At 44.9% G+C, this 144179-nt stretch overlaps 1 protein-coding gene across 1 annotated transcript; it reads right to left on the bottom strand.

Moving 5' to 3' along the window:
* Positions 1-94788: 94788 nt before the first annotated feature.
* Positions 94789-98785, bottom strand: FZD7 (frizzled class receptor 7). The gene has a single exon (XM_078680226.1). The coding sequence runs from the start codon at positions 98026-98028 to the stop codon at positions 96391-96393; it is 1638 nt and encodes a 545-aa protein (XP_078536352.1). The 5' UTR covers positions 98029-98785; the 3' UTR covers positions 94789-96390.
* Positions 98786-144179: the final 45394 nt, after the last annotated feature.

Below are 144179 nucleotides of genomic sequence, written 5' to 3'. Positions count from 1 at the left end.
AGAAATTTACCTAACCTCAATTTACAAGATGTGGAAATTAAGTGGTTTGGCCACAGAGGATTAAAATGTCACCAATTGATACCATTGGTGAAAACCTTTATGCATTTGCCTAAACCTGACCTGTTAATTGTGCACTGTGGAGGAAATGACTTGGGCACTTTGACTGGGGTAGGTCTGGAAATGCTTTTAAAGGACACCTTTGAGCAATTGATGGCACTTTTTCCTCAAACTGCCTTGGTATATTCAAATGTATGCCAAAGACAGAAATGGAGGTGGTCGAACCAATTTTGTCCACAAATTGAGAAATCGAGGAAGCATGTAAACAAATCTGTTTCAGCTTACATGAGAGACCATGGAATGGGCTCCATCTACAACAATAACTTACGTTACTACATGCAAGATATCTACAGAGGAGATGGAGTTCACTTCTCAGATGAAGGGAACAGAGTTTTCATTCTGAATTTAAAAATGTGCATTGGTACCTACTTATAAGTACCTAAATGTACCATAAACCCAAAAGCTCTTCTCAGAGCTACCCTACATCTGATCACTCACAATTATTATTTTACTCTAACTTTTTTCACTAATTTTCAACAAAGTACGCTCCCCGGAGCGCTACCCGGTACGCGAACCGGAAGCTAACCGCGCGAATTTTTTTTAAAAAATGATTTTTTTTCACACATATGGGCCTCCTCAGTCACCCTCAGAAAACCTAGGGGGTCAAAATACGTCTACCGTGCCCCCTTCTACCCATTCTGAACATTATTTGCCCTCCATCTTGTATCTTTATTCGACCGAAACACAAAATGGTGGACTCCCGTAACGCTGCCGGTTCGCGTACCGGGGCGCTCACCGGGAAGCGCTCCATTAAAAAAGGTGGGAAAGTAATTTACAGAAGAAACCCTGGAGACACTTTCACCAAATATAGATTAGCTCATACTACATATCAATCCCTACCATTTTCACACATTTGGTTGGAATTCCATTTAGCCATTTAGCCTGTAGACCTCTCTAAATACCCTGAGGTAAATTACTTCACAAAACACATCTGAAGTGTTGGAATCGACAACCAATTAAAATGTTACTTTCATTTTCTACTTTTTTTACCTGACATTTGATTGGTTATGTACCTGAATATATATAAAAAAAGAGAGAGAAACACAGCCATTTTGACTACTACTTCCTGAACTACATTGCCAGATCATTTTCACTCACAACTTAAACTTGTTTTTAAAAGGTAAGATATTATTTTATAAATTTGAAAACATTTTCAGATAGTTATATACTATCCCTCTGTAAGAGTTAGACATTGAGAAAGGCTTGTTTATTATAATTATGGATTGATTTAGGTTTCTGTGGTATTATTATGAATTTACATAGGCTTTCTCACAGGCACTTTTTAATAGTACTACTTCATGCCTCAAAACTACCTGTCTGAACTTAAACCCAACAGTGCCCTATCTCTACTGATATATTTATTTTTTATTCAAATTTCAGCACAAAAATGCAAGGAGAACAGAACGTTTCCTTTGAAATTGTCCTAGACATGAATAATGAGGAAATAATTGAACCCATTGACTTGGAATTCATGGATGAATCACGAGACCATGAACTTCTACAATGTGTAGAATCTGTGGATCATTTACTTCATTATGATGACGGTCAAATGTGGGAAGTTATGTTCACTCAACAAGAGGACATATCGGACAGTCAAATGTTAGACGTTCTATTAAATTTTGAAAAAGAATCAGAAAAATAAAATTATATTTAATATTTAAAAATAGTTTGAGTCTTTAATCATTTTTATATGTAATTCATAAACTAGTACCAAATTGATTATAAAGTAAAGTCAGACTTATAGTATACTGTGCACAATTTCAAAAATACATTTATATTTAATAATCATTAATACTGCTACTTAAATAAAAAAATAAAAAAACAACAAAAAGAACAATCAATAAACATACAATATTTCAAAATATCATAGTCTATCATTCTTTTTTCCTTATAGTACGCTCCCCGGACCGCTTCCCGGTGCGCGTACCGGGCGCTACCCACGCAAAAAAAACAAAAAAATAATTATTATTTTTTTGCCCCGCGGGGCCCTTTTAAAGCCTCCACATCAAACCTAGGGGGTCAGGAAGGATCTACTATGCCCCCTTATGGTCATTTCCCCCTTTGTTTTGGCCTCCTCTTGTCTCTCGATCCTACCGAGAGCCAAGATGGCGGCCGCTCCGGACTGTTTAGAATGTTGACAGACACCGGAGAGCCAATCAGCTTCGCTTCGCGAAGTTCCGTTACGCGTCAAGTACACGAACCGGGGCGCTGCCCGGAGCGCGCTTACAGATATATATATTTTTTTGAACGTTAATTTCTCAAAATCCACTGGAGCACATATCTTGAGACCTAGCAAAGGCACATCGGGCTAACAGTCCCTACAATTTTGCCAAGTTTCGTGCAAATCCATTCAGCCATTCGGGCTAAAAGTGAGGCCAACCGCCCTATGGAAATTAACATGGGAAAAACGCGTTTTGGGACCCCCCTTTTTTCTCGGCCCCCCCTTGACGAACCCCCCCCCCCCAATTTTCAGTGGCTGCTCAGAAACACAATGTTCCATTTTCCTGAAAATTTCAGCCAATTCCGTCCACAAACGCCAAAGTTATTAGACATAGAATTTTCAAAAATCCCATAGAGAAAAAATCCTAACTATATATACCTACTGGCGACCGCCAGTAGGTAATACATACATATATATATATATGTGTATATATATCCAGCTTCACTGTCACTAAATGACCGAACCAGCACTCACGTTGGGTTAAATCTGTTAAAGATTTGGGGCCAGATGTAGGTAATTCCTATTTACCGACTCCTAAATACCGACTCATACCGAATCGGTATTTAAGAGTCGGTAAATAGGAAGGAGGCAGATGTAGGAAAAAAATTACTGAATCTGTAAGAGTCGGTATTTACCGAATCTGTAAATACCGAATCGGTATTTCACATTGATTCCTATGGGCCTTGAAGCCCATAGGAATCAATGTGAAATACCGAATCGGTATTTACAGATTCGGTAAATACCGAATCCTGCAAGGGTGCAGGGGGTGTCACTTTGACACCCTCTAGCACCCCAAGTACAGGTATGTGTGCCATGTGGCACACATACATGCCCTAAGGGCATGTCTGTGTGTCACATGGCACAGGTGTGCATGCACAGATGTGCATGCACACCTGAATTCGGTATTTTACCACCCAATAGGATTGGGTGGTAAAATACCGAATTCTGAAGGCCTGTAGCACTGTGAACAGTGCTACCTACATCTGGGATTTACTGAATCGGTAAAATTACCGATTCGGTATTTTACAGAATCGGTAATTTTACCGATTCTGTAAATTTACCGATTCTGTGTAATTATGGCCCCTACATCTCAATCACCAAATACCGGTCGGTAACGGCCGAATTCGGCCGTTACCGACCGGTATTTGGCGACCTACATCTGGCCCTTATTGCACAAAAATTAATAGCAACAGACGCGTTTCAGCTTTCGCTTTCGTCAGTGTCAGCTTCGCGTCTCCGTGGCGGAAGTTGATATTGGCAAACTTTTCACTAAAATAAACATGGGACTTGTAATTCAGTTTTGGTCGCCATCTTAAAGTGGTTAAATCATAAAGTTAAAGTGCAATCGGCTTATTTTTACGTGCAATCCACATGGTTCAATATATACATGGTTTCTTCAGATAGTGAAATGACAGGCAGCATTTAACAATTCATTCATTTGATGTTTTGTATTGAAACCCTGAATGGGTCGAGTCAAAATTATATTGTTTTCACTTTTGGAATCATATGTATTTCATTATATATATACAATGCAAGCCGCCATATCAATTTATGAAAACTTGAATGGATAACCAATTGTCACACTGATTTTATCACAAATCTGACCTTGATTCAATATACATATATTTACATAGGTTAATTCATCATGCCCTGAATGGGCTGGCATTGGATTCCACAATGAGAAACCTTCTCATAGTAAATACTTCCTATGTCCAGTTAAGGCCTTCCTATCTGCCTATTTTTCTTCATGTGTTAATGAATCAATGGTCTCATGCTATGTTTTACAATTAAGATAGGTTATAATTGTTGATAATCATCATTTCCCCCCTGACATGTGTACTGTCCCTAATGGTTCAGGTTTGGACTATAGGTGGGTTATGAGCTCTTCCCCTGCATTAAGACCCTTAGGTGACTTTGTCTGTAGTTCGATAATATATCTGGACTCCAGACATCGTAATATTTTCTCCTTGTCACCTCCGCTGATGTCAAATGGGATACAGTCTAGACAGAAGAAGGTTAAAAGATTTCTGTCACTATTGTGATGAATAGCAAAGTGTCGGCCCACCGGATAGTTATCATCTTTGTTCACAATGGCCCTTTGGTGTTCCAGTATGCGTTTCTTAACTGCATTCACTGTGCTCCCTATATAACGGTAGCCACAGGGCCACTCCAAACAGTATACTACATGAGTAGTGGAACAAATCATAAATTTCGAGATCTTAGTGCGAGACTTTTTATCAGGGACCTGAAATGTTAGAACCCTCCTGCTGGTACTGCAGCCCTTGCATTTCCCGCATGGGTACGAGCCATGCATGGTCTGCAGTCCCGCAGTGGGCATCTCTTTTGAAGGATGACTCTGTACAAGTTTATCTTTTAATGATCTTGATTTCCTGAATGTTATTAAAGGGTAGTCCGGGAGATCTTTCCCTACGATATGATCTGATTTTAAGATTCTCCAATTTCTACACATTATTGCTCTCACTTTGAGAGCGAAACACATGTCAGGGGTTGCTTTTATTCATTTCAGGTTGGCTTGGATGGTATTTACCAACCCAAGGCTGTAATACTGTGCCTGGAGTGGTAAAAGGCTTTGGCCATTTTACAGCTCGGCAAGGATTGCACTGTGCTAATCCTATCCTTAAAAACTTTGCTGTAGAAATTGTAAAAATACTTTGTTCCTTTCTATCTTGGGGTGGATGGCACTGTGCTAATCCTACGACATTTGAGGTGAGCAAATTTAGAGTGTCGCTGCTGTTGAGAGTGCTCTATACTGGATTGCTTTCCATCTACCCTTGAGAGCTACCCAGAGGTCACTGCTTCTTTTTTTGCATAATTTATGCATCACTCTATGCCTGAAAGGGAATTGTTTTGACTTATATTGGTGCTCCCTTGTGTCTGGACAGAGCTATACCTCTGAAGAGCTCAAATGAGAGTGAAACATGTGTCAGGGGTTGCTTTTATTCATTTCAGGTTGGCTTGGATGGTATTTACCAATCCAAAGCTGTAATACTGTGCCTAGAGTGGTAAAAGGCTATGGCCATTTTACAGCTCGGCAAGGATAGCACTGTGCTAATCCTATCCTTAAAAAATGCTGTAGAAATGGTAAAAGACTTTGTACCTTTCTATCTCAGCAGGGATGGCACTGTGCTAATCCTACGACATTTGAGGTGAGCAAATTTAGAGTGTCGCTGGTGTTGAGAGTGCTCTATACTGGAGTGCTTTCCATCTAACTTTGAGAGCTACCTAGAGTTCGCTGCTTCTTTTTTTGCATAATTTATGCATCTCTCTATGCCTGAAAGGGAATTGTTTTCATATATATATATATATATATATATATATATATAGGGGACCCTGTTATTGGTAAATACATCAAAGTAAACCCAATATAACATTTAGAAAATCCACATCTATGGCAGACAAATTAGTAAGCAATTTACTTGAGAAACCGGTTTCCGCTACATGGGGGGCCCTTAGTGGGGGATTCAAGAAGTGCTCCACCTGCAAGGCATGTAGACATGGATGTAACAAAACCCAATACACAGTGCCTTTTAAACACAAGCCTGTACAAATCAAAAAGCGCATGACATGTAGGACTGAATTTGTAGTCTACGTGCTGCAGTGTCCCTGTGAACTTCGGTATGTGGGCAGTACCCACCTGCCTGTCCACAAGCGTATACTGCAGCACATAAGGGCCATCGTAGGGAAGGATCAGGCATACCCGGTGGCCCGTCATTTTGAAAGCCTACACAACAGTGACCCATCAGTTCTACAATACTATGCTATAGACTGTGTCATGAACCTCAAGATAGGGGGTGATAGAGATGCAAAGCTTCGATTATTGGAGACCCGGTATATAATAGAGCTGGACAGCAAGAGCCCACGGGGTCTGAACGCAAGTGAAGATTTATACATGTGTCTTTAAGTATGTAGGCGTAACATACCGAAGTTTCTCCATTGCTACTGTGTTTTAATTATCTTTGCACTTTATACCCATTATCTCCCTGGAATTGGAAATCAAATACAAACAACAGTGTACTGAACAATATTATAGATAAGGGATATAGCAATTGTTAGAATCAATGTGGTGTAATAATCATCAAAAATGATCAACTACCTCCCTCCACACCCTTCCATGATTTTATAATTCAATTTATGATTTACTATACACAGATTTGCACTATTTAGCACTTTATGGGTGGGATTTGTGATGAGAACTTTTAACATACAATTTTGAGCCTATATGAATTGTTTTGGTTAACAACCATATACCCTATTATTAAATTGTTGTTTTCTAACTGGACATTGATATGTATCAAGATAATTGTTTTAATTGATATTTATTGAAGTTTTTATAGAACTTTATTTATATTGTAGAAATGTGCACATAATAACTGCGGCTGATTTGCACAAAAAGAAAAGTTTCCTTTTTTTTAAATAGGAGGTGTTTTTTAACAATTACAGACACTTTGTCTTTTATTGTAAATAATGAATATATAATAACGTTTTATACTGTTTTATATATTTCCCTCCTATTTGTCTAAACAATGTAATAGTGTATGTAATATGCGAAATTATTTCTTGCATATTTTGCACTGTACAATGTTGCACATTCGATTGTCTAAGTTAGGTAAACATGGCACTGTGCCATTGATTCAACAGAAAGAAAGACCAGTAATAACACTGATCATTATAGGGTTAATGTGGGTAGGCTGTGAAACATCTAGCGCCACCCACCATTGATGAGCTCAATAAGTACCCTCATCACTTTCAAGCAATGTATCATGTGATCAAGCCTCTGGCTAGAGGCGAAACGCGTCATGCGGGCTTGCTGGGTGTTATTCTACCTTACGGAATAAAACATCAATTACGCACCAGAAATTGGGTCTGACTTATTCGTTCTTTACATCAGTCCAAGCAGAGTGACTAGGATGCAGAAGCGTCGGACGTAGTGAAAGGAATATATATATATATATATATATATATATATATATATATATATATATATATATATACACAAACCTCCTTTGCAGGAAAATGAACACGCACTCGTAGGATCTGGCTTTCAATTCTTTATTTCTCCATAATTCTCCATGTAAATTACAAAGGAGGTTTGGATATTTGAATTCGGCGGGGCTCTGCCGCAGAACACGCACCGATTAGAGAAGCGCCAGGGGTCAACCATTTCGAGCCAAGTTGTCGTGATATATATATATATATATATGTATATATATATATATATATATATATATATACATATATATATACATATATGTATATATATATATATATATATATACATATATATATATATATATATATATACATATATATATATATATATATATATATATATATATATATATATATATATATATATATATATATATATATATATATATATATATATATATATATATATTTAGTTATTTAACATCCATCATGGGCAATTTAAAAGGTAAACAGAAAAAAATAAATGCAAGTTTGCAAATGTATCACCATACACTAAATATCACGGAAGTGAGACTCATGTTTCGTAAACCTGCTAAACACAAGTCTAGTCCTACCAAAAGTCAGAAGAACATCCCGTAAATTGGAAGGAAAGGCAGACAAGAAGCTAGAGAACCGGACTAAAGAGTCGTGCTCCGAAATTCACAATCACACGAATCAGTCAAAAGATTTCACCGGGAGTCAATTAGGCAAACTCTAATTAGCAATTATTTTGCCCCATAAAGAAACTTGCCATGATGAATTATAACTGCGCCGTAATTAGTCAGCAGGACACTGCACACCATCTCTTGAAACTTTTCATCTAACTTAATTACAGCTCACAACCAATTATAATTACCATTAGGAGAGATTCATTTATCCGTTAACATTTCTAATATATATTAGATTATCTAGAATCTATGGGTCTCTGAGAGGGAAATAAGTGAATGTTTAGAGTAATAAATGATGAAACGGGAGGATGGCACCGCAGCCGGCTCCTGTCAAGGTTTTAAAACTCTTTCAAGGTCAGAACGCGGTGAACAAACGATGTCTAATTAGAAAGGTTTCGGAGTAGTAAGAAAAGGCAGAGGTTGCATATTCAGTGGCCTTTGTACTTTAGTTGCTTCAGACAATTGTATATATTGGAAGTAATCAGAGGCAGTCAGAATCTTCGCCGCAGAAAGTCCCATGGAGTATGAACATCTCACTCAAATTCAAATTCACTTTATTCGATCTGTATTCATGCCAATCATAAAAGCTCAATATACAGCATTAAATGTACATTGTAAAAACATTCGATTAAAAAGAAGATAAAAGCAGCATAAAAAGACACAATAAATAATTTTAGACAATTATACAATTTTCTGGTTTTTAGTCAAAGACGTAAAATAGACACAACACAGTAACAGACCAGATGGCCAGACAACATTCTTAGAAATAACAAACCCGAGCTACATTGTTTGAATTTAAGCTTGCACATTATTTGAAGTAAAAATCTTTAATAATGATCAATGTAAAATTTACAAAAGAAAAAAATGTGCCAGTCAGATTGGGGTGACACGCCATCACAAGGACAGCATGATGGAGCTTGAGAGAAAAAGTATCGATGGAAAATCCAGCATACCTGGGATAAGAGGTAATCAAAACCTTGTTAAAAAAAATCTGTTGCGGGGATTTTTTACGATCAACAGGTAAGTCAGCTGTCCATCAAGATAAACCTGGACCGTATATTTAGCCTTATTTCATCCATTGGGATAGAAAGCAAGTTTTTGTTATATTCAAACATTTACTTTGTGTTTCAAATAAAATTCCCAACCACAGGGCAATTAAAATCTTGTTTATATACATAATCCAAGGAATCTTCTGTACATGTTCTAATGTGAGGCAATCCGTGATAAACTGTTTTGACAAATTAACAAATTCCCTTCACCAAAAAGAGTGCCACAAAAGATTTGGGCATTAGTTATAATGGGGTAACTCAGTGACCCTCAGAACCTGGGTCTTGAAGCTTAACAAAAACAGTGGTACTGTTGGGAATAGAACTATTTCTTTGCTTCACTGTACTTAATACATATTATGTAGCAACATTGGATGTATGGTACACAAAGACACACAACACTGAATTTAGTACCAAAGGTAATTCTTTAGTATATACCTTGCCTGTATTAATCAATGGATAACTGGCTGTTCAAAACAAAATAACATAAAGAACACATAAACCGTTAAATGCTTAGTGACTGGTAGTGAGTGGTGATGACCGTGCTGTACAAGGATAATAAAGGTTACATATATTCATACATGTAAACAAAACATAAGTTCTTGTGTGTCCACTTTTGAAACCAATAGTTACAACAGAATGAAGTTTTTCCTTATTTGCGTTGCGACTTTGCATGGACGGATTGACATAAACAACGTCGACGTTTCGACCCTATGTAGTAGTGCAGACTTAAATTGCATCTGTGTGGGGTCTTCATCAGGACAGGGGATGTGTTGGACAGCCCGCAAACGTAACAAGCATTTGCAATGCAATAGGCCTGCATTAGGAAAGTTTGAGCTATTGGTATTGTACATGACAAATATTATATTTATGAGTTGGTTTGGAAAATAGCTAAATTAATAGCTTTGTCATTTATAATGCCAACAGTTTTAACTTTCGCAAATGTGACACCTATAGCATTTGTAATGCAATATGTGTTGTATTTCCTTGACTTAGATGTATTGATATTACAAATAACAATGTTTTTTAATTTTTTTAAATAATTAATACTTTAAATAAAAGTTATTGTAGTTTATAATGGCAATAGCTTTAACTTTTGTAAATAACTTTTGTGAAGATTATGTTCAGTGTATTTTATTGTGACGAAAATCCAAGAACAGAAGTGAAATATTAACATCTTTTTGTGACATTTGTAATAAAGCTTGAAACATTGAGAGAACATGTTTGAACCAGTTATTGTTGAATGGTTGCACAGATTGATGTTGTGGTGGCGCTGAGGGATGTTGTGGTTGCGACGAGTGATGCTGTGGCGTTTAGTAATGCTGTGGTAGCGCATAGTGATGTTGTGGTGCCCCTGAGTGATGTTGTGGTGCCCCTGAGTGATTCTGTGGTGATGCTGAGTGATGCTGGGGTGATGCGATAGATAGAGTGCAATAGATAGATAGAGTGAGGGCGATAGATAGATAGAGGGAGGGCGATAGATATATAGAGGGAGGGCGATAGATAGAGTGAGGGCGATAGATAGAGTGAGGGCGATAGATAGAGTGAGGGCGATAGAGTGAGGGCGAGAGATAGATAGATAGAGTGAGGGCGATAGATAGATAGAGTGAGGGTGATAGATAGATAGACAGATAGATAGAGTGAGGGCAATCAATAGATAGGTAGATAGATAGATAGATAGATAGATAGATAGATAGATAGATAGATAGATAGATAGATAGATAGATAGATAGATAGATAGATAGATAGATAGATAGATAGATAGATAGATAGATAGATAGATAGATAGATAGATAGATAGAGTGATGGCAATAGATAGAGTGAGTGCGATAGATAGACAGATCGAGTGAGGGCGATAGATAGATCGACAGATCGAGTGAGGGCGATAGATAGATCGACAGATAGAATGATGGCGATAGATAGAGTGAAGGCGATAGATAGATAGATAGATAGATAGATAGATAGATAGATAGATAGATAGATAGATAGATAGATAGATAGATTGTATTGTATTGTATTGTAATTGCATTTATATAGCGCTTACTACCCCTGACGAGGCGTCAAAGCACTTTTTCGGCAAGTAGCACGCTACTCCGGGACCCATAGAGGATTAGTGTTGAATTAGTATAGTGAAACATGCAAGTACATTTTAAGTGGTGGATAGGTTAGTCAGTTATTTGGATTTGGAATTATAGCAGAAGGATAGAGGAGGACAAAGGTTTGTATTTATTTATCGCTCGCTTGTTGACGCATGCTATTCAGGAAGCCTATAAAGGATTAGTGGTGAATTAATACTGTGAAATATGAGGTAATTTCAGTGGTGGATATTAGTCTGTTACTTGGAGTGAGAAGGATAGCGGATGGATAAAAGGGGAAGAAAGATCTGCATTCATATAGCACCTGTTACCCCTGATGGGTGTTGAAGCGCTTTTCTGGCGAATAGCACGCCACTCCGGAACCCATAAAGGATTAGTGTTGAAAATTAGTATAGTATAAATATGAAGTAATTTGAGTAGTAGATATGTTATTCAGGTATTTGGCAGTATAGATAGAGTGAGGGCGATAGATAGATAGATTGATAGAGTGAGGGCGATAGAGTGAGGGGCGATAGATAGAGTGAGGGCGATAGATAGATAGATAGATAGATAGATAGATAGATAGATAGATAGATAGATAGATAGATAGATAGATAGATAGATAGATAGATAGATAGATAGATATAGTGAGGGTGATAAATAGATAGAGTGAGGGCGATAGATAGATAGAGTGAGGGTGATAGATAGATAGATAGAGTGAGGGTGATAGATAGAGTGAGGGTGACAGAGAGATAGATAGATAGATAGATAGATAGATAGATAGATAGGTAGATAGATAGATAGATAGATAGATAGATAGATAGATAGATAGATAGATAGATAGATAGATAGATAGATAGATAGATAGATAGATAGATAGATAGATAGATAGATAGATAGATAGATGGAGTGAGGGCGATAGATCGATAGAGTGATGGCGATAGATAGAGTGAGGGCGATAGATAGAGTGAGGGCTATAGATAGAGTGAGGGCGACAGATAGATAGAGTGAGGGCAATAGATAGAGTGAGGGCGATAGATAGAGTTAGGGCTATAGATAGAGTGAGGGCGATAAATAGATAGAGTGAGGGCAATAGATAGATAGAGTGAGGGCAATAGATAGAGAGAGTGAGGGCGATAAATAGATAGAGTGAGGGCAATAGATAGATAGAGTGAGGGCAATAGATAGAGAGAGTGAGGGCGATAGATAGATAGAGGGAGGGCGATAGATAGATAGAGTGAGGGCACTAGATAGAGAGAGTGAGGGCGATAGATAGATAGAGGGAGGGCGATAGATAGATAGACTGAGGGCGATAGATAGATAGAGTGAGGACGATAGATGGATAGAGTGAGGGCGATAGATAGAGTGAGGGCTATAGATAGAGTGAGGGCGATAAATAGATAGAGTGAGGGCAATATATAGATAGAGTGAGGGCAATAGATAGAGAGAGTGAGGGCGATAGATAGATAGAGGGAGGGCGATAGATAGATAGACTGAGGGCGATAGATAGATGAGTGAGGACGATAGATGGATAGAGTGAGGGCGATAGATAGATAGAGTGAGGGCCATAGATAGAGTGAGGGCCATAGATAGAGTGAGGGCCATTGATAGATAGACAGAGTGAGGGCGATAGATAGATAGAGTGAGGGCCATAGATAGATAGATAGAGTGAGGGCCATAGATAGATAGATAGAGTGAGGGCCATAGATAGCTAGATAGATAGATAGATGGTTGTGTGTGGGGGGTTGTGTGTGTGGGGGGTTGTGTGTGTGTGGGGTTGTGTGTGGGGGGGTTGTTTGTGTGTGGGGTTTGTGTGAGGGGGTGGGGTGTGTGTGGGGGGGTTGTATGTGTGGGGGGTTTGTGTGAGGGGGTGTGGGGTGTGTGGGGGAGTGTGGGGTGATGTGTGTGGAGGGGTTGTGTGTTTGTGTGGGGGGTTGTGTGTGTGGGGTGTGTGTGGGGTGTGTGTGTGTGGGGTGTGTGTGTGTGGGGGGTTGTGGGTGGGAGGTTGTGTGTGGGGGGTTGTGTGGGGGGTTGTATGTGGGGGGTTGTGTGTGTGGTTGTGTGTGTGTGGAGTTGTGTGTGTGGGGTTGTATGTGGGATTGTGTGTGTGGGGTTGTGTGTGTGTGTGGGAGTGTGTGTGGGATTGTGTGTGGGGTTGTGTGTGTGGTGGGTTGTGTGTGTGTGGTGGGTTGTGTGGGGGGGGGGGTTGGGTGTGTGTGTGGGGTTTGTGTGTGGTTGTGTGGGTGAGTGTTGTGTGTGGTTGTGTGTGTGCTTGTGGTTGTGTGTGTATGGTTGTGTGTGGTTGTGTGTGTGGTTGTGTGTGGATGTGTTTGTGTGTGTGCGATTATGTGTGTGTGGTTGTGTGTGTGGTTGTGTGTACTTGTGTGTGTGGTTGTGTGTGTGGTTGCATCTGTGTGGGTGCATGTGTGTGGTTGTGTGTGTGGTTGTGTGTGTGTGTGGTTGTGTGTAGTTGTGTGTCTGGTGTTGTTATAAAGCTTGTAATGCTTATGATGCTGATTTTTCCAATCAGTTATCCAGTTTCATCCGCTCAAACATTAAAGAATGGAGAGTGTATGGCTTGAGAAATAAATCCCTTTCATGCAAGCGGCTTTCTAGTGTTCTCTTTTGCTTGTCAACAGTATTGAGCTCAGACTTTATTTTTTGCACTTTTTGTTAAATAACTGGCAGAGTGACAAGTTTCTGAATGTCTCCTTCGAAAATACAAAGCATTTTTACCTGTAGTAGGTTGTTCCCCTTACAAACATTCCCAAGGTCAATGATCGTCATAATAGAAGCAAGGTGAAATTCCAAAACCTAGCCACTAGTAGTAGTAAGCACTTTATTCGGTTTAGAATTTTCAGCAAACCATAAAAGTACATAGTAAATCATACATTCAAAAACAACATATGAATATATATTCAAACATCGCATGTCAATCGTTTAAAAAAATAAAAATATATATATATATATTGCACCAATAAAAATTAAAATGTGCCAGAAATACACTTAAAGATTCTTTCTGTGTCTGATGCAGAATTTAAAATACCTTGCGATGGGGAGAGCGAAAGATTCAAGGTCTAAATATTGAAGGGACAATAGGGCCGGGCAACAGAGGCGCATACCAATAGAAATACAAATTTACAAAAGAGAGTCATATGTAGTGTGGATTGAGGGGAAATACCTTCGCATGGGCACGGAGTGAGGGGCTGCGACCAGTCATTTGTGTGGGGGAAAGTAGTTAGCCTGAAAATTATATCTAGCCGGAATCTGGTCAGCAAGAATCTATCATAGTTTGTTAAAGACCAGATTAAATATGGTTGAATCTGCAGTGTAGTTTGGATCAGTACAGAGTGCTGAGTTGAAGGTTTACAAGCTATGTCGGACAAACGGAGCTTTGCTAGGTGGGATAAGCATTTTGTTTTCAGCTCCTTTCTGCTGATGGTGACCATTTCTTGGGGGTTTAAGTAGAGTTGTTCCAGGCCCATGTCAATCAAGAGGTTTTTAACGTACTGGAGCCATCCAATCTTAGAGACATTTTCTAACTCCAGACAGTCCCTTGCTATGCTTTGAGAAAAATGCAGCTTTTCCGAGGTCCAGATGCGGTGCCACAGAAGAATGGGCTCTGCCTTAATAAGGTCGGTAATGTAGGGAAGGCCCAGTTCAAGATGGAAACTAAACGTAGATGTTCCTGGCGGGACCGCAAGAAGGAACCTCAGAAAGCTGTTTTCCACTGTTTGGAGGGAATCCGCCCTGATGTGTCCCCACACTCCTGCCCCGTAAGTAGCCGTGCTAATACATTTGGCCTGGTATACTCTTATCAGTTCCTCAGGGGCTCTTTTTCCCCAGTCTCTGGGTGAACTTTACCAGAGCCATGGTAGATTTTTGGAACTGAAGTTTTCTTGCCTCAATGGCTTGCTTCCAAGTACCCTTTTCGTCAATCAGAATTCCCAGGTATGGATAGGTGGGGGTATTCTCAACTCTAGAGTTATTAATATAGATCTTCATCCCTTTGCCTCCTTTTTTTCCACAGTTCATGATAAAAGTTTTTGTGACATTGATTTTTAAATCAAGATTTGCCATAAACTGGTGGTAGCGGGACAAAGAGCGCTGGAGTTCAATGGAAGTGCGGGCTATTATCACAGCGTCATCCGCATTACTAGATGGCATGATATGACTGCACGTGAATCCACAACGAGTTTATGCTCCAAAAGAACCCTCCTCCGACAATATTGTTTTCCCTTTCTTGGCCTCGATATAAGTGAGAAGGAGTGTTGAAGAGTGGGGGAGGGAGAGGAGAAGGAGTTGGGTGGGAAAGCAAAACGATTACAGGAGAGCGGCTGCGATAGGAAGGGACTCACTTAATGATCCATGACGGCTTGAAGGCTAATGAGATTAGAAAGGCAGATGGAAACACAAAGGAAGGAGGCTTAATTACAAGAGCAAGGGGAAGAAACAGCAGACATGAACACAAAAGGAAGACCCTGAACATCATTGTGGAACACTGGGGAAAACCGAGCCTCCTAGTGAAGGGGAAGAAGTGAAGAAAAAGGGGAATGTAACAAATTAAAGAAGGAAAGTATAATGGAAATATAGAAGGAGAGAGGGAGAAAAGATAGGAAGGAGCGTGAGAGAAGAAGGAAAGGAGAATGTGAGGCTAAAGGACGAAGGGAAGGCAGGAGGGGAGACGAGAAAAAAGAACTGTAGCTGAATGGAATGGAAAATACAAGAAGGGAAGGGAGGAAAAGAAACAAGCTCTCAGCATTGCGTGGTGGAGCGGAGGGGCGGGGGAGCGGATTCCTTTGAAGTCTGATGCCGAGGCTCAGACAAATGATGTGCAATGTGGCTTGCGATGTGCACGCACCTGGCTCACATGAACTGTACCTAATCCGCAGTTTGGGTACCCTTTTGAAAGCCTTACTTTAATCTCGCCAAAAAAGCATTGCTAAAGCAATGCCTGAGGCTCGACCTAAAAACGGGGGGTCAGAACTGTGTGTGTGTCAGGGAGGAACTCTCTGTTGTGACCATTGGTTTCAAAAGTGGACTCCCTGTGTGTCCTGAGGTCAACACGGCTAGTTCAAGTTGGCAGCAGCTGCTGAAGCCCTGGTTCTTGGCTCCAGTTATTCCTCCTTCCTTTCTGATGCGTCTGCACACTTCCTGTCTGGAAATGCATGCAGGGATAGAACATCTGCAGAAAATTTCCAAAAAGGGACAAAATCTCTTGGAAACTAAGAGGTACATTTAGAGCTTGATGAGATGGGAGGACCAGTGTAATTCAGCAGTTCTCCTACACACCAAGTTCACTATTCCCCAACTCAGTTAGAAGTGGGGAGCAGATGACTGTCTGCTGGAGTAGCCTCCACGTACCCCGTGATAGTCAAAGGCAATATCTAACCCGGGGCAAAGCACTACGCTATGCTCGCATCGTTTGCGAAGTTTGCGCTACTTCGCACTACGCGAATTGCACGTAGCACAGTGCAAACACACGTAGCGTAGTGCAGCGGTCAATTTTTGCTTACTCATGGTCTTCAACGTCAAGTTGGTGACAGCGAGCAAGCAAAATGACATCCCGGCGAGACTTTTTCCTCGTTCGCAATCAGCAACATCAAGATGCCGATCACGAGCGTGGAAAATAAACCTCCTGGCGAGATTCTCAACCGGGGGAGGTCAGGTTTCTCTTTGCGAGTGGTCGCATATGCTCGCAACCGCTTGCGATGACAAACTACCAGTCCGCGTTGAGAAAGCTGCCACTCGAGTAGAAATCTACTCGAGCGGCAGAAAACGACCGCTTGCACTGTGCGAGATGCAAGCAAGCATCCAGCACTGTGCAATCAGTGCGAACAGCATTTTGCACAGTGCACTACGCAGTTCGCGTAGCTACACGTAGCTTGCGTAGTGCAAAGTGCACTTCGCGTAGCTACGTGTAGCACTACTTCGCAAACTACGCCCAGGGTTAGCAACAACCCATCTGCCCCAGGGTCACTTACTTTCATATGTCAGAAGGTCTGCCCTGCTTATGATGGGAGGTCTCTGCGATGTGTTGGGATTGTTAATCACCAATTTGTCATTGTCATCTATATGTCTCCCTGATGTAGTAATAGCATGGTCCCAGATAGTCCCAAGGCAGGTGTGGTGGTCTCAGTGGAGTAACATTAGCCCCTGCCCCCTCTAGCTGGTGGGGGCCCAGAGCTCCAGGACCACCCCAGTACTGTGCACAGGCAGCGTGCCCCTCACTAGAGAGCTCCTGATTGGGTCCGGAGAAGGGGGGACCCCCTCCATGTACTTTGATGGGGCGATCCCTCAAGTTTCGATATTGCATAGAGTGGTCACTGTTCAGGTACTTAGCAGATCCACGAAGCACCTGAACAGAAAAATGCTGAGGCGTCTGAAGGCACCTACAAATAGGTGCAACCACAGTGATTATGAAAGGCATGTTTTTTTCTTACTGATGGGTGCATTTTTCCCTGCAGGCGATGACACGTTTGTAAATGTACTGTTTTCATCTTCATGTCAATTCATATTTCAGCTTGGGTGCAGGCCAGATGGTAGGTGAACGATGGTGACCTGTGGTGCGGTAATTTCATGATTGGCAGGGTCACTTCTGGTCACCTTGGCATCTGACAAGGAATAAGGCACATAGATTACAGGTTTCACCTGGGCCTCAAAAGGTGCATTTGCAGCATTCAAAGCCCTTTACTAGTATTGGACATTGGGTCAGTCACTTACGTGGCCCTTACCAGCCTTCAATTCCCGATGTTTGCTCTAAAGGTGGGTGGCCCTTTGGGTTGGAAGAGAATGAGGTCTGCATCAGGAGACCAAGTTATGGCTCCGTTGCTCATCTCATCTCTCTGGTGGGTGCTGGGGGTAACCCAGGTGGTAGCTCCAGGGGGAAGGGCTTCTAGCATAAGTGGGTATTGCCTCAGTTTGCATAAGACTGGACTTATTTTGCTCAAAAGTGGGGCCCACAGCAGGTCCGGAAGGGTTAGGGGTACCGAGGGACCAGGTGGAAAGGTAAACCATGAGAATTATACAAATCTTTTAAAGCACAGAGAGGGACTGGGTTATAGATAACTTGACGTCTAGCTGACTATGTATTTGGGAACAGAACATTCTACTAATTCTCTAAATATATGTTCTTACGTGATTTTTGTGAATTTAATGACATATTTTTGTTAATAAGTAAGCCTGAAATGGTATTGTATAACCAAATGCAAGAAATTGGGCCTCGGAATATTTTTTTAATGATGGTGGGGTCATGAAGTGAAGGGGAGTGTCCCATTCCAGAGGCAATTGACGTGTCCCCTCTATTTGGTGGCATGTTCCAGTGAGTTGAGGCACAAGACACATTGCTTCAAATTGTAAATTCATCATGTCTACCTTCTTGGAGAGTTTATCTTTGCAATTAATGAATACAAACGTCTAGATTGTTTATCTGCAGAAAAGTGAATCAAATTCCGACATACTCAACACCACAAACTACATTGTTGGACACGACATAAACACAACATTGACAACAAATTCAACATTACAAGAAACAGATGAAATGAGCTCGAGTTCTGTGTTTCGTAAACAAGTTACTCATTTTTGGAAACAAGAGAAAAATAAACAAAGCCATGTAGGTTAAAGTTTCGTTTTAAAAAAATGTTTTAAATTTTTTATTTTTTTTTTAAAACACACACAAGAGCAACCTTTGCCAAAACCAGACAGTGAACTATTCTGGCTCACAACAGTATTTCATTTAGAATGGATAATTTATTTTGGGCCAAGTTGTACAAAAATGAGCCAACATAGTATATTTTTTTAAAGCACACTTGTGTGGTTAAATAATAGTTGACGCGTTTCGAACCCAATGATGTGAGTTAACAGGGTTCTCGCCAGGACTCAGAACTCCTTGTGAGCTCTTTTTGAGATCCACAAATCCCTTCTGTAAAATTAATCCTTGATCTGGTGCATCCATAATAGTACTGGTGGTGTTCCAACATTTGTTTTGAGAACTCTTATGCGTCCCTATGCAATCCGTTATAACTGGACGCGTATGTGAGACACTGTGTTCTTGTTATCTGGATTCCGAACGCCTGTCCATGGGCGCTGGCATTGATTTAGTAAACAGTCTTTTGTCTTATGCATCAAGCGCGGAGCCCGGGACGATAGCTCCTTATCTTTGTGAAAAGCCGGAACCCGCCGGTGACTTTTAATTGCTCAAGGGTAGACATTCAGGGGCGGCCTTAGGCATGTGCCAGCTGTGCACCTGCACAGGGCCACCAAACCCCAGGGGCCACCATGCCAATATCTATCCTTAATATAATAATCCTCTGAGGATGGATACATATTTGCGTGGCGGCCCATGGCAGGGATTTGGCGGCCTCCGGCTCTGTTCCCCTTCCAAACACCCTGACGCCCCCTCTTCGCTGGCCTCCGCGCTCCGCCCCACCCGGACCCCCTCTTCCGGGGCCCCCTAACTACGCTCCCTGCCCAGGGCCGCCATGAGCCTAGAGCCGCCCCTGAGACATTTCTAATAGCTGTTGTTGAGAAAGTCGTTGTGCTGTTTCAATTGTTTTCTCTTTGGATGGAATATTTCATTTCTTATGTCACCGAGTTCTATTTAATGTTTTAAAGATGATAAAGACAACAAAATATTTAATTAAATGAATGCCTTTTCCAAATATTAGGCTGGGTTGGAATATGTGTCTTTCCTTTTCTGCCACAGTACAAATCTTTTAATTATGTTAAGTGTTATATGATTCAATGCTAAGTAACTGCATTTCACTGAAGGCCAGAAAATATTCATAGTACATATATTGTCATTCTGCGAATCTCTAAATGATCTGCAATTAGAAAAAAAAGACCTGCAGTGACAGCAGCCTTATTTTAGGGATTACATAGATCATCTCTAAAATATATTTCACTCTAGTTTCTTGTTTTGACAAACAATTTTATTGATTTTGAAAACAAAAAAAAGCAGCTGAACACATTTGACCAGAGTATTTACGGCAGCACAGGCCACTTTTGCAGTACTTAGAAACAGATACGCACTCCATTTCACAACCCCGACATACAAGGTATACATTCATGTACATAAACAGGATCAATTGTGATCAGTCTAGTTGGTCGTCCATTTACCCCATACTCTCCAGTATTTAGCGGGACATCCCTGGGCTTCAAATAGTCCAGTTTGGCGCCACCTGGCCACAATTGGGGGTTTGGGGTTTGGGTTGTACCCATGTGGCGGCAATATCGCGTTTGGCAACTGCTATGGCTGTCCCCAGGAACACCATATCCGATCGGGACCATATAGGCCATTCATGACCCCCCAGAAGAAGTCGTATGGGATCATGGGGGACTTGCCGGCCCAGGATGTGTGTGAGTTCGGACTCTATCGCAGCCCAATATGAGGCCAGGCTGGACGGCCCGGAGAGAGGCAAAAGCCATTCACTCTAGTTTCTGTGATGTTGACCCACAATATCGAAGTTGAATTTCAGCGTTCACATATATCAAGACTATAATATGGACTTCTGTTTATATCTTTTGCTAGGAAAGGTAGAGGATTCCACCTTTACTGGGTGTGTGCACAATTATACTTCGACCATGCGGTCTTCCACAAATTACTCAACATCTAATGAATTCACAAGTTTTTCTTATTCTTTATAGATGTCCTTTATTTTCATATTTGATCATATTCGATTTTTCAATTGTTTTATAAGGGTACTGCGATTTACTTCATCACTCCACATATACCCAATGCATTTCGGGTCATATGGGACCCTACATCAGGGGTCTGTATGCAGAAAAAACAAGGAAATATTGAGCCAGCCTTATACATAAATCATGAATCAATAAATAGGCTCACTTTTAACTGGTCTGTTGATTGGACCAGGTTATGTCACGTGATCGCGACTAGACACTTCCGTAAGTTTTAACGAAGCGATGCTTGTTTTTGTTAAATTACATGTTATATTGCTTACGGTTTTTTAAGGTGGATATATTGTTTCCTCACGCTACAGTCCTCCCTGATTTTGGCTAGGGATTATTACAGATTTGAGGTTCATTTTTGATAATAATGTTGTGAGTTAATATCGCCAGTACCTTTGATTCTGATTTATGACTTTGACATGTTGTTTGACTTACCCAGATTTACTCAGTGTTATTTTGGCTCTGATAGCCTATTTATTGATTCATGATTTATGTATAAGGCTGGCTCAATATTTCCTTGTTTTTTCTGCATACAGACCCCTGATGAAGGGTCCCATATGACCCGAAATGCATTGGGTATATATGGAGTGATGAAGTAAATCGCAATACCCTTATGAAACAATTGAAAAATCGAATATGATCAAATATGAAAATAAAGGACATCTATAAAGAATAAGAAAATCTTGTGAATTCATTAGATGTTGAGTAATTCGTGGAAGACCGCATGGTCGAAGTATAATTGTGCACACACCCAGTAAAGGTGGAATCCTCTACCTTTCCTAGCAAAACGTTTCAATACAGTGTTCTTAGACAAAACACTTTGGGAGGAGTTGCACAGAAATTAAACGGATGAAGTAAAGACACTAAAGAAAGTGAACTCAAGAGTGCACCAACGGACCTAGTAATATTGTATATAGAACTATCTTCTGTTTATATCTGTCATAACAGAGGGACTATCTGTAAATCTACACCCTGAGGATAGTTCGGGAGTCGATTTCATGGTCAAGATATATCTGCATTTCGCTATATCGGGTTTGGATACTGTGACATGCACCCGTCGATTTGTACACGTTTTCATCAGATTGAGACTTATTTCCCGCATATTTCCTTATATTTTGCTATCGATTTTAACTGTTAATTATTGCACAAAAAGCTTCATGTGACCCTAAATCATAGGGTAGGCGCCTCCTACATCTGTGCAAAAATGCTCTTTTGTGGTGCTCATTTGTCTTCCATTACTATTAGTATAAATTCAGTTGCTGCAGCGCCATTTTCTTACTACCAAGCAGTAATCCCTTGATGGCAATCCTATTTGTCAGACTTTACAGCCCTTAGCAGGCACAGAAACTGTAACCTTGCCACACTGCCTGGAGAAGGACAGTACAACCTAAAAACAGGTCTCTATTAACAGGGCCAATGACACACCTACTGCACACTGTCACTTGAGGAATCCCAGCAGGGTGTATGTCTACTTTGGTGGGTAGGGAAAGGGAAAGGCCATTCAAACATGTTACTCCATTGTCACAAGAAGTTGTTAGACATTTAAAAAAGGTTTTAGAGTGCAAGAAATGCAAAATAGGGTAGATAGAGGCAACAATAGCATTCGACAACACATATTAGCCTATTACAATGAAGTGATTTAAGTAGTCTGAAAAAAATGGGGGGTCCTAAAGAGGGTGTGGCCTAAGAAGCATAACAAAACACCATTTGCAAGGGTTGTGACCTCTGTAACTAAGGACAGACCCTAATGCATGTGAGCTAGAATTACTTCTGTTCCTTGTAGTTCTGATTCGCCCAACCTCCTGGATGTCCTGGTCATCCTTCCCCTTTGGTCCTCCTCTTCCTCTGGGTCCTCCTTGTGCTGGTTCTGGTCTTCCTAGTGGCCCTGGTACTCTGGACCTCGTGGTTCCCCTCTCTCCGTCCCCTCCTCTGCCTGTTCCTCCTATGCCCAGTTCACCTCCTACAGTTCATGCTCCTGAGTCTTTATCTCCTCTCTCTGGTCTTACACTCCATCCTCCTTGTTCTCCTCTACTGTCCGGCAGCGACTCCCTAACCAGCTCTGAAGTCAGCCACATACGCTTTCCAAGCGCAGCCTGACTGGGTCACCTCAAGCACAGTCCTTTAAATCATGGTGACAGAAAGAATTTTTTTTCACTTTTTTGGTTATCGAAGTGTGATCAAAATGCCTTTATGTACTGTATAATCTGTGCTCAAGCACTTTACATACAACCACAGTATACAGTGAAATATGTAGATATGTGTTCCTTTTCTATGCTCTAATCGTTATTATTAGCCAACCCAACAATACTCATTGAAACCACTCTGGCAGGTGAAATATTTATTTCTCTGCAGCTCTGTTTGGGGCCTCCTGACCTGTAGGTTAACATACAGACCCCTTTGTGAGTTGCAGTGTGTGGTGTTTATGTGTACATGGACAAGTAGAGGTCTGCATTCAGGCGCATTGTGACTAATACAAAGTGACCCTCCACCCTCGTCAGGCTTTCCACTGTGGAACAATGAATTCACCTCTTCACAAAGGCGCTGGTACAACGGTCTGTGTGTGCAATAAAAACAGGCATTGGCAAAGACAATAGGTATTGCTTTTTAATGTTTGGATTTGTCAGAAACTTACTACTGATGCTGTGGAGCATGGGACAAACAAAATGCTTTTTAACCATGCTGTGCCACACTGGAAACAAAAGAGAAAAGGTGTGAAAAAATGAACCCATCATTTTGCTAGGGCACGTGCGTGATGACGCAATGGAGTAACAAAGGCCCCGCTGCCCCTGCAGTGGGGGGCAAGCTCCAGGTGGCCCATCAGCACATTACCCTGGCCAGAGAGAACCTGAGTGAGTCGGGAGGGTGGGCCCTCAATATACTTTGCAGGCGGGGGGGCTTTACTTTTGCTATGCCACTGTGATGACGCGCGTGCGGCATGTGTAATCACATGTGTGCATACACATAGGGTGAATCAGCAATGTCTTTTTTTTTGTTTTTGTTTATTAACAGTTAGAAGAGGGCATGCACCACTTTTTATGGTCTGACTTGACAGCGCAGCCGTTGCCAGACAGTGATGTGAGCATCACTACAGGGAGTCTTTGGTTCCATCCACATGTTAGGAGCTAAGAGTCCATATTTTGATTGGGCAAAGGTTATGTGCGTTCTCAAAAAAGTGCTTGCCCTCCAGACAGCTGTGATCATTTTGTTTATTTATCCAGCTGCCTGAGCTTGAACTTTCAGTGGCACACATATGACAGTGTAATGCTATTAAAGTGTCTTAGATAACTAGATCATTTGTGGAGTTTTTCTCTGTCAACAGCATAGATGGGAGGAGGGCAGTCATCAACCTACATGGCTGTTTAGGTCTGACGACTTGACTGTGCTACAGTCACCTGATCTTTTAAACCTCCATTAACATTATTTTAGAGTTCTTTGCTTCACATAAATATATATCCATTCCCAGGCTAGTTACTTGTAAGGCTTCACATGACCATACAATTTTCCTTTAAAGCCAGAACTATTGGCAATGCTTGTTTGAAAACGTAGTGGCCTCATAGCAAATGACAACTGCCTAAGGGAAGATATTCGATGGGGTGAAGCAGCACTTGAAAAAGAGAGCACGACAAAACATGCATTCTCATGCAGTGCTTAAAGGAAAGAAAACAGCAATTCCCTGAATGTGGCTGTGCAAGGATGCAAGTCATTCAATCAAAAAAGCCTAGGAGACAGAGGTTATACACCAGGGGAGATTCAAACGCAATAAAAGGAAGGAAATCCATTGAATAGGAAACAAGCACTTGAGAGTGACAAGAAAGTTAAGCAATGTGCTGGTTTTAAACCCACTGTAGGCCTTTGGTGTGGTCCAGAAGGGGTCTTTCGACAACAGCTAACCGTCTGTAGCTGAGACCTAAATAAATATGTATGAAAAAGTTGCTGGAAGAGATGAAAAACAATCTCTAAACCATGTGCTGCTCATCCTAGTGCCTGCGAGTGGCCAATGTGTGTTGGCATGGTGATTCAGAGACCAGAGCGACAGCACGCAACGCGGGGTACTACACACAGCGTTGGAGACTTCAGAGATGTGAGCTGGGAGGAATGTGAACACCTGCAGTGAAGCGACCATGACCCGGCAGAGGAGCAGCCGCCAAGGACACTTGTTCAATTATGTTAATGGGTTGTCTGTCCCTACTTCTAAGCCTGTCACTCAGCTTTGCCATTTTGCTTTTCGATGGCGGCTTTGAAATATGATGGTACGGGCATGGCATGGCAGAACCAGTATTGGCAAATCCAATACGCCTGGCTTTGGCAAGCATGCAGTGTTTTTCATTCATTTTATGATTTTTCAAACGTCCACAAAATGCAAAAAAAATGGCAAACATAAAAAATATATCATTTAAAAGGAGTGACCCAGAGGGTCATGCACACGAGAACTTGTAATCAAGTGCTCTCATTTTCAGGTGGCTGTGCACATATTCGCGGACAAAATGCTGTCGCTCACACTGCAAGGCAGTCAACAGATGAATTGGGCGACCCATTGCCCTTTGCTGTATGCTATGATGGTCAGAATCAAAATGTGAACAGACCAATGGAGGCAGAGAGATGAATTAACGCCTGTGTGTTTTTTTCTGTGACATTACTGGAAAAGATTACGCTGGCAAGACAGCTGAAGTTGTGTCTTGACCAGACCTTAGAAGAAGACCCAAAAAGTCCACAATTTGTATTGCCACAAAGTGAACAAAAATACAATTCAGAGGACCAGAGATATAAACGTGTGCTATAAGGTATATTTTACATAAAGTTTAGGTAAGTGCGCGCTCTCAAGATTAGGTTCTGTTCACATCAGTGGAGAGGGCGCACAAAGATGAAGGCCATTGGCTCGTTTATCACTTTACTGAAGCTTGGTGCAGGCTGTTATTTTATACTTGTACACATGTTCTTTTGTGGGCATAAATTCCCAACCAAGGACAGATGAAAGCATGTTATGTGCTTACAGTACACTTTAATTCTAATTGGCGTCCCCTTGCTTACAAATAAAGGAAGGTGCTAATTGTCATTACATTATAATGAGTCTTAATTGGTTTTTCATCATGGGCTTCATCTGATCCCTGCTTCCTTAGACTGCATTGAAATTATACAAATATTTTATTATATAAATATTAATTTACGGGCTGAATTCCACCCGTTTGCCTGCACCAGTTAGGAGCACGCTTTAAGCTATATATATATATATATATATATATATATATATATATATATATATATATATATATATATATATATATATATATTCCCTGCCGCTTCCCAGGATCAAATTTAAAACGCTAAATTGAATCCAATTAAAACAGCCAATGTGACACGTTTTGGCAGAGAGACCAGCCTTTCTCACACGTCGACGCCATATTGATTGCCTTATTTAAACTCAACAAAAGGGGGTGGTGATGGACGGAGCATCCGAACCAATCAAACACTCACACCCAGTGAAAAGATCTGGGTTTGATCCATCACCGTTCTTTAGCCCACTCTGCCACCCCAGTTCAGACATGGCTATATGCAAATCAGTCTGACCCTGTGCCTCATGGGAACCTGCCAGCCCGAACTGCCAAGCCATGCCTTCCCTGGACCGGAAACAAGCTTCCGAGGACCGGTTTCTGGCATTACAGCCGTCTTCAGTCCGGCTTGCTTGAATCCAGTGGCAAAGTGAGCAAGGAACTCACGTCTGAGCATACCCTACCACACTTATGGCGGCCAGAGCGGTACAAAAGGGGGTGGTGATGGACGGGGGATCCGAACCAATCAAACACTCACACCCAGTCAAAAGATCTGGGTTTGATCCATCACCGTTCTTTAGCCCACTCTGCTACCCCAGTTCAGACATGGCTATATGCAAATCAGTCTGACCCTGTGCCTCATGGGAACCGGCCAGCCCGAACTGCCAAGCCATGCCTTCCCTGGACCGGAAACAAGCTTCCGAGGACCAGTTTCTGGCATTACAGCCGTCTTCAGCCCGGCTTGCTTGAATCCAGTGGCAAAGTGAGCAAGGGACTCACGTCTGAGCATACCCTGCCACACTTATGGCGGCCAGAGCGGTACAAAAGGGGGTGGTGATGGACGGAGCATCCGAACCAATCAAACACTCACACCCAGTCAAAAGATCTGGGTTTGATCCATCACCGTTCTTTAGCCCACTCTGCTACCCCAGTTCAGACATGAGGATTATGAATCCGGAACCGGTCCCAGGATGCTTGTTTCCGGTCCAGGGAAGACATGGCTTGGCAGTTCGGGCTGGACTGTTCCCATGAGGCACAGGGTCAGACTGATTTGCATATAGCCATGTCAGAACTGGGGTGGCCGAGTGAGCTAAAGAATGGTGATGGATTAAACCCAGATCAGTTGACTGGGGGTGAGTGTTTGATTTGCTCAAACGCTCCGTCCATCATCCACTTTTGTATCGCTTTGTTCGCCCTAAGTGTGGCAGGGTATGCTCAGACATGAGTCCCTTGCTCACTTGGCCACTGGATTCAAGATAGCCTGGCTGATGAGGATTATGAATCCGGAACCGGTCCCAGGATGCTTGTTTCCGGTCCAGGGAAGACATGGCTTGGCAGTTCGGGCTGGACTGTTCCCATGAGGCACAGGGTCAGACTGATTTGCATATAGCCATGTCAGAACTGGGGTGGCCGAGTGAGCTAAAGAATGGTGATGGATTAAACCCAGATCAGTTGACTGGGGGTGAGTGTTTGATTTGCTCAAATGCTCCGTCCATCATCCCCTTTTGTATCGCTTTGTTCGCCCTAAGTGTGGCAGGGTATGCTCAGACGTGAGTCCCTTGCTCACTTGGCCACTGGATTCAAGATAGCCTGGCTGATGAGGATTATGAATCCGAAACCGGTCCCAGGAAGCTTGTTTCCGGTCCAGGGAAGACATGGCTTGGCAGTTCGGGCAGGACTGTTCCCATGAGGCACAGGGTCAGACTGTTTTGCATATAGCCATGTCAGAACTGGGGTGGCCGAGTGAGCTAAAGAATGGTGATGGATTAAACCCAGATCAGTTGACTGGGGGTGAGTGTTTGATTTGCTCAAACGCTCCGCCCATCATCCCCTTTTGTATCGCTTTGTTCGCCCTAAGTGTGGCAGGGTATGCTCAGACGTGAGTCCCTTGCTCACTTTGCCACTGGATTCAAGATAGCCTGGCTGATGAGGATTATGAATCCGAAACCGGTCCCAGGATGCTTGTTTCCGGTCCAGGGAAGACATGGCTTGGCAGTTCGGGCTGGACTGTTCCCATGAGGCACAGGGTCAGACTGATTTGCATATAGCCATGTCAGAACTGGGGTGGCCGAGTGAGCTAAAGAATGGTGATGGATTAAACCCAGATCAGTTGACTGGGGGTGAGTGTTTGATTTGCTCAAACGCTCCGTCCATCATCCCCTTTTGTATCGCTTTGTTCGCCCTAAGTGTGGCAGGGTATGCTCAGACGTGAGTCCCTTGCTCACTTGGCCACTGGATTCAAGATAGCCTGGCTGATGAGGATTATGAATCCGAAACCGGTCCCAGGATGCTTGTTTCCGGTCCAGGGAAGACATGGCTTGGCAGTTCGGGCAGGACTGTTCCCATGAGGCACAGGGTCAGACTGATTTGCATATAGCCATGTCAGAACTGGGGTGGCCGAGTGAGCTAAAGAATGGTGATGGATTAAACCCAGATCAGTTGACTGGGGGTGAGTGTTTGATTTGCTCAAACGCTCCGTCCATCATCCCCTTTTGTATCGCTTTGTTCGCCCTAAGTGTGGCAGGGTATGCTCAGACATGAGTCCCTTGCTCACTTGGCCACTGGATTCAAGATAGCCTGGCTGATGAGGATTATGAATCCGGAACCGGTCCCAGGATGCTTGTTTCCGGTCCAGGGAAGACATGGCTTGGCAGTTCGGGCTGGACTGTTCCCATGAGGCACAGGGTCAGACTGATTTGCATATAGCCATGTCAGAACTGGGGTGGCCGAGTGAGCTAAAGAATGGTGATGGATTAAACCCAGATCAGTTGACTGGGGGTGAGTGTTTGATTTGCTCAAACGCTCCGTCCATCATCCCCTTTTGTATCGCTTTGTTCGCCCTAAGTGTGGCAGGGTATGCTCAGACGTGAGTCCCTTGCTCACTTGGCCACTGGATTCAAGATAGCCTGGCTGATGAGGATTATGAATCCGAAACCGGTCCCAGGAAGCTTGTTTCCGGTCCAGGGAAGACATGGCTTGGCAGTTCGGGCTGGACTGTTCCCATGAGGCACAGGGTCAGACTGTTTTGCATATAGCCATGTCAGAACTGGGGTGGCCGAGTGAGCTAAAGAATGGTGATGGATTAAACCCAGATCAGTTGACTGGGGGTGAGTGTTTGATTTGCTCAAACGCTCCGTCCATCATCCCCTTTTGTATCGCTTTGTTCGCCCCTTTTGTATCGCTTTGTTCGCCCTAAGTGTGGCAGGGTATGCTCAGACGTGAGTCCCTTGCTCACTTTGCCACTGGATTCAAGATAGCCTGGCTGATGAGGATTATGAATCCGAAACCGGTCCCAGGATGCTTGTTTCCGGTCCAGGGAAGACATGGCTTGGCAGTTCGGGCTGGACTGTTCCCATGAAGCACAGGGTCAGACTGATTTGCATATAGCCATGTCAGAACTGGGGTGGCCGAGTGAGCTAAAGAATGGTGATGGATTAAACCCAGATCAGTTGACTGGGGGTGAGTGTTTGATTTGCTCAAACGCTCCGTCCATCATCCCCTTTTGTATCGCTTTGTTCGCCCTAAGTGTGGCAGGGTATGCTCAGACGTGAGTCCCTTGCTCACTTGGCCACTGGATTCAAGATAGCCTGGCTGATGAGGATTATGAATCCGAAACCGGTCCCAGGAGGCTTGTTTCCGGTCCAGGGAAGACATGGCTTGGCAGTTCGGGCTGGACTGTTCCCATGAGGCACAGGGTCAGACTGTTTTGCATATAGCCATGTCAGAACTGGGGTGGCCGAGTGAGCTAAAGAATGGTGATGGATTAAACCCAGATCAGTTGACTGGGGGTGAGTGTTTGATTTGCTCAAACGCTCCGTCCATCATCCCCTTTTGTATCGCTTTGTTCGCCCCTTTTGTATCGCTTTGTTCGCCCTAAGTGTGGCAGGGTATGCTCAGACGTGAGTCCCTTGCTCACTTTGCCACTGGATTCAAGATAGCCTGGCTGATGAGGATTATGAATCCGAAACCGGTCCCAGGATGCTTGTTTCCGGTCCAGGGAAGACATGGCTTGGCAGTTCGGGCTGGACTGTTCCCATGAGGCACAGGGTCAGACTGATTTGCATATAGCCATGTCAGAACTGGGGTGGCCGAGTGAGCTAAAGAATGGTGATGGATTAAACCCAGATCAGTTGACTGGGGGTGAGTGTTTGATTTGCTCAAACGCTCCGTCCATCATCCCCTTTTGTATCGCTTTGTTCGCCCTAAGTGTGGCAGGGTATGCTCAGACGTGAGTCCCTTGCTCACTTGGCCACTGGATTCAAGATAGCCTGGCTGATGAGGATTATGAATCCGAAACCGGTCCCAGGATGCTTGTTTCCGGTCCAGGGAAGACATGGCTTGGCAGTTCGGGCTGGACTGTTCCCATGAGGCACAGGGTCAGATGGTTTGCATATAGCCATGTCAGAACTGGGGTGGCCGAGTGAGCTAAAGAATGGTGATGGATTAAACCCAGATCAGTTGACTGGGGGTGAGTGTTTGATTTGCTCAAACGCTCCGTCCATCATCCCCTTTTGTATCGCTTTGTTCGCCCTAAGTGTGGCAGGGTATGCTCAGACATGAGTCCCTTGCTCACTTGGCCACTGGATTCAAGATAGCCTGGCTGATGAGGATTATGAATCCGGAACCGGTCCCAGGATGCTTGTTTCCGGTCCAGGGAAGACATGGCTTGGCAGTTCGGGCTGGACTGTACCCATGAGGCACAGGGTCAGACTGATTTGCATATAGCCATGTCAGAACTGGGGTGGCCGAGTGAGCTAAAGAATGGTGATGGATTAAACCCAGATCAGTTGACTGGGGGTGAGTGTTTGATTTGCTCAAACGCTCCGTCCATCATCCCCTTTTGTATCGCTTTGTTCGCCCTAAGTGTGGCAGGGTATGCTCAGACGTGAGTCCCTTGCTCACTTGGCCACTGGATTCAAGATAGCCTGGCTGATGAGGATTATGAATCCGAAACCGGTCCCAGGAAGCTTGTTTCCGGTCCAGGGAAGACATGGCTTGGCAGTTCGGGCTGGACTGTTCCCATGAGGCACAGGGTCAGACTGTTTTGCATATAGCCATGTCAGAACTGGGGTGGCCGAGTGAGCTAAAGAATGGTGATGGATTAAACCCAGATCAGTTGACTGGGGGTGAGTGTTTGATTTGCTCAAACGCTCCGTCCATCATCCCCTTTTGTATCGCTTTGTTCGCCCCTTTTGTATCGCTTTGTTCGCCCTAAGTGTGGCAGGGTATGCTCAGACGTGAGTCCCTTGCTCACTTTGCCACTGGATTCAAGATAGCCTGGCTGATGAGGATTATGAATCCGAAACCGGTCCCAGGATGCTTGTTTCCGGTCCAGGGAAGACATGGCTTGGCAGTTCGGGCTGGACTGTTCCCATGAGGCACAGGGTCAGACTGATTTGCATATAGCCATGTCAGAACTGGGGTGGCCGAGTGAGCTAAAGAATGGTGATGGATTAAACCCAGATCAGTTGACTGGGGGTGAGTGTTTGATTTGCTCAAACGCTCCGTCCATCATCCCCTTTTGTATCGCTTTGTTCGCCCTAAGTGTGGCAGGGTATGCTCAGACGTGAGTCCCTTGCTCACTTGGCCACTGGATTCAAGATAGCCTGGCTGATGAGGATTATGAATCCGAAACCGGTCCCAGGATGCTTGTTTCCGGTCCAGGGAAGACATGGCTTGGCAGTTCGGGCTGGACTGTTCCCATGAGGCACAGGGTCAGATGGTTTGCATATAGCCATGTCAGAACTGGGGTGGCCGAGTGAGCTAAAGAATGGTGATGGATTAAACCCAGATCAGTTGACTGGGGGTGAGTGTTTGATTTGCTCAAACGCTCCGTCCATCATCCCCTTTTGTATCGCTTTGTTCGCCCTAAGTGTGGCAGGGTATGCTCAGACATGAGTCCCTTGCTCACTTGGCCACTGGATTCAAGATAGCCTGGCTGATGAGGATTATGAATCCGGAACCGGTCCCAGGATGCTTGTTTCCGGTCCAGGGAAGACATGGCTTGGCAGTTCGGGCTGGACTGTTCCCATGAGGCACAGGGTCAGACTGATTTGCATATAGCCATGTCAGAACTGGGGTGGCCGAGTGAGCTAAAGAATGGTGATGGATTAAACCCAGATCAGTTGACTGGGGGTGAGTGTTTGATTTGCTCAAACGCTCCGTCCATCATCCCCTTTTGTATCGCTTTGTTCGCCCCTTTTGTATCGCTTTGTTCGCCCTAAGTGTGGCAGGGTATGCTCAGACGTGAGTCCCTTGCTCACTTTGCCACTGGATTCAAGATAGCCTGGCTGATGAGGATTATGAATCCGAAACCGGTCCCAGGATGCTTGTTTCCGGTCCAGGGAAGACATGGCTTGGCAGTTCGGGCTGGACTGTTCCCATGAGGCACAGGGTCAGACTGATTTGCATATAGCCATGTCAGAACTGGGGTGGCCGAGTGAGCTAAAGAATGGTGATGGATTAAACCCAGATCAGTTGACTGGGGGTGAGTGTTTGATTTGCTCAAACGCTCCGTCCATCATCCCCTTTTGTATCGCTTTGTTCGCCCTAAGTGTGGCAGGGTATGCTCAGACGTGAGTCCCTTGCTCACTTGGCCACTGGATTCAAGATAGCCTGGCTGATGAGGATTATGAATCCGAAACCGGTCCCAGGATGCTTGTTTCCGGTCCAGGGAAGACATGGCTTGGCAGTTCGGGCTGGACTGTTCCCATGAGGCACAGGGTCAGATGGTTTGCATATAGCCATGTCAGAACTGGGGTGGCCAAGTGAGCTAAAGAATGGTGATGGATTAAACCCAGATCAGTTGACTGGGGGTGAGTGTTTGATTTGCTCAAACGCTCCGTCCATCATCCCCCCCCCTTTTGTATCGCCTTATTTAAACTCTACACAAACCACGTGATGCATGGATATAGAAAACATATACAACTGCTTTCATTTTTTGTAACTACAATATTTGAACACTTTTTTATATGACATTGTTCTGCATTCTGTCACTCAACTGTTGTTTTTGCACTTGTCACCCCGAGTGGGACGGGTATGCTCAGACGTGAGTCCTGTGTTCTCCATGCCACTGGAATCAAGCTATCCTGGCTGATGAGTGCTGAAAGCCTGAAACCGGTCCTAGGATGCTTGTTTCCAGTCCAGGGAAGACCTGGCTTGGCAGTTCGAGCTGGACTGTTCCCATGGGGCACAGGGTCAAGACTGATTTGCATATGGCTTGGTTCAAACTGGAATGGCATGGTGAGCAAAAAAACGATGGATTTAGGCCCAGCTCTCTGTACTGGGGTGAATGTATGACATTGTTCTGCATTCTGTCCATCAACTGTTGTTTTTGCATTTGTCACCCCGAGTGGGACGGGTATGCTCAGACGTGAGTCCCGTGCTCTCCACACCACTGGAGTCAAGCTATCCTGGCTGATGACGGCTGATAGCCAGAAACCGGTCCTAGGATGCTTGATTCCGGTCCAGGGAAGACATGGCTTGGCAGTTCGGGCTGGACTGTTCCCATGAGGCACAGGGTCAAGGCTGATTTGCATATGGCCATGTCTGAACTGGGGTGGTGTGGAGTGCAAAAAAACGATGGATTTAGGCCCAGCTCTCTGTACTTGGGTGAATGTGTGACATTGTTCTGCATTCTGCCCATCAACTGTTGTTTTTGCACTTTTTTAATATATGCATCCTGATTTGAATATTGGATGCAATACCATCACGCAAGTGGTTTCATCCTGTGACTCCACGTTTTGATGCTAATTTCCAATGAGGACCTCTGGTATAATGCCTAAGATAAGTGTCGGGTCCTGCAATACAACTTTAACCGTGCATATACATAAGTGAAATTGCAAGCCACATATAAATTGACATCGTGTTTGTTGAGTTGTTTGTGTTTTCATAATATTATGCGCCCACATACACTACTCGCAATGAACAGACACGTACAATTTGCTGTGCTAAAATGACTGTAGTCCGTGTGCAGAAACACTGTCATTTAGAAATGCTTCTAAATTACTCCCCAAGAGAAAAGGAAAACATCAGACGCCCATCTAAAAACTGCCCATCTTGCTTGAGGAAAGGGAGGGAGTTTTAGAGTCCTGTGCTGCTGATCACTACTGATCATTATGTCTCAGATCTCGTAAAGCACTCCTAACTGGGGCAGCAGCCTTGTCAATCACTGTTATAGCTGCTCACCATTTACCACAGCTCCTCTGATACAAAACAAAGATGTTACTTGCACACTTCGGAGTTCAGATTAATGATACCTCTTCTCACATGAAAACGGCAAACTCATTTTTCTCCATCCTTGGCAGTGTTCTTCATTTTAGCAGTGCGTAGAGATTATATCCCATGGCAGTTATAGTTGGGATCGTGCTCCTATAGGAAATGCATTTTTGTGTTGGCACGCTTGATGGATCTCCACAAAACTTTCCCTAAAAGTGCCACTTTTTGATTAGTTTGCAGATGGAAAGTTTCGGGGGCATCCGGCAAGCAGGGGTCAAGAAAAATGACGGTCCACGGGTCTCAAAATGGTAAAAAAAAAAAAGACATAAAGGGGCAGGTCAGCAATATCGTGACAACCTAGCTCTAGTGGTGATGTCCTGAGGGACCCCGCCAGGGGCCAAAACATTTTGGAGCAAATTCACGGAGGATCTGCATATCCGTGGCAAAATGGGAAAAAAATGGAAGCTTGGGCATCCCCCGTGGGCCCGAAGTAGTTTTAAGATGAAGGGGTGTGCAGCCCCCCTCCCCTAGCTGCTATTAGCCCAAGGGACCCCATCCCCAGGGCCCGATCTAACAAATATATGGGTGCTGGCCCCTCTCCCTGAGCCACATTCAGCCACAGGGACAGGTCCCCGTGGCCTGATTTATTAAATATGGGGAGCCATTATAGGCCCAGGGGCCTAAACTTCAACAAAAGTGGAGGTATCTGCAAGTCTCCTATTGCCTTTAAAGTGTCACTAAAAGGCAGTAAGGACCCCATCCCCCAGGGCTGCTATTTACATTTATAGGGAGGCCCCCTTCCCAGAGCTATTAATTCCACTGGTGACCCCATCTCCTGGGGCTGGCTCACATGCTGTGTCCTGAGGAGCCCACCCCAGTACACATCAGTTTCCCTGCCAGCACCGGCACCAAACAAGTTCTCACCCTGCCCAAACATGATCACTCTAGCCTTAACAGCCCTGCACTAACTACAAGTTGCAAGAAGAATTTCCTTCAAAGCTCTCTGCATCACCCACAGAGTAAACCACAGCATCTAATGAACTCCTCATGAATATTAGAAAAACCAAAAATCACATAGAATTCAAACATTAAATAAAAATGTGACGTGGGTTCCATTCTCACTGTGCCATAGGACTCAAGCTATACCTCACTGAAGAAACCTATGAACGGTCGAAACTGGACTGGGGTTGCTTTTGGTAGCTTTGGGAGGTGGCCTCATCTATGTGTTCGGGATGGACTGTTCTCATAAGGAGCAGGGTAGTTACTAATTTGCCTATGGAGGGCCTTTTTTCTAGAGTGGCGCTGTGAGGGGAAAACAATGGACTGAAATGCATTCCAAGCTATTGCAAGTGGCTGAGATTACTTCAAGCATTCTATTCATCACCTTGTGATGCCATTAGAGCCCAACCCTGGGGCTGCACATATTATGTATGGGAGAGGGAAAGCACAACCCACCTCCCTAAGCCAGTAGAGGCGCCGGGGAGCCCACCCCAAGGGCCAAAAGAACTTTGTATGGGTAAGGGAGCTGCGTGGCCACCCCTTTCAGGGCCAATACAGGCCCTGAGGAGCCCATCCATCAGGGCTGTAATTTTGTAAAATGTGGTCGGGCCGTGTGGCCCTCCCCTCTCTGAACCTCGAAAAACCCTGGGGACTCCATCCCCGCGAACTGGCTCAGATGCTATGTCCCAGCAAGCACACTGCCGGGACATAGAGGTTTCTCTGCCTGCAGCGGCGGGGGCAAGGAAACCTCCATTTGCCGCACTTGGCGGGAGCATCTTTAAAACTCCAGCCAAGTGGGAGCAAACACTAATTCCACTCCTAGCAGGGGAGAGCTTAAAAAATCATCTTGCCTGCCAGGAGCGGACAGATCAAAAGATAGCTCCAGCCCAGAGGGAACAGCATTTGGAGCTGTATGTGGGGAGCCGGCTGGGGTTGCGGGGTCTTAGGGGCCATATAAGATGTCATCAGTGATGTCATAAATTATGTCAGAGAACATGGCATGAGTGATGTCATATGTGAGGTCATAAGCAGTGCATGGCAGGAGTGCAAGTAATAGTTAGTGCTGCTAACTATAACTGGTGAATTTCTGTGTTTTTTTAGTTTAAAACATTAATGTAGAAACAGAAGTGGAGGACGCTCCTTCTCCCACATCACAGCAAAGTCCTGGAACAGCCTCCCCACACACCTCCAGACCGTCACCTCACTTCCGGAATCCCGAATGGCCCTCAAGGCATGGCTGTTCGAATAGGCCTACTGCCAGAACCATCCGCAAGACACTTAGAAATAGACAAGGCAGTCAATGCAACCTATGGAGAGTTAAATGAAATCGGAAGAATTCCAAGATGGCTGCCGAAATGTATTCAGTACCAAACCACTCTAGTGTTGTCAGGGTTTTCCACTGAAGCCTAGAACAGAAAGTTCAGCGCATTAAGAGTCTATGCTGTGCACTTCACTAAGTTTCTTCCCCTGTGTGGAAGGTATTTTTGTTTTGTCAAATTATTTAGATATGGTAGAGGCGTCGTTTTTTGCTGCATCATTTAGTTCCTTTGCAAAATTCTGGTCTGGCAATTACCTGTTTAAGTGGGTGGCGTCTCAGAAGCGATTTTGTTTTCAGACGGGTAAGGCGGAGTCTCGCTTATTCTCTGTTAGCGTAGTGCAAGTGTATCCTTCCTAAGCTCCGGTTAGTAGAGTCAAAGTCTGGAGACTAGCATCTCTTTTATTCAGCTGCCGCAAGACAAGATCAGTGCCCCTTTTCATTCCCCTGGCTCTGAAGACAGAAAAAGAACAGGAACAGCCAGGGCCTTCAGGAAACGCTAGCGGCTGAAAACCTCAGGACATTCCATACAGAAAGCTAAGAAAACTAACTGTTTCTTATTATTGAAACTACTGTCTGATAAAGATTGGTTTGTGTCTATGCTTGAGTTGCTCAAAGAACACAAGAAAGGATCTGTAACTAAGAATTGTAAAGAGAAGACTATATTAGGAAACGAGTTTGATGAGCCACTCAGGAACCAATATCTTCTCTTTCATGAAACTAAAAGGAATGGAGAGTAGTTATTCCATTTGTACATAATATTAAATGCAACACAGAGGGGCTCAATCCTGATTTAGTCTGGGTATGTAGTAATGGCACTAAGAATAATATTTAGTTAATAAATACAGATATATAGATGTTTTGAACAGATGTACAATGTTTTTTTTTACAGTTTTAACTACAACTACCCTCAAAAGAAGCAAGAACTATCTACAGGTGGTTCATGTCAGAAGATAAGGTGCGTCAACAATAAGGTAGAAGACCAGAGAGAATCAGGCAGTCACTTCTTTGTCCCCATCCCCTTTCACCCATTGGAGCCTACCTATCATTCTGTAAATTTATATTACGGAGGGGTTCCGCAAGGGACATTGGGAATTGTCGGCATTCTGCTGCTTTGTAAGCTTGTACAAGGGTCTGAGACTGCGCGACTTGCAAGTGCCTGGATACCCTAGCGGGTGATTGCCGTGCTTTATAAATGCTGATTGATTGATTAAATGTTGTCATAAACAAATTCACCCAACTATACCAATACTTTAACAGCCCAGGGAAAGGGGGCCACACAGCCCCACTTCCTAAAAAATAAATAAATAATTTTTTTTTATAAACACTACGGTAAGTTGCAGGAGGCCTGCCTTCTTTCTCCACCACTGTGCAAACAAGCCTCCTGGCACACTGCTGGTGAAGGGAGGAAGTCCCCGGGGCTGCAGAGGGTCCTTGGGGGCCAACAAACCCTCCTGTTAACTCCAATAAGTCTCACACAGGAGGATTGCTGAGAGGTCTTTGGAGGCCACGCCCCATTTCTCCACCACTCTGCAAAAGCGCCATCTGGCCCACTACTGGTTGGGGAATTCATTCCACTTTATTCCTGAGGTTCTCAGTACTAAAGTGGACTTCTTCCCCCAACTGGTAGTGTGTTAGGAGGTGCACACCCACTCACTGATTCATAGATCTACACACACAGCCACTCGCTCATCCATAGAGGCACTCATGCACCCACTCAGTCAATCAACCAGGAAATTGTAAACGCGCTACTCACCCTGAGGGTCTCAAGGCATTGGGGGCAGGAGGGGCAGCAGTTCCGTTTAGCCGAAGAGCCAGGTCTTGAGAGCCTTCCTGAAGGAGTTCAGGGAGGGGGTGCGTCTGATGTCAATTGGAAGCTTGTTCCAGGTCTTGGCCGTGATGTAGGGGAAGGCTCTTCCCCCTGCTTTGGTTTTGCGGATGCGCGGGGTCTTGGCGAGGACGAGGTTGGTGGATCTGAGGTTTCTTTTGGGTACATGCAGGGTGATTCTATCACTGAGGTATTGGGGTCTGATATTGTGTAGACATTTGTAGGCGTGGGTGAGTATCTTGAATGTGACTCTCTTCTGGACGGGGAGCTAGTGGAGCTTCCATAGGTGTTGACTGATGTGCTCATGTTGAGGTATACCAAGGACGAGTCTGGCGGCGGTGTTCTGTATTGTCTGGAGCTTGTGGAGTAGAGACTTGCCAGCATAGAGGGCATTTCCGCAGTCCAGCCTGCTGGTAATGAGTGTGTGGGTAACTGTCTACCTTGACTTGGGGGGATCCATTTGAAGGTCTTACGGAGGATTCGGAGGGTGTTGAAATATCTGGAGGCAACGGTGTTGACCTTTCAGTTCATGGAGAGGGAGGAGTTGAGCACGATGCCGAGGTTTCTGGCGTGACCCGTGGGGGTCGGGGGCTGCCGAGGGTGGTGGGCCACCAGGTGGTGTTCCATGCTGACGGGGTGGTTCAGAGGACGGGGACTTCTGTCTTCTCAGAATTTAGCTTAAGGCAGCTGTTGCTCATCCAGGCTGCAACGTCCTGCATTTCTTCCTGGATGTTGAGTTTGGTGGTGGTGGGGTCCTTGGTGAGGGAGAGTATGAGCTGGGTGTCATCGGCGTAGGATACTCTGCTGAGGTCGTGCTGTCGGACGATGGCGGTGGGGGGGCCATGTAGATGTTAAAGAGGGCTGGGCTGAGCGACAATCCATGGGGGACTCCGCAGTTGATTTCCATGGGTTTGGAGAGGCAGGGTGGCAGTCTGATCCTTTGGCTTCTGATGGTGAGGAGCGATCGGATCCAGTCGAGTATGGTTCCTTGTATACCGGTGTCGTGTAGATTGGCGGCGAGTGTACGGTAGGAGACGATGTCGAAGGCTGCTGAAAGGTCAAGTGGAATCAGGGCTGCGGTGTGGCCTTGGTGGAGGAGGGTGCGGATGTCATCTGTGACGGCGAATAGGGCGATCTCAGTGCTATGGTTGCTGCGGAATCCAGATTGAGAAGGATCGAGGATGGCGTTGTCTTTGATGAACCTTGACAGTTCTGCGTTGACGGTCTTCTCCGCGACTTTAGCCGCTAAGGGGAGGAGCGAGATGGGTAGTTCTTGAGGTCCATTGGATCTGCTGAGGGCTTCTTGAGCAGGGGCTTGACTTCTGTGCATTTCCAGTCATTGGGGAAGGTGCCAGTCTCGAAGATGGTGTTTGATAGTGCGTCGTAATTCTGGTGCGATGGAGGCTCTGTGGTAGATCTGTGGAGGGAAGGGATCTGTAGGGTCCCCTGAGTGGATGCCTTTCATGGTTGAGGGGGTGTCTTTGGTGGTGATTGGTGTTCAGGAGTAGATGGTCGGCTGGATGGCATTGCATGAGAGCGGAAGGGCTGCGCAGTCAGGCGTATGGTCCTTGAAATTGTTGTAGAGGTTTTTGATATTCAGGTGGAAGAAGGATCCGAGCTTGTTGCAGAGGTTCTGGGAGGGAATGATGTCCGTTGCTTCACTGTGGGGCTTGGTGAACTCCTGGATGACGCTGAAGAGTTCCTTGGAGTTGCTTGAATTGGCAAGGATCTTGTTGTGGATCAATGTCTTTTTGGTGGTTCTGATGCGTTGATGGTATGGTGTCGTTGTAGGTGCTGTAGTTTATTCGTTGTCTTGCTGTTTCTCCAGTTCTTTTCCAGGCATCTGCAGGTGCGTCTGGTTTCTTGGAGGTTGGTGGTGAAACAGGCGGCTTTCCTTGGGCGCTGTCTGTCAGAGTTTTGTAGTGGGACGAGTTTGTCTGCGCTGTTGAAGATCCATGTGTTGAATTCCCTGGCCGTGAGGTTGGCGTTGGTTGTGGTGCTGGGGGTGTTGTGGTTGAGGGTGGAGATGAGCTGGTCCTTCATGACCCTGCTCCAGTTCCTTTGCCGGAGGGTTTGGGCGGCTTGGGTTTGTAGACGAGGAAGTGTACATATTGGTGGTTGGTCCACAAGGGTTGCGTGGTGTGACTGAAGTGGATGCTGTTTCCTCCTGCGAAGATGGGGTTGAGGGTGTGTGAGAGGGTCAAGAGCGGGCTTGCACCCTGCTCGCCTCAGCCAGACGAGCAGGGTCATGGCCAGGCGAGGCTGCGGGGAGGGAGACCGGGTCCCAGGCCAAGGAAGTGAGGGCACTCAATCATTAATACAGCCACTGAAATATCCACTCATACACCCATACACCCACTCACACACTGAGTCAATAACCCATTGAGTTAATCACACACCTACTCACTCACCCATACAACGAATCACGCAGCCACTTACTCACACATACAGTTACACACACACACAATCGCTCATAGAGATACTTACACATGCTCACTCACCTATCCAGACAGATACACCAGCACATTCATTCACCTACCAATATAGTCACTCATATACTCAATCACTCACCTATGCTGCCTTTCACATACCCAGTTACTCACCCATGTAGTTACTCACCCATGTACCAAAGACATACCCTCTTACTCATCCACATACCCATACACATACTCACTCACCCATACACCCCTCACATACCCAATCGCTAACCCATACAGCCACTTACTCACCCACTCATCCATACAGGCAGTCACACACACCTTCACACACCTTCATCCACCCACAAAGACACTCAGTCACTCATACAGGTACTCAGACAACCAATCACTCACCCATACAGCCACTCATGTATCCACTCACATACTCATACAGCCACTTTGATGCCAACTGACTGACTGATACAAACATTCACACTACCAGCCACTCATCCATACATTCACTGAGACACATAATCACATACTTATACAGTCAGTCACACAGCTATGGAATCATACATACAGGCACTCATACACCCACTGGTTCACTAATACACCGCAGTATATATATTTAACACTGATAAACGTTTTGAGATGTCATCAGTGATGTCATTTGATATGTCATCAGTGAGGTAATCGGTAATGTAACTGACCATGTCATCAGTAATGTAATATGTGAAGTTACAAGTAGGGCATTGCGCGGGGCGCGGGTTTTAGTTATCTCAGCTAACTACATCTGCTGAATTTCACAGGTTTTGTACTAGTGAAATCTCATGCTAAATACAACATCCCTGTAATCTTTAATTTTTTCTGTGAATGTATATCTATATATATTCACAGAAAACGTTATATTTAAGATAACATTTCACTCATACAAAACTAGAGAAATTCAGGGGAAACACCCATTACAATGACGGTGTTTTCACGCGCTGCCATCGCAACGCGACTTTCACATCGCAGGAGACTTTACCTCGCATGCTTTTAGATCACGTTACAAATGCGCATTCACAATAACATCGCTAGCCATGACAACGCCACGGGTGACGGATTATGCAATGAGCAGCACGATATGCAACATTATGCGATGAACAGCACGATATTCAACTTGCTCACAGCACGATATGCAATACTTGCCACGGGTGACGGATTATGCGATGAACATGACAGCACGAACACGGAAGATGACAGCAACTTGCTCAAAATGAAAGCACCACGGTTGACGGATTATTAAAAGCGCACAGCACGATATGCAACTTGTTCAAAATAAAAGCGCCAACTTGCTCAAAATAAAAGCGCCACGGAAGATGACAGCACGATATGCAACTTGCTCAAAATGAAAAGGCCACAGGTGACGGATTATGACATGATGCATATGCAATAAAAACGCACAAACACGGAAGATGACACAACGGGCCACGTGACGGATTATGACATGGTGACGTCATACCACGGATTATGACATGATGACGTCATACCACGGGGCACACATCATATGCAATGACATATGGTTACATTAGGTGCATAAATCATATGCAGTGAAATATGGTTACATTAGGATGGTTACATTAGGGAAATACATTCGGATTATGACATGGTGACGTCATACCACGGATTATGGCATGGTGACATCATACCACGGATTATGACATTTATTTATTTATTGAAGTTTATATAGCGCTAGCTGGACCCGAGGGTATCAGTGCGCTTCACAGCATGTACAATTATGAGCAAACAAGATTTGAGCGGGAAACGAGAGCAGAGAAGAAAACAAAACAAAAACACCTTCAGTAACCCCACTCAGGGGAAGTTTGTAAACAGTTGCGTAACATGTCTCCAGGTGGAGAGGATTCACGAGGTGGAATAGTAATCCTTCCTCAAGTCCTTTCTGGGTTACTCTTTACGGTCGAGAGCGCTCTAGGAAGAGAGCTTGGAGAAGTGTCTTGAATTTCGGGAAGGAGGTGGTCATTCTGATGTGAGGTGGGACGGAGTTCCAAATCCTAGGCGCATTACCCGCCAAGGATTTATTTGCAGTTTTGAGTTTCCGCGTTTTCAATGGGATGAGTAAAAGCGTGTTGGAGCTTCTGAGGTTCCTGGACTGACCGGCCCCTATGAGTTTGGCGGCCAGATATTCCGGTTTGCCTGTGTGCAACGCTTTATGCGTGAGACAAGCTGTGCGGAAGCTGGCTCGTTGATCAATAGGAAGCCACTTCAGTTCCCTAAGTGCCGGAGAGATGTGCTCAAATTTCTTCGGTCCTGTGACCATTCTTGCTGTGGCATTGAGGGTAGTGGTCAGGGGACCTAGGTGAGATTTTGCTGATCCGGTCAATATTGCGATTCCATAGTCCATTCTGGAATGCACCAATGCTTGTGTGGCCTGTTTAAGATCTTTTGGAGGGAGGAAGGGTTTTATTCTGTACAGCAGCTTCAGGTGTAGGAACGCGCTTTTTGCGGCTTTTGAGATGTGTTTTTTCATGTCCAGCTTGGGGTAGAGGGTAATTCCTAGGGATTTCACCGAATCCATTAGTGCAAGGACTCCATTGAGGGCATCTATGGCTTTGAGCCATTCTTCGATTTGAGGGTTTTTGTCTCTATTAGAGATGAGAACTTCTGTTTTCTCTTGGTTGAGTTTGAGGTGGTTCGTTGAGAGCCACTGTTGGACCTCTTTGAGCGTGACATTTAGTCTGTGGATGTCTTCGATCGAGGTGGTTTTCAGGTAGAGTTGTGTATCGTCCGCATAGAGGTGGAAGGGGATGTTGGAGTTCCTTAGAAGAGTGGTGAGGGGTTCCATGTAGATGTTGAAGAGTTGTGGAGAGAGTACTGACCCTTGTGGAACTCCTCTACTGACGGGGAGGGGGTCAGAATCAAAGTTGTTGATTTTTATTCTTTGTGAGCGGTTGTAAAAGAAGGAGGAGAACCATTTTAGTACCGTCCTTTCAATGCCTGCTCTCTCTCCTGGAGGACTTTGAGGAGCAGGGTGTGGTCAACTGTGTCAAAGGCGGCCGATAGGTCAAGTAGGATGAGAAGGCTACAATGGTCCGAGTCAAGTGACATGTGAAGATCGTCTAGGACATTTAGGATTGCGGTCTCGGTGCTGCATCCCTTTCTGAATCCTGATTGGTGTGGGTCTAGTAGTTTGATGTTCTCTAGGTGTTGGGTTAACTGAGGGAGAACACATCTTTCAAGAATTTTGGATAAAAGCGGAAGGTTTGATACAGGTCTGAAGTTGTTCATATCCTCAGTGTCCAGACCTGGTTTTTTTTAGTAACGGAGTGACTTGACCAACTTTAAGGCAGTCAGGAATGAGTCCCGTGCTCAGTGAACTGTTGATTATCTTGCACCAGATTGGGGCTAGGGTACGCTTCAGGTCTTTCTCCAGCCTCGAGGGTAGCTGATCTAGGGAGTGGGATGAGGGTTTAGCAGTGGCTATCAGCTTAATAATCTCTTCTTTTTGGATGGGGCAGAAGGAGGCCCAAAGCGTAGGAGAGATCCCTGGGGAGTTGCTTGTTGTTGCAAGTGTCGAGGTTGCCGTGAGGGTGGAGGGGTAGGTGCTGAGTGATAGATCTATTTTCGCAATTTTTTCGTTGAAAAAGCTAGCAAAGTTGTCACAGAGCGTTTTTGACGCCCTCGTGTTGGTTGTCGATGGTTTAGATGTTTGGGTCCTAATGATGTTAAAGAGTTAATTAGGGCAGTTTTTTGCGTTGTCTAGGGCAGAGCAGAAGAAAGATGTCTTTTTGTTCTTGATGTGCTTATTGTAGGTTCTGCCTGCTGCCTTGAGTTGATCACGATGGAGGGAGGAGGGGTTATTCCTCCGAGCTCTCTCTACGGTTCTGAGGTGTCTTCTTCCTCGTTTATGTCAGTGGTGAACCAGGACCTGGAGGGGGTGCTTCTGGGCTTTTTAAGTTTCAGGAGCGCCAGCCGGTCCAAGGTGGGCAACAGGTTAGAGTAGTAGAGCGAGGTAAGTTCAGTGGTTGAGAGGTGCTCTGCTTCGGTTGGGAGGAGCATGTTTAACCCTTCTTCTAGTTTGTCTCTAGGGACTCGGGATGTGTTCCTGGTCCATTTCGGTGGTGCCAGAGTGAGGGGTTTGGATAAGGCCGGTTGGTTGATATGAAAAAGAATAATGTGGTGATCGGACCAGTCAACGGGGATGATGTAGTCAATAGTGATTGATTTCCTATCCGACATGATTGGATCCAGGATCGCTCCTCTGTGGTGAGTTTCTTCTGAACAGTGTTGGATCATGCCGTTATCAAGCATGTGGGTGTTGAGAGATTGGATGAGCGGGTTTTTTGTTTCATTCCATCTCAAGTTGAGGTCACCCAGAATTATGCTGTTATCATTGCTGAGAGCGCATTGGGTGATCAAGTTCGAGAGCTGTGTTCCAAATTTGTTATGGTTACCAGGTGGGTGGTACAGGAGATGGCAGTGTAGGGAACTGTTAGTTTGCGCTTTGATGGTGACCGATAGGCATTCGAAGGAGTTATAAAGGCCTGAGGAATTTTCTAAAAGGGAGAGGTCGCTTTTGTGAATGATTGCTATGCCACCCCCTCTGTGCTCAGGTCTGTCTTTGTGGATGATTGAGAAACCGGGCGGCACCAGCATATCCATGTTGGGGTAAGACAGGGTGTTCAGCCAGGTTTCTGTGATGAAAGCTACATCGAGGTCATGTGAGAGGATGGCTTCTGCTATTTCAGTAGCGTGTTTGGAAGCAGATCTGCTGTTGATGAGCATGCAGTTAATAGGCGGTTCTTCTTTAGGCTTCTGATTGCCAGGGTGGGCACAGGGTATGGAGGATAGGTGTGCTGGGGGTCTGGTGGCTCTGTGGTGGGGAGGGTCCCTACCCATTCCAGTAATAACTTGGATTACGGATTTGGGCGAGGACAACAAAGTCGGAGCTTGAGCTAAGGTGGACAGAATCGTTATCTGAGGGAGGGGAGCAGGCTTGTGGTAGAGAATGGTGGGATGATCATATGATGAGGCGAGTGTGGTCGCTTCCTGGGGGGAGAGGTTGGGATTAGTTCTTCTGGGTCTGTCTGTTCGTGACTCCAACAAGGGTTTCGTGAGTGAGGGCTGAGAGTCTGGGAGTTCCGAGGTCTGGGTGAGGGTTTGAGAGTCATTTCTTTTCGTTTGCGGTGGAATGGGGGGGATTTGCAAAGTCTGGGGTTGACAGCTGAATTTTTCCTACGGTGGAAAGGGTTTCCTTCAGGCCATGAATCAGGATTCCGAGCTGGGCTTCTAGCAGGTCAAGGCGTTGCATCAGCTTGTCTGAGGGGGTGGTGAGGGTGGGCAGGGGGGGTGAGGGGCTTTTGGGCGTTTCGTTTCTAGGGGGTTCAGAAGCGGCTGGGGTGCTGACTCTGGCTTAGCGCTCATCTGTGGTGAGGCCGGCAGGGGGGGATGAGGTCTAGTTGAGGATGGGGGTAATGATCCAATCCGGTGTGGGGGCTCTGCTCTGGTTGAGACGGGGTTGGCGGGGGGTGGGGCTGGGAGACGGTTTTGCTTGGAGGTCGGGCTTCCCTTTGGGTGAGTTTCAGTGATCTGGGCGCGGGCCGTCTGGTGCGGAAGGTGGGGCTGTGGAGCAGTAGTGGTTGGGCGGAGGGCTCTGGAGGCTGGGTGGGGTGGGTAGGGGGGGTGGGGGTGGGTGGTTAGAGGAGCTGAGGTTGCGGAGGATGCGTGGCAAGAGACTTCACGTGACTTGTGGGGGTGGGTTCTGGGATCGGGCGCGTGTGGGATCAAGAGGTTAGGTGCTAGGGTGGGGTTGTTAGGGGGGGTGATCCGTGACTGTTGTGAGTTAAGTGATGTTGCCTTCTTTAGTGCGGGGAAGATGGAGTCGAAGAACTCAAGGTTCTCGTCCTTAGCCTGAATTAGTATGGTGCCGTTCTCGAAGATAGTAATGGAAATGTCTCCGGTCAGGGACTGGTGTTTCAGGAGGGAGATTGTTAGTTTGCGGCTGAGGGCTGTGATGGTGGTTTTGGAGATGGGGAGGTGAGAGTTGAAGATAGAGACCCAGAGGTTGAGCCTGTCGGTGTGGAAGATGAAGTCCATTTTCCGTTGCCCTCTGAATGTGCAGTGGTATATGTCGACAACTAGTGTTTCAGGATGTCGCCTGATTAATTTGAGCTTAAAGTGTTTTTATCGCTTTGAAGGAGAGAGTGGGGGGGGGGTTATAGCGAAGGTATTTTGTCTGTGGGGTGTCAGGTAGTTAGGTGTAGGGCATGGGTAAGTGTCCAATTGCGAGGTCGGGGTCATCTTTGCTTGTCAGGGGCAAGAAGCGGTCGACACGTATGGGGGTAGTGTTGAGTAGGGTAGAGGCTGGGCAGTTCGGGGAGGTGTGTAGTGGGGTAGAGCGCGCTGAGGTCTCACTAGTGGCGTAATCTGTTGGCTGGGTGGTACGAGGTCATCTTCCTGTGGGATCCAATAGAGTGAGGGAAGAGGAGTGGCACGTCGGGGGCGCGGTTTGTGGGTAGGAGGGTGAAGGCGTTACTAGTGGAGGGGCGCAGTTTGCAGGTAGGAGGGTGAGGGCGTTACTAGTCGCATGATCTTTTGGCTGGGTGGAAAGGGGTCGTCTTCCTGTGGGACCCGGTTGAGCGAGGGAGTAGGAGTGGTGCGACGGGGGGGGCAGTTTGCGGGTAGGAGGGTGAAGGCGTTACTAGTGAAGGGGCGCGGTTTGTGGGTAGGAGGGTGAGGGCGTTACTAGTGGCGTGATCTGTTGGCTGGGTGGAAAGGGGTCGTCTTCCTGTGGGACCCGGTTGAGTGAGGGGAGAGGAGTGGTGCGTCGGGGGGGCGGATAGCGGGGAGGAGGGTGAGGGCATTAGAGGTCCTGTCAGGAAGCCTCTCTGGGGTGCAGGGCGCTAGTAGACCAGAGCCCTTGGTTCTCTTCAATTGGAGGTGTGAAGCATGATGCGTGGCCTCTCTAACCTGGGATTGCTGGGTCGTCGGGGCTCAGTCCAAGGCCGGGCTTCTCTGTCAGGTTTCGTGCTCCTTAATTGATCAGATGTGTTCTGGACGTGGCGGCCATTTTAGGGTCAGGTGGCCCCCTAGCCGGGGTGTGAGCTGGTTTTGGTTGACCTTTAGGACCTGCGGCGGGGGGAGGGAGGTTGTTCCGGTCACGCGGGGGGGGGCGCTTCGGTCCCGAGAAGGGGTTGCTCCGGGCCTCCCGGCGCTTTTGAGGGTCATCAGAGGCTTTCGTGCTCCTTGGGCAGATGTCAGGGCGATGAGGCCATTTTGGGGTCAGGCGGCCTAGAAGCCAAAAGAGCATGCTGGGGCTCCGAAACCTCAATGCTGGCGGTGCTATGGTGCTCCTCTAGGACGTTCCGGTCACGTGAGGGGATTGCTCCGGACCTCCGGGCGTTTGCGGGGGGCATCAGAGGGTTTCGTTCATGAGCAAATGTCCGGGCGGTGAGGCCATTTTGGGGTCAGCGGCCTAGATGCCGAAAAAGCGTGTTGGTGGCCCCGAATCCTCTATGTTAGCGGTGCAAAGGTGCTCCTTTAGGTCGTCACGAGGATCCTCTCTCTTCGACCCCAGGCTGGTGGCTTTAGGGGTGAAACCGGCCTTGGAGTCCTTTCTTTTATCTGGCTGCAGCTAGTGGGCAGCCATTTTAGGGGCAGGCACTCTCCGAAGGCGAGACGGGCGACGTCGGTTCCACGTTAAATCCAGCCTCCGCCTGCAAGGAAGTCTCCGCTTCGGGCTCAGGTGGTCCCTGTGGTCGGCGCTTTGTCTATGACCACCTCTGAGCCTTCGCCGGTTGTTCGCCGCAGGGCTCAGTTTTTTTCCCACCGCTCGTGCCTTTTAGTGAGCTGCACCCTCCACTACAGTTTCTTGCGGGTCGCTTCGCCGCCATTCACTGTCACGGGTAAGTGCCCATCATGTTTTCTTCTGCTGGTGTGGTTTCAGTGCGGGAGGGCGCCGTTCCGGTTCTCCTGTCGTGGCGGGAGGGTGGGGGAGGAGGTTCCCGTGATGGCCGAGCCGACTGGTCTTTGAGTTTTCTAGACAGCAGATACATTAACAAAATTAACGGGGAAACACCCATTACAACTACGGTGTTTTCACGCGCTGCCATCGCAATGACAATGCCACGGGTGACGGATTATGCGATGAACAGCAGGATATGCAACATTATGCGATGAACAGCACGATATTCAACTTGCTCACAGCACAATATTCAACTTGCTCACAGCACAGCACGATATTCAACTTGCTCACAGCACGATATGCAATACTTGCCAAGGGTGACACGATATGTAATACTTGCCACGGGTGACGGATTATGCTATGAACATGACAGCACGAACACGGAAGATGACAGCAACTTGCTCAAAATAAAAGCGCCATGCAACTTGCTCAAAATGAAAGCACCACGGGTGACGGGTTATTAAAAGCGCACAGCACATCGTGTCTCAGTAAACCTATTTATATTGATACTTTGAAAATGTACAACATTTCGTGTTACTAATCCCCAAAAATCACTTCTGCAACATAAAACAAAAGAAAGCCTTCAATTGAAAAAAGGTACAACATTTTTTAAGTAATCGGTTGGTGAGCGTATGTTGACATTCAATATTATACTATACAAAATTTATAATACAACATGCCACAGATACTTAATAAACACAGTGGGAAAAACGATTTCATAGCATGCGATTTTGTGAACTGCGTTGTATTTGCATAAAGCAGCAGAGACACTACAATAGCGTGTGAACAGCATGCGCTGTGAATGCGTGCGATGTGATGCCTTTGGCGATGTAAAAACTGTGTGGTCATTGCTGCCGTTGTGGCGGTTAGCGCTGTATCATCATACATCCAAATTCAGCAGTTATAATTATCTGAGCTAACTATAACTCGCGCCCCCGCAATGCACTACTTATAACATATTTAATCACTCATGACATGGTCAGTGACATCACTGGGGACATCTCTGATGACATCTCAAATATCATCACTGATGACATCACTGATTACATCATTCAGTGATTGTGAGTGTTTTTTAAAAAGCGTATGAGTATTAAATATATATACCTTGGTGTATTGGTGAATCAGTGGATGTATGAGTGTCTGATTAGATGATTCAGTGGGTGCGTGACTAACTGAAAAGTGAGTGATTTGGTGTCTCAGTGAAGGTATGGGTGAGTGACTGGTTGTGTGAATGTCTGTATCTGTCTGCCAGTTGATGTCTAACTGGTTGTATGGGTGTGTGAGTCAGTACGTGAGTTTCTATATTGTTGAGTGATTGGTTGTCTGAATACCTTTATGGATGTCTGAGTGTCCGTGTGAATAAGTGAGGGGGTGTGTGACTGCCTGTATGGATGGGTGAGTGGGTGAGTCAATGGCTCTATGGGTTAGTTAATGTGTGTGTGAAGGGCTGTATAGGTGAGTGAGTGTGTGTATGGCTGTGTCGTTGAGTGAATGCATGTGCCAGTGGTATGTGGGTGAGTAACTGAATATGTGAAAGGCAGTATAGGTGAGTGACGGGGTGAGTGACAATATTGGTAAGTGAGTCAATGTTAGAGTGGCTGTATGAGTGAGTGTGTCCTTCTGTTAGTGACTGTATAGGTGAGTGAGTGTGTGGTATTATCTGTATGAGTAGCTGGGTGAGTGTGTGTGTAACTGTATGGGTAAGTGGCTGTGTGATTGACTGTATGGGTAGGTGAACAGGTGTTTGAGTAACTCTACGGGTGACTGACTCCATGTGTGAGTGGCTGTATGGGTGTATGAGTGAAGATGCCAGTGCCTGTGTTAGTGAGTGAGTGGGTATGTGAGTGGCTGAATGGGCAACTGAGTGGATGTGTGTGTCGATCTATGAATCAATGAGTAGTTGTGTAACTTCTGGTATAGGTGTGTGAATGGGATTGAGAATGGTACTGTGGAAGTTGGAGTGGGTGCATGAAATGTTATATGGGGTGTGAGTGGGTGTGACAGAGATTCTGTGGATGATGTCATCAGTGATGTCATTTGAGATGTAATCAGTGATGTCACTGACCATGTCAGGAGTGATGTAATGTCAGGTCATGAGCAGTACATTGTGGGGGCCTGAGTTGCTGAATTTCTCTGGTTTTGTTTGAGTGAAATGTCACTTTAACATCCTTGCCTTTATTTTTTTAGTGAATTTCAAAGGTTTTTTTATTCCATTTCCTAACTATAACGTGTCCCTGTAACCTTTGGGTTTTCTTCAGAGAACATATATATATATATATATATATATATATATATATTCTTTGAGCAAAAAGCCTTGGAGCTTTAGAAGTGCACACGACGCTGCCCCAAGCCTTCCAGCCCTTTTTGCCTCGCTGAGCTTGCCTTCCCAAAGCCTTCCTATTATTGCCAGTTCCAACGCGTTTCGAGGCTGGAACGCCCCGTATTCATGGAATGCTGCACACTGGGATTGAAGAAACAGCGCTTTTATTTCAATTGTATTCATTGAATGTAACCGCCCTAAGTGGGCGCGGCACATTCTGGACAAGCAATGGCATGCTGGTAGTTTGAGTCCCAAAAGCGCTGATAATTAATAACCTTGAGTAGGCTCAGTCCCATGTGATTCATTGAGCTTAGTATTTTCCTTGAGTAGGTGAAGGAATCCGGGTTTGCAAGCGTTTTCGCCCATGAGGCAGTGTGCCTCACAGAAAGGATTGTTCCCTTCCGAGGCCGTTTCCTTTCCGACTGTTCAGTCCTCCTGGAAGCTGGTGCAACTCCTCACGGTCAAGACAGCCGTGTAGAAAATTGTTTGAGCAAAAAGCCTTGGAGCTTTAGAAGTGCACATGACGCTGCCCCAAGCCTTCCAGCCCTTTTTGCCTCGCTGAGCTTGCCTTCCCAAAGCCTTCCTATTATTGCCAGTCCCGACGCGTTTCTTAGGGCGGTTACATTCAATGAATACAATTGAAATAAAAGCGCTGTTTCTTCAATCCCAGTGTGCAGCATTCCATGAATACGGGGCGTTCCAGCCTCGTAAAAACACATACTCACTAACCCACCCATACACACAATCATCCACCCATACAGTCTTGCACACATGCTGTCTTCAAAATACATACAAATAGTGAGTCACTCATTCATGCATCTGTGCTCTAAGTAATATCCCCCACCGAACCATACAGACACTGATACTGATACTGATACTCAAAAAAACAACTAATAACCCATATACACACTCATGTAGCTACTCACCAACCCATGCAGCCACTTATACACAAAGTGAGACACAGATACAGATATTTAAATATTTAAACATTACTCGCTAATATATGTATTCACTAAGATACATTTAATAAGTCAGTTAACCAATCAATTTTACACAAAAAACATCCATTTAGACATTTATTTACTCATTTATTCTTCCATCAACCTTTAGATATACATATATAAAAAATATTTATTTTTCAGAAAGATACACATTCACTGGATGATGTCATCAGTGATGTCATTTGAGATGTCATCAGTGATGTCATGAGTGATGTCACTGACCATGTCATGAGTGATGTAATATGTGACGTCATCAGCAGTGCATTGCACGCGCAAGTTATAGTGAGTCCAACTAACTATAACGTGGGAATTTCAATGGTTTTATGCGAGTAAAATTTCCACCTAACTATAACTGGTGTGAAATCTAAGGTTTTTTCAGTGAATTTAATAGGTTTTTTAAATGCTAATTCCTAACTATAACTGGTGTGAAACCTATGGTTTTTTCAGTGAATATATATATATATATATATATATATATATATATTTATATATATATATATATATATATATATATATAATATATATATATATATATATATATAAAATTTCTATGGCAAAATGAAACCCCTCATTTTGTTCCTTTTCAAATTAAATGTATTAAGTGTTACCACTTTATTCCAATCAAGATGACTTCAGGTGTGCCATACTTTTGTCATAAGTAAGACTGTTAGCATTCTAGTTGTTCTTTAGAACACTCTGGGACATTCTGTCATTGGGCTATAGTTCGGCTACATCTGGTGATATTCGGGCTACATTTGGGCTCTTTTGTCTCTGGTGGCCATCTTGGGAGACTGCATATCAGAATTCTTTTAATGAAATATAAGAGGATTTGAGAAGTCACTCAAAATGTGCCCTAATTTTTCTTTCTTCAGCACTAATCATAATTTCTATGGCAAAATGAACCCCCTCATTTTGTTCCTTTGCAAATTAAATGTTTTAAGTGTTAACACTTTATTCCAATCAAGATGACTTCAGGTGTGCCATACTTTTGTCATAAGTAAGACTGTTAGCGTTCTAGTTGTTCTTTAGAACACTCTGGGACATTGAGTCATTGGGATATAGTTGGGCTACATCTGGCTGATATTTGGGCTATATTTGTTTTTTTTTGTCTCTGGTGGCCATCTTTGGGCTACATTGGGCTACATTGGGCTACATTTGGGCTCTAACATATATATAGCTCAATGTAGCCCAATATATATTTTTTCAAAGTTAATTTTCGTAAAAACCACTGGAGCATATATCATGAGACATAGCAAAGGCACATCGGGGTACCAGTCCCTACAATTTTGCCAAGTTTGGTGGAAATCCATTCAGCCGATCGGGCTAAAAGAGAGTCCAACCACCCTATGGAAATTAACATGGGGAAAACACGTTTTGGGACCCCCCTTTTATCTCGGCCCCCGCTTGACGGATCCCCCCGAAACTTTCAGGGAAGGAGCGAAGCGCAGCGAGGCAAAGTTATGGAAAATTACAGACAGATCCCTCATTCGGCGCCAAAGTTATTCCCAATAGAATGTTGCGGATTTCCTATGGAAAACGATCCTAACTATAACTACCTACTGGCGACCGCCAGTAGGTAATATATATATATATATATATATATATATACATTTTTCAATAACATCCAAGTTTTAACGCACTCTCAGAAGCCAGGATTGTACACAGTGTTGCTTTATTGCTGTTACGCGTTTCGGAGCAAAGGCTTCCGAAACGCGTAACAGCAATAAAGCAACACTGTGTACAATCCTGGCTTCTGAGAGTGCGTTAAAACTTGGATGTTATTGAAAATTGAATATCTGGCGGGGCTCTGCCAGCACGACGCACCACCAGACTACGGGTGGTTCCCCCTGAAATGAGCCGCGGAGAGTGTAAGCATATATATATATACATATATATATATATATATATATACATACATATATATATATATATATATATGTATGTATGTATTGTATTGTATTGTATTGTGATTGCATTTATAGAGCGCTTACTACCCCTGACGAGGCGTCGAAGCGCTTTTTCGGCGGGTAGCACGCTACTCCGGGACCCATAGAGGATTAGTGTTGAATTAGTATAGTGAAACATGAAAGTACATTTTAAGTGGTGGATAGGTTAGTCAGTTATTTGGATTTGGAATGATAGCAGAAGGATAGAGTAGGACAAAGGTTTGTATTTATTTATCGCTCGGTTGTTGACGCATGCTATTCAGGGAGCCTATAAAGGATTAGTGGTGAATTAATATGGTGAAATATGAGGTAATTTCAGTGGTGGATATTAGTCTGTTACTTGGAGTGAGAAGGATAGCGGATGGATAAAAGGGGAAGAAAGATTTGCATTCATATAGCACTTGTTACCCCTGATGGGTGTTGAAGCGCTTTTTTGGCGAGTAGCACGCCACTCCGGAACCCATAAAGGATTAGTGTTAAAAATTAGTATAGTATAAATATGAAATAATTTGAGAAGTAGATATGTTATTCAGTTATTTGGGCAGTATATTAGTATAGTTGAATATGGAATATGGAATTTGAGAAGTGAACATTTTAGTCTGTTAATTTTGATTGAAAAAGGATAGTGGGGGGATAAAAGAGTGAAGGTTTTTTTTAAGTCTTAGCAGTAGGAAGAGGCTTTTGGATGAGTAAAAAGGAGTTTTGGAGGGAAGGAGTCAGAGGGGAGAGTTTAGAAATGTTTGTTTTAGGGGATCGGTGTAGTAAAAAGAGGTGTCAGATGATGCATGGAGGGGTAGAGCAGGAGAGAGTCTAGAAAAGGTTATTTTGGCGATCATAGTAGTGGTATGGGGTTTGGGATAAATGAGAAAGTGGATGTAGAGGATATATTGATAGATCTATAGGATGAGAGATAGGGAAGTGCATTAGAAGGAGTACTAGAAAGAAGTTTGAGATGAGTCAGAAAGTTAGGCTAGAAGATATATTGAGCGAAGTATAGGCTGAGAAATAGGCTAGTGCATTGGAAATGCTAAATTAGAAGAAAGTGATAAATATATAGATCCATAAGTACATTGAAAGTATATAGATACATAAAGGAAGTAAGTATATTTAGATTAAATATATTGATAGAGGCACAGGATGAGAAATAGGGTAGTGCATTGGATATGCTTTTTCAGGAGAAAAGTAACAGACACACAGATCCAAGTACATGGAAGGTACATAGATGTACAATGGAAGTATGTACATGTAGACCAAAGATGATTTTTATTTATTGATGAATATTATTATTATTATTATTATTATTATTATTATTATTATTATTATTATTTTCTTCTCTTAACAACATAATTGTTTTACATGTTTTATAAAGTAATACACAAAGATAGGTACATATCTATAGTGAAAACAAATGCTTATATACAGAGGGATATGCTGTAAATTTCTATTTCCGTATGGTGCTTATGTGGGGAAGACCCAAATCTTGAGTAGTTTTCTGAAGATTCATGTATGGTGGGATTTTGAGGCGAGATGCTCCTTTAGAGCGTAGGTTCCTTTGTTGAATGTGTTTGGTGATTTTATTCCTAATGCAGAGTGGGCCTATTCCATGTTTTGCTTTGTGGGTAATACAAAGCAGCTTGAACGTGGATCTTCTGGCAACCGGTAACCAATGCAGGGCTTTCAAGGCAGGGGAGATGTGGTCTTGTGGTTTGATATGCAAGAGTAGTCAGGCAGCCGAGTTCTGAATCCGTTGTAGTCTTTTCATGGTTGTTAAAGGTGATCTGTGGTAGAGGCTATTGGCGTAATCGAGTTTGGATAGAACAAGGGAGATGGTAGCTTGGACCTTGTGTGTAAATCCCAAATGAGCGGAAGTTCGTCGCAGCGTTTTTATAGTAGAAAAGCTTGATCTTGCTAGTTTATTCACTTGGACATTCATCGACAGCTTGGAGTCCATGGTCATTCCGAGGTTTCTTACTTCCTTCGATACTTTAATCAGTGATCCCAGTTCATCAGGCCATGCGGCAAGCGGGTTGTAATTTTTCTAATCGCACACGTGAGTATTTCAGTTTTTGAAGCATTCAATTTGAGATGGCTCTAAGTCACCCACTGATCCACGGCTCTGAGACATCTGAAAATTGGTGATTTTCCAATGTTTTTGGGGCATTCCAGTTGAAGGAGTATTTGCGTGTCATCTGCATAGTTGTAGCACGTGAGGTGAAATTTATTGATCAGTACTGGTAAAGACTTCATGTAGATGTTAAAAAGCATGGGCGAGATGATAGAACCTTGAGGGACCCCTGCTTTTGTGGAGTACGGTTTGCAGACATGTCACCTCAGGTCCCGCCCCTTCCTTCACCATTGTGCAAACGTGCCCCCTGGTGAGTTGTAATTCCCCTTCAATACTGAGGGAACCTGAGGGCCAACTATCCGACCAGGTACCTCCAGTATGCGCTAGGGTGCTGCTTTGCAGAGAGGTGTTCAGAGGCCACACCCCTTTTTACACCCCTCTGCAAGGCAGCCCTGTGGCGCTTACTGGAGATACCTAGTGGGCTAGTTGGACACTAGGGACCCTCAGGATTCAAGGGAACTTAATCTTCCAACTTAAAACGGCCACAGAGCGTGTTTACACAGCTGGGAAGGGAGGGGACGGGGCCTGAGGTGACGTGTGCAAACACACCCTGCGGAGCGTTTTAAGTTGGGGAAATAATTCCCCTTCAATCCAGAGGGCCCCTCGGGGCTAACTAGCCCACCAGGTGCTTCCAGTAAGTGCCACTGCGCTTCGCTGCGTTGCAGAGAGGTGGTCCATGCTGTGCCCCTTTTTACACCTCTCTGCAACGCAGCTGTGTGGTGCTTACTGGAGGTACCTAGTGGGCTAGATGGACCCTACAGACCCTCAGGATTCAAGGGGACTTAATCTCCCAACTTAAAACAGCCACAGGGCGCGTTTAAACAGTGGTGAAGGGAGGGGATGGGGCCTGAGGTGATGTGTGCAAACACGCCCTGTGGCGCGTTTTAAGTTGGGGAAATAATTCCCCTTCAATCCTGAAGGCCGCTGGGGGCCAACTAGCCGACCAGGTGCTTCCAGTAAGTGCCACTGCGCTGCGTTCCAGAGAGGTGGTCTAGGCCGTGCCCCTTTTTACAACTCTCTACAACGCAGCTCTGTGGTGTTAACTGGAGATACTTGGTGGGCTGGTTGGACCCAAGGGAGTGACCTTTGACCAAGCTTGCAGGCAGGGCGCCCCTACGCCGCTGCTCGTCACCTGATTGCCCTTGCTGCCTCTGTGTTTCCTGAGTTTTTTTCTCTCCTTCCCCCTGCCGGGGCGCCAGTTCCCCTGCCCCCCACCACTCCCGTTCCAGCCCTTTCCCTCTGCTGCTTCCCTGCGGCCCTGCCCCCCTGCACACCCATTCGCCTCCCCACTCCCGCCTCCCAGCTGCTCCTCCCTCCCAAATCACCTCATATGTAGGCCGAGAAGCGGACGCACGCAGCGGACGCACGCAGTGGACGCGTGCAGCGGGCGTGCTGCTGGCACACTGAAGGCATGCCTAAGGCAAGCCCGTCTGCGCCCATCCGCGCCTGGACCGCGCCCGGCGCCCAGCACCCAGTGCCAGAAACCCTGGACCCCGCGAACACCACGACACCAGAATCCACTACGACAGCAGTACCCTCCACGCACTCAAAACCGGCCAAAGCCACACCTGCTTCCAGGCCGCCCCGAAACGGATCCACGGACCCTTCTCCTGCCTCGCCTGCAGCTTCATCTGCGACAGAACCACCAAACCTCCAAAGACTGGACCCAACCACCTCTGCTGCATACTCCTCAACACCCGCTCCGCATGCAATCACGCCGTCGAGCACTGGGATCTGCTCGACCCCTCCACCCCAGACGTGGCCTTCCTGACCGTTGACCTGGTGGAACGACTCCTCGGCGCCCGACATCACCATAGCCATGGTGGACAGCTACAAGATCACCCGCAGGGACCGCTCCAACAGAATCGGAGGAGGAATAGCTATCGTCCACAAGTCCACCCTCAAGGTCGCCTACCCACGCTGACAACACACTCAACACCGCCGAACACCTGCACTTCCGGATCCACACCGACCCCAACACCACCCTCAGAGGTACACTCATCTACAGACCCCCCGGAACCCGGGCTCAGTTCAGCGACTCCATCGCCGACCTCGCCAGCACCCACGCACTCGCCTTCACGGACTACATCCTCCTCGGGGACCTGAACTTCCACCTCGAGAACAACAACGACGCCAACTCCGCCACCCTGATCGACAACTTCACCAACCTCGGCCTCAGACCCACCCACGCTGCCGGCCACACGCTTGACCCCATCTTCTCCACAGGCTCCCACGTCGCCTTCGACCACACCACCGAACTCCACTGGACCGATCACCGCTGCATCCATTTCACCTTCAAGAAACCAACCACGCAACATCACACCCAACTGCTGCCTTGCCGCCTCTGGAGCAAAGTCACCGAAGACCAGCTGATCACCTCCCTCGGAAAGAACCCACCCACCGACCCCACCAACCCAGACGCGGCAGCCCGCAACCTCAGATAGTGGATCGATGACTGCGCCAACACCCTCGCCCCGCTCAAGAAACCCTCCAACAGCCACGCCAACAAGAGAGCCACCTAGTTCACCAACGATCTCCAGGCCTCCAAACGTACATGCCAGAAACTGGAGAAGACATGGCTCCACGAACGCACACCGGACAACCAAGCAGCCCACTAGGACGCCACCTGCAGACACCACCACGCACACAACAGCAAAGAGCTCTTCAGCATCGTAAAGGAACTCTCCAACCCCAGCGCCAACGCCAACGAAATCCCGCCCTCACAGGAACTGTGCGACTCACTAGTCTTCTTCTTCCACCAAAAGATCGCTGAAATCCACGACAGCTTCAACACCACGACTGCCCCGACTATGTCAGACTCCACCCCCCCTGTGAACACCACCAGCGCCAACCGCCTGACCTCCTGGTCCAACGTCAATGACAACGAGACACACAAGGTCATGAACTCCATCCACTCAGGATCTCCGTCTGACCCATGCCCCACCACGTATTCAACAAAGCAGACGCTGCCATCGCACCCCAACTACGGAAGGTCATCAACATCTCCTTCGAAACAGCGACATTCCCTGAAAGCTGGAAGCACGCCGAAATCAACGCCCTCCTCAAGAAGCCCAAAGCGGACCCCAAGGACCTCAAGAACTTCCGGCCCATCTCCCTGCTCCCGTTCCCGTCAAAGGTCATTGAGAAAATCGTCAACATACAACTGACTTGCCACCTGGAAGACAACATCTTGGACCCATCCCAGTCCAGATTCAGACAAAACCACAGCACCGAGACAGCCTTCATCGCTGCCACAGATGACATCAGGCACCAACTAGACAACGGCGAAACATCAGCCCTCATCCTCCTGGACCTGTCATCCGCCTTCGACACGGTCTGCCATCGCACTCTAAAGACACGCCTCCTAGAAGCCGGAATCCAAGAGAAGACTTGACTGGACCCCGTCCTTCCTCTCCGGCAGAACCCAGAGCATCCACCTCCCACCCTTCCGATCCGAAGCCATCAACATCGTCTGCGGCGTCCCCAGGGCTCATCCCTCAGCCCGACGCTGTTCAACGTCTACATGGCCCCCCTCGCACAAGTGGCCCGAAATCACGACCTCAACATCATCTCCCTCAAGGACCCACGCACCGCCAAAACCAACCTCCACGCCGACAAGATGAGCAGCAGCCGTCTGAAGCTGAACTCGGACACGACAGAGGTCCTCATCCTCTGACCCACCCCCTCAGCCTGGGACAACTCCTGGTGGCCGACCACACTGAAGACCAGCACCAAAACCCACTGGCCATGCACGCAATCTAGGATTCATCCTTGACTCCTCCCTCTCCATGTCGAAGCAGGTCAACGCTGTCTCCTCCTCCTGCTACAACACCCTCCGCATGCTCTGCAGGATCTACAAGTGGATCCCCACCGAAGCAAGAAGAACAGTGACACAGGCCCTCGTCAGCAGCAGACTGGACTATGGCAATGCACTCTACGCAGGAATCCCAGCCAAACACCTACGACGACTACAATGCATCCAAAACGCCTCCGCCCGACTGAACGTCAAAATCCCCCGCCGCAGCCACATCACCCCCCACCTGAGATACCTACACTGGCTCCCCGTCGACAAGAGGATCACCTTCAAGCTCCTCACCCACGCACACAAAGCACTCCACAACGCCGGACCAGCCTACCTGAACAGCAGACTCAGATTCCACCCCCCCACCCGCCAGCTCCGCTCCGCCAGCCTCGCCCTGGCAGCTGTCTCCTGCATCCAACAAACGACCTCCGGCGGCAGATCCTTCTCCTACCTCGCTGCCAAGACCTAGAACACCCTCCCTAACCACATACGGCAGACCCAAGACCTTCTCGCCTTCAGAAGGCTCCTCAAGACCTGGCTCTTCGAGCAGTAGCAGCATCCCCTCCTCACCCTCCAGCGCCTTGGGACCCTTACAGGTAAGTAGAGCGCTTTACAAGTACTCTGATTGATTGATTGAAGGGACACTCAGGATTCAAGGGGACTTTATCACCAAATTAAAACGGCCACAGGGCCTGTTTGCACACATGTCACCTCAGGCCCCCCCCTCCCATCACAGTGTGCAAATGCGCTCAGTGGCGCATTTTAAGAGGCAGATTTAATCCCCCTGCCCTATTATGTACTAGGGCAGAGGTCTTCAAACTTTTGTAGGCTGAGCCCCCCCCCCAGTTTAATTGTTTTAGATGTCGGCCCCCCCCCCACCATCTGACAGAAATTTCTGGAATCTGGTACACTACATAATCGACGGCCACGTGCATATCACGGGCCATATTCGGCAAATAATGTTTTACATAATTAGAGTGTTTAGTAAACTGCAGGTTTGTGTTTAGGTGTGGTGAAATGACAGAGGTTTATTACACAGCTCAAAACACAATTTTCCAAGATAAAATGTGCGCACATTCTTTTTACTAGGATGCTTTGTTTTACACCTGACCTAGATTAGTAATAACACCACCAACATAAATGTGTGGACCCGTTTTGATCTAAAATTGCATGAAACAAAAACATTGCTCTGCAAATAGTAATAGACTCTCTCATATCAATCAAATTAGAAAGAAATGAAACAAAACAGTATTTATAAGAATCTGTTTAGGAATTATTCCAGGCCATCAGGGCAAAAACAGAGCTGCCTCTATCAAGGGAACCCCTGAAAGGCTGGATTGCATTGCATGTAAATATGTCCTTTTGTAATTTAGGACAAAAACCTTGATGGGGCACGACATGCCCATACTTGTGTACAGGGGGACAACAAGACCCGAACTTCGGAGGGCTAACACTCCCATCCAGGGCTGGGGCTAGCACTGGCCGCACATAGTGCAACAGTCTGTTTTGGTGCCCCTCCCCCATATCTTCCTTCTCCATGAATTTCCACACTGCCATTCACCAACAGTGCACCTCATCTCTCTATAGCACCTTTCTGGTAAACATTTCATTTTTTTCATCGCGCTACTCATAGTTTACCCACACTCAGTTCTTTGATCTGCATGGTACACGTTCTTTGTAGCAGGCACATTAAACCTCTGCACCGTGCAGGTGTCAGAAGTACCCATGTGAGTCCACGTTGAGCGATGCGACAGTGTGGGAGTAGGGTAAGAGGAGTGACTGCAGGGTGAGTGAGGTGACCATATGAATTTGGGTGCAGATGTAAGTGCAGAGTGGGACACATGAATGTATGGTTAGTGATGGTCTTATTTGAGTGAGCATGCACATTGAGCAGTAAGGGGGACATGTGAGTGAAGTGTTTCATTGGTGCAGAGTGAGTAGTGTGCTTGTGTGATTGCAGGGTGAGGTACAGGGTGAACAGCACAAGTGCACTGTGAGTGCAGAGTGATCACTGAGTTCAGGGTGAGCGGGTGATCAGTGTGAGTGCCTGGTGATCAGTGTGAGTGCAGAGTGATTACTGTGAGTTCAGGGTGAGCTGGTGAATGGTGTGAGTGCATGGTGATCAGGGTCAGTGCATGGTGATCAGAGTCAGTGCATGGTGATCATTGTGTGTGCATTGTGATCATTGTGACCGGTGCAGAGTGATCACTGTGATCGCTGTGAGAGCAGGGTGAATGGTGTGAGTGCATGGTGATCGCTGTAAGTGCATTGTGATTGCTGTGAGTGGAGGGTGAATGGTGTGAATGAAAGGTTATCAGTGTGAGGGCATTGTGATTGCTGTGAGTGCAGGGTGAGGTACAGGGTGAACAGCACAAGTGCACTGTGAGTGCAGAGTGATTACTGAGTTCAGGGTGAGCGGGTGATCAGTGTGAGTGCCTGGTGATCAGTGTGAGTACTGTGAGTTCAGGGTGGGCGGGTGAATGGTGTAAGTGCATGGTGATCAGGGTCAGTGCATGGTGATCAGAGTCAGTGCATGGTGATCATTGTGTGTGCATTGTGATCAATGTGACTGGTGCAGAGTGATCACTGTGAATGCAGGGTGAGCGGGTGAATGGTGTCAGTGCATGGTGATCGCTGTAAGTGCATTGTGATCGCTGTGAGTGCAGGGTGAATGGTGTGAATGAAAGGTTATCAGTGTGAGTGCATTGTGATCGCTGTGAGTGCAGGGTGAATGGTGTGAGTGCATTGTGATCGCTGTGAGTGCACTGTCATCACTGTGAGTGCAGAGTGAGCATGAAAGTGAAAAGCGAGAATGAGGAGTGAGTTGTCTGAATGCAGGGTGCATTCCCAGACACTTGAAGTAACACAGCAGGTTATTGACGGCAGCGTAGGGTTTCAGATATGTTAAACTATTGCTATTATGGCATTAACCAGGGATCAAGGTGCAAGAAATAAATGTGCTGATCTTTCAACAAACTTCCAGTTTTATGGTTTGGGTTGCCAGCTCATTATTTTGATGGCCCAGTTGGTACAAAAATAAATAGGCACCTAAAGCTGTATTGTCAGCACTTGTCTGTGCATACTTTGAACAGCAAATATAAATAGTAGCACTTTTAATTGTGTTTTAGGGCTCGCTGAATGGTCCATGACTGATAATAAAATATAAAATGGAACAAAGACAGAAAAGTCACATTACAAATGTATACGTACCTATTTATTTTTAAGCATATTTGGTGTCAAGAAAAGCAATTTGCAGGCTGTTTAAAAAACACATGGATGGCTGTCATTTTTCTTTTCGTAACTTGAAGCCCTGTGGGTGTTGCGGTGCCTGCCCTGCCTGTGCACATTTAAAAGAAACTTTGCCTGCCTGTGCACATTTATAGAAACTTTGTCTCCTTTCTGCAAAGAGCTTCCTCACAGTATGAGGTTAAACTAGTAGATCTGAAATGCTTCAGCTGCTTTGGGAGGCAGGATGTCTCCTTTGCTAAAACTGAGAGCAAGTAAAGACTGTCCTTTCAGCTGCAGTGGGAAGCAAGGAGTCTCCTCTGCTATGAAAGCAAACACAAAGGACCAGGACAGCCTGTTAGTTTGCTTTCGTTTTTAGCAGAGGAGACCCTGCCTCCCACTGCAGCTGAAGCATCCTAGCTCTACCCATTAACCCCCCCCCTGGGAAGGCTATTAGCTCTCTACCTCACAAAAGCACAAGTCCGTGCCTTATCTATTTCCCCTCACTCCCCCTCCCCCTCCAGCCCTCGGTTACCGGAGCTCGACAATAAACAGACTCCATTTGAAGGGGTGAAGACTTGCACGCCTCTGGGACAGTAATAGAATCTGAAAGGAAAGATCTTCGGGAGTGCGCGCACCCCCTTAGATGGCGTCGCGCCCCCCCTGGGGGGGGGGCACGCCCCACAGATTGAAGAACTCTGTACTAGGGTCTTACAGAGGAGGCCATGGTAATCACATGGGTACCCCAAAGCATAGTGTTCCCTAGTGTATGTAGGTGTTTTCACTGTAGTCTAAGTGTCTTTTAGAATAGCACTAGCTCTAGGACTGGTTAGTCAGAGTCAGGTACCAGCAGTACCCATCTGAAAAAGTTGAGGGTACAGGATGATTTTGCAACAACGCCTCTTTCTGCTCCTCTGTTTGTTCTTTCTGCACGTCTTGTTTCTTCCTGCACTTTCTTCGTCTTTGAGGACGTCTGTTGCTTCTTTCTGTATTTCTTTTTCTTCTTTCTGTGCATTTTTCTCCTTTCTTCACATGTCCTTCCTCTGCAGGCATAGTTAGCAACTAGTATTTAAAAAACGTTAGAAGTTCACTTAAAAACCATAGGTTTCAGGCACGTTATAGTTAGCAATTAGCATTTAGAAAACCTTTGAAATTCACTGAAAAAACCATAGGTTTCTGGCAAGTTATAGTTAGAAATTCGCATTTAAAAAACCTTTGAAATTCACTGAAAAAACCATAGGGTTCAGGCACGTTATAGTTAGAAATTAGCATTTCAAAAACCTTAGAAATTCAGTGAAAAAAACCATAGGTTTCAGGGACGTTATAGTTAGTTGGACATTGCACTCGTACAAAACCATAGAAATTCCCCTGTTATAGTTAGTTCAGCTAACTATAACTCGCGCGCCCTCAATGCACTGCTAATGACGACACATATTACATCACTCATGACATGGTCAGTGACATCACTCATGGCATTACTGATGACATCTCAAATGACATCACTGATGACATCATCCTTGTGATAGAGTGGCAGACCTCCTCTCACCCTAATATAAACTTTGATACACACACTCAAAAATAGAAATTAACATTTTTAAAACAATGAACATACCAATACTAGTTACAACAACCTATTCAGTAATTCCAAGATCTACACACACATCCTCTCATTCACCAACAGTCCTATACAGTCACTCATACATGCACTCACTCATCATATGTACTCATACACCTATACATCCTGTTACACACCAAAACTCATCCATAGAGTTACTCACACACATAGTCACACAGGCAAAGTATCAAACATCCATTTACTTGCAGAAACAGTTATACACACGCCACCACACTTACTTCTACAGAACCGTACACATACTTACTCTCTTAAACAATAACTTACGGAAACACATACTTATTTATACAGGAACTCTTCCAATCTCTCACATACACCAATACTCACATATACTAGTTTAAAACATATGTAGTTACTCTAAAAGACACTATTGAGAAAGGCATTCACTCACTAACACACCCATAAACACACTCATCCACACATACAGTCCCCCATACAGGCTGTCTTCAACACATACAAACAGTGAGTCACTCATTCATGCATCTATGCACTAAGTAAAACCCCTCACCAAACCATACAGACACTCAGACACTCATACTGATACTCAAGAAACCAAATAATAATCCATATAGACACTCATGTAGCTACTCACCAACCCATGCAGTCACTTATACACAAAACAAGAGACTAATTCAGATATTTACATATTCAAACATTACTCACTAACCCATGTATTTACTAAGATACACTTAATCAGTCAGTTATACAATCAATCTTACAAAAAAATCATCCATTTAGACACTTATATACCCATTTATTCTTCCATCAACCTTTAGATGTACATATATAAAACATATTTAATTTTCAGAAAAACATACATTCACTGGATGATGTCATCAGTGATGTCATTTGAGATATCAGTGATGTCATGAGTGATATCGCTGACCATGTCATGAGTGATGTAATATGTGACGTCATCGGCAGATTAAGTTATAGTTAGCTGAAGTAACTATAACGGGGGAGTTTTTATGGTTTTGCACGAGTGAAATGTCCAACTAACTATAACCTCCCTGAAACCTATGGTTTTTTCAGCGAATGTATATATATATATATATATGTGTGTATATATATATATATATATATGTGTGTATATATATATATATATATATATATATATATATATATATATGTATATATATTTATATATATATATATATGTATATATATATATATATATTCATTCCAAAGCCCTCGCGTTCAAGATATGCACTCCTCGATATTCTGACTCATTGTCACGTCTTAGCCTCGATGCAGCACGTTTCCCCTCTGCCCCAGTTATTTCACAGTTGATACTCCGACGTGTTTCGAGGTCAACGCCTCTTAATCATGAGTTCCCAGAGGCATAGAAATAGCTCACCTGCATTTGCTCTTATTTAATTAAGAGCAAATGCAGGTGAGTACCATATTTAAAAACCATTGACACACAAATACAAGTTTCTAAAAACACACTCAGTGATTCCTACATCTACACACACATCTAAACACTTACTTATAGATTCACTCATACATGCTAACAAAGATTAATAGAACATTATTAAATATACTTATACACCTACATCGACATTACACACCAGCACACATCCTATTCACTTATGCAGTCATCCTACTCACTTATGCAAAAAATGATCATACTTACATTTACTAAGCTACACACGTATTCAAACACCACTTTATTTATTCACATAGATAGTAACTCATACTTAGTGTATTATAAAATCATTATTACAAGTATAGTTTTCGATACAGTCACTCATACAATCACTGAGTCTTAAATATACTTATTTATAAACAACACCTGTCACATACACTGCCTTTTATATTTCTACTTTGTTGGACATGTATCATTCAGAAATATATTTACTCATCACCACACCCATAAAGAGATTCACTCACCCAAACAAGTGTTTCCATGTGCAGTCTTAACCTCATATACCAAGTAAATCAACTATTTACACATCTGTGGACAGTCACACACCTCACACTCAACCACACACACATTCACTATCCCATACAAATACTCACTTTACTAATTAATACTAATATAGACTTTCACATAGCTAGTAACCAACTGATGTAGTAGTTTACACAAGAGATACAGTGAAACAGATATTCACACAGTTTAATCACTATCCCATATATTTAGTGAGACACTTTAAATTAGTCACTTAGACAGCCAATCACAGTGCTACTAAATCCTCCATCCAGACACTTATACATCCACTCATTCTTCAATGCAGATGGCTATATATATAATACATATTTAAATATCGAACCAAACCACATTCACTGGATGATGTCATCAGTGATGTCATCAGTGATGTCATTTGAGATGTCATCAGTGATGTCACTGACCATGTCATGAATGATGTAATATGTGACATCATCAGCAGTGGATTGCGGGCGCGCAAGTTATAGTTAGTAGAACTAATTATAACGAGGAATTTCAATGGTTTTGTACGAGTGAAATGTCCAGCTAATTTTAACACCCCTGAAACCTATGTTTTTTTCAGTAAATATATCCATAGATATAGATAGATATATAAACACATATTCTCTCCCATATAGAGAAGAGTCTGCACTTGTTCATGAGTATTTTAACTGCTTTATTTTCAGAACTGGTATTCCACATGCGGCAGAGTTCAGGAATCACGTTTCAGCAGTCAGCCTTTCTCAACTGAACAGGACGCCAGCAATTATGTATGGTCTGCACGTGAGTCCAATCAGACCAACATGGTGAAAATACTTCGCTGCTCATTCTTAAATATTTTTTCATTACGTGACTAGTGTCATTTATTATTTTAATCCCAGTATGGGCGAAAATATAACTCACTATAAGTATATTTCCTAAAAAAACTAAAGGTTACAGGGACATTATAGTTAGGTTAGATTTTACACACACAGAACCAAAGAAAGAAATTTGTCAATTACAGTTATAGTTATCTCAAGTAACTTTAACTCGTGCCTTAAGGTATCTGTAACTCACGTACCTTCCATACACATTTTTCTCATCAATAATTTGATTGCAAATGTTGCATTGATAATAGCAATGATGTTATAGAGGATGTCATAAGTGATGCAATATGCAGTGCATGGCGGGGGCGTGAGTTATAGTTACCTCAGGGCATGGGTTATGGTTACTTGAGATAACTATACTGTTAGAAATAGGGTTTCTGGTTGGCTAGGGTATGCACCTAAGTGAGGCAGAAGCCACCACTCTAGTCAGGGTAAGTAAGTTACACACCTAAGATAACTCCTGCTCATCCCCTTGGTAGCTTGGCACAGAGCAGTCAGGCTTATCCCAGAGGCAATGTGTAAAGTATTGTATACAACCAACACACACACACAGTAACACAGAGAAAACACTACAAAAGGACTCAACACCAGTTTAGAAAAATAGCCAATATTTATCTAACTCAAGCAAGACCAAAACAACGAAAATAGAACATTCACAAATCAAGATATCACTATTTAAAGATAAAATCAACTTTAGCTCTTAGAGATCAAGAAAAGCTCCAACTGGGGCTATTTGGTTACGGTTGACGTTGATGACTCCACAAAGTCAGTCCAACCTTGATGTAGGATATGGTTACGGAGTCAGGCAGACCCCAGTACAGCACCTTGGATGCGTCGGTAAAAACAAAGACAATGCAAAATACAGAGGTGGTGAGTCATCGTGGAGGATGGCGCGGCGTCAGTTCCTTACTGTTGCAGGGGAGGTGATGTGTCAGTTCCTTACTGTCAGGCTGAGGAGCTGAGGTGTCGGTTCCTTACTACTGCAGGGAGGTGACACTGCGGTTGCTGGTGCAGTACCTCGAGTCCTTACTGTGGAGCAGCGTTTAATAGATATCGAGAGTCAAGCTGTGAGGCTTCCGTTTCCACTGTGTCGGTGTCATTCCAGGCCACAGGTGCCGGTGTCAAAGCGGTGCGCCGCGGACTTTGGTGGTGTGGTGCTCGAGACTCATGTTGTGGTGTAGCTTCAGAGGTGCTGAGGTGTCATCGGAGCCTGCAGTGCCAGTCACGGTCGCTACACTGAGCGGGACAATAGCTCATGTGCAGGCAGCAGCACAGTGTCAGAGCTGCAGCTAGAGGACTGTTCTGAAGCAGATGCCCTGGTTTCTTCTAAGTAGCACTCCAGACTCACTTCCAAGGGCCCGGGAACTAGAATTGGCACCAATTGGCAAGAAGGACTCCTCAGCAGAGGGGTCAAGGGGTTGCAGGTGAAATCTTAACAGGAGGGAAGCTCGGCTCAAGCCCTTGGAGAACCTTGGAAGCAGAATGTAGAAAGCAAAGTCCAGCAGCAAAGCAAACAGCAAACTGGCAGTCCCTCCTGCCAGCTATCCAGCTATTCTTCCTGGCAGATTGTTCTCAACCCTGAAGTGTTCTGAGTATATAGTGTAACAGGCCCAGTACTTATATCCATTTCAGCCTTTGAAGTAGACAAACTTCAAAGAAAGGTGTTTGTAGCACACAAGACCCTACCCTTCCCTGGCTCCAGACACACTACAGGGGGTGGAGACTTCTTTGTGTGAGGACAGACAAAGCCCTATTCAAGTGTGAGTGTCAACTCCTCCCTCTACTCTAGCGCAGGAAGGCCCATCAGCCTGGTGATGGGCCATCAGGATATGCAAGGCACACTTCAGCTACCTTTGTGTAACTGTCGAGAGTGAATGCACAAACAGTTCAATGGTCATCCTGACTCAGATGTGTACTCAGAGGCAGGCTGGGACACAGAATGTTTAAAGTAAGAAAATGCAAACTTTCTAAAAGTGGCATTATCAAACCAGCAATTTAAAAACAAACTTCAATAAAAAAAATGTGTGTTTAAATTTAGTCCAGAGACACTAAACTCCAATTTTCTATCAACTTCTAATTTTCAGATCCGCTTTTAAAATATTACAAGGCAGCTTCAATACTAGCCTATGGAAGAGATAGGCCGTGCTGTAGTGAAAAACGAATTTAGCAGTTTTTCACTACCACGACATGTAAAACACAACAATACATGCCCTATCTGTTAAATACACTGCACCCTGCCCATGGAGCTACCTTGGGCCTACGTTTGGAGTGCCTTATATGTAATAAAAGGGAAGGTTTGGGCCTGGCAATTGGGTGCACTTGCAAGGCCGACATGGCATTTTAAAACTCCATGCACAGACACTGCAGTGGCAGGTCTGAGGCATGTTTGCAAGGCTACTGGTGGGTGGCACTATCACTGCTGCAGGCCCATTAGTATCGTTTGATTTACTGGTCCTGGGCACACATGGTGCACTGTAGTAACGACTTACTAGTAAATCAAATATGCTAATCATGGAGAAAACAATTAGCATTACATTTCAGGGAGAGAAGATATGCTTTTTAGCATTGATTAGCAGTGGTAAAGTGCCCAGAGTCCTAACGCCAACAAAAAGAAGGTCCGAAAAATAGGCGGAACTAGGCAAAAGGGTTGAACCCTGCAAAAAAGGTCCAAATCTAACATATACAATAGCTGCTAAATTTCTATGGTTTTGTGTGTGTGAAATCTGAACCTAACTATAATGTCCCTGTAATGTTTTTTTTGACAGCGAATTTTAAAGTTTTTTAAAATGATATTACCTAACTATAATATCGCTGGAGCGTTTGGTTTTACATTGAGTTTCTATTTTTTTAATGCTATTTCCTAACATTAACATCCCTGTAACCTTTGGTTTTTTAGGGAATGTGACTGTTTTTTAATATAAATTGTGCTACAATTTGACCCATAAGTTCAATTTACTAATATACATTTTCACAAGTTTCAAAATACATTTTATTCAAATTCATTCTATTATATATTTTACAACAAAAAATTAAGGTAAGGTAGCGTATGCAGTCTGTATAAATGTAATGCACCAAGTCTTTCTTTATTAAAAACTAATTTTATGGATCCAGAGATCCATCGCAAATTTCCGTTCAAATAAGGGGTCTGCTGGTTATATTGCACACATTCAGGGGCACATTATGATGGCGGACGGACCTGAGTCCGTCCGCCACCATAGAGTAGGAGGGAACCTCCGCATGGCCTGCGGAGGTCCCTCCAGTGCAATTAGGATGTGACCGCCAACCTGGCGGTCACATCCTCTATTTTTAACATTGCGGCGGGTGCGGCTTCAAGCTGCACCCGCAGCAATGTTAAAAATGCACGCTTTGCATTTGTATGTAGAAAGTGGCAGGCACCGCGCGGTGCCTGCTACTTTCTGCATACAAATGCAGGGGGGTACCATAGGTACCCCCCATGTGCACCCCCCACGCCCCCTTCACCTAGGGGGCCCGCAACGGGCCCCCGCAGTGAAGTTACACATGCTTTTCCACGGCGGAAAAGCCGCCGCGGAAAAGCATGTTTCTGAGCCCATCCTAATCTGGCTGACGGTGTCTGAGAGACACCGTCACCATATTAGTGCTTTTCCGCCGCGGTTGTAAGCCAACCGCGGCGGAAAAGCAGCGGACGGAAACCAGGACCCACCAGCCATCCTAATGTGGCGGTGGGTCTTTGGTGGGTCCGCAGAGGATTTTCCGCATCCTCCGGGCCGGCCATCATAATGAGGCCCTTAATACTAAAACAATACTAAAACAAATACTAACACATTTTATACAAATGTATGCTATTGCAATGTGTACAAGTGTATCACTGCCTGTGTGTGTGTGTGTGTGTGTGTGTGGGTGTGTTCGTGTGTGTATGGGTTTGTGAATGGCTGTGTGAGTGGCTCTGTGGGGCTATGAGTAGGTGAGTGAGTGGTATTATGTGTCTGTGAGTGGGTGTGTGAGTGAATGTATGGATGTGTGAATGGTTGTGTGGATGTGTAAGTGGTTGTGTGAATGTGTGAGTGGCTGTGAGTGGGTGTATTAGTGCTTTTGTGGGTCTATGAGTGGGTGTGTGGCTGTATGGGTGTGTGAGGAGGTGTGTGAGTGGTTGGTTGTGTGAGTATGTAAGTGGGGGCATGAGTGTGTGAGTATTTGAATAGGTATGTTAGTAGGTATATGTGCTTTTTTAATTTGTGTTTGGATCTGCAAATTTTCTAAGATTTGCGGGGGATCCAGGTGGATCCATTGATCCTCACACACTGAAAATAGATTTTTGGGGATAATTTCTTGCAACGTGACAGACGACCTCCAGCAGTATCATGGGGTCAGGGTAGCTCTATCCTGACCCCTTCTATTACTTTAACATTTTATTTTCCCCCTGGAAACTGAATGGCAACCGCAACTTTCCTCTCAGGTTGTGGCCAGCCAATCACAGCACCGCGGTTGGAGCTTGGATCCACAGAACCGCAGTGAATCCGCGTCTCTAGATATACATACATCTGCTTCAAACCTACTTAACAGATTTACACCGAATTGCAAAAAGCACTGTTTCTGAACCGAGATCTAGCTTTCTGCCAAATTTGGTGTAATTCCATTCAGCGGTTTGGGCTGTAGTTATATCTAAAATCCCTATGGTAAATTGCATTAGGAAAATTCATTTTGGGACCCCCTTTTTAGGTCTCATCTAAGCCATCCCGTAGGGATAGTGAGCGAGATTATAGTAAGGCTTTCAAAAAGTCTCCCCAAACTGCGAATTAAGTACAGTTCATGTGAGCTGGGCACGTGCACATCGCAAGCCACATCGCACATCGCACAACCACACCATTTGTCTGAGCCTCGGCATCAGACTTCAAAAGAAGCCGCTCCCCCGCCCCCGCCACCCAATGCCTCTCCCCGCCCCCAACACGCAATGCCGAGAGCTTGTTCGTAGTGGCGGGAGGAGTACAGGGAGGCGGCATGCATCCAAAAGGTTGTCATGTCGGGACTTTTGTTTGCTTGGGTGGTTTGAGTCCGCAAGATCAAAGGGCATTTTCCGTTGCGGTGTCAACGGCCTTAGCCCTGCACATTATCAGCTTCTGGGGAGCTACATTGATAACATGGATTTGTTTCCCCCATCCTTCCTCCTCTTCAGGTAGTTCTTGCTTCCACATACACCAACCCTTCCCCCATCTTTTTATTGCTGCTTGCCCCTTCAACACTGGCTGTAGTCATATCGCTTTTTTTCAAAGCAAAGTGTCACTTAATTACATTTAAAATGCCTCCTTCTCTAACTCCCTGTTCTCTTCTCCTGCGCTAATATGCTGTTCTCTTCCACCCGCTTCCTTCCTTAACTCCCTGTTCTCTTCTCCTGTGCTAATATGCTGTTCTCTTCCACCCGCTTCCTTCCTTAACTCCCTGTTCTCTTCTCCTGTGCTGATCTGCTGCTCTCTTCCACCCCACCTCCTTCTTTAACTCCATGTTCTCTTCACCTATGCTGATCTGCTGCTCTCTTCCACCAGACCCCCTTCTTTAACTCCCTGTTCTTTTCACCTGTGCTGATCTGCTGTTCTCTTCCACCCGCCTCCTTCTTTAACTCCCTGTTCTCTTCTCCTGTGCTGATCTGCTGCTCTCTTCCACCTGCCTCTTTCTATAACTCCCTGTTCTCTTCTCCTGTGCGGATCTGCTGTTCTCTTCCACCGCCTTCTTCTTTAACTCCCTGTTCTCTTCTCCTGTGCTGATCTGCTGCTCTCTTCCACCCCACCTCCTCCTTTTACTCCCGGTTCTCTTCTCCTGTGCTGAGCTACTGCTCTCTTCCACCCCACCTCCTTCTTTAACTCCCTGTTCTCTTCTCCTGTGCTGATCTGCTGCTCTCTTCCACCCGCCTTCTTCTTTAACTCCCTGTTCTTTTCTCCCGTGCTGATCTGCTGTTCTCTTCCACCCGCTTCCTTCTTTAACTCCCTGTTCTCTTCTCCTGTGCTGATCAGCTGCTCTCTTCCACCCCACCTCCTTCTTTAACTCCCTGTTCTCTTCTCCTGTGCTGATCTGCTGCTCTCTTCCACCCGCCTCCTTCTTTAACTCCCTGTTCTGTTCTCCCATGCTGATATACTGCTCTCTTCCACCCTGCCCCCTTCTCCAACTCCCTGTTCTCTTCTCCCGTGCTGATCTGCTGTTCCCTTCCACCGCCTCCTTCTCTATCTCCGTTTTCTTCTCCCGTGCTGATCTGTTGTTCTCTTCCACCCACCTCTTTCTCTAACTCCCTGTTCTCTTCTCCTGTGCTGATCTGCTGCTCTCTTCCACCCCGCCTTCTTTAACTCCCTGTTCTCTTCTGCTGTGCTGATCTGCTGCTCTCTTCCACATACATCCTTCTCTAACCCCACACACACATACATACAACCACGCACACACACACATACAACCACACCTAACCACACCACACACACAATCTCACATACAACCACACACACAACTACACACACATAACCACACACACACAACCACACCTAACCACACACACAACCACATACAAACACACACACACACAACCACACACACAACCACACACAACCCCACACATCACCACACACACAACCACACCTACACACACAACCCGACACACAACCACACACACAACCATACACACAACCACACACACAAACACACATACAACCACATCCACACACACAACCACACACACAACCACAAACACAACACACACACCCACACACAGCCACACACACAACCACACACAGCCACACACACCACACAACCACAAACACACAACCACACACCCAACCACACACACACACACACAACCACACCCAACCACACACACAACCACAACCACACACACAGCCACACATACAACCACACACACACAACCACACACAACCACACACAACCACACACACAACCACACACACAACCACACCCAACGACACACAACCACACACCCATTACTGAACGCCACAGCATCAATCTGTGCAACCATTCAACAACAACTGGTTCAAATATGTTCTCTCAATGTTTCAAGCTTTATTACAAATGTCACAAAAAGATGTTAATATTTCACTTCTGTTCTTGGATTTTCGTCACAATAAAATACACTGAACATAATCTTCACAAAAGGTATTTACAAAAGTTTAAGCTATTGCCATTATAAATTACAATAACTTTTATTTAAGTATTAATTATTTAAAAAAAATTAAAAGCCATTGTTATTTGTAATATCAATACATCTAAGTCACGTAAATACAAAACATGTTGCATTACAAATGCTATAGGTGTCACATTTGCAAAAGTTAAAAGTATTGGCATTGTAAATGACAATGCTATTAATTTCGGTATTTTCAAAACCAACACATAAATACAAAATTTGTCATTTACAAGAACAATAGCTCAAACTTTCGCAATGCAAAACCTATTGCATTGCGAATGCTTGTTCTTGGTTCCGGCTTGACGGATCACCCTGAAACTTTCCAGACAGCAGCTGAAGTGAGAGGCATGTTATTTGTTAACATTAAATTTATATAATGTAGTTATGGTTAGGTCAGAATTTGCCATAGGAAGAGCATTTTTTGTTTGACAAATAACGTTGGCACCATATGACCATTCTTTATTAAACTTTCCAAACTAGATGTCCGTCCACTTCACCTTCCTCCTAGAACGTTTCAAGGTGAGCTGGGAAGCCATACTGAAAAACACAGCTGAATAGAATAACACAAAATTTGAAAGTAAGAGAGCATGCGTTTTATTAATTGGTGTAAATCTGTTTCGCTGGTTAAATTATAGTGATATTTGGATAGGGTTATCGCAAATTAAAAAAATTCACTGCTCTGATTTGCTGCGAGGTCTTATATACCAGTCTGTATTTTCGGTTCCATGATGCATGTACCGTCTAGCAAGACCCAGCGATCTATTAGCTTGGACGCAAGATGAAGAAAATGTTGCGCCCGCCATTACACTACTCGAAGACTTTTAAAAAAAAAAAAATGTTATTGCCATTTGTTACTCAGCAGTGCACATACATATTATTGCCTATTCCTGTGACTCCCTCCTGGCTCTTTAGAATGTCCTGCCCATCCAGGCCTCTGGTTTCTCCTTCATGTCTCCTCTTACCCTATGGTTGCCTGCCGCATACACTACTCGAAGACTTGATCCCATTGTCCAGAGGTTAAAATTAAAATAACATGTCAGTGGGCAGAGCAGGGGTACACCCGTCCCCAGGCTCTTCTGGGAGTAGGGGTGCAGCATGTCCCTGTGAAATGCTGTGAGAGTCCCGCGAGAGCTGTGGTACCGCGAGACCGAACAAGTTTTAATAAGTTGCGCTTGAGCTGTCTCCCTGTATTCTGGGTGCCGCTCGGGCTGCAGTACCACAAGAGTACCATGGTACTGGAAGAAATAATGAATAAATAAACAAGAAAAATAAGGGTGGGGGTGTGTGCAAGGGTTGGTAATCCACCAGAAATGGAAGCAGCCCTTGCTGCCAAGGCAACGTGCATTAGGGTGCTGGGCGCATGGGAGGAGTTGGAAACAGGGCTAACCACAGACCAAGGCATGCAGCCAACCTCACACCGTGCACAACTTAAATCTATGATCAGTGAAGAAGTTCAGTGATTTGATAAAAAAGCAGGCATTCACTGAAAAATCCCAAAAGTTAAAGTGACGCTATAGTGAACTAATGTAATAAAATCTTACTTTTTGCTAAAAATACCCAGGAAGTTTCCCTAAAAAAGGTTAAAGTGATGTTATAATTAGGAAACTGAGGTTTTAAAAAAACACTGAAATTTACCACTGATGACATATCAAATGACATCACTATCACATCACTGGTGACATCATCCAATACATATGACAGTTTGCCATAAGATTTTCATACTGGAAAATATGCACCCAGGCACATGCAGCCCCTGTTTTCTAGAACATCTACAGTACTAATGGGCGTATCCTTTCACAATAAGTGGAACAAGCACAATATGAAGCATATCTGTAAAATCACCCACAAGAAGTAGATATTATGCTCTTATTTTGATGGTATTCTAGTGCGTGGGAAATGTAATGGATATGTAGACAATAACGTGATCAGCAACTAATTAAACCTTGAATGCCATTCAAAAACAGTGTTTGGTTGTTATTTACCTATGGGAAAAATGTTTTTTCATATGGTGTGGTTGTGCGATCTCACCATGTAACAATGGCATAATTTTGTATCAGGTTGCGGCATCAACTCTGTCAGTCAGGGATTTAAAACTAAAATGATAATAAAATTGTTTTATTATCATTTTATTCTTCATTTGTTGGCACTGAGCAGTGGGGCGACGTTCCTTTGCTATTATGGAGTAGCTGCCGCTGCAATAACCAGTTACCACTGGTCTACTGATTTCGGGTAACAGCAAAGCCAGTAGTGTTATGTGCCCGGGTTAGGCCCATGTCGCAATGCCACACATTTTCTTACATTGTCCTCTATCAGCACAGTAACATTTCATTGTAACCTTTGCACACATTTGTGTGCAAGCTTGACAATGTTTGGATTAGTTTCGTTGCAATTGCTCTGCTTTATACATCTGGCTTTACACAACATTATCACGAGGCCTTGAAAACCGAGTACAAGGCATTTACGCACGCTGTACAAATGTCGTTCTACCTTCATCCACAGGGCGATAGGGCTAGCTACATATCCAAAACAATGCTAATCTGCATATATATGACAAGGATGCTTTTTTATTATAAATACATAAGTGTTTCCGGAGCTTAGCAGAGGAGGCAGTGCAACTGACATCGAGTGGTCCCTGCATTCTGAAGCTTTGCCAAGCAGCTGCCTAACATCTCTGTGAGTGGTGTCCAGTTTGCGACCAAGACGGGGTCCTTCATTCTTTCCTGCCAGGTAATTTGGTTGAATCAATTCAATTCAATTTGCTTTATTCAACAGCATGTGGAATTGGAATTGGAAGTGGATTTGTAGAGCGCGTAGCTACCCGTGGGTGTCCCAGCGCTGCACTCGTTGAATTAGCTCGGGAACAGAGTGACCATGGGGAACAGCCAGGTTTTCAGGAGCCTACGGAATTTTAGTAGATTGGTTTCCCTGCAAATGTTGAGGGGAAGGGAATTCCAGAGCTTGGAGGCATTGTATGAGAATAGGCGTCCTCCTGACGGCGCTTTCTTGATTCTGGGAACGCTTGCCAGGAAGAGGTGGTCGGATCTTAGCTTCCTGTTGGCTTTGTATGGTTTGATTAGGGATCTCAAGATTGGGGGCCCTTGTCCTGTAGAATTTATGTGTAATACAGAGGGATTTGAAATTGATTCTTTCATGGACTGGGAGCCAGTGTAGGGAGCTTAGGGCAGGCTTAGCAGAGCATCGATTTGTTGTGCCTGATAGCAACCTAGCTGGCGAGTTCTGGACAAGTTGAAGCTTGTTTATGACTGATTTGGGGGCGCCAGTGTATAGGGCATTTCCGTAGTCCAGTCTGGACAAGATGAGACCCTGAATGAGGAGTTTCCTGGAGTGGGGGGTAAAAGGGAGAGGTTTTTACGTGTGGTGCGTAGGAGACCAAAGCAGGTTCCCGCTGCTTTTCTAGCATGTGTTTGAAAATTGAGGTTCTGGTCGAGCCAGACACCCAGGCTTTTTATTTCTTTTTTTGGAGCAGGGGTTGGTCCCATGCACCATGGTCACAAAAGTTTGGTGGTGAGTTTAGATTGATTGCCTAGGAATAGGATCTCTGATTTGTCTCCGTTTAGTTTGAGGAGAGATTCGCTCATGCATCTGGAGGTTTCTTTGAGACAGGAGCATATATTTTCCTGGCAGTGGTCCATCTGGTTTAGGGAGATCACAAGTTGGGTGTCGTCGACATACGTAACCAGGTTGATGCCAAAAGGGGCTGCAATTTCCTCCAGAGGGGACATATATACGTTGAAAAGAGTAGGGCTTAAGGATGAGCCCTGGGGCACCCCGCATTGGAGTGGAGCAGCTCTGGATCGAATGTTGCCTTTGGCTACCTGAAAGGTTCTATGTTCTAAAAAAGATTTGAGCCAGGATAGGGCTAAACCTGTGACTCTAATACTGCTTAGACGATGGACAAGGATGGAGTGGTCCACCATGTCGAACGCAGCGCTTCGGTCTAGGAGGATCACTGCTGCAGATCCATCCGCGTCCAGAATCGTTCGAGCCTCTTCAACCACTGCCATCAGGGCGGTGTCTGTGCCCTGACCAGGCCGGAAGGCTGTCTGTGAGCGGTGTAGGAGTCTGTTGGATTCGAGGAATGTGGAGAGCTGTTAGTTAACAAATTTCTCTGCCACCTTGCTGATTCCAGGCAGTAAGGATATGGGCCGGTAGTTGCCCAGCTGTAGGGTGTCTAGATGGGGTTTATTTAACAGTGCTCTGGCTGTGGCCCTTTTCCAGTTGGGAGTGACGGTGCCTAGTTCTAGGGAGGTGTTTATTAAGTTGGTGTTGGGGGGGGTGGTGGGTGTCACAAGTTTCAGGATGTTGAAAGGTGCGGGGATGGGTGGGGAGCCACTTTTGATTGAATTTAAGATGTGGCGAAGCATCTCCCTTGTCAGGAGAAGAAGGAGTCCAAGAGGGGGTCATTGATTGCGGTGGCTGGGGGGAGGTAGTCTGTGGGGGGTAATTGGGGACGGGGAGGGTTTTAGGAGAATTTTAGTGGAGAAAAACTCTGCCAGTTCGTTGCATCTGCGACCTGAAGGGTCGGTGGCGGGTGGTGGATTAGGAACTTTCAGCAGTTTCTTGACGATGCAAAATGTTTCCCTAGAGGAATTGGCGAAGGCTTGGATTTTTTCTTCAAAGAAGGCCGCCTGGGTTGTTTTTAGGTTAGCTTTGTAGGATCTGATGGCTGCTTTGTATTCAATTTTTTTGTTATTGGCCCAGTCCTTCCTCCATATGCGTTCAAGTTTTTTGCATTGTTTTTTCAAGTCGCGGAGTTCTGGGGTGAACCAAGGGGATTTGAAGGTTCCCTGTTTTTTGGGTAGGATTTTTCTTGGCAGTACTTGATCTAGTGAGTTTTCTATTCAAGTAGTGAATTGCTCGTCTGCTAAGACTGGGTCTGGCTCGAATGATGGGGTGGTGATTTCAAGTTCGCGTCACCAGTCCTCAGGGCCTAATTTTGACAAGGGGCGTTCTGGGAAGCGGAGTCGGCCCGCAAGGGAGTTCAGTGTAGGTTTGCCAGTTGAATGGTACTAGGCAATGGTCTGACCAGGGGATGGGGAGGGGCTCACTCGTTTTTAATTCGGTGATGTTTGAAAAGATGGGGTCTAGTAAGTGGCCTTTTGCGTGTGTGGCAAGGTGGCTTTTCAGGAGAAGGTGGTAGGAAGCTAGGTCAAGTGTTAGGTCTCCTGCCACTTTGTCCGAAGGGTCATCAAAGTGGAGGTTTAAATCTCCCAGTATTGTGAAGTTGGGAGAGGAGCAGGCACATGCGATGATGGCTTCCATTAGGGAGCTGCAGAACTGTCCATGTGCTCCTGGTGGGCAGTATAGAAGAATGCCCGAGAGTGATTTTAAAGGGGAAAGTTGGATGGTAAAAGCATTATCATAAAAGCATTATTTGATGTATATACAATAAAAATATGTGTTGAATGATAAGACGATCTTAGAATACAAAAGGTCATTTTAAAAGTCGTAATACAACAATTTTGCAACAATTTTGGAAACAAGTTGTCGTGCAAAGCCTGAAACAGACATCACTAAAAACAAGTATCTGGAAGGGCATGAGTACCAATTTCATAACAATTCCTGCCATCAAAGATACTTAGTAGTTAAAATAGAGATAAAAGTAAACTGGATAAAGAAGAGTACAATTCATCACAATCATGTTTGTATAAAGTGCAGGTGCTACATTCAACTCAAGAGATAGTCTAGGTTAATAGAGACATCCCTATGATTTTAAAGAGTGCAAAGTTACAATGCTTTGATGGCTTCCTCTAGAGTCAAAAAAGCCTATGTTGAGGTCACCCCATGTGTGACTTTGATCCTAGTTAGCCATACTTGGCCCAAAAACGTTGCCACGCCACATGAAAACAAACGTTTGGATCGGAGGGGTCTTTGAATAAACTACAGATGTTGCAGACTGCTGCAGCCAGACACTTAACTGCCACACAAAGTAGGAGTCAATATCAGCCAAAATAAAAAAGCTTCATTGGTTAACAGTCAAGAAACAAACTCAATTTAAGTCTCTTTGCTTGGTTTTCAAAGCCCTTCATGGAATCGGCCCAGAATTCCTCAAACACCGTTTCAACTGGCACCTTCCAAAGAGAACACTGCGGTCATCCGACGCCAAACTCGTAAACGTCCCACGGGTAAAAAAAGTCAACTGGGGCGGCAGAAGCTTTACCGTCAATACGGCTAAATCTTGGAATGCTCTTCCTTTAGCCCTTAGAAATATGACAAATCTTTTGCCATTTAGGAAAGCACTAAAAACATGGCTTTTTGCCAATAGATCCGGTGTATTTTCCTCTCCCTCCCCACCCCCAGCTGTTTCTTCACATAGTGCCAGGACACCTTTAGGTATCAGTTTGCGCTTTATAATAACACCTAAAATTAACATTAACATCCACTTGACCCCATGGTCCACATCCAAACTCATTACCTCAGTTAGGGCTCTAGTGTAGTTGGTAAGCTCTGCAGTGCATCTTAGGCAGGCCCAGAAGGGCAGAGGACGGAGTGTGGCAATGGCTCTAAATGGCCACCTATCCCATTCGAACATTAAAGGTGTTAATGGGGTGTTACGGGGAAGCATAACCAAGTCCCTCAGAAATGTATGTTCAGCCCTGCTGATCTCGTCTACATTTTCAAACCCCCATTGCTCGGCTCCATATAGAGCCGAGCTAACTGCTTTTGCATCATAGACTACGAGAGCAGGGGCGACCGGTCTGCTATACGAGCTGCGGTGTTCTTTGGTTAGGGTCCTGGTCACGTGTTTATGATTCAGGAGCATTTTGGCTAAATGGGGCCTCCAATGCATTTTTATCAGAGAGTCGAATACCAAGATACTCCAAGGTCTCGACTCTCTCCAAGGGAATATCATTCAGTATAAAATTATTCCTAAAAGATTTATAGGGGTTAAAGACCATGAGCTTTGTCTTTGTGGTGTTAATAACTAGGCCCCGTGAATCACAGAAGAGTTGATATCGGTTCATCAATTTTTGTAGCCCTACAGGGGTATTTGACACCAACAAGGTGTCATCAGCGAATAGGGGGGGGTTGGCACTTTCTCGCCCGCCAGGATAGGGGTGTCAGCTGGATCATCTTGTAGGAACTTCAGCACCCCATTCACCTATAAAGAGAACAGAGTGGGAGCTATTACGACCCTGGCGGACTCCCTTGCCAACCGATATCTGCTCTGTCAGCTGACCGTGGGCTCCCCATCTTACCTGGCCATAGTTTCCCTCATGGAGACAGGTTAGTAGGTTGAGAATTAGAGGTGGGATGCCCATGTCTTTAAGGATCTGCCACAATCTGGCCCTAGGCACCAGATTAAATGCGGTCTGTAAGTCTATAAATGCCAGAGGCTGCCTTTTCCAATTAACACGACTTTCCAGCGTATAAGCATTAACCTAAATACCTGGTCGATCGTCCCAGTGCTGGCTCTAAAGCCCGCCTGGTATTGGGAAAGGACTTCCTCCTCTTCTGACCAGGATTGTATTCTTTGTAAGAGGACCCTGCCTAGGACCTTTTGCATGATGTCCATCAAACGTATAGGCCTGTAATTAGAAGGGTCTTCCCTATCACCTTTTTTATAGATAGGGACCATTACTGCGCCTTTCCAGGAATCTGGGACTGGGCATCCTGAAACTATAGCATTGAATAGTAGCTGAAAGTAACACAACCACCCTCTAGGATCAGACAGAAATAAGTCTCCTGGAAGACTGTCTGGGCCTGGGGCTTTGGCGGGGACTAGTTTCATAATCGCTGCCTCTATTTCCACCCTCGAAAATGGATCACTTACATTCCCTATGGGAGAGACTTCTTTGAAGCCGCATGGCTCCTCCAAACATCCGTCCTCTAGAGTGGAATATAGTTTCTCAAAGTGGTCCTGCCATTCTTGGCAGGTAATATGGTTGGGGATAGCGCCTGAGTCCCTGGTATTTCCCCGGCTCACTAGGGACCAGAAATGGTTTGTGTTCTTTCCAAGGCACGCATCCTTCAGCTTCTGCCAGTACTGTTATTCCCACTCGATTTTTGCTATGTGGAGAGCAGCCTTGCATTGTTTCCTAGCCGATTTGAACTCTGGGCAGTTTTTAGTTCTAAGTGCCGAGGCTAAAGCCTGTTTTTTGAGCTTACAGTTCTTAGTGAACCATGGATGTTGTTTTTTTGGGTGAACCCGTGAAGTGTTGTACCTACAAGGTGCCTAAAAATAAGAGCTTAATATCTCTACAGTGCAAGAATGGATAACTGGGACTATTTCCTGCACAAATGTATCTGCAACCGCAGCCCGGAGTTCTACAGTTTTCTTGGACAAGGTGTTACGAATGGCCCCTAAGTTTCATTGCATTGATTTGAATTGCTAAGTTGGTCCACTTTTTGATAGGAGGTATATTAAGTAAAGGGACTGACCCTATACTGTCAACTCCCTCATGCTCCAACATATCTTCTGAGCTCAAAGGTACAATTAAAGTCCCCTGCGATCACAATTCGAGGACCAGGCAAGCAGCTAGATAAAGCTTGTTCTAAAAGCGTAATGGTAGGCATCAAGTTACCCCCCTTGGTTCCTCTAATATAGAAATTAAACAGGTCTACAATATCCCCACCGTTCGGACCGTTGATAGGAAGTCTCAAAATATCATGACTTAGGATTGAGTGTGTATGAATACGACAACCTAGAGCAATGTTCACCTAAACAATCAAACCCCCCTGAAGGACGCCCTCTCCCCACAGTAGTAGCTGGAATACAAAAACAGGCATAGCCTGATTTGTATAGTGGCACCAAACTCCATGTCTCCTGAAAGATGCAGAAGTCAAAGCCCTCAATGAGTTCATTCCAGGGCGGGAGTAGGAGTTTGTTTTTTAGACCAGCCACATTCCACGATATGAGCCTAGGCTTACTGGGAGAAGGAGCCCGGGCCAGAATAGTATTGGTCGATGGTAATCGGCTTAACTGCACTGGGAGAGCGGGCATCTCAGGGAAATCTAACAATATGCTTGATTCTGATCCTGTCCCATATGTCCTCTGTTCGAATTCAAGGGGATTGCTTGAGCCATCATTACAGAGAACAACCAATACTATGTCTTGTGCATCAGGGTTGGATAGAGGGGTTTTAGTGTTGCACATTAAGCTGGTAGTGCTTGGGACCATGTTTGAGCTGTCTCTATTAAATTGACTGCTTCCAAGGATGTCCTTTGCTCCTGAATGTCAGTTATCCCACCCCCTATATGAGCTCCTGTACTCCTGAATTGTATGGATGAAGTGGGCGGGAGCAAGTTCGATATTCTAAGGCAAGAAGATTTGACGCCAGATCGGGGTTACAGAGTGTAAGTTCAATATAATCATAAGTTTGTGCGGGGGTGAACATCTACGAGTACAGGTGATGTACTCTCGAATCACCGGGCGACAGCCCCTAGTGTGCCGAATCCAGTGTATTACTTAGTTACTTAGGGAGGGATTCAGGACTTTCATGAGCAGCATTGCGATTACGCTTAGGAACATTGGACATATGGATTGTATGGCCATGTGACTGAGAAGCAGCATGTGAGTAATGAGTCTGCTGTTGTAGTTTAGCGAGAGTATTCATTCCCAATGAAGTTCTAACAGAACTGCTACTGGAACTAGCTTGTTCTATCCACTCTCTGGGGGCAGTTTGGTTAGGGCGTTCCTTAGGTGTATAAGCCTTAGAGATCTCCGAGCCTTCAGATGTAATATGGCTTGCATTGCTATAAAAGTTATCTCTCAGAGTTTGGGGAGTAGATTTCAAGGGGAGTGCTACACAAGAAGAAACAGTACCGCTTACTTTAGCCCTTTCAATTAGAGGTAGCTTGTCTAGTGATTTGATTTCTTTATTGTGATAAGGTGGCTGGTTTGATTGCTGATGACGGGGTGGAACCAATGGTATTAACGTTTTGACCAGTACTGTAAGCTCTTCAATCATATGCCTCATAGTTACTATTTCACACTTAAGTAAGTTAATGGTCTGAGAGAAGTCCTGCGGGGCAAGTGGTTGTTTATCTACGCTATCTTGTGCTTGTGGTGTGCTTGTCACCTGTATATCTGGGTTTGTGTTGATGTCATGCATGGCCAGTATGGCAAACCTGTTTGAACAGGGGACTGGGAGTTGGGGTACACACTCATCAGTGCTGATGGCAGAGTCAGGAGTTTTCGTAACCTCAGCCTGTCCGTGGCATTTTGCTTAAACCGTTGGTACAATGGTGCTATTGTCCCAATTTACCTTACTAGAATGTTTCTGGAACATTGTGGGAGTAATTTTTGGATGTGACGGACTAGTAGGAATGGAAGACAAGAGGTTATTAGTGCATATTAATGATGGTTCTGAAACTAGAATCTCCTCACACTCCATTACCAGAGTATCAATTCTATCCATAAAACAATTACTAGCAGCATGCTTCCTATTTTTCCTAGCCTTTTTACCCTTACCTGCATCACTATTAGTGCTACTACCCGCTACTGTGCCCTCCATGGATTTCCGTCTGCCCATAGTTCAACAAAAAAGAAATAAAAATATGAGAAAAGAATAAAATGAACAATTAGCAAATAACGTCTCTGACTCAAAAATTAGCAATTGACACTAATATAGAAATATCAGATATGCACAAAGACTGATGCAATACAGTGTAGAACCAAGGTGCAGAGTATGGTCACAGTAGGGCTTGCAGAGCGGCTCATGCAGTTTTAGAAGCCGCCACGGGCAAGGGAGAATTTAACACAGTACCTTGACTCGATGGAATATGGCCATAACACCAAAGAGGCTCCGTCCAACAGTTAGATGAAAGGGGGTGACCCTGCCCTGCCTCTTCCTGGCGATGACTGGCCCGTGCTTCACCCGGGCGCGGCCCGCGCTGCAGGAACCCGTGTCTGTATTTGAAGCGTCTCCTGCGCTCTGGTTGGCTGGCGGCTCCTACCGCGGAACATGCAAGGCGACTGCTGCTGTAAACGGGTTGAATCATTCAGTGGAGGGATTCTTGGCTATACACCTACATACACTCTAGATGCACATAGAGCAGAGACTGCATAGTAGGAGTACACCTGATTACCACCATGTCTTATATGCCTTCATATATACACACTGTTTTAGCACCATGGTGAAACTACATCTGCTATTCACTATTTTGGTGCCTGTAATCACTTCCATAGGCTTCTGTCTACTGATTATCTCACCACATGTATTTTATACAAGTATAACAGTTCAATAAATATATTGAAAATATCCCATTGTGTATACTCAGTATATTTCTCCGAGAACAAAAGTGCATGAGTGATTGGGCGAAGGAGTTCTAGACGCTTTGTGGGCAGACCCTTTGCAGCGGCTGACAGGTCACCTGTTAGTTACGGATTGTTGCGGTACTAACAAGGTGACCGTTTTCCCAGAAAGTATTATGGCATGCTAAAATGGCAAAATAATACTGCCAAAAAATATGGCACATAGCTTTTTATTTCTTGCCACATAATTTAGTCACCTCTGCCATTTAGGTTCTATTTTACCTCATAAATCCAGTTGCCCCAACTTAATGTCAAGCGCAACATTTTACGGGAATGTAAATGTGAGCTTGGTACTGTTGAGGACGAGGCACTGAGCAGCGGGAGGTTCTATTTCCCACTGAGTGGGTTCCTTAGAAAGCGAGAAGTCCCCTGCACCTGTACCAGATGTAAACAGCTTTAAGTCTATAACAGTAAACAACATGTCATGACTGATCACCCTAGCAGGTGTGCTAATATGCCGCTTATAGGGTGGTAAGCTACAGTCACGTCTCCACAACTTACTAAAGTTCAGTTACTTCTTTAGGGTGGAATGGGAACAGAAGACGAGGGTGGCCTACCCTCCCAGGTAATGCGCCTGCTCTGCATCATTAAGGAAAGGCCATGAATTGGCCAAATAGGTTACCCGTGGGGAAGCAGGCGACGTGAGAGGCCAACATAGAAGATAAGGAGTCCGTACAGTTTTATAGCTTCAACTGACATTAGCTTTCAATCAATGTTGTGTCATCTGTATCACTGGCGCCATTTTAGCCATTCTTGCAGGCAGGACAAAATGATGGGGACTACTGATGATATGGGACAGATGATGATAGCGCGATAAAAACTGGAAGGGGACTGTGGGGCTTTGCATAACTTCCAATCATCCTCCATTGAACAGACCGGCAGCAGCGGCACCCTTGCTTGATGGGTACCAGGACTTGCTGATTTATGATAACAATATGGGAAGGCCCAGCTTTGGGCCCTGGGAAATCTGATCGTCTATTTTTAAAGTGGGCGCTTTGGGAGGAGGGTACCAGACCACCAGCAGGGTCTGCAATATTTCAGAATTACCTTCTGCGGGAAAGAATGAAACAGAACACTTTGGAATGTCCTGAAAAACACTTTACACGATTTCCAGCGGCCGCTCGTTTTGACAGTAACCCTATTTCTGGGTTCCTCTCAGCAAGAGATTACAGTCTTACTTCTAGGTCTAGTTAAAGCAGCAAACGGTGCTGGATGGGAGGAGTGCTTCAAACTTCTCACCTGCTGACCATCACTCAGGCCTGCGAGCGACATGTTAAAAAACATTGATAATGAGTTTTTACTGTGTTCCACGGAATCAGTATTTTTTACTACGGCCCTGATTCCAAGTTAGTCAGAATGAAGGTGCTATTTTTCGCACCTGATAAATAACCTTGGGGTTTATTACTTATAGGGTGTGATAAATAACACCTATCTTAGGTTTTTGGGATAACGTGGATTTTGGTGCTTAATGCACCAAAACCTGATGGGTACAGGAAATTACATGTTTTCCCCTGTTAAATTCCATTAGGTTTACCTGCCAAAATTCAATGAAGGGTGAGATTTTTAACACATCCGGTAATAACTGAAAGCAGTAAACAAAACCCAACTTAGAATCCCGTCGCTCAACAAACAGGGATTTATATAAGAGTCAGAAAATTCTGATAAAAACTTGTATTCAGAGCCTGCATGAGTTAAATACCGAATGTGTGCTATTTGTTGCATGTGGCAAATGATGCACCCGATAAACAGCACATGCACAAAACATCAGGAAGTGCCCATTCTCAAGCATCACAAGTTTCTGGGGTTAGAAAATGAATCCCTAGAGATCAGAAAGCCATAGCAACACACAGATGGATCTCAGGACACCTCCAAAGCACACCAACAACTCTTTCCTGTATGGGAGTGTGCAGGCATTCATTTTGTGTGGACAATACACCTTGAAAACAAGACAAACACTATCTATTGTCGTCCTCTGATGCCACTCAATCATCACAAGCAGAAACCTGCCAAACTATTCTATCATGAACCCCAGAAGACAAAAGAAGTACATGCTAAGGGATCCTGAGGTGTAGGTCCTGGCCAAGGAGGTGGTAATACACCATGACCCTTTAATGTGTAATCTCATGCTGAAGATGATACACACAAAAAATTCCTGTGAAAGGAGATGACATACAAAATCAATACTATATCAATAGGTCTAAATGAAGTTGAGAACGAAATGCTAGGTACTTAAGTGAGATGCAAAGAAAATGCACTAAAGCATAGCAACTGGTAGAAGTTATCCACCTCAAGCCATGGGAAGACAGAATTTTGACCATTCTCAACATGTCTGAGTGGAAGACAGGGAAGGAGGTCGGAGGGATCCAATGTAAAAGACATAAGAGTACTAATGGAAGTACACATGCTTGTTAAAAAGTTGTCTTGTCTGAGAATCATCATCACTGTGTACAGTGTAATTTGGTACACATGTCCAATCATAATGCATTGTAATCTTGAAGATGAAGAGTAGATGTATCTACCCATGGAGTGTGCTGTAGAACCACAGTAGGACTAATGTTAATTTTCAGCAGAATCACAGCACTGTGGCTTGATCCAGGGAACCTAACACAGCAGGTCAGTATATAGATGTCCACATCACACAGCATGTGCACATTAATAGTGAACTTCATTTAACAGTTTCTGCACACTTGTTTCTGTCTACGTGAGACAGCCAGATGTACGAGTGCAGTGAATTGACCCTAGGATGTCCTGAAATACTACTGTAGCACAGATGTTTGCTTTGCTGGCATTGGTTGTGTGGGTGGTCAAGGGGAGCTCTATATGCTGCTCACTCACTCTATGCAAAGCATCCATCACATAGCGGGATATTTTGCTGAAGGTTGACAAGAGAAATCCCATACACCAATTCTACTGTCCAATGAATGGGGCCTGCTGCAAAAAGTTCTAGCTCTGCTAGCATTTTCCCGTAGAGAGGGTGGCAGTATATCTCGGTTTTAGACTCAACAACATCTGTAATAATGAAAATACGTTTTTTGCATTGGTGCCTATATTGAGCCTGTACATCCCCCAGCTCCCATTTATGGGTTACAGCCTTACTGTGTCAATCCTGGCTCTCCTGCGTTGCTGTGCCATTTTAGATCATTTAGTTTTCATACTTATGCTGCGTGGTTTATTGTAGCAGCACATGGATCCGGCGTAGAATGTTATAGTGGCCTAACAATGCTAAATCCATGGTGGTGTACTGTGGAATGGATGTGTGAGCTGCAAAAACCAACCTATGAGAACTTCCGCTGTACAGGTCTGGTTTTGTAGGTCTGGCCCAATGTGCAGAGCAGTGCTTAATTTGAGCAGGTGCTTTCAAGTGCTCAGCACCTGCACTTCTTTCACAGGGGCAGGGATGCAATTTCTAAACCTGCAGGTGGTGGTCTCAATATTAATTGTTCAATTCAAAATAAAAAGAATAACATACATTGCATGGTGACTGGCTGGTAAATGTTCATAGGCAGGCCAGCATACGCCTGTCCAGGCAGACATGATTATGTACCACCACGTTAGTGATGATGTCATCACACTGATCACGACTCCAAGAAGTCATCGACAAACTATGGCTTGCATTCTTTTCCCCTAGTCTGCTGCACCCTGCCACTGCCTGAGCCTAAAGCTCCAATTGAATAATTGTAGCGGGGGGCTGGCTCATGGCGGAGTTGAAGCAAGGAAGCTGCAAGAGCGCATTTGGAATTTGGGAGTGAGGGCTCTTGAGGAAGAATAGATAAAAGTAAGTGTGGACTTTCCACTTGTTGCGAAGCCAGAGTAGCATATCCGACAGCCCTGCATTGCTGCTATCCTCAAAGTGCTTGATGCAGCTGTGGCCCAACACAACTTTTGTGCGCCATGGAATCTGTGCAACTGCACCGCAGCATGGTAATTGCTGAGCGTGCATGAGTCCAGTAGGCACCACAGCCATACTTACCGGCATTGGCAGCATTACTGCTGGGGACAATGCCTGTGCAGGCAGGATCACAGCAAGCTGAGCAGTGGATGCCGATGCCGTTGCAATCCCTGTACCTACTAATTACAGGCAGCACTAGCAGTGACATGACCTGCTGTGCTCAAGCAGCCGCCTGTTCCACAATAAACCCAGTCATACCACTCTGATTAATATATGCAAAAAAGCATTTTCATTTGGTGTACATTTTGTTTTTGCACTCAATGTAGGTAAGAAAGTAAAACAAGTCATCTTCCGCTTCTTTAGGAATGACAACAGGAAAACGCGGAGTTCAAAATAGCAGGGACATGTACAGGCTGACGACAGGGGTCACAGGCAGCTGCAGTATTAGAGATGAGAGACAACAAGAGTAAAGAGGAGAAGAAACAACAAGAGAGGAGAGAGATAAAACGGAGCAAAGTCAAAGAAAAGGAGGAGAGCAAAATCAGATACAAAGAGAAAGCAGCCATGATGTGAAGAAGAGAGCATTAAGAAGAGAGAAGATAGAATGAAAGGATGTGGAGGACAGGACAGGGGAAAAAGCAGACAAATGATAAAATGGAGACACAGCTAATCACTGCTAGAGAGCCAAGATCGAGAGGAGAGAGAGCAGAGCATGGATAAAAGTGAAGAGAAAAAAAGAGCATGGCTAAAATGAATGGAGGGCAAATCAGAAATACAGGGTGTGACAAAGGTGATAGAAAACAATTAGAGAGGTGAGAGGATAGACTGTTGGAGTAAAGACTTAGGGGACAGACAACAGTTCAAGGTTAGAAGATAGAGACAGAGGTAGTGAGAGTGTTGTAAGTGGGGCTCACCGCAGGAAGACGTGAGCGGTGGTATCCTTGGGAAAACGTTCAGGACCTGCACTTCTTTTTTTTACAAATTAAGCACTGGTGCAGAGTGTGTGTCATTGTATTTATTTTTTAAGCACAAACAGAGCAGGTTTGGTTTTTTTCATTATTGTGTTGGTCATGGCTTCTGTATTATTTTACAGTTTTTCTTCCATTCCTTACACTTTCAGGAATTTTTACCACCTGCTTTTAACTTGAGGTATTTTTCACTGGTACTCAATGACCTTGCATACTTGTAAATGAGTTCAACCACATTATTTTTTTTGCATGGTAAATATCACCTAGTAAATATTGTATGCAGACTACATCCATGCGGGACTAGCACGTGCTAAATATCTGGCTTTTAACTTGTGATCATACAATTTGTTAAAGTCATACGCTATTTACCGTGGCATGCAACAATTACCACTACACCAAACTCATAATATGGACCCAAATGTGTAAGCCTGCAAGAGTGGAAATTGCAGATCAGCAGCAAGTCCAGCCTTGCTGTTTTGTATGGAAAAGAGTGCTGTGTAGCATCATGTTCAGCTGAACCAAAAGCTTGTGTGCAAAATCCCGAACTGGGTTATTTGATTTCACTCCACGAGGCAAACAGTACAACGCTTTCTGGGTGGGCTGTTATCCGGTAATGCTTATTAAGAAAGGGGAAAAAATGGTCCCTCATAAAATAAGATTACGTTTTGTGGCAAAAAAAAAAAAAAAGACGTCCACGGTAGCTTAACTCTCCTGCATGCTCCTGCAATCATCCATGTTGAATTACTTATAAAGATGCATGCCTTTAGTGGGACACAAGTTGCCCCTTTTAATTTAAATCTACATGTGAAAAGTGAGGCCGTGCCGAATAGTTGCTGTACTACACTGAAACACGTTCAGTGGATGGGTGACTTATAGTACCAGAGCGACACAGGGAAACGTGCTTCCACTTTCCAATCTGAACAAACATAATATATTGGGTTGTGCATCCCCAAAAAATCAGTACAGCTAAAAGGGTGAGGATACATTAAAATTATATAAAACCCTAACATCTTAATCTTCTATACCCAGCAATACTAATCTGCGACCATTGTAGGCATCGGGTCATTTACAGTTGCAATGTTTTCATGGAGATGCGAGGGGGAATAGCGGTGCTGCTTTGTAGTTTTTCAGATATGTGCTAATTTTTAGTAAGGATATTTCTGTGTGGTAGAATTTTCCGGGTAGATGTCGTTCAATCTGGCAACAGATGAGCCAAACTCGGGGTTCACTAAAGCTGCAGCACTCCCACCGAAACAATGAAAGAAAGTTAAAGTCAGATGGCCGTCAGCAGAGAGGAAACGATTTCTAAGTCGTGCACACAGACAGTTTTGCTGTTTTAAAGCCATAGGCAAAAAAGCAAAACAATTGCATGCATGTATGAAGAGAAGCTCTGGGCTCGCAATCGTCTTCCGGTGGTCTGCTCAATTGTCAATCACATTTTAATTCCACAGGAATTGGCAAGTCCACTGTAGTGGTCTCTTTTACATTGTGAGCGGTGGTGTGTGTGTGTTTTTTTTTACCCTTGTCACATGTTCACATCTGCCTAAAAAGAAGTGCAACTTCAGTGTCAGGGCTGGTAGGCCACTAACTTATTTTTCTGACGAAAATATTCCCATCGTTTACCCTTTAATTCTGTATGTTTATTCTATATTTTCTGGCTATGCCAATTCAAATTCAGTGCAATATTTAACTTTGTGGCAACAGGAATCCTTTTCCTGCACGGTGGGCTAAAACAAAAAACATGCTGTGCCAGGTACACCTGCCCACTAGGTGCTTATCTATCTGCTCCATTAAAATTGATTTTTTTTAAATGTACATTTTCTTTACATACACAGCTTGTACACTGGTATGTTTTCTAATTCCCTTTTTTAGTGTTGTGACATATAAAATAAATTAAAATACCATAAACTACATATACACTACCTTGCATAGCCCCAAACTATTGCCTTTGCAAGTCTGTTTCGAAGCGCTGCAGTCAAATGGAACTTCGGAGCGTGCACCCACAAAGGACTAACCCTGATAGGCAGCTTCCTAGAGGAGTAGAAGACCATTACTAAAGCAGAAACTCAGTCCCTAGTTTGGATTTGTGGCAATTGCACGCGAGGATGAGGGCGAAACAAGTGTCTTTCGGGGGAGGGGGGGGGGGGGGGGGAGGGAGGGGGACAGGTGATATTGACAATGCGACAAGCCCTCAGCTGTACATCCATGAACATAAGCTATTGCAATATCGTTCCACGGCACTTCAAGTTATGCCCGTTTTAAGTAGGTGCAGTTGGTGTGTATAAAGTGTGCCAAAGATTAAGATTTAGGAGTCTTGACTTTTGCTCGTTAAACTATTGTTTAAAACAACAACAAAAACGCACATGCAATGTATGTACATGAGCCTCTGGGAATGGCCCTGATCCACTGGTCTGTTAAATTGTCACTCGTGTGTTGCTTCTGTCCACGCCACGATACAGCAGGGCAACGTTTTATCCAGTCCCTCCCTTCATTTTGATTTACTGCCAAACACGGGTTAATTGTCCACATCCACTGGCAATGCTGGCTCAAAGTGTGTTTTATTTAGTTTTCATTTTAACTTGAAATACCAGCTGTCTTCAACGCCCTGTCAGGAGTAGTAAGCGCTATATAAATGCAATTTATTTTGCTTGCTCTTCGGGTGCTCGGTTGAAAGGAAAATGATGTTCTGTCACCCATTTAAAATTGCTGCGATAAGGGCCTAATAGACAGTGCAACACTGTAGCTGCCTACAATTTTGAGTACTTGATTAGGTGGTAATTTCTTTTCTGCAATTCGGATAATAGAGTCATTGGACAGCTGAGAGGCTTACCCAACAGGTTTCTTAATCTTCTAATCATTGTTGGTAGCCGCATTTGGATGGCTGCGTGATCCACCCCCTACCTCCACTTTAATTTGCGCCATATGCTTACATTAAAATATAAATAAATTACTGACTTCGCCAATGCTTGTTCTAAAGAGGACTGGAAGAGAAACGGCGTCCCTCTAACGAGAAAATGCGCATTTAAAGGAGGGGGCAACTGTGCAACTAATTTTACAAGAATAGGGCTGTCAATTCTCTGCAGTCAGTCTAGTCAGAATTAGGTATTTACCACGAAAACGGTTTCTCAAGATTTTTGCACGTCCCATTACAGAACAGTTTACCTATTAACAGGAAGTACAGGTGTACTCATTTTTGTGAGCCAGCTGCCTACAGAATGACAAATGACCTTGTTTTATATAGCGCCACATCCCAAAACCATGCTGCTTCTAAATGTAGCAATAACCAGCGATAGATATGTATACACACACACACACACGCACGCACATAGTATTAGTCCCGTACATTGTGGCAACTGACCAAAGTGAACCGAGCGAGCTAAAGTTCCTGAAGGGAACTGGCTCTAATATTGGTTGGACAGGGTTTCTCTTACTGCAGGCATACTACGTGCCAAGTATAAGCACACCGAGTATTACCATCGGTATCCCCAATCTGTCATCTATGCGGAGGCATTGTTGGTCCATGTTGGCAGAGCAGTGCGATGGCATCGGAACAGAGGCAGGCATAACCAATGTGTGGATTGTATGCTTGCACCAAGGACCGGATTTTGGATTGATGGGAAAAACAGAACACATGTTGTTGACACCTCACCAGCAAAACATCACAGGGGGTTGGTCTGGTTTGGTAGCAGGGCAGATTACATAGGTGTATAATTATTTGAATGTTCTTGCATGATGTTCACGGCTTCCGCCTCTTACTTTACCCCAATGTATCACCATTTGCTACAGATAAATATTGCAATTGTTCACTGAATGAAATGGATGGGAGCAAAGGGAGGGCAGACATTAAACACATGGTATTTTAAAAAAAGATGTTTATTTGGCTAGCCATAATTGTGAAACTGCTTGCATCTCTTGCAGGGCAATATGGGTAAAAACATTATAAATACATATATATCTTCGTACAAAAGAGCATATTTACAATATATATATGTACATATACACGTGCAGCAAAATGTTTTGCTTCTTTTAAACATTCATTCTTGTAAAGAAAGCAGGTTTTCCTCTCAAAATATCTGGACAGTTTGCTAAAAACAAAAAAGGGAGACTTATTAAGCAACCGTGGGTGGGGTGTGCAAGTAGTGTAAACTGGACGCCTGTAACAATCATAAAAACACTACAATGGTAACTGATGTCTGGAGACGGGGGCAGAGAGTATGTATTTGGTTATGATCAAATTACGACAGTTTTGATGCCACAATATTAAAATAAAAGACTAAAGATGTAAACCAAAGTCTATCATTCGTTACAAGAGTTATTAAAGCATTTACAAGTGGCCATGAAGTCGTTCGAAAGGGAAGTGAACCCTTGGGACACCAGCCATCTTCAATACACCCATGCATAAGGCTAGCTGCAGAAGCGCGCCGGTGACACCGCGTGGTGAAAGCATAGTGGTGCCAGCAGAATGATAGGGTAGGACAACAAAACATACTTGAATTTACATTTGGAACGTGAATCAATCAATGGTGCAAATCATCTAATAAGTAACAACCGATTCAATTAGCCTAATGACGCTCTGTTGAGTATTTCTAGCGGGATCTGCGGACACACACACCCAACAAAAAACGGATATGTAGCAAGTGAATTCAATCTCCACATTGAATCCGCCTTCATATTTCACTTTATGGACTTTCAACGTGAAATGCTTGAGCTGTGCAGTGAAAATGTATTTTGTGGGACAGGAATGTTTGAAACTGCACCACAAAGCCACAGAAGCACGTTTATAGAGAACCTTTTAACGAAGGAGACTCCGTTTCAACATATTGCTACCAGAGTAAAAAAAAAGCCAACTACGCTCATTAAAAGTTAACAAGATTCTAAGAGTGGCGTATTCATGCTCGCATGAAATAATAAAGTAAACACCAGCTTCAGAGGCCTCCTTACTTACAAAGCCAAAAGAAGAAATCTAAACATCACTTCCCCTGGCAGCCAAAACAGTAGGTTCGGTATAATTTCACTACAGAGCAGCGTTGCTGGTAGACGCAGTGGCTGTAATGGAACAGAGTTCAGGTGGATATTTCAAGTTACTTGTCCTGAAGATAACCTACATTACAAGGATGGGCATCTTAACACAACTAAGGGAAGAGGAGGGTCGTGTACAACAGGAGTGATGGGCATTCAAGTAATGAGCAGCGGATGAGATGGAATACAGGTGTCCAGTTAAAGTCATCGTATTTCCTGCAAAATTGGTCTATCACAGTTCCACACAGTGGTACAAGGTAAGGCTTCGGGGACTGCTGTGTGCCCCCCAGTTCAATGTCCAACATTTACAGTTTTAGGCCCGACCATACAAAGCCCATCTTATTATTGCCATTCAGAAAGAGCACACCGATGTCCAAGTTCTGTGCACCCTTCGCCAGTGCAGTATTAAAGTATTTTAGGCCAGGGGGCTCATACTGTCGTCTCCCCCTTCCCTGTGCCCCTCAACCTGTGGTAGAAGCTCTGCCAGGACTGCAGGGTCTTGCCGGACCAGACCCAGACGCCGGAGGTGATGCCCACAATCATGGTCATGAGATACTTGATCATAAAGACTGTGAAGTCCGGGCCTGCTGGAGGGGAAGGCCCCGGCGGCGGGCAGGGCACGGCCAGGCTCTTGCAGGTCTGCAGCCTCCAGCCCCGCTCCCAGGCCCCCCGAGAGGCCTGCTCGTAGAAGAGGCATGCCAGCAGCAGGGCGGCGGGCACGGTGTGGAGCACGCTGAAGACCCCGATGCGCACCATCAGCCGCTCCAGCTTGTCCGTCTGCGACCCACCGCTCTTCATCACGGTGCGGATCCGGAAGAGGGACACGAAGCCGGCCAGCAGGAAGGCCGTGCCAGCCGCCAGGTAGGCGGCGAGGGGCCCCAGCACCAGGGCCCGCAGCGCCGGGGCACTGCTCAGGCCCACGTAGCAGACGCCGCTGAGGGGGTCGCCGTCCACCCGGCCCAGCGCCAGCACCACGATGGTCTGCGCGGCCGGCAGGGCCCAGGCCCCCAGGTGGAACCACTGCGCCTGGGCCTCGATGGCCTCCCGGCCCCACTTCAGACCGGCCGAGAGGAACCAGGCGAGCGAGAGCACCACCCACCAGGCGGAGGAGGCCATGCCGAAGAAGTAGAGCAGCATGAAGAGCGCCGTGCAGCCCTCGCGCTTGGTGCCCTGCACCACGGTGCGCCAGCCCCCGGGCCCGGCCGGCTCCAGGCAGGCGGCGCGCCGCCCCAGCGCCCAGCCCGCGCCGTAGGCCACGGCCACCATCAGGTAGCAGCCGGACAGGAAGATGATGGGCCGCTCGGGGTAGCGGAAGCGCCGGGTGTCCACCAGGTAGGTCAGCACGGTGAAGAGCGTGGCCAGGCCGCAGAGCAGCGCCCAGCTGCCCACCCAGGCCCGGGCGAAGCGCGCCTCGGCCTCCGAGAAGTACATGAGGCCGTGCGGGCGGCCGGGCTCGCAGGGGGCGCCGCAGTCGCGCTCCCCCAGGAAGCGGTAGCCCAGGTAGGGCGGCACCCGGAGGTGCAGCGGGCAGCCGGAGGGCGCCGGGGGGCCCGAGGCGCCGGCGGCCGAGGGCGCGGGGGTGGGCGGCGGCCCGGTGGGCGCCTCCGAGCTGTTCTGGCCCACGCAGATCTCGCCGGCGCCGTGCACCGGGAAGAGCTCGCAGCGCAGCCGCTCGGGCCACTGGAAGCCGAACTTGTTCATGAGCGCCTCGCAGCCGTGGCGGGCCCGCTCGCACAGGGAGCGGCAGGGCGGGATGGCCTGCTCCAGCACGGTGCAGACCGGCGCGTACATGGAGCACAGGAAGAAGCGCAGCTCCGGCGAGCACTGCACCTTCACCAGCGGGTAGAACTGGTGCACCTCCAGCCCGGCGTCCTCCTGGCTCACGTGGCCCAGCAGGTTGGGGAAGATGGTCTGGTTGTAGGCGATGTCTGCGCAGAGAGGGATGGAGATGGGCTGGCAGAAGCCGTGGTCCGGGATGGAGAGCCCCTTCTCGCCGTGGTACGGCTGGGCGGCGCGGGCCGGGAGCCCCAGCACCAGGAGCAGCAGTAGGGCTGGGGGAGGCGCCATCCCCGGAGAGAGCTTTGCAAACCTCAGGGCAACTCCAACAAGTTTACGGCAGGCAGTCCGTGGAGGCTCGAGGGGAGCGTGCAGGGCCAGGCAAACTGAAAATGTAACAAGTGGTGATCAGTCCAGAAAGGCGTGCTCCCTTCTGCACGTGTGGCACTTTAGGAAATAACGGGGGTATGTTCGTGCCTGTGAGGCAGTGCTGCCTGGTTTCCAAAGTATGTCCAGTTTTTTGGGCTGTAGCCAAATCTTTAGTTTCTCTTTAACGTTCAAGTCCCTCCCAAAAACTTCCAGGTGCGGCAAGCTTCATTCTTTTTTCCCCGGAAAACTTTTCTATCGAGTCTGCGCTCTTAGTTTTTAAAATGTGCCTAATGCAATCCAGTTAATGGCACGAAGGTCCCTTGTCGTGGAGCGGAGCACAAATATAACGGGTTTCGGTTGCACCGAGGAGTGCCAGGCGTCAGTCCAGGAAGGAAGCCTTACCAGGCAGCGATCTCCCCTCTTCTTGCGGTATTTCAGGAGAAAGAAAGTTAAACTCCAGCAAGGAATGGTGCTTTCAGGTCCGAGGTCGCCTTTCAGTTAACTTTCCGTTGGCGAATTGTCTTCTCGGTTTCTGCCCGGCGTCTCTTGCCTTGCTGTTCCGCTGGTACTTTAGCTGAGTACTCACTCGGTTGACAGGCAGGAGCAGCAGCAGTGTTTTTCGCCCCAGCTGCCGCGGCAACACTTTACAACGCCGCGCGCCCACTTCCTACTCCGCGAGACTTCGAATCAGCCGCGCGCCTAGTTTGTATACGGTGTTATAAAGGGAATAGCCGCCCCTCCCCCTCCAATTCCCATTCAATAAACTGTGGAGTGAAGGAGCGCCAGGCGAGGGCGTGCGCAGCAGTTTTCCGGGCCAATCGCTGTTTTTGTTTTCTTTATTGCCGCGTTCCAATTGGCTGCTGGTATCACGTCGCGTGTAATGTTTAGAGTTGAGGTAAAAACAAAACTAAACCCTGTAGCCGGACTCCCCCCCTATTCCAGCGTGAATTGGTCTGACTCAGAGCGCCAAGTAGGAGCAGGCGGGAGCTCGGACGGCGGCCTCTGGGAGTTTGTTTTTCCACAGATTTATGGCTGTGTGAAAGTTGTAAACCGTTAACGTCTGGCACAATGAAGTCAAAGAGATACTACATCAAGTGCAGGGTCCGAGAACTTGGAATAAAGAAAGATATTCTCTGTGGGTTTTTTATGTGAAACTGGCAGGTCGAGGGTCTTCAGCTTCACACAGACAGGTTAGCCACGCCACGGAACTCAACCATGGAGCCATGGTGTCAAAGCTGAAAACCTCTCTATACATTGACATCCAAATAAATCACTAAACAATCTAGCTAAACGCTACTTAGGCATGAAACAGTCATTATTTAAACCAAAGTTATATATTGATAAAAAAAGGCCGCTCAACACTTCTAGCAAAAATAGCTGTTTCCAGAAAATGCCATGATACTTAAACTCGTCTTCTTGTTAGGAGTTTTAACTTGGCTCATAAGCCAATTGAATTTGCTGGGGGAAAAAAGTTCCTTTCCATTGAAAGCATATATATTGCTGGATGATGCTTGACGCTTGTTCCTTGCCGGAGAAGGGAGCTAATCCTAAAACGTTGGTTAATATAGAGTTCCGTGTTCACTTATTGTAGAAGGCTTGCTATTTGTTCGGTGTAGTCAAATTTACATTATTTTACACTTTTCTAGCTGATTAAAATCAGTTACATTAAGAGGTCTGAAATAAAGATTAAGAAGCCTCTACGATGCCCTTTTATTAGCCCCAATTTTAATTCTCAAAATATGGCAGGTGTGATGGAGAAGTTCTTTTGCCTAATGGACATCGGAATCAGTGCAATAATGAGTGTTGGGGCAGAAAGACAAAGCTCTAATCAGACCCCCCAGGATATAGCGGCATGGATTAGCAAATTTAGCGGCACAAAAATGGAAATTTAGCGGCACAAATATGGAAATTTTGCGGCAATTTTGCGGCATTTTATTTGGCCATTTTTCCTACAACAAACAGATATCTTCTTTTTTTAGTTATTTAACAACATGAAGCTATGTATATTTGGTTTATTTACAATGTAGACACTTTGTTTCCCTCGAAAAGCAAAAGACTGCCCGTCAGCAGCCCAGGGCAGCAAAACAGCATCACAGGCGTCCCGCCTTGCGTGCGGCAAGGCGGTGCTTTATATCGCGGTTTCAGCGCCTCCCCAATGCAGCAGCTGTGCCCAATTCAGTGGTGGTGCACCCTAGGATGTGCATCTGTCATAGCTCCCTGCTGCCTTCACGGGTCTCGGTTCCAGCGCACATCCCCGCAGTGCATTGCACCTCCACGCCCACTCTACACTGCACAGCTCTCGTTTCCAGAATAGGGTGGCCAACATGGCATTGGTGCAAATTCAAGACGGTAAGGTTAAAAATTCAGGACAGAGGGTCAAAATTCAGGACAAAATGTGAATAAATGTACTTTTTCCAGACACTTCATAGGAAGTTGCGCGATAGTATAGGGTGTCGGAGAGCAACACAGACTGCAGGGGAGGAAAATGCATGTGGGAGACACCAGAAGCGCATGCACTCTCCTGGAGTGATTAACACAAAAGAAAAAAGTTGTGGCTGAAAGAAAAATAGTGGAAGCAGGGATGCAAGCCAATAAAAGCAATGATAGAAAAGCAATGCTCAGTGGGAGGGACAAAGGCATGATTGACAAGCTGGGACAAGAATAAGAAGCGGCAAAATTAGGTAGATAAGAACAATTAACCAAATGTGCGCAATTGGCAGGCTTCAAGCCCCTCTATACTCTTGGTAAGTCACAATATGGGCTGCACGTCTGCTGTTTAGTGGGCCTGAACAAATTATCCTTACCTAACCATAGAAAGACATAGTCAAACACAAGCTACAGGGCACAGTAGTCTAACGTTCAGCATTGTTGCACTTTCTCATTGAGGTGCACTTTCTTTGTGTTATATCTCTCAGAGAACCACAGCACACATGTGGGAACATCGTACCTCTCAGAGTGACTCACAGGCAAAACCACATGTGATGCTAACTACTTTGGCACGCATTCCAGTGGCTTGGACCAATTCAACCATTCTACCTTTCTCTTTTTTTTATGCTTCAGATTGTCTGCCATTTTATCTGCTGTCCTGGTCTTTGCCTCAGACGAGCACTCCTTTACCTTCTCAACTGTTTGCGGGGAACTTCATGAATGATTCACTGCCGCATGAAAATGTACAAACTCACTTGTGCAAGATTTCTAAATAAACAGGCAGCACTAAATGACACATCTTGCTGAAGTGTGCCGGGGGATCGGGGCATCCGTCTGCACGGCCATGTTCCAGTGTGTTGTTGGCGGTCATTTGATTAATAGTTCTTGACCCTGAGATCAGACTCTTTTTTGTGGTGTGAAGTTCTACTTTCTTGTTCTTTCTTCTGCAGTGTACTTTACCGTAGTGTACTTCGTGTGAGATGCACACAACGTTACACTTGTTTAGCAACTCAAATACAGCAGAATGGGCTTTTTGCATCTTTGATACTTCTGAAACATTGGTCAGGCTCGATCGGAATATGTCTTACCTAAAGATCTTTTTACTCGTCATTTCGTAGTTTCTTGGCACTATATACCTATTCAGACCCCCCCAGGACATAGCGCCATGCATTATCTTTTGTAAAAGTGCTGCGATTTCAACAAAAGTGCCGATTTCGCGGGCATTTTAGTAAAAATCGCGGCACTTTTAAAAAAGTGCCGATTTCGCGGCAAACCGCGAAATCGCGAAATCCTGGAGGGTCTGTCTAATAGAGGGTACAGCAGAGCTACCAATTGTTGCCTTTGACACGAGAATGACTCAATTTTTAATCCCACAACACTAAGCACACTAGGCTTCAAGGAACCAACTTTTAGAGCAACAGGTGCAGTCCCTGTATGCGTAGTGTTGCACCTTCATGTACATATGTTGATTGGTTTTAGCTGTGCGAGGAATGAAGCTAAGGATGGAACACATTTTGGAACATGGAGATGAAGGGGCTAAAGGATGGAGCCGTGGTCCTTTTCATACCTCTGTTTTTTACCCTCAAACTCGTTTTCTTTACACTGGCATGGTGAGTGAGTTTGCAGGATCACAAGGGAAGACCATCTCCAGGGACGCCTCCTTCTGCTGTGTTCATCATTACAGTCATACACCAGACGCAGCTGCTTCTCCTAGACATAGCAATGTAGATTATCCTTGCAAACCCCACAAGCAACCCTGTTCAGCACTGGATGGATTTCAGCCTTCGCCTCTACTCTCACGCACCAGTCTGGCAACGTGCACCTCTGGTGCTCTAATCAGGCACTGCATGGCCAAAATCAGGGGCGCAACTAGACCCGAATTTAGGGGAGGGGGGTCTAGACCTAAGCAGTGTTGGTGGGGATACTATTTTGCACAGTGGGAATCGAGACATCATTTGAATACACATTTGGAACGTAAATAGGTTTGGGTTTAGTGCTCTAACGCACGGAGAAGACATATGCCTATGCCTGTTCTTTCCTGCAGTAGCACATTAAAGCCAGATCTTTTGTCTTTGCCAATGCATTCCTGCAACAACCACTAACAAAGCTAATCAGTCTTCACTACGCCACTTATTGGCTTTGTCAATGTGTTTAGCCATGTTGCACTGGAGCACTCCGCGGCTACATGTTTATAAGAAAAAAACACTATGAAGCGGTCGGCGTTGATTGCATCATAGCACTTTTTTTATTGCTGGCGGGAGGGTAGGAATCATCTACTCTTCTGTTTGCAATCCCTCCCTCTGATATGCCTTCCAACTCACCCTCCCGCCAGCAGCTTAAAAAAAATTCCATGATGCGGCCAGCGCTGGGCACATCAGAGTGCTTTAAAAAAAATCTTTTCAGCCCCACTGCACAACAGCTGTGGTCCTATGTAACATGGCTAAAAACATTAGAAAGTCAATAGCTCGCATAGTAGTCATATAGGCTTTGCCAAAGGTCGTTTTAATTTCATTTTCAGCATTGCCAGGCTTTCTCCTGTGGGCTCGAACAGGAAAAAAGTAGGTTGGAGCATCTTCCCAAATTAGGGCAGATGGTCAACAGTACTTTGACCGACACTCTAATATCCGACAGTCCATTGGTTAAAGGTTTCACTAGGGAACTCAGCATAGGCTTCACCATCAGAGACATGACTGTTCAGCTGACTCTAAACAGAGCTAGGCAACCATGATTTTAGTGGGCTGTATAATCTGGCATGTTTTCAACAGAGTATCCCATCTGCCAAACTGTAAATAAGGGCCTATTCTGCTTTATTTGTGGAGTGTACTGTGTATAATACAGCGGAACGGTTGGAACTGCCTAGGTTTTACGGAGCCTAGAGACTGTCATCTTGAAGCTTATTACAGGTAGATAAAGAAAAAGTCCATGCGTAGGTGGTGTTTGGATGTGCCAATAGGAGTGCACCCTAGAAATATCATTACTGGTTAGAACTCGTACACTGCTGCACTTTTCGGCCTCGAAGTCACAGTGTTTTTTCAGAGTGTTTCAGCACACTGGATTTTCTTCTTCAGCCAGGTTGTATGATTGTCCTGGAAGAATCTTCTAACGAACAATGCAAGGAATTTTAAATGTTCATTGGCAGTTAATTAAATTAAAGTATTGATAGCCCATATCCCTGTGCTCTTGATGTCGGTCCCACCTATCTGCTCCTGATGCTGAGATATATGCCTGGTTCACATAAGGGCCAGGGCTTGTGGTTTCTTGATGACCCTGGTGGTTGTTGGTGGGGACAGGTGAATGAGACAGAGATGAAACTCAACTTAGACACACCTGGGCTTTTGGTAGTGTGATCAGAATGTTGTTTTTTTGCAAGGTTGGATCAGTACCCCGTAAGCATGCAGGATTTGGACAGTCCCAATGTTAGAGCTATGCAGCCTCGGATTACTATCCGACAATATCCTCAACATGCTTACGTGCGATTTGTCATAGAGATTTGTCCTTAATTTGATCCTTGTGTTCTCTGACATTGTGCCAATCTTGACCTGCAGACCATTGTAAATTCCTGACCTGCTTCAATTCTCATCCTTTTGATTCATGCTGAGTAGTTTCCCTTTCCACTCACTATGATGCAGCTTAACCCCTTGTTCGGTCTGATCACTGCACACTTCTCCTTCCCCCATTGTCCCTGGATGCACCTTCCACTTCCCTAGGCACTCTTTGGCCTGACCCCCAATGCTGCTTACACCGCCACTAATGGTGCCTTCTTACTGGGCAAGACCCAAGCACGTCTGAGATGGGAAAGTAGCACAATGGTATCCACCATAATTAAACACAGACCGTGGCATATTGACAGTGATTCTTAGCAAATTGTCTATTTTTTGCATGATTGATAGAAGAAGTGCCTGATTGGGCCCTGTTTTGTCAATCATACTGAGAGTATAGCACCATGACTCGCTATTGGTGAGAAGCGTTGTTGGGCAGTGTTCCATTTGAGAGCCATTAGGCCTGTTTGTAGGTTTGCCTTTTATTAGACAACACTCTGCACGTCAGTGCTATAAAAACTCAAACTTGGCGTGACTGTTTGGTCATGATTGGTGGTTAAGATAAAGTAGACATGGGCAGATTATAGTTTTACCTAATCATTCAAATGGTCTAAAATAGAACTGTCATAAAGGGCAAGCAGACACTGTTTAAATATGATCCTTCACCAATAGCAGTAATTAGACACAGCTCCTGACATCAACACATGCACAACATGCGATGTGTACATATGTTTTGCCTGGTCCGTCTCTTGCGCCTGCCCCCATACCTATTTGCTGAAGCTTCGACCATGCCCATCCTTTGTGGGCCCACTTCCTGTGCTGTCACGAAGAACCCCATCTCGACTTCCTCTCCCTCCTCGACCATCCGCTTCTCTCTTATTCTCCTGCTCTCTCCTGTTTCACCACTTTCTCTGCCTCTTTGCCCTTTGAACTCCTATGCTGCTTTCTAGACTTTTTCTCTTTCCTTTCTCTTTAATTCTTTGCCTCTCTCTTCACCATTTCTCACCATTTCCTTGCCATTTTCTGTGCATCTCTCATTCTTTATCATGTGTTCCTTGCTGATTTTTTGTACATTTTCTCATTTTATCTTTGCCGCTCTTCTGCATTTCTAATTCCTTTTTATGCATTCTTTGCCTCTCTCATTTCCCAACTCTCCCTGACTCTTTGCCCATTGAACTCCTGTACTGCTTTCTGGGCTTTTTCTCTTTTTATTTTCTACCACTTTCTTGATCATTTTTCACCCTTTCCACTCCATTCCCTGTTCAACTCTCATTTTTTCTCAGTCATTCCTTGCCACTTTTTTGTTCATTTCTTAGTCTTTCCTTGATGCTTCTCAGTGCATTTCTGATTCTTTCTCATTCGTCGATTTCCTCTCTCCTGTTTCACAGCATTCTGTGCCTCTTTGCCCCTTGACTGCTTTCTGGTTCCTTTTCTCTTTCCTTTCTCTTTTGTTCTCTGCCACTCTCTTTAGCATTTCTCACCGACCCAGTTATTAAATTCCACAAGAAACTGAAGATATTGTTCTTCACCTAGTCTTGGCCCTGGCACGGCCCATGCTGGGCCTGATTTTCAGCACCAGGTAACCCTGCTGGGTGAATCTTGCTCCTGGCTCTGCCATGAACTCAATATGGCTCCAAACCTTATAGTTAGTTAAGTGGTTACCACCTCAACAAAGTATTGATTGCCTCTCACAAGGTGCCAGGACTGCTCCCACTGGAGCAGAGACAAACCTGATTTGCATATAGCTAGGTCTAAACTGAGGTTATATAGTTTGCAAATTAACAATGGACTTGGATGTGTCCCTCAGTAAATACCAGTGGCTGGGATTAATTCAAGCATTCCATCCATCACTTTTTATGTATACTACAATTTGTAATGACAGTATTTGTGTTGTGTCACAATTTTGTAGCTCTCCATATCTGTATTAGAAGTCATGATGCCATTGCGTGAGACAGTGAAGCCCCCTGCACATTGAGAGTGAACTTGAATATCGCAAATTAACAAAAATGTCTGCCATGGACCATGACATTTAATACACACATTAACGACATGCATTCTGGCAGTTCCACCACCACCACCCCCAACAGAAGCCTTGAGGCATACCAGACAGTGCAGCTGTCTGGTTTGTCTAATGGCATCTTGGGGACATTCGGAAAGCTTACACAGGAATGCATTCCACCTTTTGCTTACCACTGGGTCTGTGACACACATGTGTTTGCTTTCTGTTTGGTGGCTTTATTTGTTTTAAGTTATTTGGCTTGAGTTCTTCACTTGCCAAAACCCTGTAGACCGTATTCTTCCACCAGTACTGAATTTCTGAATTTCGACACACGACGAAGAGGGAAAATGAATGATTTATCTTATTTTCCCTCGTTGTTTTCTGTCAAAATCTCCCCCACCCGGCCCCACCGCTCTTACCTGCCCGGGCTGCGGTTGCTCCATACTGCATCACTGCACTCTTCTCTTCACCACTTCACTCTATGCCACTTCTATCAATGCCTCTCTACTCTACTCTACACCACTCTACTCTTATTACTGCACTCCATGACACTGTACACTATGCCACTGCACTCTACGCCACTTCACTTAACTCTAAAACAATCTGCTTTAAGCCACTGTATTCCAATGTGTGCCATTCCACTCTACGCCACTGCAATCTACCCTGCACCACTCCATCCAACCTCACTGCACTCTACACCACTTTACTCAAAACCAAAACACTCTATGCCAATCTATTCTGCACCACTGCATTGTGCGCTTCTGTACTCTGCCATTCAACACTGTACTGTGTCACTGCACTCTACGCTACTCTACTCTACATCTCTTTACTCTGCACCACTCTACACCACTGCATTCTAAATCAATGCACTCTACTCACTCTACACTATTGCACTCTACAACACTCTACTCTGCACCACTTTACTCTGCACCATTCTACTTTGCCCCACTCTACTCTGCGCCACTATAATATACGCCACTATATTGTACGACAACCACTCTATGGCATGCTAATCTACTGTACACCACTGCACTCTATAACACTGCACTCTCTACCACTTCACTGTATGCCTTTCTACTCTACTCTGCACCACTCTACTCTATTCCATTGCACCCTACCTCACTCTACTACACACCACTGCACTCTTCACCTCAGTAGCACTGTTCTGTGTACCACTCTAGTCTATGCCAATGCACTCTAGTCCACACCACTCAACTCTACGCCACTCTACTGCACTCCACGCCAATGCACACCATGCCATTCCACTGTACGGCACTCTGCATCACTTCACTGTACTCCACTCTAATCTAGTCTGCACCACTGCACTCTATGCAACCGCACTCAATGTCATACAGCTCTATACCTCTGCGCTCTACCATGCACCACTCCACTTCACTCCATGCCACTTCACTCTACTCTGAAACAATCTACTCTATGCCACTGCACTCCACTCCGCACCACTTCACTCTATGCCATTGCACTCTACGCCACTTTACGCAAAGCCAATGCAATCTACGCAGTCTACTCTGCATCACTGTACTTTATGCCACTTCAGTATAGTTCCCCTTTAACACTCCACTCCACAATACTCCACTCTATGATGCTCTACCCCATTAAACTCTACTCCACTCTATGCCACTCCACTCTACAGCACAACTCCACTCTACGATGCTCTACGCAGCTAAATCTACGCCACTCCATGCCACTTCACTCTATACTATGACACACTACTCCACTCTAAGCCACTCCACTATGCCACCTCACTCTACTCTATGCCACTCCACTGAACAACATTCTACTTCACTCTATGCCATTCCACTCTCCTACACTACTTCACTCTATGCCACTCCACTCTCCTACACTACTTCACTCTATGCCACTCCACTCTCCTACACTACTTCACTCTATGCCACTCCACTCTACAAAAATCTACTCTGCTCTGCATCACTCTACTCTTCAACACTCTAGTTCACTCTACGCAACACCCACTAGCCCACTCCACGACACTCTATGTCACTCCATTCTACAACACTCTACTCCACTCCACTTTACACCCTTCCACTCCATGACACACTACTCCCTCCACAACACTCTATACCACTCAACTCTGTGACACTCCATTTCCCTCCACTCCACTCTACATCACTCTACGCCTCTCCATGCACGCCACTCTATGCCACTCCACGACTCTACTCCATAATACTCCACTGTACTCCACTTTGCGACACTCCACTCTCCTTTACCCCATCAACTTTTAGCCATGCTGAACAACAGCCCCACTGGTGTACTACATGGCTAAGACAAATTGGCAAAGCTAATAGCTCTTGCATAAACGAGACTATTGGCTTTGCCAATGCTTATCTCTACAACTGATGGTCCATCCAGCGAGTGAGGGGTTCTGTTGTGAAATCTGATGTCCTGAGGTTAAATCCCTGTGCCTCGGATCCTTTATCCACTGAAATTAGGACAGTTGTAAACAGATACAACTTGCACACCAGTTTTATGTGTAATATAAAAACTGTACTTTCACATTTATGACAAGAATACTGTGCACACGTTAAGCGAGATGTATACCTCGCTTAACGTGTTTATCCACGGCGACAGTCCCTAAAGGGATTTGATGACTGTATCTTTTCACGAAACTGAAAGATAGAAATGGAGCTTTCACCTACACAAATAATTAACATAGGGGAGTTGGCAGTGATCTGGCTTTTTGATCTTTTTATGTTGCTAAAAAGTAAGTGCTGAATTGTTCCTTGAAACAAATGTTACCAGGCGTTTGTAAAATCCTGTACGGAACTCCCTTTCAAATAAAAGTGACTCCTCTGTTTAAGTTGTTTATTTTTTATTTGTTTTGCGGTTTTATGTAATTCGAACTGAACCCGAAGGTATTGGAGCGCTTTACATGAGTACCCGCACGGAACTGAACCACCTTCTCCTGTGCGTGTTACTGCTCTCTCCGAATGACGAAGGTGAATTTATGTATAGGAGCAGGAAGTTTCTCCAAAATATAGTTTTGTTTTTGTGATTAGGGAGCATCGACTGCAAAGACAAATCTAGGGAGTATTAATACAAAACGCATCCGAACTTATTTATGGTACCGAACATCGAAGCCCCACGCTTTTTTTTCTTTGCGCTTTTTTCTTTGCTACTCTCATAAACACTCTAAAATAATGAAATCTTGCAAAAGAAGGCGCATTGGAGAGAACTGCCTTGAGACCAGGTCAACAAAATAAGCTGCTTTAAGTCTATCAACATAAGGCCTTGAAAGAGGCTTGAAGGGTGTAAAGGAATTCCTCAAGTTCCTGTTTACCAAATCCCCTCCTTCCTTTTAATCCCGTGGCAGGCTCTGATTGAGTTACCTCTGTCTGCTGGCCCTCTGCAGGTCTTAATCCCTCCCCCCCAGGCCGCACAAATATCTCAATCTTTCTTCTGCAAGAGAAGGGAAAAAAACACTTTTTAAAATTAATGGTACTCTCCCTAGAAATGTGTGAATTTTTGCCTAAAAACCGCGTGCCCCTTGGGTACATGCAGATAATAAACTTTCGCTTTATCTGTGCAGCAGATGAAGGAAATTAAGTAATTTGCTAAACACGGCCTTATCCACTTCATTCTTAGTAATTGAATGTACCAAACGCATCTGGAGGCAGCAACATTATATAGAACTGGGAAGTGCTTATTGATACAGTCTGGGAAAATTGATAGAAACACAGATTGGAGAAGAGGGGTGTGACGTCACTAGAGGGCACGCTGGGGACTACTTAACTCCATAAATCGAGCTTCGGATATTAAGCATGCCAAGGAAGGATTGCCCTTACAGAGAGAGGTTCTACAGGGATTCAACAAATGTGGATTTTTCAGCCTCTGACTCAATTAGACTCAGCTCCGTTGGGAGCCCCGGGGCAGCATTGGAAGCCACAGGCCTCTCCAAATTGATTGTTAGTCAAGGCCCATTTTCTTGATTAAATCTTGATCTTCCCTAACATACTTTGGGATTAGGTCGCCCCCTAATTAGTCACTATTTACAGTTCTGCTACGCTAACTGGCTGAGGTTTACTCGTGCAGCCTTTTAGCATGACATGAGAGAAACCAGCCTGCATCTTTGATAGTTCCCTTGCTTTTTAAATAATTGATATCGCTAGATGTCTTGCGCTCTTTCGAGACAAATCTTGAGGGAAGGAATTTGCACATTTCCCAGTGAACTGCAACTGAAAGTCCATGGGAATGCAGCCATGTAAGAAGAACAAATAAATGTGTCTGATTTCCTGCTGGTGTTCCCCCATACATAGAATGGAGAAACTGGGGTTCATGAGTTTTGGGGCTATACATATGTAGGGTTCATTCCAAAACATGAAAGGGTGTCTCTCTGAAAATATTGTCAAAATGTCCTACAGCTATTTAAGAAAGGAGGTGTCAAATGTAAAATCTAGGAAAACGAACTGAGGCATTAATGCACAATTTGTAAAGTGCCACAGGATGCAAGGTTGTTTTTGAAGCTACAAGCACAAATTTAAAGGGAAAGCAAGAGGAATGTGGGGGTATATGTGGTCGTATGCCAATCACAAAAATGCAGGTTATGTGACGTGGGAATCCTCACCTAAATTATTGTGTCAGTATTCCAAGACCTCATTTTCAATGGTATGTCCTGTTCTAGGTACCTCTGCAATATTGTAACCAGATCTAGAGGCCTCATTGCCTTGTGTGGAATATAGTAAGGGAGGGGCCGGCATCGGACACGCCGCATGTATGGTGGTCGTGCTGGCCCCCGATGATGATGCAGAGGCGGTCAAGTGGGGATGGGGTGATCCTGGGTCATCTGGGGGTAGTAATCCACCAGGCAGTGGTGGGGGTGTTCCTCCAGCAGGTACAGGTAGCCCGCAGGCCCCAGTTGGCCCTATGTGGGGGGGGGCGGGTGTTCCCCCAGTTCCTCAGGATTTAGTAGCCTGTTTAGCAGCGGTTCTCTCTTGGTTGGGTAAAGTTGGGAACTGGTCCCCAGCAGCTGGGATGTCTGGCAGCAGGGAGGACTTACTTGATAAAGCCACGCAACTAGTGGCTCAGTAGGACGGGCATCGGGGTTGCGCCAGGGGAAGGGCTGGATGCTCCAATCCTTGTCACTCCAGCAGGGGACGCAACCCCTAGTGGGGCCAGCAAAGAAGTGGCAGCAAGCAGCTCAGGTGTGGACTCAGCAAAGGAGAAGCCAGCAGACCCCTCGGGCGCAGCAGGTAAGCGGCAGGCTTTGCCTGTGTTAGGTGTGGGTGAAGCGCGCACACCTAGGGAACAGGAAAGCAAGAGGAATGTGGGGGTATATGTGGTCGTATGCCAAGCCCAAAAATGCAAATCATGTGACGTGGGAATCGTCACCTAAAATATTGTGTCAGTACTCCAAGACCTCATTTTCAATGCTGTGTCCTGTTCTAGGTGCCTCTGGAGTATTGCATCCAGATCTAAAGGCCTCATTGCCAATATTTTCTAAGCCATGTGTGCAATACTGTGCTTAGTTCTGTAGGCCCTATCTGTAATATTGCATTAAGTGCTGAAAGCACCATCTGAAGTTTTGTGTTCAGTCCTAAAGGCCATGTGGAGGTCTTGTCTGAAGTATTGTGTTTATTTCTGTGCACCACTTGTGGAGGGCTGGATGTAGTTCTGGAGATCGCAACTGAAAATGTGTCCAGTTTTGAGGATTGCACCTTCAGGGGGATAAAGGCACACCAAATGATTACCAGATGATCGTTCAAACCACAAGTGCTGTGAGTAGAGGTTTAAACATGTTAAATGGTATGCTGGGCAAAGGATGAACGTGACTGCATCATAAAGACATTATTGGGAGTTTTACAGAACTTGCTGTTTTATGATGCATTGAATGCACAGCACTTTGTAATTCCGTATGACAGTTACAGTACTCTTGACAGAGGTGTGTATGCGCTCCATAATATGTGAATCCCTGATTGTATTCATACCTGTGGGTTAGCTTTTATACCCCCTCAATGAATTGGTACAAGACTTCCCTGGTTGTTTTTCAGGAAACCCTTGCTAATCCCTTGGCCTCAATTCTTTTCAGATGTCCCTGGATAGTCCGTGTGACTTACCTTACCTGCCTCGCATAGGCACTGTGTGGGTCAGGTCTAGGTTCTCTAGTGAGTTCTTGATCGGGACAAAATAATCGCCTAATTTTGTGGAACACCTCTTCATGTAAGTAAGAGAACAGTCCATTTAAATGTGCTGATGCTTTATCAGCAGTTCATAAGGCATGTTGCCAGCCATGCCAAATACACAAATTTGAGTTTGCAGTAGTCTCACACTTTCACTAGTTTTTACTTCAAACTCCTAATAGTTGTAAACACAGTAGTATTGACAGAAGTTTTCAGCAAAGTGTATTCCTAGAACTCATATGAGGAGACTTGCAAATGTAAACATAAATGGTCCTATTGTGGGTTTCCAATGCACCTTGAGTTCAAGTGCTTTAAGAAGTCCAAGGAGAAAGGATCACAGAAGTGATGTGCAGCCACAGCTTTTTCTCTTTTTCCAATTGATTTGCATTGAAAACCCCTTGGCTGAACTAAAACGCTAACTCCAGTGCTTGATTTGTAAAATATTAAGTGCAGGTGCTCACATTTTTTTAGGGCGCCACACCCACTCCCCAGCTCCACCCATTACTCCACTGGCCTAACCCACTTACTATATTGGCTCCATCTACATCCTCAACTGGTACTGCTGAAAACCAGATGTAGTACCCTATCTGAATCTCCTCAAGTAAGGTTTTGATAGGAGCTTCTCCATCCCCCTAGAAAATTTTGAAAAAAATGAAATCACAAAGTTCATTTAAAGCACAATTTTGGAATGAATTGGCAAAAATTGCTAGTGCATGTAAAGGGGACACATGAAATATTCCAGTACCAATGACCCTCAGCATCCTAGGGGACTTCATCCCCCAAACAGAAACTCGCTGGAAGGTGTGTTTGCTGAGTGGTGGGGAAAAGGGGCAGGCTCTCAGCAATCCGGCTATGTGGGACCTACTGGTGGTAGCAGGAGTGGTTCTTGGTCCCCAAGTACTCTGAGAAGCCAAGGGGACTTCATTCACCAACCAGTAGTTCTCCCTGAGGTGCCTTTGCAAACCAACCTACCTAGCAGATCTCCTGGTCAGATCATGTGTAAGACAATCCAGAAGTAAGAATTCTCAAATCCTGGAAAAACTGAAACTGGGATCTTCCTAAGCCCTTAAACAATCTTTTACTGGTTCAACCTCTAGAACCTGGAACTTACGAACATCTTATAGTTCAGAAAAGGTCTTAAGAATTACTTATTCAAATCGTATTTCTGTGAGCCTGGTTCTTCGACAGTTCTATTATAAAGGGATCAAGAATGGCCCTATCTTCACTACAGTTTCATAACTGACTGGGATCACCCCACTGAAGTCATGAACACAGCATCTTCTCCAGTGTTCAGCACTGAGAGCCGGTTTGGGGCACTTTATTTACAGTTCAGGGCAACTAAAGTAGCTTTTATCCTCTCTTCTCCTCCCACTCCCAACCCAAACCATCTTGCTCTAGCTTGATATTTTCATGAATAGTAATCCTTTTACTATGTAAAGCGCTTGAATACCTCATGGTGACAATACGCAACCATTTTGATTCTCTGTCCTCGCCCTGTTAAATAAATGCCGTTGCTTAGCACTGGAAACCACCAGCACAAATTAGGCACTAGCTAACTCACACCACACCACAGGGAACTCCACCGGCTCACGATACACAAACACACTTTGAAAAACTCCTTACACACACATTGAAGGCACTACACAACTTAGGCCCCACTGAAAGTCACAATTCCTTTCCCGAACATCTCTGTTCCACAGGACTACTCACACACATTCCACACATACATAGAACCAGATCAGGAGGACAGGTGTTCTCCTACATTGCTCCTAAAGTGTGGAATGGCCTCCACTCCACATCAGAGTCTCCTCCGCCTCCTCCACTCTTCTTGAATTCCGCAAGAAGCTAAAGACCTGACTTTTCAATTAACCAACCTGCCATGGGCACATAAACCTGCTACCATCGTGGGTGATAGGACACTTTGCAAATAGACATAACATAACTCATAAGTGGTCCATGAACTTCACTGTGGGTATTATGGTTTCAGAATCCCTGACTGAAGTGTGGAGAGGAACAAATCATTTAAGAGACAAAAGTCTGTAGTAGCAAACTAAGAAGTGACCAGGAGAAAAATTGGAAAAGATAGAAGTGTGGGCAGGGTTACCGGTCCAGTTGAGTCACAGCCATTCAAGAATTGTGTATGCCCTCCCTTACGGACTGTGCCTAAGAAGGCCATTTCATGATACAAATTTGTCATCACCCAAAGGTGAATCTGTGAACGGTGTTATATGTCCAGTACTTTGCTTGTTCAAATACGCTTCTCTTTCCCATGCCATAACTTGTGCTTAGGTCTCTCAGTACAGGGGCACGCCTGGTGAAGGTATACATAGAGGCAGCCTTCAATCTGTTAGCAGTCCACCTTCAAGACTTCTGCCTCTTGGATTTTCAGTTTGAAGGTGCCTTTTTTTGCCAAATGTTTGACCATGGATTGTGTTGCCTCCCGTTCCTACTTTGAACGTTTCAGTATCTTCTTAGAATGGCTGTTCAAACAGAAAGATAGAACAGACCTGGTTATGCATTACTTGCATAGATTCTTGTTTTTTGAGCTGAAGGGCCTCTGATAAAGAGTGACAATGATTCATTACACTGCAAATTGATTTTAAGGTCTTGGTTTCCCCTGGCAGGTGACAAAATGAATGGACCAGCCACAACATTATTTTCCTTGGCATTGTGATTGATTTGGTGTGAGGTGTCTGTTATCTGCCGCTTGAGAAGGTGGTGCCATTCAGGGCATTAATAAGGACCTGCTAGTGGGCCAGCAAGGGCCCCTTGCATCAGCTATATGTATCGATCGGACACCTCAGTTTTACTCTTCGCATCATCTCAATGGGCCATCATTTTCAAGATCAATATCCAATATCATGTCTGGATTAAAAGACTAGCACCATATGACCAGACTATGTGCAGAGATCAGGCAAGACGTATTCATTTGAGATTCCTTTTTGGACTTTTAATATTAGTGTAGTATGGTGTCGGGAATTGTGCTTGTTCACCAATGTGCTCAGTAGTGCAGGTTTTGGGACCATTTTAGGGTCTGAGTGGTGAGTGCAGAAATGGTCTATTGAATGGTTTGAGTCTGGTCTGAAAATAAATGTGGAATTCCTTGAGCTGTTTCCCTTCCTTGTTGCTCTACACGTATGGTTCGACCGCTTTGGTGGCCAGTCTGTGGTCTTCTAGTCTCACAGTATATCTGTGGTTGAGTCAATTAATCTGCAACATGCTAAGTCGAAAATGGTGATAAGACTTCTCAAAGAGATTGTGCTCATTTGCTTGAGATATCATACTGCTTAGTGGGTAACATGGTCCTCGTGTAATTAATCATGCTGCCTATGCCTTGTCTCATTTTGAGCTTCTGGTTTTCAGGGGCTATCACCCTGGGTCAGCAGAGGAAATAACTCCATTCCCCACTCATCCTTGGAAAAGTGGCACAAAGTACTGCCAGACCTCATTTAAGCTAGTCTAACACCTAAGACCTAGAAAGCCTATGAGGAGGAATTTTACTGCTTCTTAGATTTTCTGGATGGGGCCATGGGCTTGGGATCAGCTTCTTGGGCACCTTAGAGAGGATGGGAAGTCGACAGCATATGTAAATAGACATATCACAGCACTGGTTTCTTTTGTCAGGCCAATGGAGGCTACTGAATACACCAACTCGTTTAACAGTCGAAACATATTGAAAGGTTGGAGGAAACTCAAGAGCACAATGAAGGCCACAAGGAAGCTGATTGATATGGACAAACAGCTTGACATTTGTAGCACCACCAAGCCATTTGCACTTCAAGGCAGCATTCTGGATTACCTTTTATTGCACACTGAGTGTTAGTGAGCTGGTGGCCCGCGCAAAGGGCGACTTGTGATGGAGCGTTTGGTCCTCACCAACATGTGTTGGCTGGGTGATGCATGCTTTAGCTTTCTCAACTCCCCTCTTCTAACACAATTTAACGGGGGTGGGGAGGTAGGTTCGGAGATGGTAGTCCTTCAAAAGGCACCTTTGCTGCCCTGTGGTGGTGTTTGACAGAAAACGCAGAAGTTCAAATGGTCACTAGCTGGATTCCAGAGAGAAAACCAGAATCAAGCGCTTCAGAGAAAAGGGAGCAGGTCTATCCAGACACAGAAATCAAACCTTCAGGGGCATCGAGGTGTCAGACCTAATTAAAGAACAGATCGCCAAAGGCAGGAAAGAAGGTGCCCCAGGACCGAATGGCATTCCACCTGCTCTTTATAAAGTAAAGAGCAAAGAGTGGGCGGACATCCTGCAACCTCTATTCCTGGAAATCAGGCTGCTAAACAGAATACCACTTTGGGCTGAGTCAAACCAGATAATTCCGCTTCCGTAAAACGACTGGAACATCAACAAATATCCTCGCAATCTCACTAATAATTGACGCAGCAAAATCATCTAAGATTCCTCTACATTTGTGTTACATTGACTTCAGTGCTGCTTTCAACAATGTAGAGAGAGGCAAACTGTGGGGGAATCTGACGCGATGGGGCATACCAAAGACTATTCTAAACATGCTAATGCTCTTATACATGGATACCTGGGTGCAGGTGAAACTAGGTGGTGGTACCCACCTGTCCTCAAAAGTGCCCACTACAAAAGGATTGAAACAGGGTTGTGTGCTTGCACCAACCTTGTTCAATCTTTTCATGGCGGATCTCCCAAAAGCGCTCGATGCCTGCAACTCCCACTCTCCAAGGGTAGGTGGGAAAACTCTAGCCAATCTTATGTATGCAGATGACGTAGTGCTGCTCAGCCACACTCATATTGGCCTTCAAAGAATACTGACTGAAATGCAGAAATACGCCACAGAAAGCAACCTAAAAAATAAATCTTAACAAGACACGGTCAATGTCAATAAATAACAAAAAGAACCCACAGAAGAACTGGTTCCTCGGCGGCACAAAAATTGACCCAGCTTGTCAGTATAAATATCTGGGAGTTACATTCGACAAGGAAGGGTCTTTTGTGCGTCAGAAACAGGAAATAAGAAGGAGAGGCCTACTGATCGCCATGACGATGAAAAATCTTACAAATCAACTGATGGGCCCGACTTTGACCCCACTACTGAAGCTAGTTCAGGCCAAACTGCTCCCCTCGATCACCTATGGTAGTGAGGCAATGCGGGGAAGAAACGCTAAAGACCTGGACAGCATGCAGGTTAAAGCCTATAGAACATCTTCTCGCTCCCACTTTATACATCAACGGCTCAAATAAGGCTGGAGTTTGGCCTGCAAAAACAAGTTTTATCCAGGTACGGGGCATACATCATCTGTTTGCACAAGATAAGAGGAGCCACTACTAACATGCTAAACTATCTGCTTTGACACGACATAGAACACAGGGATTTCTCTGAGGCGAGAAACCACCTTCGGCTGACCTTGGAAGCCACTAAACTCTCTGATCTTTGGGATGTACAACTTGGTCACCCCAATTTCAAAATACTTGTCTGGAAAAATGTAAAATCACTCTCCTTACTGGAGGATAAGGCGATTTTCTCAAAATGATCTGATGCATGGATGACCCTCAACTCCTACAAATCACTAACTCCACAAACATACTTTAATCAGGGCTATCCCAAAGCCACACAAATGAACTTCTTAAGGCACAGACTGGGGATTCTTCCATGCACCAAGCACCTACCACCATGGAGGACAAATGGACATGGTACTTGCAGGCTGTGTAACTCCAACAATGGCCACATCCTTCACGTAATCTGCCTACGTGAAGAGCTGCACCAAGCACAGCAACAGTTCCTTAAAGAACCATTTAAGCAGAAGGGCATCCGCACCAGAAGGCAAGCGGTGCTGGCCTGCTTAAACCTGTCAAATACCAAACTAAACTGCAGATATCTAAAATTTATGGTGGTGGTTGAACGGATAATGCCAAAAATACTGAAAAATGTTCCACAAAACCCGTCGACCCAAGTTGACCAGTACACGGACAAAAGGATTTAGTGGAACCTTATCGAGGATGTCCATCAGAGGGACAAATTGTGCAACAAGCAGAGTCCATGTGGAAAACACGACACACAGTTAAGCTAGGCGAGAGCAAGTGTAAACTGAGATGTGCACTTTCCAGCATTCAGTGAATAAATGTTTGTCTCTAATCAGCACCACTGAACTATCATTTTAAATTGTAATGAATTTTTCACTCTTTGACTTTTTATTGGTTTTAAACCTGGATGTTTTATGAATTTTTGAATATTTTATTGCAATGGTTTTAATTAACTATGCAAAATAAAAATAAACTTAAACTGTAGTGGTGTTTGGGTGTACATTAATCAGCCCTCAAATTGCCAGGCTTCTACACTATTTGTCTATAACAGTGGGGTTTCTTTCTCCACGTTTCAGTTCAGAATAGTGTTACCCAATGTCCTTCGTGTGACAGGGATTGAGCCTGCTAATTTCAATCCTCACTCCTTTCGGATTGAAGAAGCCACTTCTGCCACAAGATAAGTAAAACGGATTGCGAGGTGAAGATTAGATTGTTACAATTGCAATTTGGCCCCTTAACCTGATTTAGCAGGGTGTATGGCTGTTTTGAAGTTGTACCACTGATATTGTTTCTTATGTTCAGCCAGCAGCAGACATTTTCCTAGTATGCAATTTTAAATGGCGAACTTTGAAGGCTGGTTTCAAGATGAAATGGTTTGGTGCCCGTGGTCTCTGAGTGCTGCAATTGAGAGAGGTTGTTGAAAGGACATTAGGCGCAAGGTGTTCGCCATCTGCCCTCATAGTATTAAACTTTGGTAGGATCTATATGGTTCATCATGACAGAAAGACCACATTGATCTCCTAAAGTCAGACATGTCCTAGTTGGCTATGAAAATTCCTCAAGCAGTTATTGACTGTTCCCATATTATTCTGAGGAGAGTCTGGTGACAATGGCCATTTGTAAAGGGTTGTAATTTCACCAAGCATCTAAAAAGCTACATGCCTAATCTTCTTAATATAGAATGCTTGAAATCCATCTTTCACCATAATTGCTTGAGGGTGCGAACGTTTTTCCCTGATTTCTTTTGTAGCTCATTATCTAGCCCCTGGGCAGAGTGGGGAGACGGGCTTATGCCAGGGGATCAGGTTATGGTCCAGTTGTCCAGACACATATTTCAGAATGGAGTCAGGGACTACCAACAAAAAGGCATCTAGCATGGTTGTCAATTATGCATTAGGTATGGACAAGGTGTTGGATTATGCAGTGCAGAGAAGACGTGTTGAGTTGTCAGGCATAAGTATATAAATGATTATCTACTGCTGATTCTGGTTAGGAGTGGCAATGTCTAGTTTGCACTGTAAATATGTTATGCACACATTATTGTTTGGATATGAAATGGCATCAATTATGCTTTCATGTTGTGATACGACCTAAGAGGTATTTTCGGGTCAGTTTATTGTGTAGTCCTTGCTTCAAGGCTCTGCCCTCTCAACAGCTCCCCTCCTAATATGCCTTCTTATAGCTTCAGCTATCAAAATAGGCTCGCCCGGTATAAATATCTAATTGGACTGACAAAAAGGAAGCATATTATTTACTCAAAATACATTTGATTTACAACATCAGAGTGGACGTTTTTGTCTGTGACATGTACAATAAACAAATGTTGTCATTAATGTGATAAATAAAAATATATGTCCTCTTTAGTAAACTGGCTATAATCTTGCTGCAGTATTATTCTCTTGGACAATACCCTCCTGACCACAGATGAAGCTGACCTCTGCCTCCTGATATTGCTGAATTGCTCAGCTGCCTTCGGTACACTCAACAAACCCACCCTCATACACACCCTCAATCTTGAGTGGGATCCACCAGCAATGTACTTCAGTGGCTCTCCTCCTACCTTTCCAATTAACACCAGTTTGTTCACATGGACTCTTCCAGGTCCCAAAATGTCCCTATCACCTGTGGAGTCCCCTCAGGTCCATACTGTCCCCAGTCATCTTCGACCACTAAATGGAGTTGCTTGATGCTCTACTCGCAGATCACAGCATCAATATTCACCAATATGCTGATCATGAACAACTCTTCTTGAAAGTCTTCTCTGCTTCAGAAGTCCAATGCCTCAAACACTGCCTGTACATCATCCAGATCTGGAAGTTCAACGCCTACCTGAAGCTCAGCCCAACCAAGACATAATTCCTGTTAATTTCCAAGAACAGCAAACCAGAAACGGTACAAACCTGGTTCAGTAACATGAATATTAAGGGCTTCGATCCACAAATTCCACTAAATTCCAAATCACTGGGATTCTGCAGGAACACCAACATTACGCTCAAGGAATACATTGCCAAAAGACCGAAACCTACCTTGTACCAGGTCTCTATTCTCAAAAAAGCGAAACTATTTCTTCCAGGAAGTGACTTCAGAAATACTGGTCAAGCCATCATACTCCAGAATGTTGATAGTGGATTTTAATTGAGCCTCAAAATATCAGCTTTACATTATTGTCTAGTACTATTGTTTATTACAACCTCACATGGACAGATACTGCTTCACCTTACCATGTACAACATCTCATTTATATAACCAGAAGTGGGAGTGATAAGCTATGTAAGGCATAACACTCAGCCTCCCAGACTATTACAATTAAGTAAACAAAACAGGATTAACCTATGTTATTGTGATCTCTTCAAACCGAGAGATCGGTTATGGGGTCCTAGAATCGCTCAAGAAAGTGAAGGATCTGCACTAAGGTGAATTTGTGTGATCATCAGGTACCACCTGTGGCATGCTTCATCATCGGATCCTCGCCCACTACACCTACAGTGAGTGGGTGGGCTCAACGTAGTTTGTAAGCAGAACTCTTATGTACAAATTTAGCCTCACAAGCTCAAATGAAACTCTAGTTTCAGATCCCTTTGCATCGTCCCTGTTTTTCAGCTAAGACCACCATCATGTCAGGGTTCATCACCATTATTCCAGGGATGCCCTTTAACACAATAGGAGTAGCCTTCATAGTGACGGAGGTAACTCCCATCATTCCAGATATGGCTACCATTATGAACAGAATGGTTCCCACAATGCTACAAATGGGCTTCATGATGGAGGGCATAATGTAAGAAAAGGTCATCATATGTCAGGGAGCTAAGGGAGGGGACACAGACACTCACTCAGGCACACTCACACATGCTTTCACTATGACACACACAGGCTGCAGTTCATATGTATACAGACATACAATAAAATAAACTGACCGTCGCGACTGCGCATGCAACCACACAACTCCTTACTCTTACATTCTCATTGTGAATGCCGCACTAACTTTGAAACTCGGCATAAACACCAATTCCCTCAAGGTAACATCTAGAAGAATTTGCATGGCCAAAACAGTGTGGAAAATTGAATACTTTATGGTAAAATAGTTGCCAAGCCCTTTACCACACATTCTTACACATTTTTCAGAGGAAAACTCAGACTGCTGCCTAAAAAATCACTCTCATGTCACCTGGGAAAGGTATTTTCATTGGATGTGTGTGTTTTTGCATCTTATTTCTTGCAGCAGTATGTCTATTTATTGCTTGATTGCACACATCCGATTTTACCTCCAGTTTGGTGCCACATTTGGCTAGCACCTTTTTGTGCAAGCATCTTTTGAGTATACAAGTTTTGTGTGGCCCAGCACTTCACCCCACTTGACAAAGGCCCAACCCCATTTCTTTTTAACCAATATTTGCCTAGCACCGGCATGGTAAGGTGTAACATACTGCCACAATCACATCTTCGCAAAGGTAACTTTTGGCAGCACTTTTTGCTTAAGTGTAGTGGAAAATGTAGGTAACCATGTTCTATATTTGGTACAAAATATGGTTCTCATGTCAATGATGATGAAACGTTCGTCTAATACTTGGCAGAGCTGATCCAAGGCATACAGTGAACAAGCCAGTGGAGTCAAACCAGCTGCATTTTCGACAGAATTTAAACGCTGATTACCAGTCTAAGCAGAGAGGCTAAGAATTAAATTCAAAATGTGCCTCACATTATATATATTCAAGGAAGCACAGCAGCCGACTGTGAAGGTGGTTTGCTGATATCCTTGTTTAGAATGTAGTATTTACGCAGGACAGAATCAATGCTTGAATGAGTATATTTGAAATGTCCTTAAATGAAGATTTTGAAGCATGGTCACTGGCAAGGTATCAAATGTATGTCCTGTGATCAGTGGACTTTCTGAAGGGAAATAAGCTTTACGGGAAGGAGCAAGGGGCAGAGCTCCTTGCTCCCACCCCGGATGCAAACATACTCAAAGGAAATCAAGAAACCGAGGCTCCGGCACAATGCCAGAATAGAATATATCAGGAATCTGATAACCCAGCTCCCAATCACCAAGAAGCTAATTTGTGCTCAACAGTAAGTACTTGTTTACCACTGATATAGTCTTATTCTATAGTGTAGACATGTCTCACTTGTTATTGGGATTCTTAAATCTGGCATTTAGTCTTTTTCTAAGCGCGGCCAATCTTGGCAGCTAAAGAAATCGAGGCACCGTGACACAAGCTTCACACATTTAGGACAAGTCTGAAAGCCACTATCACAACTTGTCCCTTCTTCTCCTGGCTTCACAATTGGAATTTTAATCCCTAAGCACCATTTAATGCTAGGGGGCTTTAAGAGTTACCCCGCACCAAATCTGTGGTGGGCAAGTGTATGTAGGCTGCGTCCTCCTCATCTGATGTGCGCACCCACTACATGGACTTCCATTATTTAGAAAGATACTCTCCAATCCATCCTAGGGTGAGTCATTTTATTGCCACTTGGTCTTCAATGAAGTAAAACAGGACCCCCTCTACTCCTCCCACGACGCACATAGAACAACGTGTCCACCCACACAGTGATTGAGGTCAAGAATCCTTCAATGCCCGAGGTCACAGAAATGACACAACCAGCATAGACTCGGGCACTGAAGTGCACTGGGTGAAACAAAAAGCTCACTCATGAAACTCCAATGTGGCGAGAAGACTGTACATGGCAAGAGTTTGCCCCTGGAAATATGTCGGGGCGTGGGGGACAAGATGGGTTCATTCCCAGCATCCAGATCTCAGGACCACAGCTATTTTCTAACGCCAAGCCCTTCCGAGTGGGAACTGAGGGACCGACCTCCCAAACATTTCCACAACACGACTGACCAGCTCGAGACGTTCTCAGGTGTGACATGTCCTGGCACGGGGGTGGGGGGGGGGGTACGCCACAGCACTCAGGTGCAGCCGGAGTCAGGGTCCGGCTCTTCCACACTATCGCGAGACCCGCAGGTGAGATTCACGCTGCGAGAGCGGCCTTTGAAAGGACGCAGCTGAGTGGGGGCCGGTGACGCCGGCGTCAGCCTCGCCGCAGACAGCCGAGACAATAGCCAGGTATCGCCTGTCCGAAACGTGACCCGCCACCTCCGCCGGGAAGCCAGCTCTGACAAATGGGCCCGCTTTGTGTCGGCCGCTCGTCCATCACCTGGAAAGGCCATGGGAGAGGTGGGCGGCACCCGCGTGGGATTGGACACCAGATATACCTCACCTGCAGGGGCAGAGGGAGCGAGAAGATCGCGAGACCCCTCCTCGGGGGCGCTGACCCCAAACCCTCAACCCTCAACCCCAGCGTGGAGTTGAAGTTCTAAAGGTGTTTCATTAGCACTGGATTACAGGCCTTTCACTGTTAGAAAGCGCTTGTAATTAGTATTAAAAGGCAGGAATGCTCTCAGATGGAGGTAGGCAGATCATGGAGCGCCTGGCAGGTGCAAACATGTCTGAAAAGAAATGTGTTTAGGAGGCCCCCCCCCCTGAGCTGCAAGAATTAGGGTTTATGGGCAGCCAGCCGCTGTTTCAACTTTCCAAAGCAGGCTGCAATCAACTTTAGAAAAGTGTGGGTTGCATACTTTCCATCAGGAAATTATAGATTTGAAACCTGCAGAGGTACATTTCTGTTATATTAACAAATATTTTTATAGCGCTTTATTACCGTTAGTGTGGCCTCTTAGTGCGGTGCGTCCAGGAGAGCCCTTAGCCCTCAGTACTAGCTCGTCTGATGCCTTTGATGCTGGTGGTTTGTGTCCCTGACACTTGTGCGTTTCTGAATATCATTTAACTGAAACCTTGGCAGCCACCAGAGGATTGGCAGAGAGGAGGAAAGTTAGCCTTGTGTTAGGAAGGTCGGATGAGGAAGTGCAACACCCTAGTAGGCCTCGGACAAGGGGGACTGTAATCAGCGATTACTAATGAATAACACACACATAACACCTTGCAGAATGTACTACCAAACAACACGTACATTTACCCTGCTTCATATATGGGCACACATACATTGCCACTCCTGCCATGAAATGGGCAACATGTGAAAATAAACTGCAAATGCAAACAAGCATTGGCTGCCAGCCTTTTGGCTTTGTAAAAAAAACACACCCACCCTCGACCATCGCTTCCGCCAAGCATGCACAAATGCCAAAGCAGGCATGGTTAAAGGCAGATGCGAGTTGCAGAAATGGACAAGAACTGAAGGCTACAAGAACAAGCATTTACAATGCAATGGTTTCGCCTTTGGAAAATTTAGAGCTATTGGCATTGCAAATGACAACATTTGTATTTATGTGTTGGTTTTGAAAACAGATAAATAAATGGCATTGTCATTTACATTGCCATTAGCTTAATCTCTCGCAAATGTGAGACCTATTGTACCCTACGGACGAGCTCAGCAGACAGCAATTACTACCACACACACCCAGAGCCAGCCACACACACCCAGAGCCAGCCACACACACACACCCAGAGCCACACACACACACCCAGAGCCACACACACACACACACACCCAGAGCCACACACACACACACACACACACACCCAGAGCCACACACACACACACACCCAGAGCCACACACACCCAGAGTCACACACACCCAGAGCCACACACACCCACCCAGAGCCACACACACACCCAGAGCCACACACACACCCACCTAGAGCCACACACACACCCACCCAGAGCCACCCACACACCCACCCAGAGCCACACACACACCCACCCAGAGCCACACACCCACCCAGAGCCACACACACACCCACCCAGAGCCACACACACCCACCCACCCAGAGCCACACACACCCACCCACCCGGAGCCACACACACCCACCCACCCAGAGCCACACACACCCACCCACCCAGAGCCACACACACACTCAGGAGAGCAAGCACAGCGAGGGGGCAGGGTACTAAAAGTAAAATACTAAAAATAAAATATTCCATGTCGCAATTAAAGTTACCATCACCCAGTCACTGGTTAATGACTGTAAAAACATCATCATCACCTATGTACCGAAGGGAGGAGTAAAGAACCTCAGGATGCCCTTCAGTGTAAAAGTCTTCATTGGCTTAGGGTGCAGGTGAGCCTTACTTGTGTTTGAGCCCGCAGGCTCTAAAGCAACTATGGCCAGATGTGGGAGTCCCTCCTCAGGGGACTCAGTACCAACCATGCCCAGGTGGAGCCCTTGTGGGCTTTAAATCAGAAATGCCCCTGGGAGCCTCTCAGGCTCTCACTCAATTATGCCCCTTGAGCCTCTCTCCTTGCTCCGGTCCCGCTCCGATCGGGTCACTTTGCTGCCAGCATGCGGGACTCTCTGGCTGCCGCTCTGCTTCCTTTGCCGGCCTCTCGCTGGGGCCCTCCTCTCGGTGGGGGAGCATCGGGGAGAGACGCTGGCTACACTCCGGTGGTCGTGCTTTGGCGGCGGTGGGGGTAGCCTCGTGTGGTTGCATGCTGTGTATTTAGGGGGCTACTGTCATGTTTTCCCTCTGTTTATAATCTTAATAAGGACCCAGGAGTCTTTCGTGTCACACACTTCTGCTGTTTTCGAAGCAACACAACTCTTTGTGAATCAGAAACGTTTTGGGTCTTTGCCTCGGCATGTGTGCATATAAGACATGTAAAAACAGCTGGGGTTTTGTTGTGGGAACGTCTGAAGAAGGGAGTGTGCTTCTGAGGGGACGGTGGCAATGTCGAGGGGATCGCTGCGCAAGGGGTGTCTGGTGGTAGGCTAGCAGTTCTGTTGGGATGTTGGTGCTGGGGTGTGAAGTCGTTCCAGCTCCTCACAGGGCTGTGCTGCGGGTGCTGCGGGTGCTCTGAGGTCACGTCCACGTGATGGTGGCTGTGAAGTAAGGACGGACTGTGCTGGTGGGACGCTCTGGGCGTGCCATGACGCTGGAGAACGCTGTGCAAGGTGTGCGGAAGGCTGTGCCAGGAGGGTCTTGAGTCAAATACTGGAAGACGGGGCTGCCTGAAAGAAACTTTGGGCGGGTCTGCCTGTACAGGGGGTGGAGTCACACAGGCAGGAAACGTACAGTGAGTGAACTGGCTGTGCAGGGACTTTTCGTCCTTTGCGTGCGTGGAATGTCGTGGGGCTGTGCGGGGAGGGAGAGGTCTTAGCCTGCATGGAGTTGCCTGGAGGATCGTGCTGTGCGTGCAATGACGGGTTACGTGCACGAGGGCGTGGGGATCCCCATGCAGGGGCTGTGCAAGGAACGGACAGGGTCGAGAGTTAGGGCTAGCGCCAAGTGCAGCCTACGCAGTACGGATGGACTTCCTTGTAGATAGATGACTGGCTACATTTATTTTAAACAAAACAAATGCAGAAAACGAAACGTGATAAGCATGCAGCAAACATGGGGGAAGTGGCGGCACACACTGTTTATGGAATGTCGTGGGGTCGTCACTCGTGCAGTGTGTGTGGGAGGGCTAAGCATGTAGGTTATAAGGGAGTTTGGACTGTGCACTGCAGTGACTATTCGGGATAAAGTTCTATTGATGGAGGATGGATGGGGTGGTTCTGGACCCATTGTGGGTGAGGCAGTGGAAGGACGTTGGACGTGCACGCAGAGCAATGGTGGCAGAAAGCAGTGTGTTGTGGGGGGATGCGTCAGGAGATGTCGGATGTGGATGTGCTGGAGGTGTCCATGACTTATGCAGGGGTGGGTGTAAGACTGTAGGGGGAGTGGGGCCATCAGCGGAGAGCGTCGTCATCTCCAAGTGACAGTTATTTTTGACGACACGTTTAGAATCCTGAAATTCCGTTTCCATTGTATTCGGGGTGTACCTCAACATTTCTAAGTGTCCAAAAATATCTTCTCTCGAATAGGCTGTTCACTGAATGTGGATGCGTCTGTGTGGGTGGAGTGTGAAGGCGGCTTGTGTAGAGGGTGTCAGTGTATGCTTAGGAAGTTTAAGTGTGGTTGTGTGTGCGCAGGGGGCGTGGGGCTGCTTTTGTGAGTTGTGTAAGGGTGTCAAGTAAATGTGTATGCAGGCTGTTCGTGTGCACCCTGTGGGTTTGTATGTTTACAGGTGGCAGTCTTCACAACTTTGGATACGTCTCGTGGGGCGGAAGGGGTGCGTGTCCTACTCTGTAGCCTCATCAGAGGCACGTGATTGCCATTCTGAGCTACTTGCCAGTGGCCGCCGAAGCACTGTCAGCGGCTGGCTGCGGGGCGCAGGTTGTGACTGGCGGTCATGTTGATGCTTTCGGTGGAGTGAGGTGGGTTGTGGCTCAGAGTGCCAGTTGTGGGGGTGCCGGCAGAGGAGGCTGGGTCTGCGCAGCTTGTCTGGTGTCTCAGAGTGCAAGCTTCCGCTATGCCGGCTGTGGTGGTGGTTGTCAGTGCTACTTGTGTGACTGCGGATCGTGGGGATTTCGTCTGACTGCGCAGACTCGGGCTACTGGGTTATGGCTATGTGGGATGAGGAACTGAACGCACTGGGTTTGCATGCGGTGGATGTGTTTGGATGTGTATATTGCTGCAGTTTTAACTATGCAGGTTGTGCCTAGCGGTTCGTGTGGTAGCAACACACTTTGATTGTCCTCCGCTAGCATCCTAATGTGAGCTTTGTTGTGAGCGCGGGGCTCCCTGCATGCGACCACTTAGCTGTTAGTGCCCCCGTTCCAACTGTGAAGCTGCGTAAATGCCAGTGTCTTTCATTCTGTGCAGCTAGTAGTCCGTCTGGAGCTGTGCCGTGTTCCGGCGAAGCAGTGTGATGCTTCTGGCAGAGTGCACGCCTGTTGCCCCTGGCACAGATCGCCGTCATATTTCAGTACTGAAGTGTGTGCACATGGTGCAGTGTAGTGCCAATGCCGATGGAAGGCCGAGACGTCTCCTATTCTGTCGCGGCAGCAGTGTGAGGTCGTTGTCTAAGCCAGTGGGACCTCGCGGCCCGTATCTGGTTCGTGGCCATAACAGTGAGGCTGCAAATAACTTCTCTGCCCGCATCCACCGCTGACAGTAGCGGTCTCCGCTCCAACCCCTTTTGCACCTTTGTCCCCGGTCCCGCGTGTATGAAGGGGTTGAAGGAGGCCAGGATACATAGCAGGGGCTGAAATCACTCTCCACCGGGCGCCATCTTCAACGAAATGCCCAAAACAAACCTCTAAAAAAAAAAAAACACCGCCCACCACCGCAATGACGTTGTCAAAGGGGCAGGATGAGAAAAAATCGCCGGGAACGCCCACCAATCGCCGCAGCTTTCGACGAGGCAAAACCTAAAAACGATGCAGCAAAACACACACATTGTAGCATATACATAAAGGAAGATAAAAGATGCTTTAAAAAAATGACATGATTATTCGCCTATTGTGGGAGAGACCCACCGATGACACACACCACACATACACCATGGCACACAAACAGACACAAATATACTTATAGCCAGGGTACTTTGGAAACAACACTCATGACCTGCATTCAGTTGTGTGCAGGGGAAAATCTCTTCAGTCAATCGTACTGTTATATTAACACAATTTGTAGAGCGCTCATATAGCCTGAGGTGTCTTGGCGCTGACATAACTGAACACAACTGGAAAGAGAATCGTAATTATTAGACAGCCACGTTTTGAGCTCCTTCCTGAAGGAGATCATGGAGAGCAGAGCTCTGATATGAGGGGGAAGACCGTTCCAGAGCTCGGTCGTTCCCGTAATAAAACTGATATAACGTCATAACATACAGATCATATTGATCGCCTCCATGATTATAGCCCCATCAACAGTGGACCTGCAAGGTGGAACAAATGCAAACAACTACACAGAACTGGAGATCAACAGCAATCGCCAGCACACTGTCCTTTAACAAATCCTGTTGATGTGGAAAGCACAAAGCAAATGCCTACGACATAACACTCACCAATCTGAAATCTTTTTCACCCTAATGTAGGTGTAGGTGTCTACTTCTGCACTGAGTTGTCCTCAAATGTGAGTGCAGTGTAGTCATTAAAAAAATATTAACTGCTAGTAGAGGTTTTGAGTACAATTACTTGAGATCTTTTTATCCATTCTTCTCATTATTCGTAGGCTACCCTTGAGTTTTAAAGAGACTTTTGTCTCTACTTTGAGATAAGTCCATTTTCACATTATAAAAAAAAATAACAATGTGCCATTTAAGTCTTTTTGCAGAATTCTTCTTATGTTGATGCTAGCTTATGTATATATTATATCGATATGAACTTAATTTTTCGATCCTCCGGGTAGTACTGGTTTTTACTTGTCATACAGCTTTGTTATTAGGCCTTGCGTTAGGCAGAACTTTTTGATTTTAGAAAAATTATAAAATTATTCCAAAATGGATGCCACTTTTTCATGAGTAATGTGACATTGCGATAAGTAGTCCTACATTTATTTTGTTGAATGTGCACTATTTGTATTTTGTTATGACAAACAGTCCTTTGACCCGTGACCAAGGTGCGGCTGCACCGAAACGCATCGGGCGTTTGCTTGCTACATGTTTAATAAATAAATTCACGCTTTAGGGATGTGGGCTCGAGCTGTTTTTTTGTGGATTGACAAAAGCATTTGGATCAGCATTAGAGGTTTGCGACCTCATTTGAGCACGCCGCCGCAAAGTTGGCAGAGAGACCAGTGACTTTATTGGTTGGATTGCTTCTTCGGAAAAATCTCTCTGCCTGCACCTGAGTTCAGGGCACCGGAAAACAGATGTGTGGACAGCTCTCAGCACCTCCCACAGAATCGGCAGATCGGCGGCGGTTGGAGGACAGCTGGGTATCAGCAGAGGACGGGAAGGAGAGTGGAGCCATTTCAGCCCGGCAAAAGGTATTCCAACAACCAGGGAGCAGGCAGAACCACCGTTGTGGAGCTGCTGCTTAGGACAAAGCGTGATCGGTTTGAGCACGTCAAACCGGGGATTTAATTACACCATTTCCCGCAAATCTTTATAACATGATTTCGGCTAGCAGGGAGGTTTCGAGGAGGGAAGCAGCAGAACTGCTGTTTGTCCCATTAAATAAAACCATCACGGATATAGACAGATCTGGGAACAGTATAGCCGAAGATTCTTTTAATAAAAGAGAACTTTGGAACAAACTTTGGAAAAGCGCAAAAATTGAGCAAGTGAAGTGGTGCGAAGCCACTGCTCTCTAAAAATATGTGGATTGCGCATTTTCATAACGCCTACATTCAGTGATCTTGATCCTGCATTAATCACAGAATGGGTTTCAAATAACCATCAATGTTCGACTGGCATGCTCAAATTACTAATCAAATATGCATTGAAAGACACTGCCAAGTTAGCTGAAGAAATTGATAAACTCACTACTCAACAAAAAATGATGTACTCTGACAGCAGATTTGAATCAAAAATGAAGAAATTGACATTAAGGCTTGAAAAAGCCAAAGAAGAAATTCAATTAAAAAAACAAAGAAAATAACATCGAGATCAACTCGATTATGAACTTGGCCAAATTTTCCCTTTTGGCCGCAAATTCGACCAGTTGAGGGAACTCAACCAGACGAAGGGGGGAACTGCTGAACAATCATCAAGTGTGAACGTAAGACATTTACCAGATGAATCTATGGTGGAGAAAGTGAATCCTGACACCAGCACAAGGTCAGAAGAAGGAGCAAGATACACTTCAAATCCACAAGATAGCGAAGGAGTAAAATCCAACATTTTCACAGAGTTCTCATTGATGGCCCAAGGTCGACAGGGTACAGCAAGCCCAGGACCATCAGACATGCCAAGTCGAGGTCGAGGCGCCAGAGGAGGATGCAGAAGAGGCGCAAAGAAACAAGGAGTACTGGATGCCTATGTGGGAATGACAACAAGAGGCAAGACGGTGACAAAATGAAGGACACCCTCACAGTGGTAAATCTATCTCATACAGTTAACTCTTGATCAAATTGATGTGTTATCGTTAGGACTGACATTTTTCTCTACCAGCAAGTTCAATTATAATGAAGGGAGAATTGACTTATTAGAAAACAAAAGTTGAAAAAAGGGTTTAGGACTAAAAGGAAAGATGTTATACCATCTATCACTACCAGCCATACAAATGTAACCATTGGCGATATATACCTTTTTCAAACTATGAAGGCACTAGAAAGTGGCGATGAATGCATTGACAATCTTTCAGAGTTTTTAAATGATGAAATGCTAGAAGTTGATTGCACCATTGGTAGTAATTTAAAGCCAAAAATCTAGATTTCTGCCCCAGATACTCAATGAGGCTATTGAAGTGTTTGAGAAAGGAGTGATTTCTGAATTAAAAAAAACTAGAAAAATGTGTAAAACATGCTTGCGACAATCTCACACGTAAACAACATACAGCAGTTAAAGAACTTCTAGAAAATAGACCTATAGTCATAAAAAAATCTGACAAGGGTGGGAATGTCAGGATCTGGCCCAGACAAATGTTTCTAGATGAAGGCAGGCAGCAATTGGAGGATGTTGAAAGCTACAAAGTGAGTAACAAAATTGGTTACGACAAAAGTAAGGAGGTTTTTAAATCCCAATTGTTATAGTGGAAAAATGAGAAATTGTTATCAGACGATGAGTATAAATATCAAAAATTTGAACACCCCAAATTGCCGATAATGTAATTGCTGCCCAAGATACATAAAAATAACCAAATTCCACCAGGGCGTCCCATTGTGTCTTCAATAGGAATTACATATGAAAAAATATCGACACTAGGGACTTTTTGAATGTGATTGAAAAAGTGAATTGGGCTAATGATATATTACTCATGACACTTGATGTCAATAGCCTATACACATGTTTACCGCATACCTTAGGAATGGAGGCCAATCAGCATTTTTTGAAACAATGAGATTTATCTTATCTTAAACATATAGAAATGTTGCTCAGCATGATGAACACATGCTTATTCAAAATCAAATGAGAATGGAGTACTTGACCTGAGTAACCAGGGTTTGCAAAGTTTGCGTAGTAAACCGATAAAAAAACCCTCATTCACGTACACAAGTCCGAAAGGCAGTATATCTTGGTTCTCCGCCCTGCTTTAAAAACGTGACAGCATCATCATTGGGCTTGTTTCTTAGTTGTATGCTTCCTCCATCTGGAGGTGAACCACAGGTTATTGCAGTAGTGATCAGAGAAAGGTTAGGGTGCTCTGGTGAAGTGAATATCAAAAATGTGGTGTTAAAATCTCGTATACCTAGATTTATACTTTTAATCAGTCTAGGTTCGAGATGCTTAAAAACTGTGTTGTGTGTAGGAAGACTTGTTATTAGTCTACCGCACTAAGAGTGTCCATAAAAAGGTCGACATGTTTCAGCCATTGTGGTTGCCCATATGGGCCAAGGGGGCTTTCTTCAGGACCTAGAGGAAATGGAGACCGTGTCTTGTTATAGTCTCCTTGAATCTTGGTATAATTGTCCGATTCTCAAAGGTCAAATAGTACCTTAAGTCCTAGTTATCAGACTTCATCAGGCGGCCAGGGATCTTTTTTACCTGCTGCTGCGCGGTGCAGCATGACTTATGCTGGCCCTTCCTCTGGCAAACTGGGTGTGGTGGGCTTCAGGCTTGCAATGTGTTATGTATCAGGGAATATATATGGAGGAAAGACTATTTGTGTACTTTTCATGGTTAATTTAGAGGTTGGAAATTTGTTTCAGTTTCAAAATTAGTTAAGTCAAAGGACCATTTTGTTTTTGGGGGACGTTCATATTTATATTAAGTAAGGGGGAGTTTTTTTAGTGGCCCTAAATAAAAACTAGTTATCTCACTATGTCATGCATGGTTCTTTCTTCATAAAGTGAGGATGGTGAAATTAATGGTTTAGTGTCCCAAACTCAGCCATGGCATGTTATCGTTGAGGCCTTGTAGGTTCGTATTTAGGCGAAGGACCCATCTCTGTTCTTTCTCAAAAAGTATCGGCTCTGCATTGTGATTTTTCATTACTAGAGTTTCCAGGATTATCCATTTGAGGTAATTGAAGGTGTGTTTTGCTTCAATGAAATGATTGCACATTTTTGTCGAACTCCTTTTGCACTTGACATTGCACTTGTGTTCGCATATTCTTTGTTGCACTTGTGTTCGCATATTCTTTGTTTTGCTTTTCGACATGTCATCCCTATGTATCGTAGGGCACAGGGACACATGATCATGTAGATCACGTGTGTGGAGTTACAGTTTGTATGATGTTTGATGGTCCATTTCACTTGCAAATCTGATCATTGTGTGTAAGTTGCCCCTATCATTAATATGCATAGGGAGTACTATCCATCAAGTTAAGAAGCTTATTTTGGAGCATGTTAGGGCGATTGCCAACAAGGATAGACAATACCCCATTGCCAGACATTTTAAAGAGTTCCACAACAAGAACACTAATCTGTTTTTTAACTCACATTTTCAATAATTGATTGCACCATTTTTTAATCTTTTGTAGGAGACAGAATTATCAGCTTGTCAGGTTGAAGAAATGCATCAGAGCTTTTTTGATACCGCATTGAAGTATACATTTCAGCTGAAATGAATTTTGTTGGACAGTGCAAGATATATAACATGGGCTTATTTGGTCAGGATTTTGCCAAAGTTGTGATTAGCCCACTGGGGAAGAATTGTATTAGCAAAGTCGTACAAATTTTCTATCTAATTTGATGAAGAATTTCTTTTTTCTGTGATTGGCCCACTGGGGCAGAATTGGAAATCATTTTAGATATTAATTATGTTTGCCATGTATTTAAACATATTTATTGTTTAAGCACTTGCATATTTGACACAATACTCTTCTGTCATATGCAGATATGCGGTTGATTTGGTTAAAATTGCATTCAAAATGACCATTCCAAATGTGACATTGCGATAAGTAGTCCTACATTTATTTTGTTGAATGTTCACTATATGTATTTTGAATTGACAAACAGTCCTTTGACCCATTACCAAGGTGCAGCTGCACCAAAACGTGTCGGGTGTTTGCTTGCTATATGTTTAATAAATAAATTCACGCTTTATGGATTTGGGCTCGAGCTGGTTTTTAGTGGATTTATGGATTGACAAAAGCATTTGTGTGTATATATATATATATATATATATTACAGCACGGCACAACTTCATCAAGTTTGCAAAAATGGTCAGCACACTGGTTTCCGATTTCCAAAATTATTTATTGCAAACCCCCCTCGCCCAGACAGACGCGTTTCGCTCTACTAGCTTCGTCAGTGTCAATTTGTGTATTATCAAATTACGCCATTTTAAACCCTCCCACCATCATTTCATTCCACAAAATAGAAAGAGGTTTTCATTTGTAAAAGCGGTAGCCATCTTATAGTGTACAAAATTCGCCTTACATTTCATGGGTTTTCAATGGCGATAAATAAAGTGCTTAAGTGCTCATATTAAAAGAAAACATTAATTTTGGAACCACAAACATTACATTTCAAAGTACATTCCATTATTATAATGTTGATGTGCATAAATCACTGTTACATCACAATACTACACTTATGTTGTCATTTATCATTCCCTGTATGGGTGTGATTAGCAGCTGATTCTTGCCCTGTATGGGCAGTGTCTACACTTTTATTCTCTGCTGAACCACCCTGTCTCATTTTGGATATCACAGGGAGCCAATTTATTGTTTGACTTAGAAGAAACTTTTATTCACTTATACTAGTAGTTTAGGCTTTCATTATACATGATCCCATGTATTTTCTTAGATTAAAGGTGAACCCACATCTCATCATCATTATTCAAACCCCATGGTGTTAGTGTTTTGAGGTCGATGATGTATCTGGACTCCAGGGTAAGGAGTGCCTTAACTCTATCTCCCCCCCGTTCTGATCGGGTCACTTGATCTATGCAATAATAGCTCAGAAGATCCCTATTACTCTGATGATGTTCTGAAAAATGGCGAGCAACCGGATAGGATCTATCCTTGTTAGCGATTGCTCGCATGTGTTCCAGGATTCTGAGCTTCGTGGGATTGATTGTGCTCCCTATATATCGCTTTTTGCATGGACATACTAGGCAGTAGATCAGAGGTCTTCAAACTTTTGTAGGTTGAGCCCCCCCAGCTGAATTTTTTTAATGTCGGGCCCCCCCGCCACCTGACAGAAATTTCTGAAATCTGGTACACTACATATTTGACCGCCACCCGCATATCCCGGCCATATCCGGCAAATAATCTTCAACACTATAAGAGTGTTTAGTAAACTACAGGTTTGTGAGTGAGTGTGGTTAAATGACAGAGGCTTATTACATAGCCCAAAACACAATTTTCCAAGATAAAATCAGCGCAAATTAATTTTACTAGGATGCTTAGTTTTACACATGACATAGATTGATTATAACACCACCAATATTAATGTGACGGGTGTGCCTGTTTTTCGCCACAGAGACGGTTAATCTGTGGATGGATTTTCGCTACAGCCATCCACGTCCAGTCTTGAACGGTACTTAGTCTTTAATACCGCAAGTGCTGAGACTTAAATAACAAACTGAGTAGAGCAGGTCAATCCATAACACTAAGAAGCTCCAACTCACTCCTTATTCCTCCAAAATTGAAAAATAAAACCACCCAATACCGATCGTTTTCTGGCAGCGCGCCCAGGATATGGAACGCTCTCCCTGGAGTCCTCAGATGCAACCCCTCCTTCTCCTGTTTCAAAAGGGACCTGAAACTCCATCTCCTAAACAAATACTTTCATGACCAACGTCAACTAACCTAGTCCTCCTTATCCGAGTTGTCTCCTCTCCCCCTGGACATTCAAGAATAGTGGTGACCGGACTATGTCACTCTCACCTATTTCTTTTATTGCTCCCCCCCCCTCCGCTCCACTGCATATTTATCTACCATGCTGTATTTTGTTCTGTGGTTTGCTTCCTTACTGCCTACAATGTAATGTAATATCCTTCTGCTGTTTACTGTGTGTTTGTAAAACGCTCTGATACCTACGGGTCAAGCTAGCGCTATATAAAACTTTAAAAATAAAAATAAAATAAATAAACCCAATCTCACAAAAAAAGGACGACCTGAAAGGCAAAAGAGTTTTGATAGCAGTTGTGCTGTTTGTACAGATTCTGTGAGGATGAGGCACTCTTGCTTTACTTCCTGAAAATAAAATGTATGTGCTCTCTTGTGTTGTTCTTTTGTCTGGTAACAAGTGGCTGCCTAAGAGTGAATTGGTGATGCTCATTTGGATATAAGAGTTTTTGTAATAATGTAAAAAAGAAAATCTCGTTGAACAGGAGAAGGCTCCAGGTTTTTCTTGTCTATAATTGGGCACACAGAGTTTGTTTCTCCCTTGCTCTGTTTTTACGGACCTTGCTGAAACCCCCAGAGATGTTTCTTTACACTACTGTAGTATGGGCACGTCATGCCCCATTGCAAATTTCGTCAAATTATTTTTCTCTGCATTGGTGTGCCAAGGTTTAAGAATGCTATGTGGGGCTTTTTCATAATTTCAGCATAATTGTGAGTATGAGTGACACCTTCTGACGAGCAAAATCAAGCAGTGAAGATGAGGGAAACATAAATATATGGACCATTTGAGCAAAGTGACTGTGCCAGTAAAAGCACATTTTTATAGCATACCAAGATTTACACTCTCTTACTGCACTGGCCAATGGCGATCTGACCAATGCCACCTTAACACAGTGAGTAACTGAATGTGTTGTAATGTGAGACACTTTACAACTGACACCCACTGACTGTAGGCTGGAGCCTGATCACGCGCGGCATAAAAGGAATTTGCTAATATATTTAAATTTTCTCCCTCTCCCTCTCCCTCTCCACTGCACAATACACTGAGGCTGAATAAATCAAATTACTATATTTAGGTCTAACAAGAAATATTTCAATATTACCTGCCAAGTGACTCGGTGTGACCAGTGCTAATCAGCTCACTTTCATTAACTGCATGATGCATTCTGGGAGCTGTAGTGCAGACCGGGTCCGGATTAGTTGGTCGAACTGAAGACAACACGTTGCTGATTTGTAAATGAAAAGTCCATGGCAGGCATGCATGTGAAATGGAGGAAGGGTGGAGGTCTGGAGAGCCACAGGCCCTTTCTAAATAGATTTGATTTAAATAACCTGCTGAACACGAGCGCTAGAGTTTGCTGATAACATTACTAGGGCGTGCAGACATTCGCTTCAAGATTCCCTCCCCTCTCCCACATCCATTTTACTTGATGCATCCAATTACACCGAGAAAAAAAATAACGTGTACAGAAACAGAACAATATTGCAGTTTCTGTTCACCATACCTTGCAAAACCGGGGTACCGAGAAGACATTTACAAGGCTCCCAGATAAGAAACACTCCTCTGTTCCTGACAGGGCTTGCTGAAACCCCCAGGGAGGTTTCTTTAAATTACAAAAGAATGAGCACGTCGTGCCCCAGTGCAATGTATATTCAAAACTAACAGCGTGAGCCGTGAATTACCCTCTCTCCCCTACCCCACCCTCCTCCTCCCACCCACCTCTTCTCGGACTTCTAAAACATCAAAAGAATGTTTTCATCGAAAGAATGTTTGCACGAACGCTGCAAATAAACTGGTGGTTAACTTTCAAACTTCCGACAGCAGCAGGAGAACATAAGTGTTTCAGCAGAACAATTCTTCACGTCGGAAGCAAAATGCAGATCTCAGTTCAAGATAACCTCGACAGGACAGGACAGCAACCAAAGGACGTAAAAGGCAGTGGCAGTAGTGCAGAAACCCCACACTACCCAAAAAGTAAAAGAATTAATTAAGGAGCTTTATACACCTCATTTTGCGGAACTTCCTGCCCTAAATGCTTTCTTCTTCATTAGTGTAACGTCAGTGATGACGTTACAAGTGCTGATTGGCTGCTGTGCATGAGTTAGCCAATCCAAAAGCCCCATGTGAAATGGGGAAAAAATGCAGAACGTAAACATACTTTCGAGCCGACTTGGGACATTTGAAAACAAAGGATGAGATTTTCAGGTGGAGTGCGCGCCCCCCCTGAGATGATGGTGCGCCCCCCCAGTGGGGCGCGCCCCACAGTTTGAAGAAGTCTGCAGTAGATTGTATAGTCCGAATTGCAATTCAATAGTTTAGTTATTTTTCTGTTGGGTTCACTTGTGTCTGTTCTACCTGGATAAGATGTGTTTTTTTGCTGAATTTACAAGCTTTGCAGCGGAGACAAGGAAAAAATCCATTAACACCTGCCAGATTTGGTGGTTGGACTTTGGATGAAAAGTGGCTATGGACCAGATGGTCAGACAATGATTGGCATCGGCGGTATGTTATTAAAGGCCTGTCCGAAAGATATTTCTTTAAAACATTGTCTGTGGCTAAAATGTGCCAATTCTTTTTGAAACTTTGGACCAGCTCACCCGACTTGGTATTGAAGTTGGTGATCATTCTAACCTGATCCTCCTCCTTCTTGGCCTCTTTAACCACCAAGAGGTCCTTCCTGTTCACTGTTTCTACTTTCTCTACAGCAGATTTTAAAATGTTACTGGAGTACCCTCTGTTTTGCAATCTTTTAGTGGCCTCTATTTGTGCCTGTTGGTAATCGGTGTTTGCTGAACAGTTTCTTTTTAGTCGCAATAATTCACCATAGGGTACATTTTTGATCAGACTTTTCAGGTGATAACTTGCCGCGTGTAACACGGTGTTGCCCGCTGTGGGTTTTCTATACAGTCTGGTCTGTAGGGTATTATCCTGTATAAATACCTCCAAATCCAAATAACACACACTGGTTGGACTAATTGTACTAGTGAATCTCAGGTTTAGGTTAATATTGTTTAGAGTGGCGAGGTACTCCTCAGCCGAGGTTTGATCCCCCCTCCACACAATAAACAAATCGTCAATATATCTGGTCCACAAGAGTATTCTGTCACTCCATCTGTCATCCATTGCTCCCCATGCCTCGTGCTTCTCCCACCAGCCCACGAACAAGTTCGCCTAGCTTGGGGAGAAGCACAAGCCCATCGAAGTCCCTCTGGTTTGTTTGTACAGTTGCCCCGAGAAAATAAAGATGTTGTTATACAGGCAAAACCGTATCATACTTAACAACATATTGCTATGTGTCCTGTATTTCTCAGTTTTTTTGTCAAGGAACCACTTTGTTGCTTTTAGGCCTTCTTCATGTGCTATGCAGGTGTAAAGATTTACCACATCTAATGTTATAAGAAGCATGTCAGGTTCCCATGATATATTGTCCATCATCCGGAGGAAATCCTGTGTGTCCCTCACGTAGGAGGACAAGTCCCTGACAAATGGGGCCAAATAGGAGTCAATGAAGCGGGATGTGTTTTCTAAAAGACCACCAATTGCTGACACAATCGGTCTCCCTGGTGGTCTTTTGGCATTTTTATGGATTTTTGGTAAATGATAAAATGTGGGGAGTACTGGTGATTCACATTGAAGAAAGAGAAACTCCTCTGTACTTAGCATGCCTTCGTTTTTCCATTCTGTCAACATTGCTTGGTATTGCGTCAGGCTGTTAGCATACTCAGCTCTTTGTATGACCTTGTAGCAATCTGTGTCTTTCAATCGCCTGAGCGCCTCTTGTTCATAATTCTCTTTGCTAAAAATCACTTTATTTCCCCCCTTGTCCGAAGGTTTTATTTTTATGGATTTATCATTTTTGAGGGATTTAATTGCCTCCCATTCTCTTCGTGTAATGTTAGACAACCTCATGTCCATCTTATCCTTTGCCATTCTTTCCAAATCAGAAAACACCGCCTCACTGAATACATCTATCGCATCATGACAAGCATTTGGCAGCCTTTTAGATTTGTTCTTAAGATTACTGGGATCTCTTGCTTGTGTTCCAGATATTACGCAATTTCCCTGATTTTGCGTTTCTCCTTCGGGAAGCTCTTGAGTTGGAGTTAACAACACTTGTAATAAAGTGTTGGATTGCTCTTCTGCTGATTCCTCCGTGGCGGATTCAGAATACGTTCCCACTTCCGTATTTTTCGGATTCAAGAGAAAGATTTTTTTGAACTTTAGTTTGCGTGTATATCTGAACAGATCTATCTTCGTGTCCACAAGGTTGAAATCGCTCGCCGGACAAAAACGTAGTCCCTTTTTCAATACCTTCATTTCATCACCCGTTAGTACTCTTTTAGACAGGTTGATGACGTTGTTATCTTCTTGTGATGTTATCGTCTCTTGCGGTTGGCCGCACTCCGCGTAACTCTTGGCGAGGTGGCTAGCTGTGTGTTTGCCTTTGCCCCTTTTGCCCCGCCTTGTTTTTTGGCTTGTTGGCAGAGGGTGATTCCTTTGTTGCGGTCTTAGGCGGGTTTCCTTCATTATTTGGTATTCGTCTAAAAAAGGTTGTTTGGTTGTTTTCTCTTTGGTTGCCGGCGTTGGAGGTTGCTCACAATCCGAGACCTCTACTTCCGATTCTTCAGTATCCACAGCGTTGGTTGCTGCATTGCCTTGAGCTAGTCGTCTCCTTGTCGCATCAAATCTGCGAGCAAAGGTTAAAATTCTGCCAGTTAGATAATCTTGCTCATCACGAAGGAATTTAGTTTGTTTCCTTTTCCTTATGGCTAGTTCATATTCTTTCAATCTTATAAGCATGGTGGTTTTTAGTTGTTCACTTGTCTGTGTGTCTTTGTCTTTCGCAATGACCTCCTCCAATTCAGTAATTTCTTTCATGCATTTGTCCGGGTCGCTCCACACACAGACATAGATTCTTTCAGCAAGCCCTCTTCAACAATTGGTCTGTTGTTGCGCCATTCACATTTTCTTTCCACCCACTAAAGCATACAGCATGGAGAAAAAGAGTCAGTCACTTCAGCCATTGGCTAAGTTCACTGTGAGTGACAGCATTTAGCTCCTGCTCTTTCACAAGGAGCACATCCACACAGAAAGTAGTTCCCTTCAGCACCATGGACTGCTATGGCAATGCGTGCTTTTTGAGACCAGAAACATGTTTTTGCTTCTTTCCATTTCTTAATATGTTGTGATTGGCTATCGGGAGGCTGGGAGCCGGTTGCTTCCTGCTGCTTCCTGCATCCTGCTGCGGAACCAGAGTCAGGAAGAAGAGGACAGAGGAGAAGCGGCTGCTGTCACAGGTAAGTGTTTTTTTTTATCGTCTGCCCCACCCTCCTGCCCCCGCCCCTTCTCACCACCCGGGTCCGATAGCAGCCGCTACTACAGACAGGGAATGAATGCTGGCACTCCACTCCATGCCACTGTAATCAACTGTACACACTTCTATGCCACATAATAAAACTCTATGTCACTCTGCGGCACACCACTCTATGACACTCTACTCTATGCACTCCACTCCACACCACTCTACTTGTCACTTGACTCTACACCACTTCAATCTGCTCTATGCAGCTACACTCGACTCCACACCACTCTATGCCACTTTACTCCACATTCCATTCTATGCCCTTCTGATCTATGCCACCCTACTCTATGCCACTCAACTCTATACCAATCTAATCTATATCTCTCTACTCTATGCCATACTACTCCACCCCACTCTATTCCACTCTACATCATGCCACTCTAATCTATGCCACTCCACTTTCTCCAGTCAATGTCCCTCTACTGTACACTACTCCAGTCTATGCTATTCTACACCACTTTACTTTATGCCACTCTACTGTACACCACTCCACTCTACACCACTCCACTCCACTCTCCTCTATGTTACTCTACTCTACACCATGCCATTAACTTTTAGCCATGCACACCCACGGTGCTATACAACATGTCTAAAACACATTGACAAAACCAATAACTTTCATATAGGCGAGACCTATTGACTTTAACAATGCTTGTTATAGGTAGGGCCTCTTCACTTTCTACACTGGTTGTGTGAGAGTATCCACCTTAAAAATATGGCTATATAAAACATCATTATTTGCTCAATATATGTTCAGTAAAAGTACAGGATTATGACATTTCTTAAGAAATGAAACACAAGGGGTGGCCTCTGCCCATCAGTAGCTTCAGCGTGTTACACAAGTATAGAACACTAGAGCAACCAAAAGAGTCCAAAACTGCATGATACCTGCATGGTCTGAGGTGGTGTGACTGTTGCCACCCACAAATTCTCTGCTCGTGATATTTTGGGACTCCCCAAGCTAATGCCATGAAACAGTAATATTAAGTAAAGGTGCCTAAAAGGATTTTGTTTAGATGAAACAATTTTTTTACTTTTTACTTCTTCAACTCCACCGATTCAATATGACTACAATCTGCAAATCTACATGAGTTATTCATACATATAGGCATTAAATGCACAGAAATCTTAGTCAAGAACAACAAACACGGGTATATCTTTAGGAAAATATATTATCTTTGTAGTTTTCAAAGTTTCATAGGGTACATTCAACATTCATGTTGATCAAAAATGCATACAAATGAAATAAGGTACATTTCCTTCCAACCTATATTCCATCAGTAAACATCCTCTCCTACTAGAATCTGAGAGTGACTAATATTTACACTGAATAATAGAGTCACTTAGCGTATATCAATACATAAGGAGTTGGATGATCAAGTCGACGTTTCGGTCTTTAATCGTATCAATCTTTAAAACCATCTTCAGGACAACATAAACTGCATTTTCGCAATGACCCCTAAAAGGACACAATACATATAATTACTATTATGCTACCCACCAACATTTAAGTACAGCACTTCAAGATAACCCGTGTAGATTAAAAGCAGATGAGACAACTTGTCAACATCACCAATGGTAATCAGTTGCTTAGTTCATTTCACACATTTCTTTGTCTCGGAATTAAGAGAAAGAGACATCACATCTCATAAGTGTATATGGTCTGGTACTCATTGTTTACTTGCAGCGAATACTGAGTCAACAGTTATGGTAAGACATACTTCATGGTTTAGATTAAAACAAACTACACATAACTTGCTTTTTTTGAAAATATTTTTTTACATTACACTACTAATATTCATTAGTTAAAGTTGAATTTCTTACTTCCAAAAACTGGTCAATCTTTTAGACCTGGGCAGTGTTGCTTCGACTTCTGACACTGCTTATTCTGATCGAATTCTAAAATTAAATCCGTCTATTAGTTTACAACATTTATAAGTTGTATTTAATTAGTATACGTTTTCATGACGTGATGTTCGAATTACCTGACTTCTTCGATTTTCAGAAAAGTGAAATCTAATTCTTCCCGTAGTGTCTGCTCGAAGGTGAGTCTTTATAGTGTTCAGGTAATTTAGTCTTCTGTCAATCTAAAGGAGGGACAACATATTGCTTAATGCACATATGACTAGGGGTGGGCGGGCAGCTACGCTCCGTCCACGGAGCATGCGTAGTGCCGTCTGCTACGCATTTTGCGGTGCGGGCGTAGTAGCCGGCACTACGCATGCTCCGTGGACGAGCGTAGCTGGCCAGCCACCCGCCTCCCTCCCGCCCTCAGTAAATACCCCCTTCAATGTTTAAATAAGTTTAAAACCACCTACCTGGTCCGCGCGCGTCCCGGGGCTCCCTCGTCTTTTTCAGTGCGCGTCTTGAACCCTAATGCACATGCGTGGCCGCCCGCGCATGCGCATTTCTCGCTAGAAATGCGCATGCGCGGGCGGCCACGCATGCGCATTAGGGTTCAAGACGCGGGCACTGAAAGAGACGAGGGAGCCCCGGGACGCGCGCGGACCAGGTAAGTGGTTTTAAACTTATTTAAACATTGAAGGGGGTATTTACTGAGGGCGGGAGGGAGGCGGGTGGTGCGTAGTGGGGCTACGCGAAGTGCGCAGGTGGGCGTAGTTTCTCGCCC

The sequence above is a fragment of the Lissotriton helveticus genome, chromosome 3_1 (genome assembly GCF_964261635.1).
Source record: "Lissotriton helveticus chromosome 3_1, aLisHel1.1, whole genome shotgun sequence".
NCBI classification, from domain to species: Eukaryota; Metazoa; Chordata; class Amphibia; order Caudata; family Salamandridae; genus Lissotriton; species Lissotriton helveticus.
Note: the sequence above shows the minus strand (reverse complement) of the source record. Positions and strands in the feature narration are given on the sequence as shown.

Bases quoted from the DNA above. Each gene is read 5' to 3' on its own strand.
- FZD7 (XM_078680226.1), bottom strand. From the start codon at position 98,028: ATGGCGCCTCCCCCAGCCCTACTGCTGCTCCTGGTGCTGGGGCTCCCG.